The sequence below is a fragment of the Topomyia yanbarensis genome, chromosome 3, assembly GCF_030247195.1.
Source record: "Topomyia yanbarensis strain Yona2022 chromosome 3, ASM3024719v1, whole genome shotgun sequence".
Classification (NCBI taxonomy): domain Eukaryota; kingdom Metazoa; phylum Arthropoda; class Insecta; order Diptera; family Culicidae; genus Topomyia; species Topomyia yanbarensis.
This window is the reverse complement of record NC_080672.1, coordinates 287,377,364-287,506,679: the sequence shown is the minus strand read 5'-3', so window position 1 is coordinate 287,506,679 and position 129,316 is coordinate 287,377,364. Positions and strand designations below refer to the sequence as shown.

Genomic DNA, 129,316 nt, shown 5'->3' with positions numbered 1-129,316 from the left:
GTGTACGTCTTACCCCACCTGTCCGTCTTACCCACAGTGCCCCTATAGTTAAAATTAGTTTTAAGGATTTTTGTAATATGCTATGTAAAAAAGAAACTGGCGTAAAAAGCTTTCGCAAATGCCGTGTCAAATAAACGTATGGAAAAAAAGCATTCAATTGTTCTTATGTGAACAGTTTGAAGGCAGAAGTCGGCATCCCTTACATTTTCGAGCATAAGCGAACTGCGTAATCTATATCTGGTGCACTTTTGCTCAACAATCCCTCTCAGAGCTAGCATAGAAACGAAGTTTAGTTTGCTTCTGATACCGAGCATATCCGAACCTGAATGTGCTGTTTCGGGAGAACGAATGACGAGGGAAACGAAACAAACGTTTCATTCATCGCGGCGGGCATGAACTGAATTTCGTTTCTCGTTCAAGTTCATGCATGGATGTCAATCTTTTAAACGCTACCTGCAAACACCGATACTGATGGCAGACTCTGCAGCGCTGAAAAGGGTTTTCAGTTCAGCCGTGCGAAGGTTATGTTTCCATACGGATCGTGGTGCAACTAATATTTCATTTTTTACACAACAAGTCTTCAAAATACGTCAACATTCCCTTTTTCCTTAAAATTTCCATAACTCCGGTAGTTTATAACCGATTTTGACCTTCAATACGGCGTTGTAAAGATTATTAAATTGCCCTTTGAACAAAAAGTAGATAATTCCGAAACAAATCAGAAAGTGTATTTGTTCCGATGCCTTTTTGACCATCAAACATACAAACAGTAAAGATACAGCAATATGCAATAACGGCAATAAAACAGGACGGCGTCGAAGGGATAGGTAGAGCCAGCGCATTATAAGTGTACATAAAGTAAGTGTGTTCCAGACCCTGGTATATAGAAGATGACGAATTAAGTGGTGAATGATACGTATATTATACAAATCATCGCAAAAGCAAAAATTACGATACCGATTCAAGTGCATTTTCTAGTTACTTTGCTATAGTAGCTTTATTATATCAAAAAACAAATTCTATTGTTCATCAATGTTAAAGCTTTTCCAATTTTAGACAAGTTTCTCGCATACTATGTATCATTATTTTGCTTACAAAAAAGATATAATCAATTTTCCGAATTATGTACACATGACAAAACACTAACGTAAACAGTTTTGTGGGGTACATTTGTCCCCTACTTCAAGCGGGCACTGTTAAGCTGGTCAAATGAAACAAATAGGTTGCACCTGCTTTAATGAAGGTTTAATAATCAAATTAATTTATGATAAAGATTGCTTGCAGTCAAAAAAAAACGGTAACAGAATTACAGGGATTGCAGGTAGTTGTGGGGTACAAATGTACCCCAAAAACCCGTGCTAGGGTTAACTGTGTTGCTGCTATTGCATGAATACCTGCTGCTGTTAAATTAGCTGCTGAACGAGCTGGTAGGCGGCGGAAGACGAGCTGGTAATGGGTGTTCAATAAAAAATGAGAATGATTTCAATACCTTTCAGTAATTTTTCTCTCCGAGAGAATTGGTCTCTGGACTCCGTACACATTGGTGGCATGTTTCTTTTCGCTCGGGTGCTGCCAGAAGATGGCGTCGAAACAGCAAGCATTCCGCGAGCGTGTTGTACGATTTTATGAAACGCATGGTCATCGTAGAAAGATGGGTGACATAACCGGAGTGAAGTAGAATACACTTTAGACCGGTAAATTTTGCTCTGGAATAAGCAATTTCTATGCGATTTTGTCGTCTTTTGGACTTTTGGAATTATCAAGTTGACAATTTGCAATATTCTTTGAAAATATTGTTGAACTTTTATAAATGAAGGCACGAAAACGAACGTTTGACCGTCGTCCTACTACCAGAATCAGAGAAGTAGCAGATCAGCATTTTTCGCTACATGGCCTGTACAAAACAAACCGCTCGTAAGTCCACCGGAGGAAAGGATCCCCGCAAGCAGTTGCCAACGAAGGCCGTGTAAAAGTGCCCCAGTCACGGTTGGCGTTAAGAAGCCTCATCGCTACCGAACAGAAACTGTCGCCCTGCGAAAAATTCACAGCTATCAGAAATCAAGCGGGCCTAAATTGTGACCCAAAATAAACCACAAACCAAGTTCTTTTCAGGACCAGCCAATTATAAAGTAAGATATAAATGAAATTTTCCATTGCCTTACAACCTCCCTCCCCCTTTCCACCCGGCTTGAATTACTATCAATCTTGATGATGCTGTGCGGCGGGGGCACAGGCAGTTTCCATTATAGTGGAAAATTTAGGTTTGCGCGTTTTCCCCAAAAGTTTTTTAGCTGTGCTGTTTTCAAGGAAGTTGTAGTTGAATTCAAAATAAAATAGTTTATTATGACAATAGATGTCAGAGATGGACTTTCCAACGAAAACTAGTCTGCTGGAATCGAATTGTACGGACCAAACAACGCTTTCACAAAATCTGTTATTTTCAGTAATTGTATATTCTACACAACTAATCAGCGCAAAAGTCGAAGGTTTTCATTCAGTACAACAGCAGATTTTCACTTTTAGAAAAACAGGCAACATTCTGGCCGAAAATTTTGAACCGGAGCACCTATATCGAAACGTTAGAAAACGTTAGATTTTTGTAAATTGAATCATTACACTAACCTGTCTACAAATCACACAAACAACTTTATTTTGTGCCATTCTACATGAAAGCTACGATATTGTTCATAAGTGGCTCACTTACCATCCAACGCTCTTGGCAAGCCATTTTCTGATGCTTGTAATAACAAAACTTCAATTCGATTCTTTGTCGATAAATTGATGGCCCTGAAAAGGGCCTTTTGTTTGGGCAGTGTTCGGAATTTACTTGGAGCTGGTGTATATGGTAACAGTTTTGGTGCCATCTGAGACAGCGTGCTTGGAAAACTCTTCTGACAGCAGCAAACGGACGGCGGTTTGAATTTCGCGGGAGATGCTGCAAACGAACTGCTGCATGCTGATGCTCCAAACGAACTGATCGTGAGCAACAGCATGCTGAGTTTTTATACTTGACTACAGCACAATGTAAGCTCGTCCTTTTTTGTGTTGTCCTCAATATGTGTTCTTCGTAGCTCCACCCTTTCGTTGGTCGACCACATATTTTTGAAAAAGAACAAAATTGAAATTGTGTTTCCAATACGGAGATTATCGAACACTCAGGGTAAAGAGAGTAATGTAATACGGCACCTTGGTAAAATGTTTAAGAATTGAAACCTTTCTTGAATGCGCCTAGTAAAAATGTTTTCCACTTCACTCCAGTTTGTTTATGACCATATTTGCAATTTGCGTACTGAAATAAATCATAATTTAGGGTTTAACCCAAATTGCTCTCCAGGGAGAAAGTCCATGAAACAGAAAATGCAAACTTATTCTTTGAAATGATTTTGGTGGCCCTGAAAAGGGCCTTTTTTATAATGATACAAGTGAGTTATACCTTTTCAACTTCCAAATCCATACAAAGTGCGTCCCTGCCGCTTCAGAGTATAGACGACATTCATTGAGGTTTTGCGCTTGGCGTGTTCAGTGTAGGTCACGGCATCTCGGATGACATTTTCCTGCACGCCATCAGCATTCGTAGATTAAATCGGAGATGCATTTTACACTACCACGACGAGCCAGACACCGAATGGCGGATTTGGTGATTCCTTGGATTTTATCACGAAGAACCTTGCGATGACGCTTGGTACGGGAACGCAAACATGATACCGCTCATTGTACCGTCCGGACGAGCATGTTGCTCGTGTGGTAAGCGAGCACCCACTGATACAAACAAGCTCGCGTGACCTGTATATATAACATTCCCATATGTAATGAAACGCTTACATGCTCCTTTTTGACGGCTCTGCGTGGGATATGCTGGCAAATTGCGCATTTTCCTCGCTGTTTCCGAAGGATTTTCTAAAAATCCTTGTTTTAATTCATTTATAGTAGTCGCATCAATTCCGAAATTTAATACGAAATACGTGCACAAATTTCCGATCAGATAGTGCAAAAATATTGCGATTTCGTCCAATAGAACGGAAGATATTCGCATTTCAAACCTGGGAAAATTTTTCAACTGAAATTTTTGAAACGTGGCCCCATATTGAAACGTTAGAAGTATTCTACTTCAAAAAAAGTTTACGATAGCCACTTTCGAGACGAAAACGTGCCCGCGAGTACAGTTTACCGGATCCCTGCGAAGATAATGAAGAAGGAAGCGTCGAAAAAATTGTTCGACAACAAGGACGAAACGAGTTTACGTGACGGCGGTCGAAAATATCACTGCTCCCATACCTTGATTCACCGAACCCTCAAGATGGAGGACATCATCTGCCGGAAAAAGACTCGGTCCCCCAAGTACACGGACGGGCAGATAACGATCGTGAAATCGCAGTACCAGTGTATGACTAAGAACTACTGCGGGACGTCGTTCGTGCTGGAAACCGAAAGTTACTTCCCGCTCTCGAAGACATTTCAGGATGACAGCTACTATTCCAGCGACAAGTCGGCCATACCCTTCGAAGTAAAATATAAATTTAAGCATAAAGTTATGCTGTACATCACCATATCGGACAGGGATTTCAAAGCCGTGGTTCAAACCTGACCGCCATCAATCAACAAGTGTACCTGGAGGAGTGTCTTGAGAAAATTCTTCTGCCGTTCTTAAAGGAGCATCATGCGGATGGGAAGTACGTCTTCTTGCCGGACAAGGCGTCTTCCCATTACGCCAAGAAGACACTGGAGTATCTTGAGCAAAAAAAGATACCATACGTGCCAAAAGGAAGGAACCCGGCCAATTTGCCCTAGTGCTGTCCCATTGAGGATTTTTTCGGCTCCCTCAGTGTACAAAAATAATTGGCACCAGGAACCGAAATTGTATCCGAAAGATGGACGTCAGTTTCGTCCAGTGCTCTTGTCAGAGGATCGCGACTAAGTTGCGTCGTACGGCTGACCAGGGCCCCTTCTCCAATATTCATTGACGTTTTTTGAAGAATAAACATTGTTTTTAATAAAAATACTGAATTCGTTGATTTTTTTGTTTTTTATCTACATCACTGAAAAATTCTCATTTCTCACCCGTTATTTAAAAATTGCTGCGCTGATGGTGGACCGTTGAAAAATGGAACGGAATGCCGCAGATAATTTTGCTGTATTCCCGGGTGCTTTGAGCTTATTCCTGGTGTTAGTGGACCGTCTGGCAAGCCGTTTCCCGGCTGATGCTGCTCCGGATTGAGGTTTGATTTCTCCGTACTTTTCGCTCAGATAGCCAATTTTATTAAAACCACGTCGCCACTGTTAAGGGCCTTGTTCGGAGGTAACCGAAAGAGTTCACACGACCCATACGTTAAAATATACTATATTACAAGACTGTCGACGCGAACAAACGGAGAGGTAAAAAGACGCGTATTACTGCTAGTATAACATATCACATTCCGACACAGTTAACCGGATGCTGTTCGGTGCGTCAACTGAGTGACGGGCGGGCTGCCACCAGTGAGCCCAGCAAATTCCTTTTGGGTTGTAGGGATGTCTGCGTCTCCAACACCTGGGAGTGAAGAATATTTCCGTATTGGATATGTTCTCGGTGTCGTTATTCTCCTTATCCCTTACCACTTCCCCAATTCTGCCAATCAAGAAATGATGAAAAAATAAATTACGGCAAGGCAACATGGGGAACGTGTCATTTGAGCCAGTCGCTACTGACTGACTGATATACCATTCGATGGCTATTAAATTTCATCCATATCCGAGTTCCCGTTCCGGAGTTGCTAGTTTTGGCGTGTGGTCACATAGCAAATTGCAAGTTTTGTAAACGTATGTACTGAACCATATAGGCTTTAGGGGAAGATGGGGTAAAACGCACCCCGGGGCAAAATGCACCACTTGCTTATATCGAAACAGCTGAAAATTTCTAAAAAAGGGTAACATCAGTCGGAAGTCCGACAAAATAAACATACACTGTCAAAGTTTGATAACCGTACATCAATAGCAGCTCGAGAAATAAACAGAAAACAATAACGTGCTCTTCTCGTATAATTATTGTGACTCGTGCAACAAGAATTTCCAGCTCTTATAAATGCTATTTTGCTATTATATCAGAGCATTCCAGTTCTATTTATACCGTTGTTCATTATTCTGTCGCACTACATATGAAAACTCTACTAAATAATTCATTTTTTTGCTAAATTTATATCTCTGCTTCATCGGGCGCAAAATGCCCTCTTCTTTAACTTTGCTGATTTTTTAATTGAAAACAGAAAAATCGTCCAGAAAACATACTGATTGCATAACCTAAGGCTATTTAATGGCACACTATTGTGAAATCCCGTTAGAAAACAAAACTACCTGCTTGTTCGCCGAGCATTCTGCCCCGTTGTTATGGTGCATTTTGCCTCCGCACAGGTGCGTTTTGCCCCGCATATTTTTCAAAAGGTAATTTTTAATGATTTTCAAAAATTGAATTATTTTCATATTATTGTACAAAGCGTTATGATTGTGACTACAGAGGTAAATGTTGGCTAAACGATATCATTAATTAAATTCTTCCAATTAATGTTCTATAGCTGAGTTATGATCATATTTCCTTAGGGGGTGCGTTTTACCCCATCCTCCCCTAAATGGGATATGATAATTTGATTCCCACGATTTGCGAAAAAAATCACGGTCCGCTGTGTCAGAGATTCACATAACACGGTAAGGGAAAATCCAATACATTATTCTACATTACGTTGAATCGTTTTTTTTTTAATAAAAATTGATTTACATTCTTGATAAATCAAAACCATGCGTAGCAATGCAGAATAAGGCTGATTGACACATTAAATGGCGATAGAATATTGCGCAAAGTGCAAGTGATCTTAAAACTGCGAGCTCTCAAAACACAAGTATTTCAAGTGATAGAGATGGTACTTTGATAGACAAACTAATCGAACTAACCAGTATATTAGAAGAAATTAAGGTTCAAGTTACCTTTTTTAAGCATGTGTTAGAATTGAACGCTTGGTAGTGTGCGTAGTAAAATTTGTGTTCAGCTTTGCCCCCGGATTATCCATTTAAACCTTTTTAAAACTCTAAAAAAAGAATATCAGTCGATTTATTAGATCATCACGATTCAATTCATGCAAAATACCTGCTGGAAAAACCATCGGCTTAGCTAAATGGTGCTTTTGAAAAAGTGGCTGTGGTTTTTTCATTGCGCAGTTGTGATGCATACCCCAGCTCGGTGTGGTAGTGTGATAAAAAATCACAGCCACTTTTTTCAAAAGCACCATCCAGCTAAGCCGATGGTTTTTCCAGCAGGTATTTTGCATGAATTGAATCGTGAAGATCTAATAAATCGACTGATATTCTTCTTTTTAGAGTTTTGAAAAGGTTTGAATGGATAATCTGGTGGCAAAGCTGAACACAATTTTTCTTACGCATACCACCAAGCCTTGAGGTAACTTGAGCCTTAAAAGAATAGTAAGTGCGCAGTATGGTTAGAATCCAGTTCTTAAGGGGGCCCTCCTATATAATTTTGCAAAAAGTACCTAAAAGTTGATAATTTTTTGAAGAAGTAAAATTGCTTAGACGTGTGCGCTATTCCGTAAAATGTTTATTGGGATTTCATCTATAAAATCAAAATTTTAGAGTATAACGTGTCACAAAAAACAGATTATCAAGCATTATGCACTTTTTGCGCAATTATATAAGATGACCGCTTAATGCCACAAGCAATACCGGTAAAGAAAGATGGATCTTAGATCTGAGCGAGTGGATTTGGGAGGTATTTTTGTTGATGATGAAACTCGAACATCTCTTCTAGCTCTTATTTATTTCAGAATTTAAGTATACGTCTCATTACAATGTTTTCATTAATAAGATGTTTCTTACTGTTCTAATCGATGTTGGGAGGAGAAAAAGCTTAATATTATCGTTTAAATTATTTCAAGAACTCATCGTAAGAATTTGTTTAACATCATGTGTAGATTATGATTGTAAAAAAGAACCGAATAGACAGTTGCCTAACATGCAATGACATTTTCTATTATCAATGCTGTTGATTTGACCGGTAAATGTTTGAGCTATTTTTCTGCTGGGTAGACTTGTGTTTAAACCCGCTTGCTGTTGACGATGATTAAAATTTTACATTTAGTTTCTCAAACCTATTATAATATTATCTTACAAACATCTATTTCTAGTTTTGCTTTAAATTAAAAACCTAGTACAGATGCTTGAACAAAATATAGCGCAAAGAAATTGATACAGTATTGGACTTGCAACAGACATACGCGACATGAAATAAACAACGAATGGTTAAATGCCTAACTCTATACTAAACTGATGTCTGAGGATAACACTTTTATTGAACTACTTGGGATAGAACGGTTTCCTGTTTACTGCAAATGCATTCTAATCTGAATCACGATCGCTGTCCCGATCGGAACCGCTATCGGATCCACTATCCTTATCGCTGCCTTTTGCAGACCGGTCCTCTGATTCATTGTCGCTTTCTTTATCTGATCCATGATCTGACCCTTTATCGGAGCCGTGATCCGAGCCACGATCGGAACCATGATCAGATCCCTTGTCTGATCCATGATCAGACCCTTTATCTGAACCATGATCAGACCCTTTATCTGAACCATGATCAGATCCTTTATCTGAACCATGATCAGATCCTTTGTCTGAACCGCCATCTGAATCTTTGTCCGATTCATGATCAGACCCTTTGTCCGAACCACGATCCGATCCTTTGTCCGAACCGCGATTCGAACCTTTGTCCGAACCACGATTAGATCCTCTATTCGAACCTTTGTCAGATCCTCTATTCGAACCTTTATCAGATCCACGATCAGATCCTCGATTGGATCCTTTGACAGAACCGCGATCAGATCCTTTTGCCGATGCTCGATCAGAGTCCTTATCCGACCCATGATCGGAATCTTTATCGGATTCGTTGTCTGATCCCTTATCAGAACCGTGTTCAGAATTTGGTCGAGATCCTTTATCAGAACCCTGTTCAGAATTTCGTCGGGATCCTTTATCAGAACCTTGTTCGAAGTTACTATCCTTTTCTTTGTTTTTCTCGGATTCTTTTTCTTCATCCTTCCTATCGTCGTTTTCTTTGTCCGAATCCTCGCCTTCTTTAGTAGATCCGTTACTCTTGCCCTGTTCGTCATCTTTTTCCATTGCGACTTCATTATCCTTGATTGTCTTCTTCTCAAGCTCCTCCTCCTTGTCGTCTTCCTTGTCAGAATCACGAGGACTTTCTTTTCCAGAATCGACATCGCGTGGACTATCCTTTCCAATTTCTTTAGGCGTATTTCTTCCAGATTCTCCCTTATCCGAAGCCTTGTCGCTGTCTTTATCTTCCTTCTCTTCTTCGTCGTCATCGTCGGCTATACGATTACGACTGATAACTTTATCGCGCTCTTTCTCCTTCGTTTCCGGTTTTAGTTTGTGAAGCTTTGTAGTTGTTAAAAAGCCAATCGGTTTCTTTTTCTTCTCTGTTGCATCCTTTGCTGCCTTGGACAGTTGGGCAATTTCCAGCAACTGTGACTTCAATTTTTTATTTAAAACATCAACCTTGAACTCATAGTTCTTTTCCATATCTTTGTATTTTCGCATCAAGTCCTGTTCTAAGTATAAATGCTTTCCTTTCCAGGCGCTGATCTGTTTTGAAAATAGTACGAAATATTTAAGTTACTTCACTGAAATAGAAATCGCACAATTGATATTCTTACCTCTTTTTCCTTCTCAAGAATGACGCCGTCCTTTTGTTTCATTTTTCTCTGCAAAGTGGCTATCGTTTCTTTAAGTTGCGTCATTGCAATAACATGATCTGAGCTGTGGGGATCGACATATCCGCTATTAGCACTTTTCACCACCTTTTCCGGAATTTCTGGAACCATCGATTTGTGATGATGTTCGGTGCGAGCTTTTCTTGCTAGACGAATGACGACTACTATCATTTCTGGCATTATCTGGGCGATCTAGCCCGCCAGTACTGATCCCACCTGCAGCCGATCCTATTGAAGGAGCATTGTCGGGCATGTCCGGTGGTCCCGAACTCATGTTAATATCTCCCAATGGTGGCAGCGTAGACATTCCACGATTGCTCGCGTTACTGTTGTTGCTTTTGTCCGATTGACCACGATCTCCACCGCGGCTACTGGATGTGCCCGCTCGGTCCTAAGGGCACGGTATTGCCGCTCCCTCCTCCACCCTGAGCCCCAGGCATTTGCGCCGGCTGACCCGATGGAGGGCCACTCTCGGCGCCGCGCTTCTTGGCTCGTCTGCGATCACTTTCCGCTTGCCGTGCCTTGGTTAGCGCACGCCGGTAGGACAGCGTACACAGCCAACATAGCAGCTTGCCGTCGACCTAGGGCGGTGGTAGAAAAAGAAAATAGATAAATGAGATGATATATATATATATATATATATATATATATATATATATATATATATATATATATATATATATATATATATATATATATATATATATATATATATATATATATATATATATATATATATATATATATATATATATATATATATATATATATATATATATATATATATATATATATATATATATATATATATATATATATATATATATATATATATATATATATATATATATATATATATATATATATATATATATATATATATATATATATATATATATATATATATATATATATATATATATATATATATATATATATATATATATATATATATATATATATATATATATATATATATATATATATATATATATATATATATATATATATATATATATATATATATATATATATATATATATATATATATATATATATATATATATATATATATATATATATATATATATATATATATATATATATATTGCGGAGATTGAAGTCCTTGCAATAACTATAGAACTATACAAAAATGGTTGCGATTTTATCTGCACATTGCCAAAGCTGATGTTGCACACTATCGTTTGAAAGAAAGAGGTCGAGCTTCACTCATGTTCGTTAGACGACGTGTTTGACGACAGATTGGAAGAGAATATTTTAATTGCCCTTAGACTAAACACACACTTCAATTATTCTAATTCATTTCGTCTACAATGTTTTTCTTCCTCATGATAGTTACATTAAATTTAACATACTGCATTTTTATGGCTTATCTATATATCTATCTATCTGCCTATATAAAAGTCAATGTTTGTATGTTGTTAATTTATAGACTCCAAAACGGCTTAACCGATTGCCGTAAAATTTTATACATAGGGTAGATGAGCCCTTATTCATCCCATTAGTCGGGAGTCACACTCTTTCGCTGATAACTCGGTTTTTAGTGATTGGATTGCTCTGAAATCGGTATCAATTTTTTTTTTTCTTCGATTTTAAAAGCAGTACAATAAAAACTCTCGCCTAGAAAATGTAAAATACTTGCGTTTGAGCGATGCAAAAAGTCGAGTACGTCGTATCGTCAAAATCGACTTTGCCTCTTTAAGTTAACCAAATAGATCTTCATCATTTTTAACAGTAATTTATTACTTCCCATTCCATTACTTCCGGAATCATTTCGTCAAATTACAAAAGAAATGTTATCCCAAAGTAACTATTTAATTGTTCCAAAAATTCAAAAAGTTCCTTTTACAAATTGTTTCCGTTGTCGGACACTTCACATCGGCCGGCAACATGTTCCAATTTACTACACCTCTGACGACAAATGAGTTTCCATAAATTAATGTCCTGTTGTTCGGAAGCAGGACCTGCGTTGACGTTGTGACTGTATAGTGTAGATAAGGATTTCATTGCTAGAATCTCCCTTATAAAAACACAAGAAGTATATACATAAAGTGTAGACAGCAAGCCTCATACTAGATGTTTTTGCAGATGACTCACTGAGTCGTAGCGACTGAATCCGCATACATATCGCACACATGAGTTATGTGTAGTTGGTAGACGAATATTTGCAGAAGCACTAGGACAGACGCAAAGAACATCACCAAATAGAAAGTGCGGCAAAATCAGTGCTTTAAAAAGTTTTAATGCTGTGGACGTTGGCGCTGAAGAAGTTGTGAAGTACAACACGGTTGGGCTATTAAAGTGTCCCACCAGCGAAGATCCGTTTGGAAGATATAGGTTGCTAGTGCGATCAGTCCATTCAATTGTTTGTCTATTCATGAAGTACTAGGTCAAAATAAGCTGCATAATGTTATAGGTTGCGTGAGCTTTGCTTTTGCTGATTAGATCATTTTTCCGACACAATTTAGCTACTTTATTAAGGTCTTTGTTCATCATCTAGGTTAGCTTCCTGGTGCATTGTCTCATTCTAGTAACGCAAAGTTGAACATCACCTGCATATAACTGTATGAATCATTGTTTGAGCATGGCAATGAAACAACAGAAAAGCAGTGGCCCATGCAACGATCCTTGTGGTACTCCTGACAGCACAGGAGCACTTCTTTAATTGGTAGTATTTGTCTTTATTGAAGCAGGGAAAAGCCCCTGGGAGTGCAGCCGCTTTCTCCCACAGGCACAAAACCTACTTGTCTTTTCATCTGGTATTACAATGATTTTAAATCCTACTAGCTAACCCAATGTACTTTAAGTTCTGTGAAGGGTTGGCAAATGGTTTCTATATATATTTTTGGCATGATAATTTAAACAGATAAAGTAAAGCAGATTTTTTATTTATGCTGTTCTTATATAAATTATTTTTAAAGATATCGCGCTAGGCTACCGCTTAAGTGAAGTTTCAGTTTTTTTGTGAATGAATTCCTATTTGTTGAGTTTTTTATATCAGTAGGCAAGTTATTGTACATAATGATTCTATCGTGTGTTAACCTTTTTTCTTCCGCATTCTGTTCTAATTATATGAAATTGAAAGTGATTTGAGCGTCTAGTGTGATGCGAATGACTTTGTCTGGTAAGTTGTTGGTTTGAAAGCGTGTCTTCTATTGCAGTTATTTTAAAAATGTAGGTCAGTTTCTTGTAATCATGTAAGGCTTGCAAGGGTAAGATATTTTTTAATACTTCCTCGTATGGTCGTATCTTAGGAAAATCATACGGTAACTTGTAAACAGCACGTAATGATTTATTCTGTACAAATTTTAGTTTTTGAAGTGCAGTTTTTGGTGCAGCTCCCCATACGCTCACTAGGTATTGCAACCTGGAGTGCAAATATGCAAATAAATTTTTTTTCAGGATTTTTGATGGAATAAAGTGAGAAAGTTTGCGGATTAGTCCGCAGAGTGGTGATAATTTTTTGACCAAATGATCTATATTGGAGCGCCAAGACAACGTTTCATCTAAAATCAGACCTAAGTACTTGTATTCCATAACTTGTTCTATGTTAGTCTGCCCTAGAGATAATCTCAAGGTTATGTTTACACGGCTTCTCCTGGATTTAAAGACGATTGTTTTAATTTTTGCTACATTCAATGATAACATGTTTTGATTGAAGTAATCGTTCAGCATTACTACATCCGATTGCATAGGAACTTCAATATATGATACATCTTTACCAACGTAGAAGCAAGCAGCATAACCAGCAAACAATCTCAATTTTCCTTTAAGAGGAAGTCTGCCCATATCGTTTATATACAGTAGAAATAGTAAGTGACCCAAAGTGCTGCCCTGTGGCACTCCTATAGAAATTGGTTTTAATGAACTGCGAACATTGTGTATTTCGATAAATTGGGATCTACCACTTAAATAGCTGTTAATTAGATTACCTGGAATTCCCCGAATGCCTAATAACTCTAGTTTTGCTTTCAGAATGGTATAGTCTATCGTGTCGAAAGCTTTCCGTAAATCGATGAACAATGTCCCTACAATATTTTTCGCATCGAATGCGCTAAGAATATCATCAATTGACTCCATGCAAGCAGTTTCTGTGCTGGAACCTTTTCTGAAACCAAACTGATTGCTAAATAAAATATTATTAGCTTTTACAAATGACATAATTCGTTCGGTTAAAATTTTTTCAAAAATTTTGCTAAAGATAGAGATTGTGGCGATTGGTCTGTAATTGCCAATATCCTCAGGGTTACCACCTTTAAAAATTGGTATTACCCGCGAAGTTTTTAAACAATTTGGGAACTCCCCTTCCGATACGTTTTCGTTAAAAACTCTGGACAAAATATTTGAGAGAATATTTCTATTTTTTTAACATCCGAAACACTTATTTTATCTGGACCTGGACATTTGTTGGGCAACAGCTTGTTGATAATGTTTCTAATTTCCACATCTTCTACAGGTTCAAGGAAAATGGATCTTTTAATTCTACTAATTGTTATACATTTGTTAAAGTTTCTGTTGCTATTAAGGCGACTAGCCAGTTCCAAACCGACTGTAGTAAAATAGTGATTGAATTGTATTGTCATTTTCGAAGGATCTTCTGTACTGCTGCCATCCACTGTGATTGAAAATTTCTGTTTGTGGTGTCCCTGCTTTCCTAGCAGTTTATTGATATTGTTCCACTTTTTTTGTATTTCCATCACTAAATAAGGTTCTATAGAAATTTGATTTAGCTATTTGTTTTGCGTTGTGTAATTTTTTGTTAACATGTCTTAGGAGTTCACTTGTACGGATATCGGTGGGGTGTATTTTTCGTTTTTTGAGTAATTTGTTTTTTTATTTGCATGAGTTTCCAAACATCGAAGTTAAACCATGGGCAAGCCTTATCTTCAATTTTTACTTCAATTTCAATATATTTGGTATGTTTTAATCTTAGTTCGTTATATTTATCGATGATCTGAAGCAAGGTATCATTAGGATTAAGTTCATTCGGGATGTTGCTCAAAAACTGCGCAAAATCAGACTGAAATGAATGATTATTTAGAATATGTTTTACCAATTTAATTTGTTTTACTTTCGTTTTCAGCTCGACTTGGGTTAAAACGGAAATATGATCGCTAATGTCATTACAGATTGTGCTGTTGGTAATAGTAGTAAAGTTGTCCACATTGCAAACCACATGATCGAGGATGTTTTCACTAGCAGGTCTTGTGGGGAATTAATTAGTTAAGTGAAATGAACAGGAAGTGACAAGATTTTTATATTCGAGAACAATTGAATTAGTTTTATTCGCTGGGATATTTATATCGCCCAATATTACAGTTGGTGAATGGATATAACTTTCCATGACTGATTCCAAAAAACTTTGAATTCATTCACATCGGAGGAAGGAGGACGATATACAGCACATAAATATAAGTTTTCCGATTTCGTTAGCCTAACGCGTATGTTAAGGTTGCACAGAGAATGCGCAAAATTCGCAAACGAAAAAAGCAGTTTTTTTCCACACCGTATGTCAGATCTTCATAAAAATCAATCAGCAGTACTGTAACAACATTGCACATACGCTGATTGATTTTTATGAAGATCTGACATACGGTGTGGAAAAAACTGCTTTTTTCGTTTGCGAATTTTGCGCATTCTCTGTGCAACCTTAATATATTGAAAGCATAATTCTGCGTTATCAGTTTGTACAAGCGCAAAATCATATGCAGCTTTTATAAAAACCATTAGCCCGCCACCTTTTCTGTCAACCCTACTCGAGTTTATCTTAGTATATCCAGGAATATAATAATACATTTCAATTTCATTAGCAATCCACGTTTCAGTAATAACAATAATATCAATTCTTATTTTCAATTCAATAATAAACAGAACAAAATCATCAAATTTGGATAAATCATTTAGACCGCGAACATTTTGTTGAATTATATTGAGCCTTTTTCCATTAGCTCTTGCAAGTTGGGTAACATTTAAATTAAACTGTTCTATATCAGTGATTATTATTGTTACACACGACTGTCTGCGTCCTTCCCTGCAGATAGGATTCAATCAGGTCAACTGCCAAAAACGCCATAGGAGAGGATCAGGGTTGCGGTGGGATTAAGGGGTAACATACCTCTTGATTTTTCAAAAAATCGAAGAAAATTTTATTACTTTATCTGAAAGTACATCTCCTTGAGAATATATTCCCAAGTTTTTATAGAGTTCCGAGAAATAGACCGAAAGTTACAGCACTTGAAATTTGAAACTCGATTATCTTGAAATGTTCTTTTTCCAAAAATGTTTTTTTCCGGGATCACGATTTCCGAAAAACCACTCAACCGATTTTCTTCAATTTTTTTCAATTGTTCGTAATTAATTTTTCTCGTACCTTAACGATTTCTTTTTTATGCATAAATTTTTGTTTCATAGAAGAGAATTTTTTAATACAATTTTTAGAGCTTAAAACAGCGATTTTTAGGAAAAACGTTCCCGAACGCAGGGAAAAAAATTATTATTTATTCAACTAATCGTTAAGGTACCAGAAAAACTCATATACTAATACAATTTTTCGAGTTTTGGTATTTTAGTTGATCTATTGGTATTCAATCGTGATCACCGCAAACCTCTTAAATAAAGAAGTGTGTCGGGGAAAAGCCATAACTCAGCCAATTATCAATATATTTTTATAAACTCTTGCTTGTTTATTTCACTGAAAAATGTACTACCAAAATACTATAAGTTTGATGTAATGTAATAGTTGCTTTATGCCTTTACGTAAATTTAAACTTTCATGACATTTTTCTCACAAAAGGTATGTAACCCCTTAAGGAATTTATGGCTTCTTGACGAATAATTGCGCTGCAGAATGTGATAAAAAACTGAATTGAACAGTACTACTGTTACCTGTTCGGAAATAAACATGTTTCTCGATAAGGTTAAGTGATGATTTACGAAATAAAAACACCCACCCAAAATCTGAATATCTTTTATAGACGACAGTCCATAGATCTCCTCCCCTCATGAATTGATCACCGTGTCTAAGATCAAATGAGTCCTCGCTCTTCTGAATCAGTGTGTCATTCCGTTCGGAAGTGGAAACATCCGTTTCAGCTCCAGCCAATGACTAATAATCATAAAGTTCGAGAATCAAAGAACTAGCACTCGCTCGGCTCTACCACTCTCATCCAACAATCAAGAGTACGTGATTGCTCATTTTTGGGCACATAACCACTTTATATGACGGTCTGGTTTGCGTGGATGATGGTTCTTCAAAATAACTAGGCAAATATTGAGTATCTGAATTGATGTGGTTTCAATAATTCAGATAATCTACTTGAATTTAATACTTTGTGCAAAATGAATAATAATTAGTTTAAATTATATCCAATGAACCAACAATCATAGGATACTGCATCAGTCTGGATCTGGTTAAATATTGAAAGCAAAACAATTCAATCTGCCAGTCGTCAGGGTATTCCCTAGCTTCTATCTGCTACCGGAAGCACGCGTCATTCTAGGGACCACCAGAACCTTGGAGCTCGTTATACAAATCCCTAAGCATAAAGATTTCTAGATTGAAGCTCACCGCCAAGCCCACGGAAATATTGTTTTCATTAAAATTAGGACTAGAAGCAAAGGCATGGTATTACATTCCAATGCGAAACTTGGCTTCTTTTCGAAAAACTTTTGAAAGTTTAGCATTTAGTTTGCGTTTCTGCGTTGCGAAGCACGGTGCTGACGATTATCATGTTACCTACTCAACTCATCTTGCTTGTGAGATAAATGATCGGGAATGAGCTTTATCTCTTTTGACTTCAGTAAACCAATAGCATGAGAATCATCATTGCAGGCCACGACCATCTTCACCGATACTTAGGATAGGGTAGGAAATGTTGATGTAATACCTACTTAGAGAAGGCCCCCGACTCAGCGACGCTTCCATAGGTATTACGAAGTTGGATTGAAGGACAGGTATAGGTAGGTATAGGATTCGCCACAAGCAGGTAATGTGACCACGAAATGAATGTTTTTATACGGTGGGATGATGGTTAGTCTCCAAGAGCTAATCTGTTTACATTTCTGGGCTATTAAGTGGAAACATCATCCTTCCAGCTTGCGAACTTTTCGGGACCATAGTTTTACAGGTTTAGATAACGCGCTTACCGCACTGGAACAAACATGCTTTGGTTTGGCTATTTTTAGATAAATACTCCAAGCATAATTGTTCCATTAAAGAATTTTAAAGTTAAAAGGAGTATTTTACGATAACAAAAAGTGCATTTCATGTTGACTCATCAGAAACAAGTCCTACCAATGCATATACAATGACAAACGGGTTGCAAATAGCATCATTTTGCCTTATACAAAAAAGCATGTTTGAATCATTCACCTTCTTCAACGTAATTAGCATAATTATTAACCAAAATGGTGCTACTGTTGAAAATTGACCATACAAGAATGTGTGTAAATCGCCTTTTATTAAAAATCAAATCATGTTTCTTTTGCGAATTTAATTCATACATAATCGCAAAAATATTCTTTCAAGCCCCCTTTTTTGGCCAATGCAAATTGCCGTGTCATTCGTTAGAGTCCTTGAATTACATCTCGCTGACAACTGTATTTCGCGTCTTCTTGAAGTTCCGTTTGACAATTGCCCAGTATTTTTCATTGGGGCTCTGACGCCTTGGGAGGCTTCATGTCCATGGGCACCTTGAAGTTGTTCGCGGCTCGTTTTCCGTGGTTGCAAGATGCCAAATTCGACCGAAACAGAACGGAACAATTGTGTTGCTTGAGGGATGGCAACAGACGTTTTCCGGGTATTGCGAATCTTTTCTTAAATCCACATTACGACTTTTCAGCCATGCGCCACCGGGCCGTGCGTTGAGTTATGCGCCCATCTAGTTTGCATCAGTGCGAGTGATAAAACGTTTTGACGTTTGTTTCTGTTTCGATCGCACTCGTGTGTATCCCATATAGCAAGAACTCGACGAAACGCTAGATTATCTCGAGATAGACAATACTCCCGCACATGAATTTGCGATGTGCGATGCACATGGTTGCGATGTAAATGCAGCTCTTCAGGCCACAGGAATAGATGCCACACGAGATATTTCTTTGCAAGCTTCGACTGCTTAATGTGTTCGGATTTCTCTGCCACCTTTCTTCTTCCAATCAATGTATAATGTTTCTGTCCAGCTCTAAAGTCCGCCTTGACGTAGATTTCGTCATCCTGTACCACGCAATCAAACGTCGTCAGTATCTTTAAGTAAAGCTTCCGCGATCATTCTCTGGCCGACTCGTTTTCGGTATCGCCACGATTTCAAGTATTTTCTTGTAAGTTGACAGTGTGGTTTGTTTTTTAGCTCGATGCACGATTGTAGGTGACATTTGCTGTTTGCTTGCGACATCTCGGACAGAGAGGTTGGAGTTCCGCTTGAAACAGTTGGCAACTCTTTTCGTCGTTTTTGCGGTCTCCGGTTTTTGATTTCTCCCTGATCCAGTCCTCCTGAGTGTCGACAAACGTTTTCGGACCCCTTTTTTGTGGCCACATCCGACAGTTTCGCCAAATTCGCGGGATTTTCGCGATGTGCGAGCAAAATTTTGCTTTTCTCTTCAGAAATCAATGGGGGGATCGTGGGTAAATATAGTAGAGCAAAATCACTGACCTAAACTTAACAAACGTCAGATTATGGTAAGTTTTGGTGTGCAATACCAATTTCATCATAGATTCTTTCAATAGTTTGACGGTGATTAACTAGTATGCTGATAAGTTTGTGTGGGCAGAAAATGAATCCGAACATAGACATTGTTTATAATTTTCGTACTAGGCAATTGAGGGCGATTAAATGGCGCATTCCGTAGGCGATTTAAGGGCGCTTAGGGTGGAAAAAATGGGAAATTGCCCAAATGTAACATTTGAGATAGCCCCGGCAAATTGAAGGGCAAGGAACGCATTCGAGTTGAAAAATGGCCCTCCTTAGCCAATAACATGCCCTTTTTGACTGGGACACATACATCTTTAAAATGAAATGTGTGCAGGTTTCTTTAATACACGATGACAAAAAATACGTCAAGTTGAAGTTGACCAATTTTTGATCGTAGTATCCCTTTATGTGGCTACAACCATTTTATACGTGTCTCATTAGATCTACTATAGTTTGCAAGTGACATTTGGGATTGCAAACAGCTAGCGAATCGCAAAACCACCAGATCATGCTGTGTGGTGATGGTATCATGGGCCGTATGCCCACAGTCACGTCATCTTGACTAGAAGTAAATTTTCTTCTAGTCACAACGTGACTGTTAGCCCTTTCATGACAAACTGTTTTCTAGCCCATATAAGGTTCCAATTTTTCTTTGAAAATGGTGGGTCAAATAACCCGAAAAACCTTTTCTCATAAAGATAGGTGCTTCTCTTGCAGTGTTAGAAGCTGCTCAATTTTTATCTTCTAATGCTCAATGCAATTCTCATAGAATATCCACAATAGTCTAATCGCATGGAAAACGTACGTATTGAAGACAGTCTAAACTGATAGATTTTATCAGTTTTCAATAATCTTGCAAAATAACGAAAATATCTCCAAGTTTCAGTTTTTGTAGTCAACGTAAACTGTCTCTGGCACCACTGCTCTGTAGTCGTCCAATCAGATTAATTGCAATAAATTCAATTCTTGAGCTAATACTTATAACTGTTAGTGCTCAGAAGAAAAGTAATAAACATATGTATCAGCCTTACTTGTTTTTGTAAGCCAATCTTGCTTAAACCAAAAATTATAGCTGTTTGAAAACGTTGCTGTTTATAAACATCATGGGCATGAAGGGTTTAAAATAGAACCCCTTGTTTTCGCGGCTAACCATAAGACAAACAAACGTGTTAGGAGGTAGGTAATTTAATAAGCCAGCTGTCAGTTTGTTCGATGAACATAATTTAAACTTAAAAATTTAAAAATCGAAAAAAATCCTGGGTTTTAATATTCTGGTTGCAGTTGAAAACTGGAAAATCCAACCTGCGACAATCGTATTTCATCTGATTCTAAATAATGGAATCACGTCAGAAGTGGTGCGCTGTATTCGTACAATGATGCGCTATACAGCGTACTACTTCCGATATCATGGATTAGCACTAAACAAGAAAAAAACGATTGTCGCTGGTTGGATTGTCCAGGTTTCAACTGTAACGACGATAGTGATATGATTGTTCTCGTTGGGACACCCGCTATCGATGTTAATAAACCGAGATTTTTTTCCAAATTAAAGATCTCTATTCTGCAGTGAATCAGATAGACGGCATCGGTGGTTGAGTGCTTCCCAGTTGGTCTGGGTTCAATCACTGCCGAGGTCGTTAAGATTTTTCTGAGGTGAAAAAATCTGTGGTCACGTCTTCCTTCGGAAGGGAAGAAAAGCCGTTAGTCCCGGGTTCATGAGTTGATGGATCGATATCTAGTTACTAACAAATATCCTCCTCCCGTGATACTTGTGGAGTGCGCAGTAGTATATACAACCTCTAGCAAAAGCAAGTATCGGACTAACATTCCTTCCACGATCTACGTTCGGGTCTGGCCGGCGCCGGTATTGATCAATAAACACTTCAGGATTACCAGGAGTTGCACATTGAAAGATGTTTCGCTACTCCCATCCATAATTATCTACAGAGTAGCCAGGGGTGGTCGAACAAGCTCAAGCTCCATTCTTTAGTGAACCATTCCAAAACAATAAAGTATGTCAACCGACTCTCATATTTACCATTATTATAAATTAATATTTAGATGGGATGTTCCGTGGTATAATTTATAACTATACCGTTCAAAATTATGCCAAATGGCCGTTTTCATGAAGAGAAACAATTATTAAAAAAATAACCTTTCAACAGGATTGCTTCTCAAAATTATACCCAATGTTTATTATGCCAAATGACCTTAACCCATTCATGCCCATGATGTTTATGGACAACAACGTTTTTAAACATCTATAACTTTTTTATATTGTAACGACATATAATTAGCAAGGGACTGGAAGGTGAAGTATTTTTCAAATATTAAGAGCCATAGTACTCAAGGGAGAGCAAGGATTTGAAGTAAGAAAGTTTAGAAAAGCGTGGAGTAGGGTCAATGAACAAGCTTAGAGTTTCCCGGTTACTTAGCTTTTTGTCTTCTGCAGCGCAGTAGTCAGGATCTTTTGGCATTAAATGCGAATCACCTGAGTCTGCGGCATGTCCGGACAAGCGTAAAGTCAATTTAATGACCTCGGCTCCGACAGCATAGGTCATTAAATTGACTTTACGCTTGTCCGGACATGCCGCAGACTCAGGTGATTCGCATTTAATGCCAAAAGATCCTGACTACTGCGCTGCAGAAGACAAAAAGCTAAGTAACCGGGAAACTCTAAGCTTGTTCATTGACCCTACTCCACGCTTTTCTAAACTTTCTTACTTCAAATCCTTGCTCTCCCTTGAGTACTATGGCTCTTAATATTTGAAAAATACTTCAGCTCCAGTCCCTTGCTAATTATATGTCGTTACAATATAAAAAAGGAAAAAGGTTGACTCACTATAAGTCGTTAATAAAAAAGGAAAAAAACATCTATAACTTTTGATTGAGGCAAGATTTGCTCACGAAATCAAGTAAGGCCAATAAATGTGACTATTGTCTTTCATTTGAGTATTAACAGTTACAAGGATCAGCTCTAGAACTGAAGTTATTGTAAATAGTCTGATTGGATTCCGATGGAGCAGTGCTGCCAAGGGTAGTTTACGTTTACGGTAGAAAATGAATTTTTCATATATCATATTTTCCACACAAGTGAACTTTTGTAAATATTCTTGAAAAAATGTATTGAGCATTGGAAGGTAAAAATTGAGCAGCTTCTAACACTGCAAGGGTAGCACCTATTTTTATGAAAAAGGCTTATCGTGTTTCTTGACCCCACCATTTTCAAGGAAAAATAGTTTTGAACCCCTATCTGCACTAGAAAAAAGTTGGGCATGAAAGGGTTAAGGTTCAACTTAGAAAACCTCAATAAGAGGCTACCTCAAACAAAGGAGAAGCAGTATTTTGCAATTAGCACTCTTAAGGCGACCTTCTCATCAGTGGCTCATAAAAAGGTATTTTTTTAGTTTTCAGAATTACAAAATGAATAAAAATGGCGCAGCAACTCGCCGCGGATAACTCAAATTCCGTGCAAGATTCAGCCCGTAATTTTTACTTGGCCCAAAAAAGTGAAATACTTCCTTATTCGGAAGGCTTTCCTGCACAGGATAGACAATCGATTTATCAACTAAGCTATTCCCTCCCTCTGTTTTTCTTGTTTACAGAACTTTTAGCGGAATTTCGAAAAACATAGTTCTCATAAAATAGACCTTGAACTTTTTGGAAGGTAAAACCAAATCAAAGGAAACTTATAGGCATGATATGTCAATCATCTATACTTTGCAAGAATATTCTCTAATAATCATTCTAACGAAGCAAAAAAAAAAATATTTTATGAGGATTGACGGACTTATGAGGATTTTCCTCCTATACCACTAAGTCGCTCAAACAGTTGTGATTTTGGAAATTGCACACCGTGGGCAAAATTTTCATGGAAATCAGTCGTATTCTATCAATTATGATGTTCAAGAAAACCGGGTAAAAGGTAGCGAAAAAAAAACTGCTGCTTTCTTTTTCAAAGATTTAAGGCTTTCTCGATTGAACCTTAAAGATGACCCGCTCCATTCATCGAATTACTTTTTCAAATTTTACTGAAATTTAACGGCTCTAGTATTAAAATTAATTTGTTCATGATGACTAAGAACAATATTTGCAGCTCAAAAATGACCTTAAACTATATATTACCATTATAGGATTTATGTATAGGGCCAAAAACAAGAAAATTAGCTTTTTATGATCGCAGCATACCAACGAGTTAGCTAAAGATTTTGTTGTTGATAAATTCGTTCAAAAGTCAAAATGTTACTCATGTTGGCGGCCATTATTCGACATTTATATCTCATTATAGTTTAACAATCCAAACGTTATCTTGGTTCAATAATTAGTGAAATACTGATTCCATGGTGATCTTTTTAGATCAGTACCTTTACATACTCGCCACGCAAGAATCATCATCGATTGCACATCGCTGTTTTCAGGGTTCGTCCGACGTTTCAGTTTTTCTACTGAATAGCATTTTAGACGTTTTTTTCGACGACATTCGCGTTACACGTCAAATCCGATAAAGTCTGCCATGTTTTATCAGCTGATCTATCTCGCTGTTTATACATTTGTGATCCATGCGTCTGCACTATTCTTCATTTCATGGATTTTCATTCAGAGTTCTTCGCTCAAACGCGCTAAGATCTACTTTTTCCAACATTTATGCCTCCTAGTTACACTTGGTAACAGGAAGTTTGTGCACACGCCAACTTGACAAACTGTGATAAGTTCTATTTGCAGCAAGCAATAGGTTTACTACACGGCGAATATCATCATCTCAAGTCACGAGACTCTATTTTATTCTATTCAGAGTAGTATTGGTAGCAACTACAACTACTGAGTTTTGTTGAGAAGCCATGTTATGAAATTAGCTAGCATGGTTCGTTCCGTTTCATTGAATCGTACGCTGGATGAAATACTCAAAAATATGTATGTTGTATTTCCGATTTTTTTTAAAAGTTGTCGCGCGATAAACATATGGTCTGTAACACAAAAGAGTTGTTTCCTGCTTTTTACAAACGTTATAGGTCTTGTAAGCTTCGTGCAAAAAGTGGCTTCCATCAAATTTTCTTCTTAGGAAGTAATATAGCAAGCAAAGTGCATTGAGTTAGTACCCGAAACGTTTTCCGATTTCACTATGCGCTCATCAACAATCAAAACTTCTATGCTTGCTGGCAGGAATCAGTAAATTTTGGCTCGATTGGCAGGTTCTTCTTGTTTTTCGGATATTTGTGGGCCAATATTAATTGTAGGTGAATTTGCACTTCGTCTGTATTGGGAGTTGTTCTGCACTTTTTGCCACATCTTGGATCTTTGTTCTGTTAGGGTCTTCTTTGTTCGATCATTCATTCAATAATAACGGCGCCTGTCACACGATCTTTCGCTGTTCTGACGTGAAGTCAGTGGGAAAGGTCGCTACAACCTCTAGCACTCTGAGTATGTATCCTGGAGGAAGGAAGGGTTCTTATGGGGAAGGAAGCTTAAATTTATCCCAGATACATTGACGAAGCCACCGAACTTACAGGATGCATATCCAGAGCGCTAGAGATTCTGTTAGTCGAAAGTAGCTTCCTGCCCTGCTGTACGATGTGTTTTCTCTGCAAGCAATTGATTTCTAGTTGATTTTTCTCGTCTTTCGTTCTTTGGCCATAATGCTCATCGAACAAGCTATTTCACTAATTTTCTCATGGCTGTTCTGCTTGGCATTTCATCAATCTGCAGATACGGTGCGGTTATCTACGATTCAATTGTTGTACTTCTAAGGATAATACTTTGAACCGAAAGTATGTTAAGTGACAGTTTTCTCAACCCTGGAACTAGAAGTCTCGCGTGAAATCGCCAGATCGAGGCTGCAGTCGTTGATCGGTTCTTGGTTGTTATTTGGGATACTTAAATTGTGATTTCGAATAAACTTTCATGTAGAATGTGTACTATAGATAACTAATGCTCTAACTGCAGCGCGATTCATTCATGTTGTGCATGTATCATTTCCCGAATAAATAGGATGAATATCTTCATTATATTTACTACCTCATGTTATTATGTTTAAATTATTGAAAAGATCTACTTTTCCAATTACTGTGGGCAAATTCGTGACTAGCGCTCCAAACAAAATTATAAATCTGTCTGACATTAAAACTCCTAAAATCAGAAACGACATTGCGTTAATGATGGAGCATGCTTTTTGGGCATTTGGGGGAAAGGAAAGAAAAGACCGATAGATGCTCTAATGTAAAAACGTAGAACTAATAAACGAGCTAGGACTTTTGACATTTCGTAAATTCGAATCATTTGAATCTCACAGCATGATTGGAAAGCAAGCGTTTCTAATTATCACAGCGATACTAGTGAAAGTAGTCATGTGCATATTTTTTTACAATACCAAGTCACTTCATATACTGATTGTAATTCCTTCAATTTTTCGTTCCGTGCGCATGAAGTAAACTACTTCTCTCAAAACCCGACGTATTTTTGCCTAGAAGTTGGTAACCTAGGCTTTATTAACCATTCATAGCGCTAATGAAAAGGTGCCCCTTTCAACATAAGCAATACCTTTCAACTGTTTTAGAAATCTATAAAAGCGTTCCGTTGCTTCATTAATAATCGAAAATGTTTTGCTTGCTATTTTATAGCATTATTATAATAGTAGAAAGACCAACAAATGTTACACGATACGAGTGTATATGTACACAAGATGAACAAACCTTTAGCTGTTGTTGGGTTATAAATATTCTTTCGTGCAGTACAATGAGTTCTACTTTTGATCATTCCATTGGTTGGTTTCCACTCCAAAATTATATTTGCTTATAACTATTCTTACTGTTTTTCTCGTTTATTATTTTCATTGCTTCAGAAGTTTCATAATACTACCTGTATTTTTTCATTTTCATTATCAGCTAATTCGAAACACTTAATCGGTTTGAGTCTTTTTCTGCTAATGTGCGTTATAGTTAGGTACATCCATGAAAAAATTACTCATAGCTGCCCAGTTTGTTATATATACCTAGTAGCTCTGAACACGCTTATAACAGTTGAAAACAGTAACTATCATTTTGCGAATATTGTATATATTCTTGCTAAACACGAGTTATTAACTGTTTCTATTTATAACAGCAATTTTATACATTATTTTACTATAATTAAATTTATCTATTTCAACCGAATATTTCTACTTGTAAAAACCATAAAAAAGTTCATCGATTATGAGTGAGAACGTACTCTTTTCAATGCCAATAGAGAAATATTTTAGAGTGGTTCGATGAGAAGTAAATTTATCCGAAGAGTCGAAAATAGACATTTGCAATACTTAAGCTCTTACTAGCCGATAGTGTTTGTTATGTTTCGCCACTTACTGTTGTAGTAAATAAATAAACTGTCGATTACCTAGCTCATACTTATTCAACACTCTTACGGCTGATTGGTAGCAATAAGTTTCTTTCGATAGCTGGTTGCCCAGATTTTGAATACTTCAACAGCTAATTTAAATCAACTCAGATGCCAAATAAACAACTACATAATAGAACTAATATCATGGTCATTTTTCTTGTTTGGAACGATTCCTTTTCGAAAGTCTGCGATAGTTTCCCATCTAGAAGAAAGTAAAATAGCACAAATATATTGACCTCTGGCTCGATTTTGCCCTGCATTTTAAACTTTTTAATTCTGACATAACAAATCGTGATTCTTAAAAATATAACAGTTTCTTCAGGATACAGACTTTGTATACAAGAATGATTTTGGACTGATTCGCTCTAGAATACCTATCTGACTGTCAATATTCATATCTTTTATTTCTCTCAGTTTTCAATTTGCCGGAAATGACCAAAAAATACCAATATACAAAAAAGATTTGAGTGGATTTGAAAAATAAACGCTCAGAGTAGCCTAATGAATGCTGTGTATTTTTCTTGCAGGTAAGTATTATTTTTGGTTGCATACCTTTAGGGGCTAGATTTTACATTTAGATATTTCTCATATGAGCTTTCTTAGTCATAGTTTTCCGTTGCACCTGATTTCTATTAAAATATCTATCCGCTTGTTTCAACAGCATGTTACAACCACAAATCTCCGATCAACATGGGGAATGCCATTTGAGCCAGTCGCTACTGATTCTTGATGCTACAACCTAGATACATACTACAACGTATGAGTTTTTGCAATATATTCATGTTATCTAAACACAAATGTTTTCTGCCATGTTCATTCTACTCTCTTGAATGTGCTCAATTGGCTATCAAATGACAAAACCAGCAAAGAAAATATTCAAAATTCTTACAGATCACCGAATCACGAGCTGTAGCAACACTTCCTCAAATAAACAAAAACATATGAATCGATTTGAAGTGCGACCAGAACAAAATTATGTTAGCTTTTTTGGTTTTGCATGTTATAATATTGCTGCATAATTTCGACCTTCTGGTCTCACAAAAATCGGGACGGAACAAAAGTACGTAATTTAGCTCTTATCGCCTATATTCTGCCAAAACTTTAACCAAGTACTGAAGAAAAATTAGCTTTGAAATTAAGTGCCCATAAAAGGATAAGAGTGCCATATGGATTTTGTGTCGAAATAGGTTGTATTCTGTATCACCACTGAATCACAATGCAATATTACCAGGTTTGTTTAGAAAATATCGAAAAAAATACCAAAACAGACATAGCCTCATAACCCTGACTGGCTAACAAAATCGGGCCAAAAAGTTGGCAAAAACGGGGGCTGATAGAATCGAGCCTTCACTGTATCTGCATGAGTTATAATTTTGTTATCGCATTCTGATTGGAAAACCTAACTAAATTTCGTTCTCACCATTCATTGAATTACCATAATTTCATTTCAATTTCAGCTCATTTCGATCCATACTGGTGCGTAAATTTTTTGTTGAAAGTATAAAGGTTTGGAAATTATTTTGATGTTTGCCATTGTAAGAAAGAGGTAGAATAGTTCAGGGATGTAAGCTTTTTACGATTACTTCATGCATATGTTTCATTTAACTTGAGTCTAATGACATTTTTAGACTGTCTGACATTCCGAGAATTTTTTGTGATTTAATATTAATTATATATGGGTATTGAAATATTTCATCATCTAATCATGAATTGCAGACATTTTATGCAAACAAACAAAAATATTCAGTTCCTTAGAAAACAGGGGTGCTCAACTTACTTTACATGGCGATATTGCCCCTCATTTCCCTGTATAACATTTGATGTAGATTTTGCATTTTGTTCCAACGATCAACGCAATCGGTGAAAATTGCCAACAGAAATTGAAATATTTGTTTGCACCTTCATGTTATTCTATATATTTTTTTGAATGAGCAATGGGAGCTATAGAAAACGTTTAATATGTATGTACTCAAAGCTAATGCCTAATCAACGTAGTTTTAGCAGAAGATTATGACAACTATTACACAAATTCAATCCATAGATTAATAACTTAGCAATAGCGACCTGTTATGCGATATGAAATGTAACGTGTTCCGACACTTCTTTTCCTGTGAGTCAGTGACTAAACTCTTTCTTGTTTGTAAGCTTCGTACATTTTTTCACATTCTTAACTTTGTAAACCGGTGTTCTGAAGGCATGTTCATTTTTGTTTGAAGCTCGGTTACTCATAAAACTTTGTGTTTCTATTATTCTTTCAATTGTGTCATTGTTCTTGTTAATAGCATAGGATGTATTTTGATTTCTTTATTATTTCTAGTTGTCCTTTCTTATATTTCCATAACGAGGTGAATAAACCGGTGACGATAAAATAGTGTATATTTCATTTTCTCGATTGCCGATAACCCAAAAGCTTATTATCTTGAACAACGAGCTAGTACGCTCGATTTTTAACATATTGTAAGTTTTCAATATTCACCTAGTATTTGATCTTGAGCGTTAATAACAATTGAATATACTGCCGTTCTATGCCCAATTTTTCCAGGTTGCAAAACTGGCAACTGAGGAAAACGCGATTGAATTATATTAGCAATCTGGAGAGAAGCGGCGCATCAAATAAAGCTTTATTGTCTGACATTACGTTCATAGCAAACGTTTTCAATATAATCATTCCAGTTTATTCATTATAAAAATACAATTAACGATAGACTTTATGAAAAATGTTAAGTACGACTATTATTGCGAGAAATGGGATAGAAACCGCGAAATTCTACGCATATCAGGCCCACCACGATCTTAACGATGTTAATTACTCATTTTGGGACAATTATGCGTAGAACGGCAGTATATTGCATGTTTGATTTATTTTTGGTGCTTCGAATCCTTGGTCATACTTGAGTTCATTGGACATTTTAGTTCTAATTTGCCTACGGACGTTATGTTTTACGGACTACCCTCTGATATTTGTAATGTGTTTATAAGGGTTGCCTATTACTATATTTTATATGATACATGAAATAATCACCATTTTTGTTCCGTTCAATATCAGCATATTAGGATAAGATATCAAATAGGATATGGTGGTGCCACAATTCGTAGTTTGTACTGAATCTACTCCACAAATAATTAATTCTAGGGATAGGCTTCATTCGCGTTCTTTAGTATTAAAATGAAGGCGATGGGAGAAGAATTAATAATGCTCTTGTTATCCACTAGAGTATAGAAATGCGTTATGCTTGTTGACTTCAGCAATATTTGTCAATGAATTAGCGTTTCGCCTTCATCCCATCAGAAACCGACACTAACTTAGTGACACGACTAAGCTAGCTCCAATCCGGCGTTAGCTTTGTCCTGTCACTAAGTTAGTGTAGGATTCTAATGAAACGAAGTCCATAACTAATTTATTATTAGGTTTCGTGCTCTTCACGCGCAAAGACAGTTTTACCATTTTTTCCTTTCCTCTCTTTTTCACCACTAATGAGAAATATAGTATTGTTCAGCGATATGCCGTTGGTACGTGTAGTTTTATAATGCATTTCTTGTATTAAGAAGATATTGAATTGTACTAAACCCTAATTGGAAGGAAAAAGTCTAAGCTTACGGTTAATGGTAAGTTTAAATAGTAGTTAAATGGTGGTGGTCGATATACTATTGCCGTATACAATTCTTCTACTTAGTGCTCTAAATTTAAGCCGATTGTTGAGTCCGTTAGCGATCTTAGCTACACCTTCCCAAAGAATATTCACGAGAACGTTACTACTTTTTCTAAATTGTTAAGTCGGTTAAATGTTTTGCATAATCTAGTAGTAGGTTTCGAGCCAAGAAACTGCTAACGCATGTTTGCATCTAGAAGCAATCTTTGTATCAGTTGAATCATTTTTCCTTTATCCAGCCTTTATTGTTTAAGCCTACGAGATATTGTAGCTACGCTTGGCTTTACGAAATGTGTCGACGAAACCTAGCTGATATTCATTGTCCTCATGACATTTGTGGATACAGTAGGAATAGATAAAATTCAGCTACAGCCGACAGTGTAACAAACACCGTTTGTTGAGACAATTATGTTCAGTGCAAAATTCCTCCGTTAAGAGGTGATCGCCGGTGCTGGCCGCTCACGATTCCTGTTAGTGATTGTCGGGGTCGATTTGCGTGTCTTCTGTTCAGATTTTCTTATTCCGATTGGTTAGCTCTCAGGATACTCTCATATCGTTAATCTATTTAGAAGATAGCGGCCATTCTGGTACAGGTGAAACCGGAGTGAAAAATAGGTTTGTCTGCTTGTATGAGGTTTTAAGCAGAGTGTTGCTAGCAGGATAACAAAGACATCGTACATAATCATTTTGATAGTTATAATACGTATGTAGTTTTTTCCAGATGCTCTCATTCACTGTTGCCATTTCAAATTAAATCATATAATGGGAGGGAGGCATTGTTAGCTATTACATTATTATCTTCATCTCAGCAATTTCAAAGTTTTTGTTACATATCCAAACTATATTCAAATCGTTTACACAATTTAAATAAAACCTTTCGGTTGGTCCAAAGTTAAGGTAAATTAGATAGAAGTCTGATATTTAAATCGTTTTCGATCGTCTTGGTATCACTAGAAGCACATATATATCCATATTAAATTTGCAAAAGGGCGAATAAGATTTGTAAACAAACTTTTATTTTGATGGCTGCTCTTAATTTACTATAATTTCAAAGCAGAAAACAATTGAAATTACTTCTACGAAGGGTAAAAATTTACATTAACGCGTATTTTTCATGAAATTCCACTCTGCAGCAGACTAATGAGCAAAACAAGTTTGTTTACAAAAAATACTTTCGCCCTTTTGACGTATTAATATTGATATGTTGAAACAATTGCGCGCGCTTCAATTGCCAAGACATATGAAGGTCCATTTTTCAATGCGAATAATATAATCGAATTCCATAACAAGTGGTGTACTATGCCAACTGTTGCATACAATACAACTTTCATACCGTTCTGAATTGGTTGTCAGGGAACATATCTTAGAAAAAATATTATAAAAATCCTGTTGCCTAAAACAAGAGATGTTAGGAGGTAAGATAAACTTAAGTCACATTTTCCCGGCACACGTAATTAATATTTCACCCTTCTTACACCAATGATACAACATACATCTTGTATGGTGGGTTCCCTGGTGAATCCGCCATGATCCAAACACTGTATCTTTGATTTTAACCGAATGTACTTTTAATGACTAAGCGTTGATTTCTTCATCCTCGCTTAACTTTTGAACTAAGTTTAACGGTGCGCAGGTGAATAAATCGGTTACGATAAAATAGTACACATTTCATTTTCTCGATTACCGATAAACTAGAAGCTATGTTGATCGATCGACTTCTACCGTATTGTATGTTTTCAATATTCTCTTTTTAGCAGTGTTTTCATCAATTGTAAAACTCTTTGAACATGTCATATCCTATCTTTAACATTATGCTATTCTTGCCGTAATTATTTTAAAACTATTCTTAACTATAAATCTGCCAATACACTCGTTCTTTTGTGTTCTCTTTCATTGGTTTCGGACAACATTTCGATGTATACCGAGACTGAGCAAGCTCGTTCCTCTTTCTTTCTTTCTAGTGTCGCAATTCGTTCATTGGAACATATGTCAATCAGCATTAGGGGCATCATTAGTTGACCTCAGTTATCCCTCAAAGGACTGAGGGCGGGATAGTGGCAGTAGGAGAAGTTGGTCATCACTTGAAGTTGGTGTGATTCTCTAACCTTATAGTCAGGCCTACTAAAGGCACATCGTTGTTTGCACTGATCGCAATTTACCGCCGGTCCATACTTTAACTCGGAGTTTGTACACCTAGTCGGGGGAATGGTACAAATATGTTTGCGTCATAATCAAACGTACTTTTGACTTGGTAACAGCAATTGTTTTCTATTGCTGCAACTTTTGATAGGCTTTTGATGAATACAGGAATGGGACAATTGGATAAACGAGGTGTTAGGAAACATGAATCATAATTGAAAATCACAGAATGTAACGGTAACTGTGGATACCTCTTGTACCACTCTATTTGGCGAACCATTAATAAATGTTAGTGACATCCGTTACATTGTCTAATTTCCACATGCTTCATTATGGGAAAAAGGAAACATGAAGGATTTTGAAACAACAGACTTGGTGAAAATTGAAAACACAAACCTTTGGCATCTGGATCCGATGAAAGCCGCGATGATGTTGCAAAGTCCACAAGCGGATGGTTTTCCGTATTGTTTAACATTTTGCTCACATTTTTTACAAACCGCTGCTGTACTTCCTTTACTCGTTTGCTGAAATTCGGTGCGGCAATATGTGCATTTTACAATCGGGAACGATCCGCGGCAATCCTGGAAGTATTTATGATAAAAGTGCATCAGTATTTGGTAAATGGACAGTAATTTGAATTTTTGCAAATTGAATTCTTTAACCCAAATAAATTGTTTGCGAGTTGAAAACCAATATATTGATTGATCTTGTTCTCCAACAATCTATGAAATTTTTGGTCTGGTCCTGCGTGGTGAACAGAACCAGAACAAATTTTTTAACTTTCTTGATCCATTCCACACAATATGTCCAGTACTGCTAGATCTAAATTCCTGGTCTATGTTATACCAGATCTGAAAAAATAGATCAAGCAGTTTTCTGTAGCAGTTTGTGATTTTCAGCGTAGAGCAGAAATATCATAAAATATAGGGGATTTTGGGGACACATTATCCGAAAACCCTAACTTCCCTTATTTTATTTTTCAAGGGACGAGCTATTTGAATTCTAGGAGTTTCCTTTAAAAAAGGTATAAACCATAATTTTGCGAGTGCTACTTCAAAAGTAATGTATTTAATGCATTTTTCCCTCATTTCTTGACAAACATATGATTACGGTGTAATCATATGTTTGTTACCATTTTCTTCAAAGGAAAATTCCGGACAAACCCTTACTTGCCGAACACAGTTTACAGCACTAAATAAAAGAGAAAATGTTACTCTTTTGTCTACCAACAACTGTGATTGGCGATTTTCATCCAAAGTGAATTTTGACAGTTGGTTTATAAGCCCTAATCATATCTTTGTCGAGATTTCTTCCCATACTGACAATGGCACAACTTTAATCGAAGTGAGCGGGGATCAAAAACTGTCCAAATGATGTGAAATTTGGCATCTCGTCGCTGTTGTGCTATCTTATGACAAACGCCATTTTGGGGTAAACTGAGTTAGATATGCCACATCACGGTTCTAAAAAATCTCTACAAAGTTTCAGAATTTTGATATTCTGTTGGGTACTGAGATATAGAAAAAAACATAATGAGAAATTTTGAATTTTTTGCTTCAAATGACTGTGTCTGAGGTTTAACTCAAGGTATCTTGATATATAAGATGTTTTTATGTGTAAAACTCTCTAAAGAACACAATGGCATAATAACTCTCAAAACAAAATTACTCGAATTGTGAGAAAAATGTAGTTTTAGTTTTAAACTGGAAATATAGCATATTTGGAAAAACTGTAACCAAAAAAAAAACTATTTTTGCTAGATTCTCAGAATCATTTCCTTCAAAATGCATCTCACCGATTGTTTATAGGCCAAACTAAACCAAAGATATGATTAAAAGTTAATAATTGATGATTTTTTTCTATGGAAAATTTTCCATGCACGGTTATGACACGCCATACAAATTTTGTCATCTATACACACCTACGACACGTGTGAGTGCGACTTTTGTTTACATTTATAGTCAAAACTCGCAACATAGTCAACCGATCTTCATAATATTTGAGAGATTTATAAAGAATAGATTGTCGTCATTGAATTGTTTATACCATTTAAAATTTTCAAGATATTCAATCTCAAACTTTAAAAATCGTTTTTACTTTTTTACTTTGACATACAGCTAAGGAAAAATAATAAGACCACTAAGGCGTTGACATTACTTTTTGTGCTACTAACCTCCACGTTATAATAAAGATAATTTCATCTAGCGGCGGACACTAGTAATGATGTGTCAATGAGCCTTACCAACTTTGTGGCACGGAAAATGATGTGCTGCAAAAAGCTTTTACATTTTTGTAGGGATGCCATAAAACCACGCGACCTAAAAATAGGACCATATTCATTGCCTGATCAGAATTTCGTTCTTTCCCAAAATTTTGCAATACTATTGCAGATATATACTGCCGCTATAAGTATAACTGTCCCATGTGCTATGGGATTCAATGTACAAACGGGACAATTATGTGTAGCGCTGCAGTATATAACTTATGAGAAAAATCGGGAATTGCTTTAAAGGCTTATTTTATGTTGTAAGCTTATAGAGAAAAAGTGGTCGAACATAGCATTTTAGAAAAAAGGACAGAATATGATAAAAGACTTGGTGAAAAGGGAAAATTGCAGTGAGATATTGGTCTTGTCTTCTAGAAAGTTCAACAGTATGTTCGCCGTGATGCGAAACTACGTGTAGCGACGTGACGTCCAGGAAAACTACCGTCTTTGATGATACAACGGGAAGAGAAACTTCAACCAAATTTCCAACTGTGGCTTGGGCCACTGTAATCGCAGATGAGTGCTCTCCAATCGTTTTCATCGAGCTCGGCGTCAAAGTAAATGCGATTGGCACTATCGCATAAAGCGTGAGTGAACCAAGAATGGCTGAAACGGACGTTCCGAACTTCATTTCGTCGTATGAGTTCAAGTAGAACGGTTCTATATAATTTTGGTACGTTTGATATCAAAATGCATTAAAAATTGATATCAAAATGCATCAAAAATAGTTTTTTGTCGAAACGGTTCATAAATTATTTTTAAAGTAACTGTTGTGTGCTAAATTCGTTTTAAATATTTAAACATGACAAAGAAAGAAATTCTCACTCATTAGGGTGGCTCAAAAAAAAATTATTTTGATGTAACTGTTCATTGTTGATTTGATGATCGTGCGCTAAATTTGTTTTTAATATTAAAACATATTAGAATACAATCTCTCATTAAGATGGCTCAAAAATAATTAGCTTGTCGCATTTAATACTTGTTGCCTTTCTCTTTAGAAAGGCAATGCAACTACTCAGAAAATCTACTTTTTAAGTGAGACCCGGAAAGCTGAGTCTCTTATACCATTCGACTCAGCTCGCCGAGTTCGGCAAATGTCTGTGTGTGCGCATGTATGTGTGTGAGTGTGTATGTATGTATGTGACCAAAAATATGCACATCGGTCATTCGGAGATGGCCGAACCGATTTTCTCAAACTTAATTTCAAATGAAAGGTACAACGTTACCATAGGCTGCTACTGAATTTCATTCGATTCCGACATCTGGTTCCGGAGTTACGAGTTGAAGAGTATGATCACGCATGAAATTCCGATATAAATTAGTATCAGTATGTTATCTAAAAGATGCAAAAACTCACAAAATGTGTTCTAAATTGCTTTTATTTATAGTTTCAGCTCACTGCTTCCCAATTGAACCCAGGTGGACAATTTCGGCGGAACTGGAAGCTTCGGGAAAAGTGGCAAAGTTCCCGAAGTGAATTCACATGTGCTTCTTAGAAATTTCTGACTCTATTTTTTCAAATTTCGTTTCAAATGAAAACTACAGCATCCACTGCTTTGACTGCTATTAAATTTCATTGGAATCGGAATTCTGGTTCCCATGTTAGGGGTTAAAGTATGCGGTCACATGTGAAATTCCCATACAAACCGGTACAGTCATTATATCTAAATGATGCAAAACTAATTGAAATGAGTTCTAAATTGCTTGAAATTATTGGTCCAGATCACTCCGTCTCCTTGATTACATTGATAACTGTTGAAGATCCCAGAAATTTAAGGAAATGGCCAAGTTTCAAAATTAGATTCACATGCGTTTCTCATATATTGCCGGCTCGATTCTCATAATCTTAGTACTTAAATGAAGGGTATAGCATTCACATTGACTGCTATCGAATTTCGTTTGAGCGAAGTATTGGTTCCATAGTTGAGTAAAAGAGTCCGATCACACGTGAATTTCCCGGGAGCGGGCCACTTGGCATAAAGTCATTTGGCATAAGGTCATTTGGCATAATGGGCATTTGGCATAACGGTTATTTGGCATAATGGTCGTTCGGCATAATTTTGAGAATTGATCACACTGAAGGTCATTTGGCATAACGGACATTTGTCATAACGGTCATTTGGCATAATGACCATTTGGCATAATTTTGAGAATTGATCACTCTGAAGGTCATTTGGCATAACGAACGAATGTGTAGTTTATCAGGTGAATGACCCATAAGGTTAAAGCTGCACTAAGCAATAATAGTGATAATGTGTTGTTATCTATTACCTAATATCGATTATATTTCGAGAGAATTTTTTACATTTTATAACTGATTTTGCCTTCTTTTAAATATGAGCAGTTCTTTTGAGTTTGATTTTTGAAATTTTTGTGCTTTTTCATTCTTGCAATTATGGAATATTTGCGTACGGTTTAGTAAAGTATAGTGTAGAACTGCGATCCACCCGACGTATGTTTTGTTTTGGCTATTATTATTATGATCGCCAATGAGTTCTGGTTTTCCATACAATGTTACAATAATTCAAGTTATCCTTATTATCTTTCTTTATATTATGAGCTGTTCTTTCGAATTATTTACTTTATCATTTGTGGATTTCATCATGTTTTTCAAACGACAATTTATTGAATGAACGTACATATATTCAACCGTCGGTTGTTACACGGCTCTAGCACTTAGGGCGAAGCCAGTGCAATGCGGCTTTGCCGCATAACCGAGACCAAAGATCCGAAGCGGCGCAAAGCCGCTGAGGATCAGCTGGACGAGGTGGCCGCCGACCCGCCGTCAGAAGCGGCGGCCCCTCGCAAGCAAACCTGTGATCCACTCGTTTGCCCGGATTAATCTAACATAGGGGCTATAAATTAGTTTAAGTCCGACGGAGCGACAGCGCACAGTGGCACCTGTTCATATAAAGTCACAAGATTATAAAAAATGGTTTATGTGGCTAAAAATCGGGTTTTTAACTAATGTTGAGTCGCTGAATCCATTTCTGTTATCAGTTTTTAAATTCCATAAATCTTTTTGTCGACTACTTTTATATAAACCCATTTGAAGGCGTTAGACTTCAAAGGGATAATATACACGTTAATAATAGTAGTCAATTACATCGAATAGCAAAAATAATCGACAAAACTAGTAAAAATCACTAATTTTTCAGTAATAATATATATAGTAATAGGCGACCAATTTGTAAGAAGATTTATGAGCTACAGCGCGTCTCCATATAGGTGTTTTCAAAAACATAGACATAACAACTTCGGCCTAAAAATGCGCAAGATGAGACCTTTACATCTTGAAACTACACTAAATTTTGAGTCAGATTGATGATAAGTGACCCATGGGAGACCATCTCAAAAATTGGAAGACGTATAAAGATAAATTACTGATACGACATAGAATTTCTAAATTACTTTTCCTTGATACAGAACAAACGTGAATCATTTTTGCACAAAAAGCTCACATTGATAGTTTAAAATATTTATTCTTCTATCCAAAATACTCAAAACTACTCCAATCGACCGTGTAGTTCTTAAGATATCGCCATTTGAAGTTCGAAGGTATAAACAATTCTAATGAATTGAATTGAACAGAAATCCTCGACATCACCTGTTTCAACGACATGTGAAAAATTCAGTTTTCATCCGATTATGGTAAAATTTTTGAGATACTTTTATTTAAGTTAGAAGAAAAATTAAATAAATTTAAATATAATTAATCACAAGACATTCATTTTTAGGGTTTTGTCACTTGTCGTGCCACTGTGCAGCGATGTCGGACAGCACGCGACTTGAAGCGGTGTAGCGTAGCCACATTAGTCGTAAATGTTGTTTTATTAATTGGAAGAATAATTTAATTAATTTTGGTTCAAGTTCAATTTTAGTACTATTGGTAAACCAACTCATTTAAAGTCATTTGAATATCTAGGTACATAGTTGCCGTTATGCTTAAACATGTGATCAACATGTCAGCTGCTTACAACTGCATAACTAACTTTCCCTCGAACGATGAAGGTTATTGTCAACATACAATCAAAATACACAATACATACAAGAAAGGATATACTCAAAAACATCCTGGTAATCAATAACTTTATCAGCTTCAGCAGCAGCACGGCTTAAAATTATACCGAATTACCTGCCTTCTCGAACAGTTTTAAATTCTGTTTCCTCTGTAGTTCAAACAATGGCAAATGACCTCCAGTGTAATTACTTCTCAAAATTATGCCAAATGTCCGTTATGCCAAATGATCTTCAGTGTGATCTATTCTCAAAATTATGCCAAATGTCCGTTATGACAAATGACCTGTAGTGTGATCAATTCTCAAGATTATGCTAAATGACCATTATGCCAAATGACCGTTATGCCGAATGTCCGTTATGCCAAATGACCTTCAGTGTAAGCAATTCTCAAAATTATGCCAAATGACCATTATGCCAAATAACCGTTATGCCAAATGTCCGTTATACCAAATGAGCTTATGCCAAATGACTTTATGCCAATTGACCCAGACCCGAATTTCCCATATACATAAAACATGTTACCTTTCTCATATAGAAAGGATATGCAATAACACTGAAAATTAATTGCCTAACAGAGGCCCGAAGGGCCGAAACTCATACCGTTTGATTCAATTCGTTGAGTTCGGCAAATGTGTGCGTGCTTATGAGTGTGCATGTGTGTATGTATGTTACCAACAATCGCATATCGGTTATTTGAAGATAATCGAACCGATTTTCTCAAACTTAGTTTCAAATGAAAGGCATAGATTGCTATTGAATTTATTTCTGATACGATATCCGGTTCCAGAGTTACTGGATTAGACGTGCGGTAATAAAGTAAAACCCTATATAATACTGGAACCACCATAGATTTGCAGGCCAGAAGACGCTTTGATCACATTGGCCACGTAGGACGATCTTGACCCCCGGAGATACCTCTTCCATCATAATATTAAAACGGTTAAAAACAATAAAATGTGATTATTGCAATCACGGCAATTAAATTAATTTCGATCCAAATTCTGGCAACTTTGGCCACATGGACAGCCAAATGAACTTTGTTTAGTTTTGGTTTCGAGTTATTAGTGAATGCGCGAAAGAATCTCGATTACGAAGTATGTTCGTTGTGCTGCTATAATACAGAGTTGAATCCTGATGCATCCTAAATATGCAGTTATTATTATCATTCATAAATAAATGCACAACTAGCTGCCAGCTCTTTAAACATGTCAGATCGAAAATGATCTGAGAATATCTTCAGATTCCGTAGTTTCTGTCCCAGCATATCTTGGACTTCTTCACCAGCACCAATGACCGACAAATTTGTACCTATTGAATACATCTTATCAGATTTTATACATTGAGATATTTAATTTAGTAACACCCTACTATGTGTAAGAAAATATGATACAATTTTAAACAATTTCTTTCTTGAGAACATCGATGGAAATACATTTCGATTTCCGGCTTATTTTGTTTGTTTCTGTTTACGTGCGATTTAAATGTAGTATCGTTTTGGGATGTGTGTGTGGAAACCACGTGATGAATTTGGTTATGCGTCATAATCACGTTACACGCTCCTAGGGTTCGCAGTACCGAGCCATTTTGGCGAGAACCGGTACTGCGGTACTGAAGCTCCCAGTAGGGGAACATGGGGAGGCTTGACCAAGCGCAAAATTCTATTTTCGACTATGGCGTCTTCTATTCGATTCTTAAATTTTTTTCAAAAATATTTTTATACTTGTTTCGATCCGTTAAGGTAATTTTAAAAGTTTGGAATGAAAAATCCTTTCCGTACAGAAAATATTACTTGATTAATAAATTTGAATTAAATGATGTAATTTTTTATCAAACTTTGTATGTACATATCTACTCGACTACTAATTACTATTAATGTTCTAATATACCATCTTAATCCTTGTGAAGCAGTGAATTGATTTTACATAAACTGGAACATTGGAATAGTTATTACTAGAATTTGCATGACATTGAACGCAATAACTAATGTTGGGGAGACTTGACCAAGATTTTATGGGGAGACTTGACCACGTGGCGATCAGCTGAAGAAAGATACAAAATTCCTAATATTTATTATGCTTTGGTATCTACTGTTAATGTTAAACACGCCATAAAAAAATTCCACCCCAAACATAAGTCTTTATATTTTAATATTTGTAAACAAAGTTAGCAATAGTAGGACTGATTTCGTGACGTGTGAACATGCAATGCAAGCAGTACAGTTAATCCTTGAAAAGAAATGCATTAAAAATATCAAAATTTATCAAATGCAACTCTTTAATATTTTTTCCTGCTACCTAAGGATCTCGACAATAGGGAAAAAAAATAATTACAGTATGTTTTATGTCATTATTCTTTTGTTATGATTTTTCAAAATTCTCTTGGTCAAGTCTCCCCACGCCTTGGTCAAGTCTCACCGCAATGAGGAGACTTGACCAGAAAAAACGATCATAGAAAAACTTTTGTAACTTTTCAAAAATTAAATTAAAAATTCTGCAAAAAATCATGAAGACGCGCAATAACTTTGCGCATTATATTTGAATGACTTTTGAGGGATTGAAGGCTTTTTTAATGATTTATGCAGTTTTAGCTGAAAACCTGGTCAAGTCTCCCCATGTTCCCCTACCGGTACTCGAATATAGCATATATAGAATAGCTGAATGATTCATATAGAACATAAAATTTATATAGGTGATTAAAAGCCACCTTGCAGACCGATATTTGGGTTCCGCTATCGAGTCTGCATATTTTTCAATTAAAAAGAGGTATGGTACCGAAAATACCGGTACTGGTTTTTTTCAGTACCGGTATTACGGTACCAATAATGGGTCGGTATTCCCGGGATTTTCGGTACCGGCATTACCGATACCCACAAACCTACGCTTCACTCTCGGTAACACGGGGCAATTTTTATGATTTCAAATTGACCTATTTGCCTTTCTCATATAGAAAGATTATGCAATCGCTCCGGAGTTCCGGAGAGTCGACTCAGTTCGACAAGATTGGAAAGTGTTTGTGTGTGTATGTGTCTAGGTGGCAAATAATATTGCTTCTGAGAGATGGCTGGACCGATTTGCACAAACTTACTCTTGAATGAAAGGTACAACCTTCCCATCGGCTGCTATCGATTTCAATTCGATCGCGATTGCGGTGACGGAGTTACGGGTTGAAAAGTGCGGCTACACAGCAATTTTTTATTTAAACTGGTACCACTATCAAAATAATACAAAATTTATTAAATTTGACGAAAACTAGAGATTATAGAGATTTTTGTTTCAAGTGTTTCACCGTCGACGCGTAGCTCATCAAGTTCGTGTTCAAGTGCAAAATGTTTTAAGAATGTAATAGACATTTCCACAATATATTGAACATAACCAGTTTGGAGAAATGAGAAAAGCACAATTGCACCACTAGGTGGATTAAAACAGGTTTTTAGTAGCTATGTTTGTACACTGTACTATTTTTTTATATTAAAACATATCGAAAAAAAATTCGTTAGGGAGGCTAAAAAAACAAATTTGTCGTTAAGGTTCTTAATTTTTGTTTGTTAATTTTGGTACGCAGCATTTATGTTTAATGTTCAAAAGATTTAATTTCCATCTCATTAGGGTGCTTTAGAATTATTGTTATGTCTTAGCAATTCAAATAAGATAATTTTGAATAACTTTGTAACGTTGAATTTATTTTTGACGTAAATTGATAAGCTAAAATATATATAAGTATCCTGACGCTGAAGAAAGCCATTGGCCGTGCGTGGGCCAAAATACCGGCAAATCACATTCACATGCTACGATCACACTACGAGTTAAAACGTGTTTGATGCCTTTTTTCTTGTTGCTAATTATTATAACGTGTTTTAACTCTGTAGTGTGAACATAGCATAAGAGTTAACATTTATGAATTGAATGCGTTTCTTTCTATTTTTGTGATATATAAAATGTAAATGGGTCAAGCCTTCTTAACCTAGGTGAGTTGAAACACCTTGTTTCAACTCTCCTCGATGATGAACTTCTAGTCTTATGGTGATATTATAATCACATAATCACACTCAAGATTCTTCTTTCCTATATTGACAACAGTGATCAACGTTCTCAATTTATTAGCTCTAGGTCAACCAAGGAGTATGCATTTGTTCTAATTGTTTGCTCCTATCAGCTTCTGAAGCTTAGAGCGATGTGACCATAATTTAAAATGAACCAAATACTACCGACATGGATACCAAATTACCTGTTTTCATAAACCACTTGTAGTGAAAAAAAGTAAATAGTCACTTGTTATATCAACCATTTTAATAAATGCAGAATGTTCTAGAGGAAGTGATTGGAAAGCATACATAACTAAATATATGAAAAATGGACATCAGCTTTCTTAAGTTTACAGTTATAGTGGTTAGGTGAAGTATCTTATTGTTATCACTGTTGGGTAAGTGCAGAAATTCCTGCATTTGTAACCAAAATCTAAATCTAAAGCAAGTGTCAGTTTATACATAGATATACACTGTGAAAAATAATGATAAGAAGGCATGTCATTTTAAGGAATTATCTTAGTGTGATCGAATAAAAATGACACAATTGTAACATTTGATGCTTTAGAAAACGTTTTGATAATATTTCAAGTAATTGGTTACTTGTTTCAACTCACACTCATTGCTGTTTCAACTTACCTCGGTATGAGGAGAGTTGAAACAAAGAGAACACTGTTACAAAAATCAATATATTGATGCTTTGTTATTGATTTGTACCAGTTATTCTGATGTAGTTTGGTAAAGCATAAACAGAAGTAAGAAATTTAAAAATAAGCAATCATCGAATGACAGCTTTTGTCTATTAATCTAACAAAAACAAAACAATTGTTTCAACCCTCCTCGGTCTCCCCTACTCAAGGGAGAGCAAGGAGTTGAAGGAAGAAAGTTGAGAAAAGCGTGGGGTAAATAGGGTCATATGAGCAAGCTTAGTTTCCCGGCAAACCTTTTGTCTTCTACCGCAGGAGTCAGAATATTTTGGCATCTGAAATGCGCATCACCTGAGTCTGCAACATGTTCCGGACGAGCGTAAAGAAATTTGTACTTGATGCTGTCGGAACCGACAAATTGATTTCAAATATAATACGTAAACTTTCATTGACTGCTAATGAATTTCATTCAGTACTGACTTTTGGTCCCGGAGTTACAGCTTGGTTATTGCCGGCACATATAAACTGGTACAATCATAAATCTATTGAAATTAACATCAAATTACTTCGATTCGCTGGCCTAGATCACTGATAGTGAATTAAAGATTCTTAGAACAAATAATATGCATTCGGGGGTTGCACTCTCCCATTCACCCCTACCGCACCCCGCCCCACAACTCTCACCCCTCCCCCCATCTCAGACCAACCTCACACCAGCATTCACCCACTCGTATACAAAAATATGTTAGGTTGTTCCCAACGCATCCACCCGTCCTACTAATTATCCCCCTACTTTCCCATATCACCTCGTATTTCAAAATATGTTAGCATAAAGCCAACATTGAACTCACGCTCATTAAGCTAATAAAATATTTTACTTTTGTTTGTTTCAAGTGTGTCAGCGTTGGTATGCTGCTTATCAGGTTCGTGGCAGTCTTGCATTCACCAAGTGTAATAAGAATGTAATAGATATTTCCACAATGTTATATCCCAAGTAGCAATTGCAACTTGTTGAAAGTTTTAAATGTTGCACAACTGCTACACAATATTTTTTATTGTTGGATATATTTGAAAAGAATTTCCAATGGTTTTTAAACTGATTGTGCAACTATGTAACTATAGAGCTGGCCAATAGTGTTAAGTATGCAAACATCAATAACAGTTGTGAAACTAATCGGAAATTTTGATTCGATTGTTTGATGTTGCTGTACAAATTATTTTTTTATAATGTTCGAATTTGATTGTAATTGTTATAGTTACATTTGAATTGAACTGTTTTAAAGGTTTCAACCTACACATGCACAAAATCCTAAATTTGAAATCATTTCCTAAAACTTGAGAATGCGCTTAAACCGTTCTTACGATAAAGAATAAAATCTTGCCGCAAGAGAAATCAGTCAGCAAAACGTCGGCGTATCTCTATAGCAACTAGATGACTATTCAACAAATGTTCATCAAAATATTTCACACAATGTGCTGCCACCTTTATATTTAGTAAAATTAATTTGAAATCTAATCTAAATGTGCATTCCCGAACCGCTTTGCTCACAAGTGGGTATAAGAACAGTTCATGTGAGTGTTACGGTGGGTTAAAATTTTATGGGGTACTCGCCATCATCCCATCGCTCGCTTAAAAATTGGATGAATCAAGTTAGTCTACACATACACAGCCAATACATGTAGGGATCCTGGAAAATTGCAGATGTTCGCCTACAATTTTTCTTGTCTATATTAATGATTGTGGTACATATGCTATGTCGTCGCTGTTGTGCTATCTTATGACAAGCGCCATTTTGCACATTTCGAGAAAAACGATTTTTAAAGTTTGAGATTGAATATCTTGGAACTTAAAAATGGTAGAAAGAATTCAGAGAAGACAATTGATGCTTATATCTATTCTGTATTAATCTCTCAAATATTACGAAAATTGGTTGACTATATAGCGAGTTTTTACTAAAATTGTAAACAAAAGTCGCACTCACACGTGTCATAGGTGTGTATGGATGACAAAATTTGTATGGCGTGGCATAATCGTGCATGGAAAATTCTCCATAGAAAAAAATCATCAATTTTTATCTTTCATTCATATTTTTGGCTTCGTTTGCTCTATAAACAGTCGGTTAGATGCATTTTGAAGGAAATGAGTCAGAAAATCTAGAAAAAATAGTTATTTTTGGTTACAGTGTTGCCAAATATGCTATATTTCCAGTTGAAAACTTAAACTCCATTTTTCTCACAATTCGTGTATTTGTCTTTCCAAAATGAATAAGCCATTGTGTTCTTCAGATATTTTTACACATAAAAACATCTTATACACCAATATAACTTGAGCCAATACCCAGGCACAGTCATTTGAAAAAGAAATATTAAAAATTTCTCTGCACGTTTCTCGCTATATCTCAGTAACCAAGCAGCATGTTAAAATTCTGAAAACGCCACTTTGTAGAGATTTTTTAGGCAAGTAATGTGGCATATCTAACTCAGTTTACCCCAAAATGGCGTTTGTCATTAGATAGCACAATAGCGACGATGTTACACATTCATTAAAGCGGCCAGGCCAACTGTGCAGAATTAATATGATTCAAACATGTACGGCAATTAAATTATTCATTTAGTGAAGAATTTCTTCAACGAACCATTTTTAACCTTAAATAAGGAAGAAACGTGGACAACCGTACCGACCGTTTCAATTTGATGGGGATTTAATAAATCGTTGGGAGTGACTTGGCTAAGAGGGTTAATGTCACTCCTTTGGTGCCTGGGATGGGACAGAGGTATTTAGCTAATGAGCCTAGGTTATAGCGTTTAAGGATGAACCAAGTTACAACTAGTGAAAAAAACTAAATAAATGAATATTAAAAAACTGGATAAAACTGGCTCAAATTTCGAAAAACTGGAAGAATCCAGTTGAAACTGGAAGGTATGGCTGCTAAAGTGACTCCTTATTTCTGCTCTTGTATGTATGCAGCTATGGCGTAGAATGCACACATGGGAGCAACACACATCGGAGTGAAGAGGTTTATTCTAAAAGAGAAGAGCGGTGGTTCGCATGAAAATTGCAAAAAGCGTTTTTAGTCTTCTCTTTATTTGCTCTGAGGTGCATTCCATCTCTGCTTCCTCATACGTACCGTAACTCTCAAACAGTTCGGGTGTGTTTTTATTTCTGTGTGGTGTGTGATTTCTTCGCTTCGTCTCGCTGTTGCTTTGTGTCTTCTTCTCAAGGCCACATTCCTAGGCCTTTATTCGCGCGATTAAACAATAGCCAGTTGTATAAGCTGGAACGGTTCGCTCTTTGGAAAACAGTTTAAAGATAAATGGGTTTGTCTTTCTTGATAGAAAGTATATGCAATCACTCTGAAAATCGGTTTCCTAACCGAGGCGCGGAGGTTCGACTCTCATATACTATTCCACTCAGCTCGTCGAGACCAGAAAATATCTGTATGTGTGTATTTCCTAAACTCACCCATTTTTCCCAAAGATAGCTGAACCGAATTGCTTAAACTCAGTTTCAAATAAACGGTATAACGTGTCCATAAGCTGTAATTGAATTGTTTGAATTTTGTCGTTCGGACTTCCGATTCCGGAGTTTGAATAGAGCGGAGGTTGAATAGAGCGGTCACACAGCAAATCCCCATATACATTGGCAACACCGTGATGTCCAAATAGTGTAACACATATCTAAAAGGGGCCAACATTACTTAGATTTGCGGATTTAGATCACTAATGATCATTCATATCAGCTTCGAAAACATTGGTCACCTATGACGGATCTGGATGCCCCCGTGGAACTCGTCAAGATCCTACGTTAACGTCACACCTCTTTCTCAGCGAGTTCTTGACCAATCTTTACAAACTTGATTCCAAATGAAAAAACAATACTCCCATGGTCTGCTATTGAATTTCATCCATATCTGATATTTGGTTCCGGAGTTACAAGTTGATTACTACGGCCACATAGGAATTTCCCATATAAACCGGTACAAACGTAATACTTCAGACTAAAAATCCATTGAAATCGATATCAAATTATTTCTGTTTGCATGTCTAAAACACATTTTGCGATATTTTTTAGAAATTTTAGTAACCGAATTGATTGAAACTTTTGTACATTATAGTGTATCATGTCAACAACATTCTGTAATTTTTCTATGCAAAAATATCGACAGTCGCTACTAAGCCGTGTGATATCCGGCGGGCTGAAATCTTTTTTCACTGTTTCAGCCAAGAATAGAACATCTGGGAACTTCTCCCATGTCGTAAGAGGTGTTAGTCGCCTAGGTGTTCCTAGGTCAAAGTATTGCTCCGTACCGAAGACTTAACCTGGACGAACTTTAAAGTTTTGCATCATAGCCTTTATCCATTCTGTATTTAGTGAATCACTGATATATAGTCACCATTTCTGATTCGCTATTCCCGATTGTGTACCAACGTTTTAGGTATCTTCCAGCGCTTGTATAATAGCCGTAAAGGATGAAGTCTAATTTTACACCAAGTAACAGCATATATTAATATACCGGCTCTTCCACACCAAGGTATAACTTTCAAAGCTTTGGTTTAAAAACCGTTTTTAAAAAAAGTAAACTTTCATTTAAGAAATTCATTGAATTGACGTAAGATGAAGCTGTCGAATTGCACAAACAGTTTTTTATGTTGCAAGCGATCTGTAGATGTGTCAAATTAAGATATTTTTTTTATAAAATCTGGAACCGTCTACCGACAAATCTGTATTGACGAATACCTCCAAAAGTGACTCCGTGAGGTCTCATGAAGGTCTGACACTAGCTCTGTACTATTTTTGCGTTCTTAACCAGTGGAAAAAATTCAACATTCCCGAACTTAACTCGGTTAGAAAATGTAGGGCCATCAAAAGCTAAAACTTCGTAAAATCGCACTCCTGGTCCTTTCTTCAAAATCATCCAGTGCAGTACTCTGCACTCGGTTGGTCTTTGCCAGTATTGCTCTTTTCCCAGATGCCAACTTGTCATTAACATTTCGCACTGAAATTCCTCACGTTCATTTGGGATATCTTTTACACTTTTTGTACGCTTTCTTTGCACTTCGAACTTTGGAAATAATTACTTAAGTGTTAGTAAGATGCAATACTTCCGATGACCGACTGTTCGGAGTTCAAAGTGCTCGTTTCGAATTTTCGGCAATTAATCGAGAGCGCTAAGATCATATTGTCTATAGATGAATAGACCTCTATTATATTCCACGCGGCTGCTTCCTTTTATGTAACGCCTCGCGGAAGAATGAGTAAAAAATCCACTTAATAGAAAACATATCTCGAAAACTATTTTGTACAAAGAATGTGTATGCAAAGTTTGAAACAAATTGCTTAAGTAGTTTTTGAATGGCAGTCAACACCACAAATTGTAATGTTTCAAATGTTTTCTTCCATTTAATTCCACCATGTTTTTATAATTAAATGCACTTGCACTTCACTATTTAACAGATACCGGTATTTCGATTACTACTTGTAATCTTCTTCAGTGTCTATACGAAATGACGGGATTGTAAAGTCGTTTTATCTAGGTAACTGGGTAGGCTGTGGTCGGTGGGTACCTAGATGCATGAAGCTGACCGTTTTTTGCATGTAGGTAAAATTTCGAAGAGCCATTAATATCCGTTACCTTGGTCTCGATTTAATAAGGGAGGAGACGAATGTTTGAAAATTTCCAGGCTTTCAGCTACGTCTAATTTCCAAGGATTAGAGACTTGACGCTGAATTTTAATATCTTTTATAGTTATGTTTTTCTGAAAAAGCGTGTTCAGCTACCTTGGATTTGAAGTGGAATGGTAAATCTTTATCAGATTCTCTAGAAGCTTTTGCTATTTCCGCAATATGCTCTTTGAATCGAATTTCTAATGTTCTTCTGGTTTGTCCAATATAAACTTTATCACAATGTGAACATGATATTTTATATATCCCCGATTTGCTCAGTGTTTCTATCGGATCCTTTGTGGATCCTAGTATTGATTTTAGCTGGTAATTTTTACCACTGAAAACTAGATCTACACCAAACTTTTTCAATTTTTTTCCTAAGTGGATAAGCCGTATTCTGGTTGGAATCTACTGCTATCCTTTTTAAATTTTCAGTTGTTGGAGTTAAGGTTGTGAGGTTTTGCTTATGAAGTATTCTAGATTTTTTATTAATTATTGATTGGATGGTTTGCTCTGGATACCCGTTGAGCTTACCTGTTTCGAAAATGAATTCAGTTTCTTTAGTTTTTGTTTCTTCCCCTAATGGTAGTGTAAGCATTCTATGCAGCATGTGGTGAAAATATCGCCATTTTATGCTGATATGAATGGTTTGAAGTATTTGGTATTATTCTCTCAGTATTTGTAGGTTTCCTAAATATTTCGAAAGTCAAGGACCCCCTCTCTTTTTACAAGCACATCCAACAAGGGCAAATTGTTATCTTTCTCTTCTTCATGTGTAAAATTGATATTTTTATGGATGTTGTTAATGGTTTCCAACATCCGGAAAAAAACCCAAATCTTGTTTTTCCAGAGACGTTCTACAAAAAGCTATGTCCCCGAGTTACTTATCGATATTTTTGCATAGAGAAATTACAGAATATTATTGAAATGATACATCATAATATACATGTTTTGACCTATTCGCTTCACCCAAATTTCTAAAAAAATCGCAAAACTGGTTTTATTCACGCTGAAACCCTCCCCTCTTCATAAGGATTATTTTACCATCCCCAGTGTTGTAGTGGCGTCATGGGAAGTCAAGGAAAACGCTTGATTCGTCCTGGTTTTGGTCCTGTAAGCCTAAAATATTTTTCTTTACTGAGTCTTCGCTTTATTTTCTCTGGTTCAGATCGCAGTTACGACCGATCGCAACCATAACTGCGACGTAAGCTCACTCTCAAGCCAAATACGACAAACAGAGTTTTATACACTCGAATCCCTCAATTATACCATCCAATATCTTTATTAATCACTCAACTTTCTTCTCTAACGTGGAAATTGAAAAGATAAAGAACGAGGCGTTTGTACATAGCCTATGAATGACCTGTTTAATCCGTTTTCAAGGAAATTTGGCAGCCGAACGAATCCAAATGGTTCCAGTTGTAGATCAATTTGAGAGCACAACTTTGCTTCTGCTTGAGATCGTGTGAAATCGGGTTTTTTCTGGACCAAAAAGTGGCAGTTTTGTCGATCTGAATGTATATTTTTCGTAAGTGCTAATATTCCACGACGCCCATCGCAATCATAACATATGTACACAATAACCATAGGCTATAAGTAGTTCTTCAACCCTTTCGAACCTGACATTCTCTCGTATGCAATACGAATTAGCACTTCGTCGATGTAGTCAAGTAAGATATGCTTTGAACGATGTTTAATATTTTGTATTTCTGTTTTGTTTTATGTCAACTGGAGTAAAAGTCCTTAATTATTAGTTAGCTAAATAAATAAAATTTTCTCAGGGCCTGATGATGATCCAATAGTGGGATCGAAACGTAGGCGAAGATCACACAGTAATCGACGCAATCGCATTATAGACAGAAAAGCCATATCACATCCGTGCATTTTAGGGAGTTTCGTCCAATAACCATATATTTTTGATGAATTTTGGTTCGCTGAGCTCAAATTTGATATCGAAAAAACCTAATTAATTCATCTTTCAGTGATAAATTTACTTTTTCGCACATTTTATGATTTATGTTTTGCCAATAGTGGGTGATGAATACAAATAAACTATCTGATTCCATTATCGTCAATTCGGTTCTTGCGAATTAGATTTCTACATACTTAGTGAACTGTAATCTTTATTTTCACTGAAATTTTTATATTAGATGATGGAATCTATCGACATTCTTACCGTGTCTTTCACATATCAACTCGGATATTGTTTGTTGATTTTAGTCGGCAATTTTATAAATTGTGTGTTCAAGGTAGCTTCAATTAAGTTGATTTCTCAGGGGTGTTTTCCTTTTATATAACACATATAATTATATTCCATTCTAACTCTTACACAGCCAGTATTGACAAGCATTCTGGAAAATACTGCAGATATTCTTTAGTGTTTTCTTGTTAACAATATTTGAAGCATATTATGTTTAATATGTCGCAAATATTAAAACGGTCAGGCCTACTGTGTAGAGTTCGGTTTAAAAATGTTTCAAAATTATGCGGCAATTAGATAATTCATATGATAAATCGTTGGGAGTGACTAGGCTAAGAAGGTTAATGCCACTCCTTTGGTCCTTTGGGATGCGACAGAGGTATTTACTCCTTGCCTTGGCTAATGAGCCTAGGTTATAGCGTCTTTACTCGCTCTTATGGACGACTGCACCCAGTAAGGCAATAAACTTCATATGTTCTATAAAACCTTACTGCGACCGCGCCTATAATCAGCAATTGGAAATCACTCTGATTATTAGTGATACAACATCCTGATGTGGCATACAATATAAAGGGTCTGCCACAGTTGATCAAATCACTGGTCAAAGTGGAATTTGTACCCAACAAGAGAAAAAAAACATATCTGCTATCAAAATGTATGGATTGACGTCAGTTAAGGTTATGGGGACTCGGTGTTGGGTAGAAAAAACAGCATCAAAATACTAGGTGCAAGATATAAAATTCAAACAGAAAAATACTTATCAAACAGATGTCTTAGGCTTGTTCAAGATGGCTTCATCTGCTATTCTTGGTATCCTTCCAGATGACAATGGCCATGATTAAATTTTAAAAGAAACAGCCTCTTCCGTTGTAACCCTTGTTGAAGGGTATAGGCGAGAGTTTCGTCAGGAGCAACTTCTGCCATTCTTCCAAATGATCACAAAACTTCAAGTATTAAAAATACTACGTTTCGAGCGCAGTAGCCGCGAATATATATGAAATAAAGTTAGCCTAACAATTCACTTGGTGTGCTACGTTTTTCGAAAAAAATGACGCGTTGTTTCCTTATATATAACACATAGTAGAAAAAATTATAATCTTGCCAAATATCACAAGATGTCTTTCGATAATTATTTCTCTAATTAGTAAGTATTGATGCTTTGTTAGCTTAGTGCCGACTATCAGAGATAGCGCTTGATCTGCATTTATTTTCGCAAATTATGTAGCATGAGAACCAAGTTAACTAGTAGAATTTTCATAGTAACTTTCATTAACTTACAATTCCAATGATCTAAAAATCGTGTAATTGTATCGTTCGCTCTATAATGTAAATATGTGAATTGAAGGTACATTGATTCAAATAGTAACAAATATGACACCAATCCATAAATACGTCCTCGTCACGATGCGATTGTACCCTCCACAAAAAAGATCTTTGTCACACACGTCCACGGCCAACTAGGGCCACCATTCGAATGGCTGGCGTCCAAAAGGGGCTAACCCACAGTTTTTTTTTCCGAAATTCACCCTTTTGCATTTTTTTAAATAGTTCTAAGTAATCCACGTGAACTGTCAATTGAGAAATTTGAAAATAATTTTTAAATTTTTTGCTATTAGCAGTTAAAGTTGACCATGGAGGTAACTCCAGTACTAGCTGGAGTCCAAAAGGCGGGCGTAGGGACTCGCGATCGCGTGTATCATCGCGAAGAGCTCGTGCATTTATACGTTAACGTGTTCGATCCCGTGTGCGTTTGTATGTCGCGTGTGCTAACATGTATGTAATTTCGCGTGCATAAATTCGATTTTATAACCGTGCGCCTTTCGCATATTCGCGTGTGTTTTTGGATAATCGCGCGCGGACCGTGAATCTAACTTTATTTTTGGTGTACGGCTAAGATTCTAAAAGAGAGTGAGATCTTCCATATCACTAGAGTTCCCAGTGATGTCGCCATGGAACGTGTTGTCTAGTAGATATGAGCTTTATTTTTTGATTGGTCCTACTGAATGTATGGACCTAGGTTATTAGGATAGAGTAATGGTTTCCGGACGTGACTGATTCATGAGCGCGCGAAAACGGACGTTTTTAGGTTCGCGTTTGAGACAGCGTTTGAAACTTCGTAAGTGCTAAAACGTTCTTCTTATTACCGGGGTGTTATTAAGTTTGCGCGATCGCGAACGTAGGTGTGTGTTGTTAATCGCCAAGGGTTTAGGCGATCGTATGTTAACGTGTTTGTCACGCGTGCTCGCGTTCATGTGACTTCGCGTGTACAAGACTGGATTTTGTAACCGTGTGGCCATTCCTATATACGCGTGCGTTCTCGGATGGTCACGCGGACCTTCATTCTGATAGTTAGTTTTCGGTGTACAATTCACATTCTGATAGGGAGTAAGTTACCCCATATCACTAGAGTCCTCGGTCATGTTGCCATGTAACGTGATGTCCAGTGGATATGAGAGCTTTCTTTTTTTTTTTATTTTTTTATATATAGCTAAGTTTATTTAGGCCCAAATACGGTAGCTTAACGAGGCCGATAATTCATTTTATAAGGTACATCGCACGTGTTAGTGGGGGAAGAGAAAACCGTATTTAGGGGCGGCTTGCTCCGCTCTTATGTTAGTGAAGGAAAAAGGTAGTAAGTGGGATACATATTGTAAAATTGACATTCTCGTTGGCTGGTTGATGATTGTAGGGGATGTGCACACTTTATTGTAGTGGTTTCCGTCCTGTAATAGCAAGGGGCGAGGGGAGGGTCGATATTTCGAATGATTATTGGCACTCCGATGCTGTCATGATGTTCTTGTGACATGTGTCATGATGTTCTGGATGGACGGTTATCAAGAAAGGTATGCATCGTAGACTCGTGAAGCAATGCCATATTGTAGATACAGGGAGAGGTGGACGAGGTTCTACTGTGGATGAGAGGGGAAATAAACTTGGACATCAATAGTTTTCAAAAAGGTGTAGATAAGAAAAATGTAGGGGTGGTCACGGCAGGACGTCCCGGACTGGCACAATTGGTGATCTACCTCGGGCCCGAAGGGAATCTATTAGGTGGGACCTGGCAACACGGTACTCTGCGCACAGCTAAACAACATGCTCGATGTCGTGATTGCCGTTCTCACAAACACAATGATTACTGTCAGCAAGCCCTAAACGACGGAGATGCGCGTCAAACGAGTAATGGTTGGACATGAGCCTTGACATCGTACGAATAAAGTCCCGGTTCACATCCAAGCCCTTAAACCAAGCATTCGTTGATACCTTCGGGATAATAGAATGTAGCCACCGTCCCAGATGCCCATTGCTCCATGAAGTTTGCCAACTTTCGAGCGTCTTCTGACGAGAGATACTGAAAAATTCATTGAAGCAAATTGGTCTTTCGTAAGTGTCGCCTTCTAATGCGCCCACCTTGGCTAAAGAGTCCGGCTTCTCATTGCCAGCAATAGAATAATGTGACGGGATCCAAACCAAGGTAATCTGGTAAGATTTTTCAGATAAAACACTCAGATTATTCCCGTATTTTCCCCAGGAAATACGGTGAGTGCTTTCCAGGCTTCACCGCACGGATGGCCTCAATGGAGCTGAGACTGTCCGAAACGATGAAGTAATGGTCTGCGGGCAGGGTGTCAATGATCCCGAGAGTATACTGAATGGCAGCTAATTCTGCAACGTAAATTGAACCAGGATCATTGAGTTAGAATGAGGCAGCAAGATTTTCGTTGAAGATACCGAAGCCTGTGGACCCGTCGAGAATTGATCCGTCAGTGTGGAACATTTTGCCGCAGTCGACAGACTAGCGAAGTAGAATAGAAAAACACATGTAACATGCAATCAAACTCGTCTAAATGCAGCAAATGTTGTATATTTACCATTAACGACAATTGCATGCTGTTAGACTTTCATCATGTTATGCTGGCCGGGAATGGATGACTCACGTGCGTCGATAAATTCATTATGCCCCAATTTATCCAATCCGACTTTCCCGGATGAATAGAATCAAATGCACAAATTGATCACCCGAAGTATTAGCCACTATTCTATCATATGCGCCAGTTCTACATCCATTCCTTGGCCCAACTGCTACAAATACTCAGACGAACACATACATAGATAGGCATACGACTAGCACATAACAATTGTACATTAGTATGAAAAACTACGATTATAACAAAGCGACAACTAATAGGTTTCTACCTGCTAGTTGGCAAACATCTTGGGACAATGGAGATATGGGACGATGGCTACACTCAATTATCCCTAAAGTATCAACGAAGGCATGGTTCAAAGGATTGGATGTAAGTCGGGACTTCATCCGTGTGATGTCTAGGCTCATGTCCAATCATTATACTTTAGATGCGCATCTCCGTCGTATTGGGCTCGCTGAGGGTAATCATTGTGCTTGTGGAGAAGGTTACCACGACATTGAGCATGTTGTTTGGTCCTGCACTGAATATCGTGAAGCCAGATCACAATTAGTAGATTCTTTACAAGTCCGAGGAAGACCAATCCATGTTCCTGTTAGAGACATCCTGGCGTATCGCGATCCTCTATACATGGAACTTATCTATCATTTTCTAAAAACAGCGTCTGTCAAAATTTAATTAAATTCATCTCCTCATACTCTCATCCAAGGCTAATCATTCACCAATTAAAGTGTCCTAGAATATTTAGTTTTTAAATTTAGACAAAAACAGAAAAAAAGTAAATAAATGCACCCGAAAATACTAGATCATTATGAAATACAACAATGTAAGGAAAAAAGCAAACAATAAAGTGATTTCAGTGTTAGTTTTAGACAAAGTACTAGTATAGTTAAAATTAGTCTTAAGGATTTTTGTAACGTGCTATGTAAAAAAAAAACTGGCGTAAAAAGCTTTTGCAAATGCCGTGTCAAATAAACGTATGAAAAAAAAAAAATAGGTTTCTACTTATGTATTTATTAAATTAATTCAATTATTAAATTAATTTAATTAGTATGTGCCCGATGGCGAATTCGACCGATAATTGGACACACTATGATCCCACTGTGAACCACCCCGTCCACGAATACCGCCATCAAATTGTGGAACAATATTTGCAAATACGGCACACAGCAAAAGTCAATGCACGTCGACCCGCCAGTCGGCCACGTCACCGCGCACAGACCAGTGGTTGAGCGTTTGCATGCGCAGGTGCAAAGTATGAAGAAGCATAGAACATGAAAAAGGCGCATAACCCCTTTCGGTCGCCTCGATGCACCACTATCAAGACGTAATGCAATAAGTATCTTAAAGCAGTTGTTCTTTAGCGCTGGTGCACGCAATATGCTTGATGATGTTTGCAATAACGTCAAACCCCTCAACCTTGGGGAGGGAATAATTGATATCACTTTTGACTTTATATCCAAACATGAGTCATATTTACTATATTTTATGGGGGCGGGTATAACGAATAAAATTAAATTTGCTGATTTTTTCGATCAGTTCATTTCATTTTACACATTCTTATATAATTCATGCTCTTGTAACATACAATTTGTGATATACAAATTGAAAATAAAGGCTTTTAAAGTAAGGTACCATTTTTGGCGCAGTTTCAGTTCTGGCAACTGAAAAAAATACACACAGGTTTTTTTACGCGGGAGATACAGGAACGATTGTCTCCCTATATTTATTTTGATTTATTGATTTCACATACGATTTTTTTCAATTTGTAGCAGCACATAAAATTATATGTCGCACATAAACTACCTATCATTGTAAATCAGTCCCATAAAGATAGAAATTTTCATCAATCTTCTGGGCATCAATCGGTTTTTGCTTTATAACATTCTCCAAAAGCATCCCTTCTTTTCGTGGTTTTCTAGACTATATTTCCTAAAAATGCCAGATATCTATTTATTCTTAGGAGGTGACAGGCGACTCTTGGAAAAATTATTTTGCAAAAGACGATTTCCCCATACGAAATCCCATGTAAACTATAAACCGTGGGCGCAAAAATATAGTTTCACCGATCGAGCTAAAAATTTGCAGAGTTGTTCTGGGAGCTAAATGGGACTCAAAAAGTTACTCGGAATTTTTTTAAATTTTTTTTCGTATAACCATGTCCCACTCTAATATGCATATCATGTGTGTGCATTTCATTTTTCTGATCACTTTATTGTTCGTCTCTTATAGAATCTCTTTCTGTCTCACATATTTTGAATGGACGGACTACATTTGGTCGGTGTTAAGTCAGATCGGACTAAGTCGCAAAACATCAAAAAATTAGATGATAGCACTTGATAAAGAATTTCTTTAGCTATATTCGACTTTTGGCATATTATTTATTGTTTATTATTATTAATCGTACAATAGCCTGTCAGTTTAATACTTCAAATCAGGTCAAGGAATAATATCATAAATAGTAGTTATACATGGGAAAATTAAGATTTGAAAAATGTAACAATAAGAAAGAATTATGGCAAAAAATAATTTCTAATTATAATGTAAAGGGTGCTGTGATTCAAACTTTAAACTCGTTTTTCTCGAATTCAAAAAAAAATTGTCACTTAGCCCGGTCTGATCTAACACCAGGTTTTCTCGTATCCGCACGTCCCATCCTAACTTATAATGACACTAAAACGCAAGTGAAAACAACCAAATTACATGTTTAGTCATTACTTAGGAATGGCACTTTTTTCGTGTAATGGCACCTTAATTTTGCTACATAATCAGACATGAAACATTTGAGCACTTGATCTAAATACGGCCCTGATTTTAGTGTCTGTCGCAAATTATCCGGCAACACTGTAATACTATCAGCAAAAAAGCACGAAAAACGTCATCGCGAAATGTTCCACTAATGAACGACGCGATACTGGAGTCTTTGTTAATAGTTCCAATTTACGATTCTAACGGTATATGAATTACGTTAGCATTTCACATTTTTAACCAAAAACTGTTCTTTTGTCGCTTTCCTCACTTTACTGATCACGAAATGTTTAGGCACTAGTCACAATCATGTCATTTTCTTTCACGGTCATTCGGATCGCAAATTTGCAAACCTCAAGGTTTCTAAAATACCGTAACACCACGTAGAAACACACTATCAAACACCAAAATCTATTCTAAGTAAATTAATTTGTCTTCAAACCATCAAAATCTAGCACTAATTTCAGTTTTTCCTTACGCTGACGCAGTAATGCATATTTGTGCAGCAATATTCGTTTCAACGCCATGATTTAACAAATAGTTGGTAGCAATTACCTTGCAAAGCTGCTGGCCCGGAGACAATTCCTCGAACGGATGACGTGAAAAACACTTCGAACATGCGAATAACATCACCGACGAGCTCATTTTCCGGAATTTTGGATAGCTAGCGCAACTTTTTCCTCTACTCAAAAACGCGTACTTTTCTCCGTCACTTCGAAGCTGTCCGGCGGCTGTTGACTGCTAGTTGACTGTTCTTTCTTTTTCTCTTTTCGTCCTTTGACGCATTGGTTTTGATCAGTGTTGCCACATTTTATTTTGTACCTGGCTGGAGTGAAAAAATCTTTTCCATCCTAATTTTTGAGAAAATCAACTGCGCCAAAAAAATAGTACATTCGTTTAACCAATTGCCTAAAGTACATTCCTTTCTTGTATTTCTTCGTTTACGCCAAGTAAGCTCTCTTGTAAAATCTGTACACACTTTCTCAACATTGCTTAACTGCCTGCCAAACAAAATTTCAAAGCATCGTTTTACAATTTTAGCTACGTAAATTTGTACTCTTTCACAAAATTCTGTAATAATTACAATTAAATTATTTCTCGATAAACAAATGATTACGGCCTAAAAACCAACTGTCAAAATCCACATTGAATGGAAATTCCGGACAAACCGTTACGCGCCAATCACAGATGTTTATAGTAACCGAAAGAGAAAAGTTTTCTCTGTCATAAGCTGTTGTGAACTGTGTTCAACTAGTAACGGTTTGTCCGGAATTTCCATTCAAAGTGGATTTTGACAGTTGGCTTTTAAGCCGTAATCATATGTTTGTCGAGATTTGTACCGTCCAGAATCTGTACCAATAAAAAAATGAAATATTCGTACTTTTCAAGATAAGTCTTCATTTGTGGTAACACTGTTTGATGCTTTTTCTTTGCCAGTGGTATAAATCAGCAGGGATGGAACTGCACTGCAAATAATCTGCACATTGAACTCAAGTGTTTAACACTTAAATTTGCCGCATCTGTCTTGACACTTAGATCTCATGTGTCAGACACTTAATAATGCACTTTTTTGAAAACACTTAAATTTCATATGCATGACGTATTCAAGTTAAGTGCCTGACAAATGGTTGTTGAAGGTAATTCATATTGAATTCAAATTTGCATCAACTTGAATATTATATCGTTTCCTATAAAATACATGTGAACACATATTAATTTTTAAATGAGAGAACATTGGTATCTCAATGATTTAAAGATTTTTTTGCTTTATTAAATATTTTTTATTTGAATAAAACAAAATAAATTCTGTGAAAAGAAAGAGTATATGTTATTAATATATCATTCTAACATATATTAAAATAAAAAAAAACATTTTTAAAATCTAAGCCGCTTCTTATAAAAATTATAAGTTCTTCAAAATCATGGAGCGTCAATTTCGTTACCTGCAAAAAAAAATACTGATATAAATCAAGCAAACATTTTCAAACATTTACTTACCATCCAAAAATTTTCCAAATATGGCTTGAAAATCTGGAATTAGATATTTCCGCATGCTTTGAGACCGATTGTGGAACAGTGAAAATCAATTGAAGTGTTTTTACACTTAAGCTTGCCGCATTTGTTAAAAACATGAATTCCATGGGCACAACAATTATGAGTTAATACGCCGACACTTCAAATTTAAATGTGATGATATTCGATCATGCCTTCCGGTGGTACACTTATATTTTAAGTGTAATATTTATAAAGATCAAAAGGAAAATTATTGAGTCTTCAGAGTGGTTTGAAAGTCAAATATTATGTGTCGAATCACTTCATAAAAAAGTGTACATTATTTACAGTTATGAGCAACACATTTATGAATCAATACGCTGACTTTTAAAATTTATTTGCGGTGACACTTAATGTTGCCGCATTTGTTAAAACCATGGATTCCATGAACAAAACATTTATGATTTAATATACGGACACTTAAAATTTAAATGTGATGACAGTCGATCATATCATCGAATGGCACACGTAAATTTTAAGTGTAATTTTATTAGAGGGCAAATGGAAAGTTATTAAATTCTCAGTGTGGCTTGAAACTTGAAATTTATGTGTAAAATCTCTTCGAAAAAATGTGTAGATTATTTGCAGTGTGGTATAATTATTAACAAAAAATATAGTCAGAGTTGCCATCTGAGTTCAGTAAAGAAAAAAAATTAATTTTGATGAGTTAAGGCCTATTTACACCCTCGATTAAAATAAACGTGAAATCAATGCGCACAAAATTGTTTTTCCCAATACCTCACTTATTAGTGCATAAAAATTGATGAAAATTGAACTAAACGATAGTACATTAATATACTTAGCGTATCTATGCACAATTATTCGATATAATTGAATCAATGCAATAATATTCATATTTCCCGTGGAGCGGCGAATATAAATGTCATCGCTGTTCACGGTGAATGTTCGCTTCACCCATGAACTCTACAAAACAAAATGAAATGCAACATATGAAAACATATTCTACATAATTTGAGATCCAAAACGAGAGACTGCGCTATATACCTAATACAAACGAAGAAAAAGGAACTCCGCCATCTTAGTTTATCTTTCTGCATAAATCTTTACATGTGGACGAAACCAGGGGCAGATCACTCTAGGAATGTATAACAAATTTGCATCAACTTAGAAAAAATGCATTTAATTTCCATTTTTGCATCAACTTTACGCTCCCTCGCAGAAAAGATTACTTAACAATCGTCGTACGCTGATCCACTTTGTTCGATGTTTTGTTGAATGTAGGGCTGTTTTTTGTAGGGTTTTAACGTCTTACACGCAACGCAAAATACATTGCACGCAACGTAAAATGCATTACGAATTTCTATTTTGATAGAAAGAAATGCATTTAATTTCGCTGATTTTTAAAATTGCATCGCAAGTGATCTGCCCCAAGGGACGAAACCAGAAATACCACAGTTCCCGATTCCTCTCGGAGACAACACCTGACATGGAAGCAAACGTTGTGGAAACTGCCACTAAACTCAAGATAGAGTGGTCAGGTATTTTTCATATACCATCAAGTACAATCCCTCGCTGCACGCGGTGCACCGTCAGAATGACAAGTCACCGACAAATTGAAGCGAAGCTTTGCGCTACAGTAAGCAGCGTCAATCTAAGCATCGTATGCAAGGGAATGTTTGTTGTTTTTTGTTGTCTGCTAAAATAGGTAATTAATATAACAAACCTGTTGATTTTCTGGATCAGAAATAATTGCACATGAGCCAAAATTAGATTTATTAAATGATATTCTCTCATAGCGGATGTACTAGGAGCAAATTTCAGAACGAATCAAGTAACGAACTTACTTTTTTACTTCGTTAATCATTAATGTTAATGCATATTCTGCACACTATCTGTACGAACAAGAAACCTTCTGTTATTTACTGAGTATCTATTATTTAAATATTGTTATTTTGAAGCGATCGAGCTTACAAATGAAATGCTATAATGTTTATTTTACGCGGTGAGTATTCCATCATTATTATGTATCTATGGTATTTTAGGGAAAGGCTTGAATATTCAGACACGCAATCATCGCCTATCAACGAGGAGTCAGCAAAAGCATGCTGCTATTGAGTTCATCGGTTCACGGTTGCTGAACCATAGTTTTTCAATCGTTTGTATAGGACCTAGTAATCCTGAGTTTATCTTTATTGACACTTCTTTTAGTAAATTTTCGATAAGATCAATTCTTTCAAAAATTATGCAAACAAACATCAATTTTATTCTAAGCATGCTCAACTCAACTCGGTCACGATTATTTTATATTTTATTAAGTGATCTAGCCATTGACGTAGGGGGGTTTCAGCAAAGTTTTCGAAAATGCAATTTCAACAAATTTTATGAATGGAGCGGTAAAAGCGTAGTGGTAAGTCGACACGGTGTTCACAGCAAGAACCGAAAGCCTAAGCCTCTATAATCAAAACGAACAAAAAACTTTGTTGAAAACATTCCATAACTTATTTTATTGAAGACATGAATACTCCGTGTATTCAGAATGTCGAAATACATTAGACTATATATGAGAGACAACCTTTAAAACAAAAAGAAATAGTTTTTAGCGTTTCGGATTCTCCTCATCAGTAACTAGTACCAACTTGGTGTCAATGAGATGATAAATCCAAACTAGCACTAAAGCCAAAAAGTCATACGTCTTGCATGAACTAAGCAACTGGCATGTTGCGATTGATGTCCTGGAAGACAAGCACAGAAGCTCTGGTTTGCTGCGCATTCTCATGCTGTGGGAGGTTCCAACAAAAGAAGCCAAGCTCACCTCCCTAGCTAAACGCAAAGGAACGCTGCCGGAGCAGCCAACGACACCAGCAGGAGAACGCGGCCGTTGTAGTCCCGGCCGGTCGGAAGAAACCGTCCGTCTTCCCAACAGCAGCAGTTCGCCGAGCAGCGCACAGTGCAGAAAGAGGATGTGAGGAAATAAAAGTCGGTAAATTGGTTAATTTATTTTGTTTGTTTACTTTTTTTGTTTATGTACGAAAATCCGAAATTCTTGTAGAGGCACCTAGGCCGTCCTGAAAAGAATGGTTCGCCGGGCAATCAGAACCCGAGTAGTGGACAAACCCCTATTTATAGAATGTCCTAGGTTTTTACTCACCTGATCAATATCACTGGACTGCATAATAATAATAATCGAATCTAGTTCGGTCAAATTAGGATTTTAGTTTATGAACGTTTTATTGACGTCAGTATTTCACTATTGAGATATATTGTGACTTCAATAAGACTAAATAATAATCAATTGGCCTACACATTATATTATTGTCTTCACAATTTCATTGCACAATTATTTTCAAACTTCCGAGCAACGTAATACAACGTTAGGTTGTTCAATCTCTTTTTTGCTTTGAATGAGCTTCAGCTCACGTTGTGCTGAAGTGACGGTTACTTTACCGGTCTTCACGTCTTCTGGTAGGAAGGAAAGTGTTTTGCTGATGACCGCTTGTAGACTAGCAATAGTTCGCTCTAGCGTCGCACACATGTCGAAATTCGTTAGGGTTGAATGTGCCAGGAAAAGTGACGCGAACAAATCACCTGTTCCGGTGAAACGAATTCCGTTGCCTTGTTTTGGAATGACCATTCGATACCGTTGGGTATTGCATGTTGCTGGAAAATAAATTGCAGTCTTATTGATTTGTTTCACTAGAAGTCGAAGCTACTAACCATTTTTATGACTAACGAATGCCAATAAAGAATCGGATCCACCCAATTCCGATGAAGAAATGGCCACGGTTCTAACGCCCTTTTCATGAAACCATTCCACAGCACTCCAGGCGTCTTGCTCAGATTTTATGGAATTTTCCGTTAACAATTCCACTTCGAACTGGTTTGGAGTCACGATGTCGGCCAACGGTACAATTTCATCTCTGTAGATTGGAAGTAGTTCTTTGGGAACGTACATGACACCATCGTCTCCCATTACTGGATCGCAAACTGGGGATAAAAATGCATACGGTGAGTAAAAACTTTTTTCACAGAATATCCAAAACACTTACCATATATTAATGACGAGTTTGTAGAACGTAATTTTCTAACGATGTTTGCAATTTCACGCAAAAATGCTGGATTCCCTACATAGCCAGTGAGCAGGTGGGTGTAAAGGGGATGCAGATTATTGGCAATTAGTCCGGAAAATACATCAGCAAGCTCATTTTCATTTAGGATTTGACCCTTGAAACCCTCTTTGTACCCGGTGTGGTTAGAGAACTGTACAGAATTGATGTTATCAACTTCGAAGCCGAGGACCTGTAGAAAACAGAGAACCCAAACCAAAATAAAAACATGAACGATGAATTAATATAGATCTATCCGTGGATACGGTAGTGTTTAAGAAGAATTGATTGAAATTTCGATACCGGAAACATTAGAACCCTGCTAGAACCAATGCTGGCCATGCTGGCATACGAACTGTAAAAGGTGAAAGTGGAAAGATGCAAATGGTGCTAATTATCCAATCCAAAAATCCAAATTAGTAACTTTCAAATGTTGCTGATCGAGATTCTATGCCTTTAATGATACCAGGCCATGCTAAAATCTAGCAGAAATATTTACAATAAACTACCTATTGGTGCTCCTGGGCACTTTTGAATTAAAGAACCCGACCGCAATCCCCATATGTCACATAAGTCCGTCAACAATTATCAGGTTGAAGTTTGCATGGGAATAATCGTCAAGATATGGAGATGCAGAATTCCAAGAAACAGGAATTATGTCTACAACTACAAGTCGATTGATTATGATACCTCTTTGCTAGGGTATATGATAGCATCTATCTAAAACAAACTAGTATCTTGTACTTAAAGTACATTCGTATGCTAGGCCCTTTACCACCAGCCAACGTTGCCAATGTTCCAGATTTATCTGGAATCTTCCAGATTTTTCCTAACTGAACAGACATTCGTCCAAGCCAGACATTACCCCAGATTTTTCAAATTATGCCAGATTTTTCCAGATATTCTGAGTTTTACGTTTCACCCCAGCAAGGTTTCATTATGCCAGATTTATCTGGTACAGCCCAAGTTTTTTTAAGCCTCCAGCCAACAGTGAAATCTCTTAATATAACAGATTTTTAAATTATAGAAGTTGTAACAAACAAATTTTGGAAATCCTGGTCATATTCCATTAATACACGTTCTAAAAAGCAAAATGGATGCAAAATTTCGACGACTTTAAGGTCGCTGTCAAGTGACAGATTTTGCCAGACATGTTTAGTTGAACTGTCAGATTTTCTTTAAAAAATAGTGGCAACCGTGCCACCAGCAGCCAGTTCTCATTTGAATAAAATGCTAAAACCTTTTTTGATCAACTCAGATCATTTAATTCGTTCATTTCGTCATAAAATTTCATATAAGAATCCTAAATTGGCACTTACCACCGGAACCGTGGTAATTCTCCACCTATTTAGATTATGTTGCTCCGTACAGACTTTTAGCCGCTTCAAAAATAAGTAAATGTGGACTGATTTGACTTTAACTTGAGGCAGAGACTCAGGGTGATATGGGATGTAAATGGCTCCGTGATGTAGAGGATTCTCAAAAAAATTGCAAAATACTGGGAACCCATATGAAGTGCTACTATCGATAAATATAACAAAGCATCCCAAGCAATCGAAAGTACGAATAAAGCATCTCGTTTTAAGTAATTTTACTATACGTTTAATGTACTAATAGCAGTTTAAGCAGCTTTCAAGTCCCATTAAAGCTTCCCTAGTAACAATTGAGGTTTTACGATAGTTTTATAGCCACTCATAAAACTTAGATTGCACTTGTAGCGTGCTATAAAACTTAACTTGCTACATGGGTTAAGCAGCATGACAGTTCGCTAGGAACTTTATATGAACTTTAAAGTGTGTTTTTAAAGTATTATACGAACTTCTGGTTGGCTGGGATTATATCGGATAAAACGTGTTTTAACGCTATCTTGATGACAGTTTTCTTGTTGATAATTATTATAAAGTGTTTTAACTCTGTTGTGTGAACATAGTATAACAAAACGTCAAGGTCCCAAGAGTAACACCGAATAACTAAATATGCACAGCAAATTTTAAATTATTAGAATGCATGGCAAAGCATAAATATTCATGCATTTCAAAGAAAACAAAAGTTCAAAAAATGCACATAATAAAAGCTTTTTGCATTTCTTTTTTCTCCGTGTCTATATGTGTTCAGCCTGGACCAGTTCTACGAATGTATGCGGTGATATTTGAGTATACAAGATTCGTTATTGATCAATACTTATAGGTGTGTCAATTGATTCCCAATTTATTTACTGTCGTTATACACATATTTGTCTCATGTTCTGTGGATTTTCTGATGCACATGGTATAATTATGCATAGACCGGCAGTTTAGCACCCACCTAGATTTGCATTTTATTATTGTGTTATAACGGTATGCATTCCCAGTATTAGGTCAATCTATTTTTTGGAATTTTAGTTTCCGCTTACCTGCAGTGGAAAAACAGCACTTTTATTTCCCACGTAACCGTGTACCACATGGCTCTGAATGGAAAGCACACGATTTATAACAGCTGACATCCTGAACGCCTATATCGAACTACAAATGAAAACAAACTGCTCCCAGCAAAGCCTCTTCTATTATTGAACTATGAAACTACTTTGTGGAAAGTTAGGTGCATATAGACGATTTGTGACACTAGCACCATAGCAAATCTCTGGACACGATAAGATAAGAAACACTGCCGCAAATATTGATAACAAAACAACTGATGTGATGACTTGCAATCAGCTTGAGCACATGCAAAACTCCTTAGATTCATGCTACAATTTCTGCCTTTGCTGCGCTTCGCAGTAGAAACGCCACCACTCGATGGAAAATAACATTTTATCTCATAGTATGTGAGAATAACTTAAAATCTCGAAACAATATAGCACATCAAGTACGTTTAGATTACTTGGTCAATCTTGAAGCTGCATTCTGGCCAATGAATCATAATAAAAACACTTCTACTCGTATCGTATTCGATTTGATGATTGTGGGATCGTTGGTATGCGTGACATCCCGCGTTTGCAAGCACGTGTTCAAATCAACTGTGGTATATAGCGGTGCGCATGCGTACTTTTCGGTGTGAATCCGCAGAGCTCTGCACCAACAAAACAATTGATTACATGGGGGTATAGAAGAGAAGGTGGTGAAAGAACCAATTTATCAAAGTCATTATTTTCGAACTAATTAGTTATTGAGATACTGAAACATGTAAATAAACATTCTTGATTTCAAAACACGCCCATAAATAAAACAAAATGAGCATCTTGTGGTGATTGCTACGGAAATTAAAGTCGTGGACCAAATGAATGTTTTCTACTTTTGTATCTATTGGAACTATTACGAGTAAAATGAACTAGAACAGGCTATCGAAACCAAAATCAGCATTTATGTCTGTTGTTGATGTTAAATTCGACATGCAAAATATAAGATCTGGGGTGAAATTTTAATTTAATTCTAGAAATAGTGTTGCATCATAATAATCTATTAGGGGAACCGTTGGTAAGACGGACAGGTGGGGTAAGACGGACACATGGTTATTTTGCGGATATAACATTAAAACTTCAATTGTATTATATGTGTACTCTACTATTATGAACAACCTAGAAATATGAAACACTTAGTAGAACTTGAATACTGCTAAACGTGTACAATTTAAGCAAATATTGAAAATGAGCAGAGGATAAAATATTCGCTCATTATCACGACAAGCAGTTTATTGCACAGCTTTTTCATCCTTAGTAGGCACGGACCCAACTTTTCACCTTTCAAGAAATTGCGAGAACTTGCTGACAATGCAGTATGGAAGCTTGATAATTTCGCAGCTTCGAACCTCGTGATAAATTAAGTTCAAGAAATACCATTAATATATAACATTATAGAATTTATTTCCCCACATTATTGCAGTATTTTCATTCTAAGGATCTGTATCTACTAATTTTGTGAATTTTTGCGAAACCATTAGTTATTCGGCAGTTTTACATTAGGCGCGAAAATATCACCTCATATTATACCGCGAAAAGATGAGATCCAATGCTGTCTTGTCGAGAAAAGTTGGAGAGCAAACAATGTTACATCGTATGTTTGCTTTTTTATTGCTGGTCGAAGTAGGTGAAATATCGATTTATTCTGTTCACGAATTGTAAACTCTGATAATGAGTAGTGCAGCTTCGTGCGTTTGTAATTTTCAAGTTTCCGATTTTAAGATTAATCGAGGAAAAAATCAATTTTTTCGCGAATTCTTTCCTTTATTTCGATAAAGTAACTCTTAAGTGACATCCTCGTGGAAAATAACAGGTGAGTTTATTTTTGCGTGAATAAGTACAAACGTTTAAAAAATATGTGCGCTGGTGGGACAAGATGGATATTTTTGATTGATTCTATTGATTCATCCTTATATGAATGTCTCGCGTGTAGAAACGAAATTCTAGCAGTTAAACGTGGAGAACCATCCAGTTAGCTAAAGTCTCACATGCAGTAGACTGCAGGATGTACGTTAATGGGACTGAGACTAAATACGGAATTCCTAGAACCTGGAAAAGGTAGACGACTTAGAGCAAGTCCCATACTCTGGCTGTGTGTAATCGAGGCACTGGTGTTACCAATTACGCTTTTAATATATAACTTTCCAGTTTTGTATAAGTGATTGTGACTGATCATTTGAACTAATTGTATAGCTCTCTTTATGACAACGACAAAAACGAAATTGGAAAATACATCATTTGCTTCAACTCGAAATCGAACCCCATAACATTTTTTTGCCTCCAGTTGAATATTTATATTAAGAAGAACCACAATCTATTCAAAACATCCGTTAGAAACAGTAAACTAGGGCATAACAAAATGCATGCATCTAAGCAACATGTAAAATATGTTTTCTAAATACATCTTGTATACAGCCAGGATATTACGATACTATCCAGGATTTGTCCATTCCAAAATGAAAATCGTCAAGAAAGGTCCGGTTGGCAATGACAGGCCATTGTCGGTTCGCGGTGACAGTTACTTTTCTTCACTTTGCACGTCCCGTCCCAGGTATTAACCAAAAGAGAGAACAACTCAAATTTAGTTGAAATCAAACAAAGATACTGTTGGTTTTACACAAAGGGATCAGTTAGATAATTTCATTTTGTTACAACAATGTTTCTATTTAAAATGTAAACACATGCATTTGTTGAATCAAACCAAATAGGGGTGACCGGTACTGGTTGGCCGAAGGGGCAGGTTGGCCGAGTGTCCTTTATGAAAAGGTTACAATGCGCAGCAGCGACATCTATAGTGAATTTGGTGGGGTATTGGGTTACCCATGTTCCAACCTAATTTCAGGTGTTTTGGTGGTGTCGTTTGTACAGGAGCACTTTTGTTTTTTTTCTGATACTGTTGAGTAAATTTCTGTTTCTATAAAGTAATGTGTGTAACGCGAATCAATTTACATCCAATTTCCAAAAACTTGGTATCGCTGGAAAGTGTATTCAAAACCTTGTTGGTATAACAGTTACCAGTGTAACCTCATATTTGTTTGTGTAAATCGTGATTGTTTTCGAAAATATGCATTGGGGTAGGTTGGCCGAGTTTTGTGCGGGGCTGGTTGGCCGAGTTGTTAATTTAGCGTAGAGCAATATGCACTTTGATTTTTGTGAAATACCAACCTTTCTCAGAGCGAAATTTGATATTATGCTAATATTGATGGCAAAAAGGAAAAATATACACGATAACTATTTAATAAGATTAATTTAAAATTATTATGAAATAGAAATAAGCGATTATAGTTATTAAAAGTTGGAAATTGTTTTACAAAAGATGATCCCAATATTTTATGAATTAAATGCCATCAAAAAATTTTGCATTTCATTTGTTACGACCTCGTCCCAATTAACGTCTGCCCCTTCAATCCTGAAATTTTGCCTCCTTGGGAGTTTCTGGCAGGATTTGTCATAGAACGGCCAAACCCCGAACAAAACGTCCATTAGCTTAGTATCTGCTGCAGATGTAAGCCTCCCAGAAGACGTCAGACCATTCCCCAGGGCAAGTGCACGATCTGATTCGAAGAAGCGGCAAGGTCGTAAACGCCCATCGACTCAAATTTGGCCGATTCCTCAATCAAACCAGCATTGGAGGAGAAGAAAAATGAAAGCAAACGTAAGCGTTCGCTGGCGGAGGAAAAAAAGCAACGAGAGCTGGTAAAAAGTTGACTAAAGCTGCCGAAACTAAGTCTACAAAGGTTAAAAAACTTAAAAGTGAGAGTGGATTTTATTTTCTTTACGTATATTCGAAAAATGATGTTGATTTAATTAATAAACGTTTTTCACTGATACATTTGACGTGTTTCACTTAATTTACCCCAGCCCTGGGGTTGGTTGGCCGATTTTTTTTCCGCATTTGTTTGCTAATAACTTTTTCCCTGATTTTTTATGACTGAAAAAAATTACATATGTGCTCAAGGGTTGTACCATCATGATAGCGCAAACTGTTTTTCAAAAAGTCTAACCAGAATGAGTACAGAAATCCCGAAAGCAAAACTCGGCCAACCAGCCCCGGTCTCCCCTACATGCTTTCGAGAAAGGCCCATTTCAGTTTGAAACAGTCATTCGTCAAGTTTGAAATTCAACTAAACGTTTTGTTGTTTCAAAAAGGCCTGATTCTTCAGCGTGGGCAAACAGCGTTTTTCTTAGTACAGTAAGCTAAAATTATTATCTTTGATAACGGGTTTCAGTATAATAAACATTCGAGATGGAACATTTGCGTTCCACCGGCTTGAAAGTTTAATTAAACATAACAACTCAAGTGATCCTTCAAACTGTACATACATTTTAAATAAACTCATCCCCTACCGATGAGGTGGTATCGTGGAAAATATGTATGCGGTTGAAGTTATGCGCACAGCGCAGTGTATAATGAAACAAAATATGAGACGGAGTGCTTCTTTTGTGTATGTTTGATCTCTTGTTGATCTGATCAGCAACAATGCTTTCATGCCTCTAGAAGGCATGGCTGAGGTAGGTGAAGCGTTCCGAGTAAACTGATATTTTATCCCCTGGAAACGGTAAGGTTTCAAACGATGGGAAGTTTCTGATAAGATTCGAATGAAAGAATTAAAGCACGATTTTGCGATGTGCAATTAGTACAGTTGTTGCTGTATGGATACAGTTGAATTTTAGGCGTTTGAAACTCGAATAGTACCGAATTAGGCGACGATGCACAGTCGTCCCATACTCAGAAATAATGGCCAAAAGGATTTACTGACTTTCGATGATATTGTCGTCTCTAGGCCTTCTGCAGTTTCATGAAACTTTTTTTGATTATAGAGGTTTTAACCTTATGGCCATTAAATTCTTTGTTCGGATTAGAAAAATAACTGCATGGCAGAGTTGGAAATAGAACCCAAGTGAGCTGCGTTCAAAAAAATCGATTTACCAACTACGCCATGTCTATCCCAATTCTTGGAACTTGATAAAGCATTCTAGCACGTCAACAGTTTTAATGGACTACTTCCATTTTTGGACATTTTTAAATCTACATTAAATAATAATTTATATTGTTCAATCTTATGTAAGAATTAGTTTGGAGTAACGTTGTTGAAGATACTATATATATTTACCTATATATTTATTCTGACGACATGTATCTATGCGTTGGTGGCGGTGTCTTAAAATCAGTATTAACGTTTTCTACTGACTATGAAGTGCTATAGGTTTATTCTAGAAAGCTTTAGAAACTATAAGATTACAGAAATGGAAGTACTAACTTAAGAAAAGGTTAAGGGTTAACATAATTAGTTTTATTAACCTTTGCTGAAGAAACCTCAACACGAAAATTACACTGAAAACCAGCAAACGCTTTTGACAGACATTTCTGGGTTTGGAACCACTGTGCGACGTTGTGTTGAGGACAAGGCACTAGTCTGGAACAGCTGAGTCTCAAATTTACATGCGCTTTTTGTAAACCGCGCAAAACAACATTTTTTTGGGTGTAATTTGCGTAGCAAAAAACGTGTTTATTCAAAAAGCCGTCGCGAAAACATCACCTGTTTTGCTTTCTAGAATAGGCCACACCCTTAAATAAATGTTTATTTAAATAATCGGCAAAGTTGTGGAAATTATTGATTATTTCTGAAAACTTCAAATTAAAAATCGAAAATGTTCCAAGTTGAACGTAGGACAGCAAGCTGTCTTGTTTAACCATTGATCATCTTTCATTAAAACTACTTATATCGAATAGTATCGCGTTACATTTACATTTTAAAATCCGCTACCTAAATAGGAACATACTCTATACGCTCAAATTTCAGTGAAATAAAACAAAAAATCCTTTGTTAACTATGGCAAATAATACAGTAATTATTGAACGTGCAACGAAAGCGCTCTCAATTTCACGAATCTTATGAACCTATCGTCTTTTCATTAAGCACTATGCCAATTAAACATCGCAGAAGCGAGCCTTGTTCCTTACATTCGGCCTATAAGAAACTTCCCATCTGTACGCAATACCGTTTCCAATTGAAAAACTATCAGTTTACTTGGAAGGCGCTGCTACAAGCAGGTAGCTTTTTAACTAGGATGTTACCAAATATTTAACATCTTGGACGGATCAATATTTAATCAAACTTCAGTCAATGTTTTCAATAATAAAATTTCATTTGGCTGAAATTTGGCGATTCACAGATCGTACAGCAATCCAATCAGATTAATTGCTATAATTTCAATTCTACAGATATTTATTACTTTTAGTAATAAAGCCAATTTTGATGCAACCGTGGTCCGACAGGAGCTGTGTTAGGTACAAGTTCACCTCCTACGTACTCTTTACATTTTCCTCTCTATACATCATCCTCACGTGTCTGGTGTTTCTCTATTGTAGCACTCGATATCCTCCGTCAGGGTGATAGATCATCCCGGCGATAACAAATACTGTCTCCGACGATATTTTGCTGCATGCGCTCGTAAGTCATACGGCCATCAACCGGAACGTCCTGTACAGCTTTTCGCGCTGCAGCAGGATTTCTTTGCCGGTGTGGTAGCGATCGCCTGGTGATCGCTAAGGGCATTCTTCTTCAGTCAATGTACGCCGTCATTTAAGAAGTCAAGAATGTGACGTCGATGATAGACTCTCTGCCGTCTCTTTGAAATATGCAGGGTTGTTACGGTTGCGCGAATTTCGCGGTGTTCGCGGATTTTGCGAATTTCGCAGATTTGGCGCGCTTTTTGCTTAGACGCATCGCGCGGATTTGGCGCGAATTAATTTTTCATTAGTGTTTTATTTTATTAGAATTTCTTCTAGCATGCTCATTTATCATTTTGTTTAAGATAAACGAATACTATTAATTTTCATTTCAATCACTGGGAACAATAATTCCTCAAAAAACGGTAGGTATGGCCTCTGGAAATTAAACTGATACTCCGTTATGCCACATTATAGCTATTTAGAGTGATTACGAATAATATGGACAAGGTTCCAGTTGTGATTTTTAAAATTAAAATTTATTTAAAAATGTTAGAAATATGAATGGCAGTTTATTGGTACATCGAACGTACTGAGTTTTTTACCGGTGAAGTGATCGTAGTGGTCGGTTATAGACACTTTTGACAGCAATCCGTTCACAATGCTTTCAACTTGCAATGCTGTGCAAAAATGTTTAACAAGATTGGTGTTTTCTCAAACAGCCAAGCGATGGAAAAAGGGGCAAATTAATTCTGCCTAAACGTAATGAAATCACGACATAGTCCGGTACGAGGATCGCAAAGGAATTGAAAATAACTAACACCACCGTCTGTGCAGTTCTGAAACATTTCTAAGAATGTCTGTTTTATGGAAGGCGCAATTAAGGCGTCGAACGTTTTTTAATCAATAAACTCTGCGCTCTACTGTGAAATATGCGCATTCGGAACCCTTTCAGAGCCGGATCGTAAAGCGAAAAAGTGCGACAAAAACGCGAGCCCGAAAGTTGTAGGATCAGGTGCTGACCAAATGAAACGAACGCATTCTTATAGACAATGAAACGTGTGTCAAATTGGGTTTCAAACAGCTTCCTGGACAGATTTCATGTTGCCAGTGGTCGCTGACATGTTCCCAAGAAATATAATTTGTTCTTGCGGATAACTTTGGCGGTAACTTGTCGATCTGGCAGGGAATCTGCAGTTGTAGTCGGAAGACATCGATTTTCGTGGGAACCAACCAGATTTTAAAATGGGCAGCAAGCAGTTTATTGCTCAACTTTTTCCTTCATAGTTAGGCATATCATTCATATGTATGTTGACGAAAGAGAAAATGTCAAACCCTGCAACCTACAATAAAGGCACGATTCTTTAGAAATATGATACTTTCAAATTCAAATGAACCTTGTTTTCACTCGAAAATTTTTCTAGAGATGAAACAACGGTAATAAAATGTTATTTCGCGAAAACAACTGAAACAAATCATTCGTCGATATTTCGAAATAATCCACACCCTTTTCTGTTGATGTCGCTCTTCATCCGACGCACACCTTCTTCAGTCATGGTCTTGGCCTGCTGATTTCACCAATTCTTCATCCGACCGATCCGACTGATTGTAATGTGATCTGGCCCAGTAACATCCCTTTGTTGAGGAACTTCCTTTACTTCCCAATTCATAGTTTTACCTATCACGAAAAGACTGATTCCCTTACCACAGGAACAGATTCCTTGCCAAATCATAGTTTTTTCGCTAACTTATCCACGAAAAATGTGAGCCATGGATTTAGTTTGAAATCGGCTATCGCATAGGTTTCATCGTCAATCAAAACACATTAATCGACTTTCATCAGCACCTGGTGGAACAGATTACGGACCTGGATTCTGGCCACTGTTTGTTGCTCGAGGTTTCAGATGGGTTATGCACTTGCTCGAAAATATGTGTGAGCTCCTCGAAGGTTGATTCACCGAAGAGTACAGCATTTAGCGTTTTTTCAGCCAATTTATATCAGAATGACCTTCAACCACTATTGACGATATACGGTTCCATTTTGAGGCTTGGTTTGCACTTTGCTACGTACAGCTAAGCAGAGTTACAGCTATTCACAACCCCTAAGCGAGTGTGTATTTCGTTCTATGTAACCCTTTCCGAATATTGATACCCATGGGGTACACCCTTTCGGAAATTTTTTTACTATCATTACCCTGTCAGAAAAAAAAATATTTTCAATTGGATGAAAAGCATAATTTCACAATCCTAATCCTGTTTATCAGTAAGAGTGCCCAGAAAAAGAATCTCAATTCAATTGAAGTTTTATACATAACATAAAAAAATCGAAAGGAGCCAGTAAAGACGCTATAACCTTGGCTCATTAGCCAGGGCAAGGTGTAAATCTCTCTCCCATCCGAAAGAACCAAAGGAGTGACATTAACCTTCTTTGCCAAGTCACTTCCAACGTTTTATCATAACCCCTTATAATCTGAAACGGTTGGTACGGTTGTCCTGGTTTCTTCCTCATTCAAGTTTCAAAACGATTCGTTGGTTGAACAACAACATTAAATGAATAATCCAATTGCCGTATAATATTGAAACATCTCCACACCCAACTCTGCACAGTAGGCCTGGCCGTTTTAATATTTGCTACATATTATAATATGCTTCAAATATTAATGTTGACAAGAAAAACGCTAAAGAATAACCGCTGTGTTTTCCAGGATGCTTTTGATCACGAGCACGGTCATTCATGATTGCAGAGGAAAATGTTGTCGTGCGGCATCTCTCCCCTACAATTGGGAGAGATGCCGCATTAAAATTGCGGGTGAGATGTCGCACTCGATAGAGGAGGTGCTTAGCTAAAATGTATTTTTTCACCTCGGAATGTCATTAAATGATCATTTGCGTCAGGTATAGGACATATTCACAAACTACCGGACCCAACACAGTGACATATAGGATTATAAGTCTATTTATCTATATATTTAAACGGGCGATTTGTATCTAGGTATTAGTTGCTTTGGTTTATTCTTTAAGGCACTAATTTTCGTAAACGCGTTGATTTGTATATAAATTCATTGTTGGGAGAAACAGCCAAACACTATTTTTAAGGAACCGCTACCAACACATAGATATATATCGCTCGTTCAAACATATAGATAAATAGTACCCTTAATTAAGTTATTCTAACTTAACCGTTACACAATGTTGCGAAAGAAAAACATTTTTAAAATGTTGAATAAAAAAATGTTTCTAGAAATGGTAGTACCCCCTTAAGAAGAGTGAAGGTGCTAGCCGATTTATATGTGTAATCAAATTTCATGAAACTCAGCTGAAGACACTTAATCACAAAAACATCATGGAGAGCTAAAAATACTTTTGTTCACCATTTTCCAGTTTGTCAAACATATTCAATTCTTCCGCTACTACGCCACTGTCTACTATACATCAATCCACATTCGGCCATGGTCCAGTCTAGAAAATATTATCATTTCTATAAATTTGGTACGACTTCCAAACTGTAAATTGCCAATAAATTATTTAACAATAAAACACAGGACGAGGCGGAGATGCTGTAAAAATAAACGTAAGCAGAAATATAGAATGAACGGGCACTAGTGCAGTGCAAAAGTTTGTGCACTTCATACGCCTAAGTTACTGTTGCACGAATGGTGAATATTTATTTACTCAGATGCATTCGTCGTTATTCATGTGCGTTTCAAAAGGCTCAACCCTCTCGATAGTTTTTAAAATTACATTTATTCGGTTAGGTGACGTAAGGTTGGTATAATGTTATTTCACATGTTGATTTTGGGAAAGGTTCTTGTAGATATGGCGGTACAACTGTATATTTGAATTAAGATATTTTTGCTTTTCTCCCCCACCCTTGCTATTTACATGACCTACATATTCGCCAGTCAGGTATCAAACCGACACTGACCAGTTAGGTTTTTACTTTATGGAGCATAAATCAACTGCCTTCCAGCTGGTAACAGTTTTACAGCTTCGAAAATAAAAGAATAATCAGATCATATAATAGAAACAATCAATTTTTATTACTTTCGCTATCCTGTTATCCCTCCAATGACAGTAGTAAAGATTTCGAAAATAGATTTTTCGTCATTGACTCAAGTTGGTTCATTCACTAATGTGCGGTACATTTAGACACCCTCCATCAGGGATTGTTGAGTTGCAGCACCTAAGCACCAGCGATGTTCCATTGATTTTGGGAAAGTTTTACGACCGATCAATACGCTGGACGCTGCAAAGTAATAAAATTAATTTCAATGTTTGTGCAGAGCATTGCTTCCCTTTGTTGGTAATGTATGCAGAAGGTACCCGCTAGACCGACAATGCATGTAGAGAAGGATCAACCAAAATGCAGCAGGATTTTACTGATTTACGATAAAATTATACGGGGGCGACATGATTCAGTAATTCGTCCAACTTTGGCTCCTGACAGCTCATTGAATTCGAACACCACGTGCTCCGTCATTTGGACTGTAGATCCGAAATGCATTGTTTGTAGATGGATTCCGGGCTCGGAATCAGATCGAAAGGCAGGTGATGGCTAAATAAAAGATTTTTCTCTTCCCTATCACAGCATCATACGTGTGGTGGAGTAGGGTGGTGAACCAATTCGTTCGAGCCCTCGTTTTTTTTCGTACAGGCTCGTGCCAGAATAGGGGTGAGATTCTAGTTTGTACAAAAGTCATACATCAAGCAGTATTTAAATGCTTGTTAGAGGAAAGGATTTTTTAAAATCCCGTTTCTATTATACCGAAGATGTGATTTATGAGTGATATAAATTGTGCATCTTGTCGACCTTCATTGAATGTTTCGTATACATTTGCAATAACTAAATACTGTTATACTTGCTGGAAAATAACTACTAATGAATACTCCAATGGTATTATTAAAACAATTTTAAATCATTACTGTTAGGTTATCAAATGACAAATTCTTCTTTTATTACATAAAATGATAGAGCTTATTTTTAAAATGTAGCAACATATAATGCTTGTTCACGACAAAATCTGGAGATCTAAAAATGCATAGATCTCTCGAAATAATACCAACAAATGAAATATGTCTGATCTATCAAAAACGACATAATTTGTTGATGTGTAAGTACCGCGTTCAAAAATAGCGTTGAAAAAATGCGTATTTGAAAAGTTGTTATGTACAGTCCAAATGAAAATCTGGGATACCCAATTTAGCTGCTTTGTTCTACAATTTTTGGTAAACTCATCACTAGAGCCCGATTTCGCATGATAGGATGTAGCTCCGGACAGTTTGGTGAACTTGGCTCTTTCGGCGCAATCCAGACATTACGCTTTGGTCCCAAAGCAGCATTTAGGAAGACAAAACTCTTTGCCCCAAACTGTTTTGTGTTTTTTAAATATTTAAGGTAGGGTGGCTCTTGAAATATTGGTTTTCTTTAAATATCTTTTAATATGTTAATATCTAGCGAATACTTTGTTCTAGAGATTTTTAGAGCTTTGGGAAACGCACATTTTTGCCGAAGCAATGAAGTTTTTGTCTCTTGAATCTATTCTGTGGAAAAATTCCTTAGATGCAAGGAATTTTCAAAACAAAAATGGTTGTCCTGAAAACTAATAGATTTTCTTATTGTCAATTTCATTTGAAAGATCGAAAATTTGTTAGTTTTCAGTGAAAAGAACAACAAGAGCGTTGTTTCTTTAAAAGATTGATAAATTTTGAATGGAACATATTTCAACAAAAATCGTTCATAACTTTTCAAATAGACGAGATAATAATTTTGTTGCTTTAGCAAAAATAGTGCCAAACAAGGTATTTACGACAAATCAATGTATGAAATGACTAATGAAAGATAGTGATTTTTAGGGGTCACGTTCTCATCGTTCAATCTCTTATGGTAAAATCAACTGAAGAATAGTCAATTTATGTGATAATTTTGAAAGTCACCGGCAAACCTGTTGGATATGTGACACTCTTTTAAAGAACAGTTTACCGTACATCTAAATGTTAACGAGAATTTGCAAGCTTCGAATATATATAGTCTTGATGTTTTGTTTTAAAAATTGCTTGTACCTGTGAAAAAATAAAAGATAGAAATTTAGTTGCTTCGGCAAAAATTATTAATGAGCTTAATGGGCATCAGATCAATTATATAAATAATAATTTTTGTTTCCCCTGACTACGCCACTGTTCGTGAAAATTAATTAATTAATGTGCTAACTTGTACTTTCCAGCGTTGTTCTGATGAAAAGTTCGCGGTTATTCAGTATTGTCGAAGGGACATGATTTCTTACAATCTGCTTAAAAACCACACTGGCATCTGTCACTGAAGGATTCAGATAGCGTTCCTCGATAGTGGTCTTGTTACTCTGTAGCTCCTATAGATTTTTGAACCGCAAATAATCTGCTTGTACAAAAGACGCCTACTGTGATATTATCCAAGACACCCTATGTGTATTTCAAGTGGACTTTTTAGGGATTTTCACTGTTGCATCAGGGACATTAGAACCTGCGCCAAGCCCAAACGCCTAATATTCACCGTTGCGTGACAGAGGGAATTCAGTTGGATTCCTGTTTGATTTTATAGTGTGATAAGTTAAACGTCACTTCCGCAAACACACCCTCTCGATGTGTAAGAAAAACAATGTCATGAAGTTGAAAGGACAGTACTGGGCTAGTGGGCCCTAATTAGAACGAGGCAGCTGCATTTGCATATGGGGAAAGACACACACCAAACAGTCCAAATAAAAGCTAACGATTTATTCCCACATTAGCTATGCAGGAGAGAAAGAGTCTAGTGAACTGTTGACTGTTTCCGGTTACCTGTTATAAAAAAGTTCAGTAAAATTAATTACCGGCCTCAATCAGTGTTCCATTATTTTGCAGTCGGACGTTCTGTGTACGCTTTAGGGCACGTGGAACTATGCAACACAAAGTGCAAAGAGGGAACCAGCGAGAGCGCAAAAAGCGTTAACGCCGACAGATGTGCAAAAGTTAACTGAAACGATTTTGGTTGCGTGTTTTTTTTTCATTTTTTCGAAAAAATACGGGAACCCTCTACTTGTGCGGATCTATTTTGTGTATACGGTTCATTCCGAATGATTGCTGAGCACTTATTAAGGGGATTTTTATTTGGTTTCACGATAAAAATGCATTTTGACTGTTTTGCGATAATTGATGGTTTTTCCATCTTATGCGAAATTACTCGTAAGCATAATATTTCGAAATTTCGATCCACAATTCACGGGACATACACCATAGTGAATACTAGTACTCGTTAAAGAAGCTCTATGTATTTCATCCCGCCTGATAAACTCCATTTAACGGGAATGGTGATAATATCTTCGAAAAACTTACATAAACAATAGCAGGTAAAGGAGGTGAAATTTCAATAACAATAACATAATAATAAATGATCGAACAAAAGTTTTTTTCGGAATGCTCTATTATAACAAAAGTGGAATAGTATTAGCCCCAGGAGACTAGCCCTGGTTATGCCACTGTTCGTGAGAATCAATTATTTAATATGTCATTTTTTTCCTTTAAGCATTGTTCCGATGAAAAGTTCGGAATAAAAAAATAATTAAATCAACATCGGCATCACATCTTCTACAAACCATGTAGGGTAAGAGAGTATATACGACCTACCGCACAGTGGCGGATTTCCCTAAAAACCAGGTCAAAAGTCGAAAATTGCATGGTAGTCACGGTGTGTTTGGTAGAACAACTTTATTCGAAAATAATGGGCATCGCTAAAACTTCAGCATGGGATAGAATGGGCTTTTCCCTTTCATTTGAAAGTAAAATTAAAATATTCTGTCGGGGGCTCCAGAGCAACTTTTTATTTTAAAGTTTTTTTGTTTGAAAATTTAGGTTTTTCAATGGAACTGGTTCACATTTTTGCCCTTAGGTAGTACTTTAGACATTCAAATATTACCAAAAGTGAAAATCTGATGGACAATTTCATTGTGTACAACTTTGTAGAAAACTGCATTACGATCTAAAATCGCCAGAAAAAGCTATTAAATTTTTATCAAAGTTTCTAGATTCGCACGGGGCCTTTAGCTTTATTCCAAAACCGTTTTTATTTGTAAAAATGGATTGCCTTATTTCAAAAGTGTGCTCAGAGGAACCTGAATACTAGCAAACTCCCACCTTTAAGCGTAAAAAACATAATTCCAGATTCCACCGTTTTTTGCGCACCAGTGATATTTTAAGAGCATGGAGATATAGAGAAGAGTAGATAAAATTTGAATAAAATTAAGACTCTTTTGAAAGATGCTGGGTAATGCAGCAAAATGAAAGTTTTTTTCTGTCACAGATATATTTGTTTCTTCTTTTTTTCTTCACTCATTCTGGAGTATGCTTGATGTAATCTTGAATCAACCTTTTTGCTCGTTAGCATCTTGTGGGATATATTTGGCCTAAATTTTAACTTTATATTTCATCAAACTCGATTTGGTGTTCAGTCATTTGATTTTATTTTAATTGAGAATCCTGATTGACAATTTCATGAAGGATAGGAAAATAATTCGATGAGATTTAAAGATTTCAACTTTTGGGAGTCGCTGTACATTGAACAGAAAACGCAATAGTATGCGAGAAATAAAGGTTTTATCTATTGTACGAAGATAGCGATCTCAATATAAAAGTAGATATAGAAAGTATCACCTTTACCCAAAAGACGTATTGCTGTTAATGTCTGCATATTCAGAACTGAACTGGCAACTCTGTCTTCTTGATATGTTGTCTTTGCTCTTATCCCATATTATGAGGGAGATCTTCAATAAACAGACTTGTATTACTTTGAGAATTTACTGAATGTATGGTCCAGCCTGATATTTTCTTGTGCGTTTTCTGTTGTGATCCGTGTACAATGAGTGACGACTGCGGAATTTCTTCTTAAAGGAAATTATGAAGTTTGGTTTTGTTCTTTTTTCTAAGATTATGTGAAGTGTGTTAGATTTGGAAATAAAATTTGAGGACAAGCAAAAATCTGCATCTATAAATTCTGATGAAATGAATCTGCCCCAAAAGATAGCAAACATGGATCCAAAACTCGAAGAGCTTTTTTTCTTTTTCAATCATCTTTAATTTAATATTGATAAAGACAAACAGGATTCTCAACCCAAAATTGCAATAAAATACGTCGTTTATTACAATGACTCGAACTGTCTACTTTAGTTCATTCAAATATAAAGCATTCAATTTAAGCCAATTGTATTTTACCAGGCAGGATAGGATCAGGAAGAAGGGTCATTCTCCTTTACTTTAGCTATCCTCTAGAGCGAGAAAAGAAATGAGAAAGGCATGATAAAATCCGTTACTACATTAATCAACATCTTGAACAGGTATAAGATTATCGAATAAATTTGGTCAACACATTTCCACACCTCCTTGTTCATAAAGTGTCATTTTCGCCCAAGACCCGGAGAAATCTGAAAATATATTTTTTCTGCTGAGAATGGGACTTTGTATACATTGAAATTTATCTGAATTTACTGTTCATTTAAACCCAACATTTTTTTGTAAGTCCTTATTAATCGACATCTTAATCCATCATTTTAATTTTACTTTCAAATGAAAGGGAAAAGTCCATTCTTTCATATCCCGAAGTTTTATAGATGCCGATTTTTTTTTGAATAAAGTTGTTCGACATAGACACCGTGTAGTATTTTGTGTTCTAGTACATATCTTGTCAGATGGTGCTGCCGCAAGTTACTTTTAGTAAAACGCTCCATATTTGATATGTTGTCGCACACAAACAGTTTATAAAAAAAGAAGAGTAGGTTTCGACCAAAGGTGGACGCGATTTTCTAATCTGTCACGTTTTTGCTTGGAGCTGCAATTTTCGGCTTTTTTCTTGCGCTGATGAAATTTGAAAAGTGCGATATATTCTAGCACATTCGAATCTGTTGTGTTTAACTGTTTGCACAGTAATACACTCAGCTTAGTGAAAACGTCACCATCGGTATCGGTCTGTTAGTTGTTTACAGTTAGACCAGCCACCCGGATAATCATCGATACCTTCTTCGTCAACTTCATCTCATCTCTTTTTTTATTGATGCGGCATCTAATCTAAGCGGAATTCTCGGAAAAAGTAGCAAAACGGTAGTTTCTGAAGCCTACACCTATTACGGACCAGCCAAGTAAATTTGGTGAGATCAGTCTATTTATAATAATTTTTTTATCCATTTAGTTGAGTATTATATAAATCACTCCAAACCCACATCCCCTTTCCCTTTCCTACTAACCAATTCTAACATCCGTAATACCTATGGAGATTGCGTGGGTTCCCCGCATCTTCTTAAGTAGGTATTCAACTAACATATCCTTCTCTTTGGCGATCGTAAGGACATGGCCAGGTGTGCAGTGAACTATACTATTGTACATATAATAAGATTTCACTGTATCAGCCACCCATGATGGGTGCGGTCGTTTTTACTATGCTATGTTATGCCAAATACAAATATGTAATTTGTATTTGGTTATGCTATGCTAAGTTGTCACACACAAACAGTTTAATCGCTAAGTTTTGCTCATACTTTTAAAGAGTTCTCGAAATATCAGTATTATTCAAATGTAGGTTGGTTTCGATAAAAGTGTCGGTTTCTAGTCTAGAATAATGAAAAGTTATACTGACGGTACTACACAGACTAGCGAAATGTCGAAAACTGCAGCCAAAAGAATTGTCAAAAAGTGTAGCTAAACAAGCTGTAAGTAGGGGTTTGCCCGCTACTCGGGTTCTTAGTTGCCCGGCGTACCCTTCTTTTCAGGGCGGCCTAGGTGCCTCTACAGAATTTCGGATTTTCGTAACAACAAAAAAGGGTAAACAAAACAAAATAAATTACTAAATTTACCGACTTTATTGTCCTCAAACTCTCCACTTCACTGCTGCTGCTGGTGGCTCACTGCTGCGGGCGGAAAGGCGGGCTTTCCTCCGCCGGCCGGGACAACAACGGTCGAGTTCTCCTGTGGTCGTTGGCTGCTCCGGCAGCGGTCCTTGGCGTTTAGCTAGGGAGGTGAGCTTGGCTCCTTTGTTGGAACCTCCCTAGCGACGTTGGTGACGAATCGCCGGATCGTCTACTCGCCGTAAACGATCCCGGAAGTTACCGCAGTAAACTTCTCAGGGGGAACCTTTGTCCGCCCTGCTTCGTTCTCCTTGGCTATTAGCTATAGAGGAGAGCTAGGCTCGTTCGACTTATCCTCTATAGCGAGAACGGTTGATGTTCGGTTCATTGTTAATTAGCCGGGGTAGCGAAAGAACTCCTTTGCAATTAGCTAACCCCTTTTGGCGAACCGACACCACACTATGCACTGTGTCCGAACCACAAACCGGAACTTTTCGACAGGGATTTTACTGTCACACGCGCGCACTAAACTCCACAGTTACGGTGGCGCAAAACTGTCCCGAAAGCAAAATACTCTGGACGTCTGTTCTTGTTCGTGGTCCGTCACTTTCTAATCGAGAAACCGAAACAGAATACCGAATTTAGAATTCACAGCCTCAGAACCAGCCTCACGTTCCTGAATGGACCGAACAGCGGACGGGACCATCCTATCCGAACTTTTCAATATCTACCAACGCGGGAAACGGATCGATGGCAGCCCCAAGGAATTACTCGTGTAACCCGCAACGCGTCGCTGATTGGAAAATTCGGAAGTATGCTGGAACTGATGAAGGAACGGGACTAAATGAATTCTTGGACACCGTAGCGAGTTACGGTGCGTGTGAGCAAATGTGCGAAGACGAACTTTTCAATTCTGCGATGCATTTGTTCACTGGCAATGCTTTGACCTGGTATCAGGCTATGCGTGCGCAAAACCGGTTGTTTAACTGGAACCATCTTGTTTGCGAGCTCAAGGTAAATTTTGTTCATCCTGAACTTGATGCTACGCTCAAAATGAAGGCTCTCCAGCGCCGGCAGATGCGTAACGAATCTTTCCAGGAATACTTCCTGGAAATGGAAAAAAATATTTCATGCTATGACGGTTCCAATGGCACCGAGCGAAAAACTCGACGTGCTCAAGCGGAACTTGAAAGCCTATTATAAACAAATGCTGATTCTCAGGCCAGTGAACACGCTTTCAGAATTGATGAGTCTTGGTAAATCGATCGACGCCTCCAAGACGCCGATTTATCAGAAAGTTTTCGGTTCTTCTCGGGAAGTTGCTGCTTATTCTGATAATCCATCACAAAACAAAAACAAAATAATCAAAATCAAAAGGAAGGTGGACAGAATAACGGCAACGCAAAATCCAAAACGTTTTGGAGCAAGAATGCCAAACCGGCAGGTCTTGATTCAAACAAGCCTCCTGACAACCAGAAAAAGAAACAGCAAGGGAATCAGGATGGCAAGAATCTCGAGGGAAACAATCAAAAACCGATCGAACCACCGCAGAAACCTCTGATGTGCCTAGAATATTTGGTGGAAAAGCATCGTCCTCCAGTGCTCGGCGTCTGCTACAATTGTGGAGACAAAGGACACGAATATGAGGAATGCCGGAAACCAAGGCGGGTTTTCTGCATAGTGTGCGGATTTAAAGGTTTTGATGTTTCTCGTTGCCCTTACTGCCTAAAAAACGGGATCAGAACCAACTGAAGTCGCAGTTGGCAGTAAAGCAGCGCTCCAAAGAACAACTAATAATTAATCCCCAGATTTACGACAGTTTTCGACCGGCTCGTGAATCTGGGGATTAATTATTAGTTTCGTTGTCTCTCGAAACCATCGTCCTTGACGATCCGTTCGATAACCGTCCATTTTGCAATTGTCGCAGTGTACGGCAAATCCTTCAAAGCCTTGCTCGACAGTGGTAGTAACGCCACAATTATAACTAAAAAGCTATACCGAAAGTTTTCGAAAAGTCCCTTGAAAAGGTTGGAACGACCATTCGAACTACGTTCTGCAAATGGTCAATCCTTACCAATCATTGGACAAGCGTATCTCCGTATACTTTTCAAAATTTGACAAAGGTCCTATGCACTCTTGTAGTAGAGCATCTGACCGTCAACTCCATTCTAGGTATGGACTTTTGGCGCGCCTTTGGGATTTCTCCTGAGATTCAAAACTCTGTGCTGTGCTCTGTTGAACTCAAGTCAGGAATCGGAACACGACGAAGAAGATGAAGTACCGCGTGAGTCGATACTCACTTCGGAACAGTTAGCGTGCGTAGAAGAAGTAAAGAAGTGTTTCCAGGCAGTGGAGCCCGGAAAGCAAACCCCTACTTACAAAGCATGAGCGTTTTGGGAGGGGAATATAGGCGGAAACCCATGCAAAGCTTATTGGATCTTCCGTGACGCGAGTTTACATGCATAGTTGCTAATTACACTGTTATTGAATCCGTAAGTCTGTATATAAAGTGTCTGTAGTATGTACTATACTTATATGTATTGATGTCCAAAGATATTATTTTGTTTGCTCATAGAAAATGGTTTCAACAAAAGTTTTTGCTGAATAATTGAAATACTTTTTAGTCCACGTATGTCCACTACGTTTTAAGGAATTTTTGTGTACCCCGTAGGATTACTCTCCATTTGGAACATTCTACAAATGATGCCCGAATTTGCCCATTTTTAGTAACCTTTGGTTAAGTAGATATGTAGCCCGATTATAAGGTTCCTAGTGGAAAATTGGACACGTCAGGTTATCTTTTGTTCTACTCTATTAACTTTCACTCGTAGTATCCGGTCACATGTTCCCCTTCTAGGTTTTTTCACTTTGCACGATCAAACGTCAGTGTTTCCCGGTAACGTTTAAGCACAATCACAATCGATTTTTGAAACTTCGAACCTTTGACCAATTTCATCATATCAGAAACATCAAAAGGTTGTGAACAGCACTAAACAAAACAAAGCAACTGTTAAGTCAAGTACTCTAAATTGTGAAATATTGTGTACTTTGCATGGCAAAACATCATAAAATGGTCTCAATAACCCTTAAATACACCAAAAATATGGTTTTTACTTGGGATCTACCGGACCATGGCGATGGTGTTTTAATGGGTTGATTCCATTACAAACTCTATCAAAATACCATAGTTTGATAGCTATTGACATTGAATATCTTCAGTCGAAATATTGTAGTCGTAGGTAATTGTCGAGCGTTTGCGGGTGAACGAGATAACAGAACACTTTGAAGCGTTCAAATCCATTCTTTTCACTGCGCACCAGTTAGTGAATATATCTAACTGCGATTGTAAGAATTCAGTGTCTTCAGCATTTTTGGTTAGATGGTATAACTTAAAGTCTTCGGCGAATGGATAGATTTATATACTTTACTGAAAGGTTCAAATTGTTGAGATAAAGCAGAAATATAAATGGCCCAAGATGACTGCGAAAAAATTAGTGGCGCAGTCTCCAATTTTTACAGACATTTCGCGACCGGTAAAGTATGTCTGAAACCAATCTAATAAAGATCCACTAAATTCGAGCCTATCCAACTTGGTACCAGTTATTCTATGGTTGATCTTATCAAAAGCTGCGAGAAATCGGTGTATATAGCGTCAACCTGTTGACGATCTTCTAGTGATCGAATAATGAAGGATGTGTAGGATGTAAGGTTCGTGGAAGTTGATCGACGAGGCATAAATCCCTGTTGAGTCTCGGATATGTAATTAGAGCAGTTATGAGTAATGAAATCTAGAACGACTATTTCAAACAGCTTTGATACAGTACACAATGAGGCAATCCCGTGATAATTAGAAAAAAATAACTATAACAATTATTGAGATATAACGCCCCTCAATTTTGCTTATACGCTACTCATCCGTATTCTGTTTAGCAGACAAGGCATATTGACAGAATATTTTGACAGTACGTTTCGAGACACAAACGGTATCAGTTTTTGGGTAGCCTTTTGGTTGTGTTTAGCAGCGTATATCAATGACTGTTTGTTGGTGTTGACTGTAGTAGGTTGCTTTTTCTACTCGGCTTCGGCGCACGGCTTTCCGTAATGTGCTCTCTGACTGCAGAACTGGTACGTAGGAATCTGACCAGAGTAGGGGACAGGCGTTATTTTCTTATAGTTAATGTTAACCCATTATTTCCCTACTTTTTTCCATGTGCAGCACAAATAGAGCTTTCCAGTGGAAAAAAGTTGTTATTCAAATAAAAATATTTTTATGCTCAAGGTAGCTGATATAATTAGAAACAACTGGCGAAAATTTGAGAATGATCGGTAATATGGTTCCTGAGATGCTGTGAGTGCCGCAAAGGCACTTTTCAAAAAAAAAAAAAACAAAAAAATGCAATTCCGAGATTATTGAGTTTAACCGTCGGTGCAGCGAGTCAATCGTTCCGCGTATCGAATAGGGTTCGCAGTACCGACCCTTTTTGGCGAGAACCGGTACTACGGTACTGAAGCCCTCAGTACCGGTAGTACCGGTAAAGTACCGGTACTAGAATATTTTTTTAAAAAAATCGAAAAAAGCTTCAAAGTGAAGTTGAATGCTCAAACTGATGACCTTATTTTCAGATAATTGATTTGTGCTGATCAAAAAACATGTTTATTGCTTTTAATTTACTTGCATGACTCATTTCAGAAGATATTTTTTGTATGCGGCACCTTCTTTTATTTCGAAATCTAGGCCACTTTGAAATCGATAACTGCTAAGCGGTGCAACTTTCGTCGACTTCAACAGATGGTAAATGTAAGAAACCCCATTAACAACAGTAAATCAAAGCGAGAACACCAGTAAATCCGAACAGGTTGCTCGCATTTCCACTCTTGCTTTTCTGTAAATTGGTTTCGACCTTTATGTCGTTTGCCTACTATTCTCTAATGCATACCAACGCTCCTTGCTTTCCTGTAAACTATGGAGTTTTGCAGAATTTTCCGATCACCAATAATTACAAATCGCCCAATTTTAACCAGTTCACCAACTCTAAAATTGTTAGCTACTAAATCGCTGTTCGTTCTTTTATGGATAAAGGTTTAAGAACAAACCAAATACAGACATGACTTAGACCATAGTCTTATAACGCGCCACCTAATGAATAATGGAAGCAAATCAGAATGTCGCGAATAAAAAAATCATAGCAAATTTTTACGTCTCTTACGCTATATGTGAGTATTTTGAAATTTAGTACAAGATTGTTAAAATTTAATTTCGACAAAATAGTGCAGGAATTTAAACATACCGTTCAGTACAACGCGAGCTAGTTAACTTTTAGAATTATTATGATGATGGCCCCAACTCATTTCCCCACAAAGGTCTTAGTTCAACGATTTATCCAGAAGGTAACTAATATAATTAAAAGTCATCTTGCCGACCGATATTTTGATACAGGTCTCCCTAGAGAGTTCACATATTTTTCATAAAAAATTGTATGGTACCGAAAATACCGGTACTGGCTTTTGTTCAGTACCGGTATTACGGTACCAAAAATGGGTCGGTATTCCCGGGATTTTCGGTACCGGTATTACCGGTACCACAACCCTAGTATCGAACACTATGTACCGCCTTCAAGTGGTCAACAACTACCGGTCTATAAATAGCTTAAACTCATGTTGCAGTGCTCCAATCTTAATGAAATTTTCAGAAATTTTTTTTCGTCGTGTGTATTTTCACAATATCCAATTTAAAACAATCGGTTTTGTTCACACTGACAAAAAATTGTAACCTCTTAAGAGGAAATTTAATCAAAACAAAACATAAACACCGGTTTAACCCCGCTAACTTGGCTAAACGTATTCAGCAAGTGTGTATGAACAATATTAACTCATTGGTAATGTTTTGCGTTATTACTTGCGTAGCAGTTATTTTCATTACCTACCATATAAAGTAGATTGAGTATTAATGTGTTAATATTGACTAAAAGAGACAGATAGATAATTATACAGATTATGCAATAAAATCAAATAGAAAAATAATTCAAGCATTGGAAAAGTTTGTAATGAAAATGTTTCACTCTTACTACCAGTATGCGAAAAGAGTATCTCAGTAGAATAACAATGACATGCGATTCCCTAATATTATTCCATTTTATCGGATGCACCTAAACGATTGCCGATCACTGTAGCCGCGTTTCAAAATAATCAAAAACGTCGAGTGAAACGCTGTTAGCCGTGTTTCCAAAAATTGAAAGCCATTAATTTGCAATATATTTATCGTCCCTTCGTCCCTCGTACACGAAGAGGGTAAGATTTTTTTTTCGAAATTCACTGATTGACAAAACCGATTTATCGGATTTCACGTTTGTCAGCAGCCGTTATAATCCGAAATTTTGGGTGGTTTTGACACGGCTTCAATGTTTGTTATGCAGCTTATTGGACACGCTACACAGGAAACGATTACGATGCGTACACATGAGTGTCAATCGGAATATTTGCACCCGTGGAAGCAATCAACTTAGCTACAATTTTTTGCTCCATTATTTCAATCTTCTATAGCTTTGAATCCGGTTCGATGAAAAAAATTAGATATTCATTCAAGATAAAAATTCATTTGAAACTATTACGCTATCATGATAAGCTTCGTTGAATTGTTGTCAGTCTCGGTCCCAGCGATCGTAGTGATAAAGAAATTTGAATTTATTCCATTGCTAACTTATCATAATGATCATCCTAATGATTTTTTCACTTCGACCAGGCACTGGCATTGTTGAAATTCGATTGGGGTAACATTTCAAAGGCCGCCAAAGCACCGCCGTCGGTACAGCACATATGCAGGATTTATCAACCACCAGATTTTGGCGACGGGTGTAGGTTGCCTTTCAAAGGTGGCCGCAGCAAGAAATATTGAATTACTTGCACAGCTCCGTAGTGGTGGGCCGATCTACCGTTAGCCGAGAGTGGGGTGAGGATGCTATCACAAAAACCGTGATTAATTCAAATGGGTACTGGTTTTCCTCCCCTAAATGAGTGCTGGAAACAGCGCGGGTGCTGTTCAGGCTACTGAAGAGAAATGGTCGGTCGTTGGTCGCGGGGGAATATAACAAATTATGAGCTCTGTTGCGCCGAGGTCGTTTGGAAGTAATTAATATTCAAACAGTTTATTTTTCTAATAAAACTGAACGTTCGAGGCATGATAATTCTTATTGTGTGCGAAGAAAAGTTTTATTAGAAGAGGTTGACAATTTTTAAATAAACAAAAACAGGTTCTAGGGATAAACAAAAATTTTACAGTAGATAATGAAATGCTCAGACTAATACTTTAAATACATACAAACAGACAAATGTTTTGGTTAATACTAATACTTCAATGTAAATACTTCATTAGCACAAGGAAAGCTAATTCATTATAATCGTAACAAAGGAATAGTTAATTTGCTGATTTCGGCTAGTTGATAGGTATTTAAGTGAATAAAGCTCCCGGTTAAAAATTAATTATCCAGCGCCCGTGATTTGGTAATGGCTTAAATATTTTTTATTGTTATAAATTGTCACATATAGACGGATTTACATGTCAATCAGTGAAGCACGTCGTTACTAGAGAACCTAACTGGCTGGAAAAGTGTAACTCGTGATTCATGTTGAAAATATAAAAAAAATGAAAGATGCATATGTGTGTGTATACAATCCATTTCCAACTGTCCGGCAGTGCTTTTATGGAAGAAACTTGTCTGCATCTATGTAATGATATATTTGTTTTCATCGATAGATGTACACATGTTTGGTCCTGGAAATGAAAGGCGATAGCTCTATTGTACATCCAACGACCCATTTCAAGAATGCCTGTTCCTACACGTACATTCTGAGGGCGCCGTCATATGCAATAAGCCCCGCGCAAATACATCCACGTATCAATTGGATATTTGCAATATATTCGCACTTGAAAACGTGCCAGAATGAAAAATATTTTTGATTCTGGCACGTATTTACAAAAGGGAAAATATTTATGAAGGTAGACAAGCATTGAAAAATGACATGAAATGATCTCACCAGCTCTGAATAAATCGAATAAATCCTTAATGAATTCATGAGATTTCTGTGAATAATTCTCCTCCATCCGTAAAATTGTTGCATCAGCTACTCAGATCCAGGTGGCGCTGCAGGCGCTAAGCGGAACAAACGGGCGTATTTTTTCGCGTCTTACTTCACATACTTCGATGGCAAAGTTGTGACGACACATTTTTATGCAAAATCACACTTTTCTCGCGATACTTCAACCCACTAACACGCAACTCAACAGGAAAAACTACCTACTAAACGATTGACTTCATTTTCCTGTTGAATATATTGTATATCACTGAAAAACTTTGAAAAACACTCTGAATGTTTCAGTTGCACTTCCACTTTGAAACTGCCATCTCGACTCGTAAAATATATTTTTATTAAACCCAAACCTCTTACAACAAATATCTGGCGTGATAAAATTGCACAATCAGACGCATCAAATACAGGCATTCCATGCAGATCTGAATTTACTGCAGGGTCCACTCATCGTCTACGACGGATTGTACGACGAAACAGCATGAAAGATGCATATATCACATAAAGTTATTTCATTTATGAACTAAACGCATAGAAATTTATAGAATCATTATTTTATTATGTCGAATTTAATAAAATTGCTCAACGTGCTATGGCAAATTTTTAAAACAGTTTATAATCACGATTTTAGTGCAGAAGGGTTTTCAATTTCGAAGAGAATAGACATTTACTCGTTTTTCTTGACTCTTTTTGATGTCATTCCCGTTGTGAAATCAAGTGAAATGTGCAGAAAACACGAGAATTCGAGAGAATAATCCACGGCATTCTTGGCATACTATATTAAACTGATAAAGGAAAAATTTGGTCAATGAAAGATGTGAAATTAGAAAAAAAAAGTCAAAATGTAATTATATTTTTAGGAAAGCAGAAATCGCAGTCCCGTTTTATATATTGCACGAAAAAATATCTAAAGTTACGAGAAGAAATACTTCAAATTTTCAGGTATGGAATTTCACATACGAGAATTTTATAGACGTGGAGCTTTCTATACCTATCACATCAATTAATCATATTAATGTTTTAAAACGCCGTTTTCGTGCTCAAAACTAATAGCGTCTAAACCGTTACCTTTTTATGTTTTAATGACATTCAATTAGCAAGGGACTGGAAAGTGAAGAATATTTTTCAATATTAAGAGCCATAGTAGTCAAGGGAGAGCAAGGAGTTGAAGGAAGAAAGTTTTAGAAAAGCGTGTAAAAGAGCGACTTAATCGCCGGTAAACTCTAAGCTTGCTCATATGACCCATTTGCACGCTTTCCTAAAACTTTCTTCTTTCAACTCCTTGCTCGCCCTTGAGTACTATGGCTCTTAATATTGAAAAATATTCTTCACTTTCCAATACCTTACTAATTGAATGTTGTTAAAAAACATAAAAAAAAATAAAATTGACTGCCTCTTAGCCGTTAATAAAAAAGAAAAAAAAACTTAACTTTTGGAGTATAGTTGCTTTTATAATAGCGCATCTACAGGAATATATTGTTCAGTGTTTAATTCACCTATAAGTGATATACGAAATTTAATTCCTAATTAAGATAAAAACTTTGTGTCTTCAGCAAAGTTGTAGAAAATATTACTATAAATGAAATTGATGAAGACAGTACATACCTTCAATAGTCTTCAATAGTTTTCGAGTTATGAAACCCGTTATATGGAAGACCCCTTAAAATTAGTTTTTTCATGATAACTGTTCTAGTTATTGTCCCACGTTCTTGGAATCTTTCCAGTGGCGCAGCCAGGGGGAGGTTTGGGGTTTAAACCTCCCCCCAAACTCACATTAATTGGATTGAAAAAAATAATTGATTTTGACGAATTTAATTAACTATTCTACAAAATATTTTTGGAAAAATATTCTCTGATTACTACATTGAAAACCGTGTTTAAAGCGTCATGAAGACTTTTGGAAAATTATGGCAAGGGGATCTTGTAACGTATCCCTTAGCCGAAATTCCATAGTTGTCAAATTACTTCAATGTAAAATAAAATAACTGTCTGAATTATTTGAGCTCATTTTTGGAAAGATTCTCCAAAATATGGGTTAGAGACAATTTTTCGAATGGGAAGCTAAGTTTGAATAGGTTGATTAACTTGCTCATCGAAAACTTGCACACATTTCAACATTTGCTGAAAACGTATTTTTTAGATTGCGTAGAGTTTAGACCAAAATTCAATATTATTAATAACAAGAGTAACATTTCGGAAACTATTTGGAAGTTGATTAAATGACGTTTACAGTTTTTCTCTAGCAGGTCAGGATCGGTTTTTAAGAGCATTTGATTTTTGTTGTATTATCAACTATATGCATAGTCTCTGAAAAGGATTGGAATTATTAAATATTTCAATATATTTCAAGTTTGTGGCTATTAATGGTGTATATTTAAGTGCTGCATTGAAAGGCGTACTAAAATTTTGAGGTACTAGGACTCGTTGTCAAGTTGTGAGCTTGAATAATGAAGAAAAGTAAAATCAATGCTCGATAAATTTTTAACGGTCATGATCACATTCATTCGAAACTGCCAAATTTCGATGTTAGTAACATTGAAGAATTTCAAAATGTAAAACTGTTCATCTGCTGATAAAATAATGTTGGCGGTTAATCCTACTAGAAGAAATTATAAAGAATTTACTCTTCAAGCAAATTTGAGCCGAGACTTAATGTCTCCAGCAAAGTTTTTTGAATCTTAAAAGAGGAAGAAACGAGGACAATCGAACCGACCGTTTCAGTTTGAAGGGGATATAATAAATCGTTGGGAGTGACTTGGCTAAGACGGTTAATGTCACTCCTTTGGTCCTTTGGGATGGGATTTACTCCTTGCCCTGGCTAATAAGCCTAGGTTAAAGCACCTTTACTCGCCCTCAAACTTACCGTGCCATGGCAGATACAAATATTAACAATGACTACATAATTCCGAAGAATTCAGAAGTAAGTGTTGACATTATTATCTAGAGATAGGCGATCCACGTACCCTAGTCCATGTCACAGTTCGTACTCTCCCTGCACAAATATTGGAATAAATTAATATCATGGATTAAATGCATATAACGAAACTTATGGATGTACTTCAAATAGTGAAAGCAAAGTAGCGAAATACTTAGAAGGAATAGAATCACCTACCACTATAGAAAAAATGACATAAAATTTGAAATTAGGAACGATATAGTCAGAACGATCTTACCGGTGATTGCATATACATCACACCGCGTTGTGGCCCTGTCGGCGTAGATTTCTAATTGATGTTTTGCTTCTTCTGATGATGAGGATCAAGATAACGCAATATATGCGTCGGTTTTGCTGCTGCAACTTGCTAGCGTTACTCCACTAGCAGGGATGTATATTGCAGCCATAGCTGGTCTTTCGATGGCAGTCAATATCGATGACGTGGGTGAAAATCGGAATAACATTTTATTTCACTTGTCCCTCTGCTACAACTAAATATACAAGTTCTTGGTAATGTTTAATTTCACTATTGTTTGGTAATGTTTAATATAATATTAATATTGCAGTGGAAACACTCCGAAGACATCAGTTAACTTTGTACCTTTCATTGCACGATAACCAATGATGCGAACCGTCTGTACCACGCACCACCACGTCGAATACGCTCAAATGCCTTCATAGTCTCCTGTACGATTCCGCTGAGATTACTTCCGAACATAACCAGCAGCAGTGGGCCGGGCAAACGTTTCGCTTGAACTTCACACCTGCACGTAGAAGCTTGCTTCTTAGCGAGCAGCACAATGACGCCAAAATCGTTCCGGGACCGCTGAACTATCCACTGTATAGCACTCCGTGTTCCGTCACCGAGAACTCATCGGAAGTAGTCCAACTAATGAAATTTCAGAAACCGCAGCAAAATGTTTCATAGAAAAAAACTGGCGGAAAAAACAGAACTGTCTCAAAAGAGACCTCGCCTACTATCAAGTTATTCTGAAATTACTGAAATTGATAAATCTCTTCTGCGTCAATTAAACAATAAATTCACATTGAATTCAATGAGTCTGAGTCTCTGAAGCTTACAAAAAAATAGTTAAGAGAACCTCCTTAAAAAAATCCTAAATATTAAAAGGATTAGGGGTTTGCCCAGAAATATAAAGAGTATTTCCTTTTCTTGGAGCTAGCATCAATTCGGCGCTAGCTTAGTCCTGTCACTAAGTTAGTGTCGGATTCTGATGAGATGAAGTCGAAACGCAAGTCCCAAAACTAATTTCATTATAGGTTTTGTGTTCTCAACTCGCAATGAACAATTTTCTCCGTAGTGTACAAAAAATAGTCTTTACCTAAATTTCTTTTCACTAAGGAAAATATAGAATGTTCATTTATATTTCGATATGCTGCATTCATGTAGCCTTCATATTTTCAACAAAATTATTTAAAATGACATTATCAACAACTTTGCTGAAGGCACCATGTCTCTTAATATTTTTGAAGAGTTAATTCTCCATAATTACCTCTATTAGAATTAATCACTAAAATTTTTATATCAAAGCATGTGCTGTTTTATGTTGAAAAACTTCTCCCTTCAAAGTCGAGGATTATTAAATTAGGTGATCTAGAACGTTTATAAAGTTTTCAAACATTTATCCCACTTTAAAGGATCACAATTTTGGACTTCATTGACATATTATATAAGAAAATAATCTATAGAGGTTTGAAAACTGTTCCATATTGATTCTTCTTGTTTGTAGACTGGAATGACATCTACTGGACTAATTACGTTTCTGAATTTTCAATAATTTATCAAACTCATATTAAATTTTAGCATTTTTGATTTTCATCAAAACCTTAAATAATCTTTAACTTTTTAATGTTTTTAACGACATTCCTTAGCAAGGGACTGGGAAATGAATTATATTGTTCAATATCAAGAGCCGTAGTACTCAAGGAAGAGCAAGCATTTGAAGGAAGAAAGTTTAGAAAAGCGTGGAGAGGGTCATATGAGCAAGCTTAAAGTTTACCGGCGACTTAACCCTTCGTCTTCTATCTCAGGAGTAAGGATCTTTTGGCATTAGAAATGCAAATCACACAAATTATTAAAAATAGGTGATTTTGGGGCCAAAATGACCCAGTATCCTGCTTTCCCGGATTTTTGTAGAAACAGAAATATCTCTATTCAAATACTAAGCTTATTTCCTTTAAAAAGAGGTATAAATTGTAATTTTCTGATTGCTACTTTAAAAGTTCAAGCATTTAATATATTTGTCCTCCATATATTGCCACAGAAGCAATTTCAAAAATTTCAAGCGAGGTGGGTGGGAGTATAAAATTGTCCAAACGATGTGAAAGTTGCCATCTGAGCTTACTTTGACATTTGTCACAATATAAGTAGGGGGCCTTCGAGAATGCAAAAAAATGTTTTGGCGATGCTCTATCGCTCATCGAAGCATTGGGATTCCGCTTAAACGCTTTCAATAAACGCTTGTGATCCTGATCACCAATAGAACATCCATTCTGACCGCATGTCTCCTTCCATTCGATGCTCAGAATTTGGAAGTAATGTTTAATCACACGACTCACCGTTAACTGTGCGATTCCGAGTTGTATTCCAATGCTCCGATGAGGGAGCAGAGGATGTTCCAGGTGCTTGCGCAAAATCAATTCGCGACATTGCTTTTCTGCTGACGCCATTTTTTACAACTTTCGAAAAGCTAACAGCATTAAAAATACAGTGTAAATAATGCACGCATTGGCTTGCTAAGCCAAACCATGTTTCAGTTCAAAAATTTTCATTAGCTTAAATCAGAGCTTCTTTTTTTTTTTGCGGAATTTCACGCAGGACTAGGGGTTTGCTCAGAAAAAGAAATTGTGTTTTTTTTTGTTTTGGAGCTAGCGTCAATCCGGCGCTAACTTAGTCCTGTCACTAAGATAGTGTCGGATTCTGATGAGAGGAACTCAAAACATCTCTCCCATAACTAATTTCGAAACTTTCCCCTTTCGTGAAATTTTTAATTTTACCGCTTTTCAATGGAACACTTTCATTACACAGATAAAATTACCAATATTTAAATTAGGCGTGTTTGAATCGGCTCGTGTATAAATGATTAAAATCCATCTAGTGATAGCGGAGTTATAAGCGTGCAAAGCTGACATAGTTTCGTTACATAGGAGATTTAAAGATTTTAGAATGAAACATAACCTCAGATTGTAAAGTAAGACATTCTCAATGCCAATAGTAAATCACAAGAAGATATCAAACTGAAAAAACAAACTGAAGAACATAAACAAAAATAGAACGAAGAAATTCGTTTTGTTTTCTGCAAGCAAAATATTGGTTATAAAATAACTGTAAAACAAAAATTAAGTTAAAAAAATAAATAGAACAATGTACTCAAATTGCTCAGTTTTACTCAGAAAATGCAAAGTACATTTACGACAACCTTTTCCTTTGATTCGCTGAAATGAATAGTAGGAGTTGGGACGATGGGGTCGGTTTTGGACCATGCATTTTCGATGCGGCCAATTTGTACACTTTTATTACGGCCTCATTATCTCCAACAAAGAGAAATTTATTACCTTGTGGAATCACTTAAAATGTCGGCAAACGATTTGTAAAAAAACTACTTGCGTTTTAAACAAAATAAATAATCTATAACACTGAAAACTTTTATATGTATACTCTATATATGTTATCATAATTAGTGAACACTGTTGTAAGCTGTCGTTTTCAACACCAACATGGCTGATAGGTGTTTCACCGTATCACCTGACAATAAAAGCTCCTTAGTCCGTTATGTTGGGAATAAAACAGAATTTCGTACATTATATTGGGAATGTTGGGGCACACAAAATTGAATAATTTGTTAAATATTTACTTTTACTTTCCTACAACCTATAAATGTTCTTTCATAACTAAAAATTGCACTTTTCATCAAAACTCTGCGACCACTAATCCAATCATCAAACAAACGGAAACGAAGCAAATTTTTCATTCTATTTAAATACATGACGTATCGGTACCTCCGAACAAACAAATTATGTACACGAGACCAGGCATGGTAGGATTCAAATGGGCTAACCTCCAATCAGCAACCAACGAAAAAGATGCGAAGGGACTACGTTACAGGAGATGAACAAGATAAACAAATAGGTACGCATTAGCTTATTTGATTTGGAAATAAATTCTATAATATTAGCTTCTAATAGCCGAAGGCGATTGCATCCCCTCGCTGTGCCTAGCATCTTGCAGTCCCTTTCATCTTTCCATAAGCATCATGGTGCAGGGTGCTGGAAAGGGATTGCAGAACAGCATGACAGCTATAAGGCACATAATTACCCACGTGTGTTTGAACTCGAATTAGCCAGCACTCGGTTAGGAGGCATGCAGAATCGACTTGGTTTCCGTAGGATAATATGAACAGGATGCCTTGAGGCCTAGTTTTATTCTGACTGAGCTCCCGAAACAGTTAATTTCCTCGTGACGAATAGCTGATTTCCTTTTCTCTTCTTCTTCATTTGTCCTTCCGTTCATGTAGATCACCTATTCTAGTGGTAAAATTTGGAAACTCAAACCAGATTCGGCGTGAAATTGTTTTTTCTTTCAACTATTTTTCGACGTTTTCCTGTGGGTGAAAGCGCGGTTGTGCATAAATTAGCTTAATATGCGTGTATCCTTTTTCCTGTTCTCAAAGATTTGTGAGATTAATTGGAAATTATTTTGAAACATTGATTCCTTGGTGGTAATTTTACCGTCCTAAACAAAATAAATGGAATTACTTAAACTTATTTACAAGGATAATGAGACGTACCAAATTGGAAAAGGCATTGTGCGAAATTCTAGACACGTAAGTTTAGCGCATATATTGTTCAACTTGAGGAATATCGTGTCTATAGAAACCGAAAGTCAAAGTTTCGCTGCAGGATTGCATTGCGATTTTGCTGGAATCTAACACAAGGTTACCAGTATTATCTGCATATATTATTTAGGGATTCTTTAAATTTTTTATGAGGATTTGGAAACAGACCGTAAATCTATAATATTAAATACTTTTTTATGACCACTTTTTGCTTTTTTTTAAATTTTTCCCAATATTACATACTCTATTCAAAAAATATTATTTCGCAAAAATCGGCGGCCTTCAAAAAAATTGACGACAACTTGACATGCCAAAAATAAGAACAACTAAATAATAAATTCTCAATTTTCAAGAAAAAAAATCCTTTCTCTAAACCAACATCATTCTTCCGGTTGCTCAGAAACCTAATCCAATTACCACACTTGGTTACGTAATCAGAACGCACTAGAGCAAATATATGTGCACATGTATAAATATTCATGGTCCCTATTTTCCAAACTAACCTCTTCCTACCAAAAAGGCCTATTACAGACCGTATCGAAGTTGAAATTTCACGCTCCTTTACAGCTCAATTTAATGCGCCTGTCGCCTCTAACCAAACTGACGGACTGGTAAACGTACGGCAGTAAGGGCAAAACAACATAAACCCTAGAAAATAGGATAAATATATTCAAATAAATGAAAAAGTCCTTACTGGTTCCCCTTCTCCAATCTGTCACGTGGCGTTCAGTGGCCAATAAACTAATTAATTCTCATCGTTGAGCATCGACCGGAATCCTAATAATGATGAATAAAAAGTGAAAACAATAACAACCGGTTGAAGACACGTGCCCCAAGGACTGATACTTGTTGAGTTGGTGGACTAACACGGTTCGTGCGTTGAAGTCGCGTGGCACCCATTAAAAAGAGAAAAAGAAAACAAATGTTCGAAGGAGGTGTCTGCTCACTGCTGTGGTGAATTGGGAGTGTGCGCACTTTCGCACTTGAGGAAAAAATCGTTTGTAACGGTCGAATGACACATGAAGATGATCTTCCGGTTTGGTACAGATTGAAAGGAGTTACGATTGTTGGGTGGGCGAAATTGCAGTCACGTGTCACGGTGTGAACTATCGCATATGGGTATCAGATGTCACGGAAGTTATCACGTGGTTATTGGCGACACGTGCAGTGCCCAACTCTACTTTCTGTTGGTAATTTTTTGAACTCGAAGAGCGTTTTTAAATATTATGAACTGTTATCAAGTCCGTTATAAATACACTTCTAATTGCACGTGTTATGCTCGAAATCTGTCCTTTTTTAGAAATCTCACGGGAAATGATACAAATTAAAAGCTAATTGAGAAATGATCGTTCAAGTTCCAATAGTGTAATCCTTATAGGGTAGAACATTTGCTGCCTACCGCTTGAGGGATTCCATTTCAAGTTTTTTGGTAATGTTAATGTATGGTCAATATTTTTTGGCTTTCTCATATAGAAAGGTTATTCAATCGCTCTTTTATAATTTTATTTTGGTCTGTTAATTAGTATGAAATTTGAATACATCTCGTGTGTTTTTTGAAAAGTGCCAATAAGCATACTGTTAAAATTGACTTTGAGCGGAAATGCCGGACAAACCATTATTCGCCGATTATATATGACAGCAGTTGCGGTGAGTTGCGGTTTGTTCGGAATTTCTCTCAAAGTGAATTTTGACAAAAAACGCACGAGACATGTTTAGATTTGTTGATAGAAAACTTTTTTACTCACGTAATCTTATTCAAAATGTTTTCTTTTTCATTAGGTTTTCGTTGATAAAACAAATGAATTTAAATATGTACATATGTACGAATTTACATCGTAATCACATAGTTTTGATTTTTTGAAAAATGTCACAACTTTTTTGTCAGTCATGTTTATTTATTTCGCCAAGATTGAATCTAGCATGGGTTTGCTATACAAAATGCGATCCTCGGACAATTTTTTTTGGGGCTTGCAATCAGTTATCAGTTTCTCGAGAAACGGAAAATAAACGATGAATTTCTCAGGATTTCCCGGAATCCCGGGAAATAAGAAAAAATCGTAAAAATTATGTTACAGCCAAATATTCATTTATCAGTGTAATAATAAAAATAATTTTCCATTGTTATAAAAATAAAAGTTATAGAAATAATAGTATAAATTAAAATTGCAAATTGGATGAAATGAATAAAAGAGATGACTAAACAGAATTAATAATATTATTAAAATGAAGAAAATAAATGTTGAGGGACCCGGGGATATTAAGACCGTGGAGTAATTCGAACCCCCTCGTAAAACTTTCTGAATGTCGTACATATTCGTAGAATCGCTATTCTAAAACATTAATTTTGACAGCTAAATCTAATTCTTTGTTTTTGCCTTTCCCTATAAGAAAGGTATTGCAATTGCTCTGAACACCGACTTTTTAACGGAGGCCCGGAGGGCCGAGTGACATATACCATTCGATTCAGTTCGTCGAGTTCGGCAAATGTCTGTGTGTGTATGTATGTATGTGTGTGTATGTGCGTCTGTGTGTGTACGCGAACACAATCTCATTCACTTTTCTCAGAGATGGCTGAACCGATTTTCACAAACATAGTCCCAAATGAAAGGTGCAACGTTCCCATAGGCTGCTATTGAATTTCTAATGGATCCGGAATTACAGGGTGACGAGTACGATCACGCAGAAAATGTCGATTTTAATAAATTCTGCAATGAATGTATAATGGTGAAAATTTTTCCAAAATGTGACCACAACTGCTTCGATCTGTAGTACTAGGTCACTAACAGCCATTCAAAGTCTCTTTGGTCACATTCGCCACTATCATCGGTTCCGGAAGCCCCGGCGGAAGTATCCAAATTCAGAATAACAGTCACATCGGTTTCTCGGAGATGCACAGTGGCAGATTTTCCTAAAAACCTGGCCAAAAGTCGAAAATTGCATGGTACTACTTTGGGTTCTATTACATACATTGTCCTTCATATGGTGCTGCCGCATGCTATTTAAAGTGAAACACTCCAAAATTTCCTTATTTGAGGTGTTGACACATCCAAACAGTTTAAACCATCGCGTTTTGCTCATATTTTTCATCGAGCGCACGAAATATTAGTATTATTCAAGTGTAGCTGGATTTTGATAAAAGTGCCAGTTTCAAATGTGTAATAATGGAAAGTTATGCTGACGGTATGTACTTTATTTATATGTATTGATGTCAAAATATATTACTTTACCTGTTTATAGAAAATGTCAATAACTTTCACGCGTTTGTAGCAGACGGTTTCAACAGACATTTTTGCTAAATTATTGAAATACTTTTTTTGTCCACGTATGTCCACTATGTTTCATAGCAATTCGTGTTCCTTGAACGATTCTTCATTTGGAACATAATAGAATTATTGCCCGAATTGGCCCATTTCTGAGTAATCTTTGATTAAGTGGAGACGGAGATGGATTATAAGATTTTCAGTTTAAAATTTGAACTCGTACTTTTAATTACTGCTGCACCTCCGGTTGTCATAGCGAATCGCACAATACTGCATTTTGGTCAGAAAGAATTGTGTATATAGTGGTGAAAATTTCATCGAGATTCATAAACATGTTCAAAAGTTATCAAAAGTGGAACTCAAAAGACGTAAATAATTTTGGTCGTTCATATTGAAATCCAACGAGGTCAACAGAAGTGATCGCCAAAGGTTCCAAATATCAAAAACCGATTATGAATACCATGAATAAATGTTCCCGGGGAAATATGACCTTTGTTCATGCAAAGCAAAATAAATCTAGAGGTGGAATATATGACTGGGTACTACAAGCGCCAAACTACTTTGCCAAAGAGCTCACTTTGGCGTACACTCCAGCTTGGCAAATTTGTTTGTGAGAAGGTTGACAATCATAGCATGTCAGCAAGCATTACAACAAATCGTGGTTGCTCAAAACTATACCAGGAAGCACAACATCCGGTTCGAAGGACCACAGCAATGTTGGGGATCTAGCTGACCTTCGACTAACCTTTAGTTTCCTTCGATATAGTGGACGATAATGCGTGAACCAGTTCCGTCCTGGTCATGCCCTTGGCGACCAATCTGCCTGGAGTTCCGGACCTTCACCACACGGCGATTAAAACATGCATAGACGGATTGCACTTAAACACATTTATTGACCTAACTTTAACATTTATTACGATCTAATTATAATTAATACACATTAAAAAACAGCAGAGGTTCAACCTCTGTGCAACCGATAGCGATCGTGGGTTGTGAGCGACTGACTCACTCGATCGCGGACGATCGAGATGATCTCCATCCCGATGATTCCCTCTTTCTCTCTCGTGCTAGACCGAGACGACCCGTGAGGTTATGTGGGTCATCAACTCCGACATCATTAGTCTCTTTCGCACCAGCGATCCATTGGCTGCGTACTTTAACCGTGCTGTGGGTATTAGGGTAGTCTTACAATCCAACATCCTCACCCACCCTGAAGATGCCAAGCTTCTGAAAGAAAAAAGAGAAAGAAATCCCCTTCGACGCACTGGATGACACTATCACGCTGGAGTGATGACTGCTTGAGGTGTATCTTCCATTCTTTCTTCGATCCTTGGCAAAAGACAAAGTTTTTCTACTGGTCGAGTGAGACGTCCAGTTGCCGTTTTGACAGTGACAACTCGTACCACACCGTCTTGTCCTGGATGTAGCTCGTCGATTCGTCCAAGTTTCCATCGCATTGGTGGCTGATTTGCATCAACAATTACCACCAATCTGTCAACATCAATCTTTAAGGATGGTCCCCAATTTTTGGTTCTACTCTGAAGCTGCGATAAGTATTCCATTTTCCAGCGCCTCCAGAAATCCTGTAACTGACGTTGGACAAGCTGCCATCGAGTAAGCCGATTCAACTGCACACACCCATAATCGGGTTCTGGAATAGCTTGTAATGATCCACCGATCAGGAAGTGAGCTGGAGTGAGTGGTTCCAAGTCTGTTGGGTCATCTGACATTGGTGTCAATGGCCTCGAATTCAGGCATGCCTCTACCTGTGCCAACAAGGTGATAAAATCTTCTGCAGATACCGGATTTCCACCAAGCACTCGCAACAAGTGATATTTCGCTGAACGCACTGCAGCTTCCCACAAACCACCGAAATGTGGGGCAGCCGGCGGATTGAAGTGCCATTGAATGCCATTAGTTACACATTCTTTCGTAACTGCTTGTTGGTGACTGGAGTCTTTTAACAGTGTGAAGAGTTCCCGCAATTGAATTTTAGCTCCGACAAAATTTGTACCGTTATCGGAGTACATATCCGATGACCGCCCTCGTCTGGCAAAAAATCTTCGTAAAGCTTGTAGGAAACGTTCTGTGGATAAGTCTGTGACATGCTCCATATGCACTGCCTTCGTACACATGCACACAAAGATGGCCACGTATGATTGAGGTAGCCGACAGACGCCGCCCTGCTCGAGTGTATACTGGCCCAAAATAATCCACTCCGCATCGGGAGAACGGTCTGGATATTGTTACCCTGGGAGCTGGAAGTTCCCCCATTTGCTGTTTCAATAATGTGGGCTTGGCTCGGAAACAACGATGACACTGATGGACAACCTTCCTAGCTAAATTGCGGCCACCCAGCGGCCAGAAACGTAACCTGATCGTGCTCAGTAGTAGCTGGGGTCCGGCATGCAATAATTGTTGGTGATAATGCCTTAGTATCATCTCCGTCAGCGTGTGTCTGGCCGACAAAACCATTGGGTGCTTCACATCGTTCGGTTGCTGTGAATGACCCAATCTTCCTCCTACACGTAATACACCATTTTCCGAAATAATTGGTTTGTACCACCTTAACGGCGAATTGCGAGGAACACCCTTACCGCTGGTTAGCCCTTTCAGCTCCTCCGAAAACATATCTTGTTGAACCTGTCTCACAATAACAAATTCTGCTTCCCTTAGTTCTGTGCTAGTTAGGAAACTCCGTGTCTCCTTTCCTTCCGTTTTTCGCAATATTCGAATCAACCGCAGCCAATAAGCAGTTGTTCTGAGCAGATTTGTATAAGATGAAAATTTAGAAATATATTTGTTCATGAAATTCGATTTTTCAGTTGACACACATGCAACTGCATTTCGACGTCGTTCTGGAACTTCATCCATGACATTGTCCAGTGACTGGGGCCATTGATCTGCTGATTCCTTTAACCAACTTGACCCTTCCCACCACATGCTGCTCCCATGAATTTGATCTGGTGGGACTCCGCGCGAAATTAGGTCCGCTGGGTTGCTGACCCCTGGTACGTGACGCCATATATAATTCTCTGTCAGAGTCTGAATTTTCGAGACTCGGTTCGCCACAAACGTCGTCCATGTGTTGGATGGAGCCTTGATCCATTGTAGCACACATGTTGAATCCGTCCAAAAATGAACCTCGTGCGTTAACCCAATGGAGTACGAAACCCATTCCCAAAGCTGTGCTGCAAGTAATGCACCGCAAAGCTCCAACCGTGGTAGTGACTGTGTCTTCAAAGGTGCCACCTTTGATTTGGACGTTAGAAGCCTAACCGTAATCTCTCCGTTGTCCGTTAAGGTTCTTAGGTACACACATGCCCCGTAAGCTCTTTCCGATGCGTCACAGAAGCAATGTATTTGAGTCGACACAGCTCTTGGTGCGATAACACATCGTTTTATGCGCAGATTGTTCAATGACGGCAGCTGCTGATGAAATTTCCGCCATTCCTCACCCACCGTTTCGGGTATCGGGGAATCCCAATGCAGTGCGTTACCCTGAGCGTCTCGCATACTCCATAGCCGCTGCATAAATATCTTCGCTATCGTGATGGTCGCTCCGATAAGTCCTAACGGGTCAAATAGCGATGCTATAATTGAAAGAACCTTTCGTTTTGTTAGCAATTGATCTGGGAGTAGCGCCGGAATGTCGAAGTTGAATCTCAACGTATCCATTTTTGGTAACCAAGTCAGACCCAAAGTCTTTACCATTTGGTCTTGATCCCAACTAATACCATCCATCATCGGGAGTGCTAAGTCAGCTTGAGGAATACCGTCCAGTACGGTTTGATTATTTGAGGCCCATTTCCTCAATCTGAATCCGCCGCTGGCCATTATAGCATCCAATTGCTTCCTCAATTCTATGGCTGCATTGACGTCATCGGTTCCAGTAATCACGTCGTCCATATAGACATCTTCTTCCATCGCCTTTGCTGCAAGCGGAAAACTGCTTCCTTCATCCAGAGCTAGCTGTTTTAAGGTCCTCGTTGCAAGGAACGGCGCCGGTTTCGTACCGTAAGTCACGGTGGTTAGCTCATATGTCTCTACTTCTGCCTCCATATCAAACCGCCATAGTATACTTTGAAAAGTCGTATCATTTTGGTCCATTTTAACCTGCCGGAACATTTTCTCCACGTCCGCAACGATCATTACTTGTCTTGTTCTGCAGCGCAACATGATTGACCGAAGATCTTGTTGAATAACTGGCCCTGCCAAAAGAGCATCATTTACGGAAATCCCTGTAGAGGTCTTACATGAAGCGTCAAACACCACTCTGACCTTAGTGGTTGTGCTGGCCTCCTTTACAACCGGATGATGTGGTAAAAAGTATCGTTTAACGCACGTATCGTCAGCTACCTTCCGCATATGACCTAATTCCAAATACTCGGCCATGAATGCTTGATATTGCTTGCGTAGATCTTGATCTCTGCCCAGTCTTCTTTCCAAACCCTGGAAACGTCGCAATGCGATATCCTTAGAATCCCCCAATTTCGATATGAATTCACCATTTTTCGGAAGGGTAACTGTGTATCGGCCATCCAATCCTCGTTGAACTGTGCGCCCAAACTGCTCCTCGCAGCGCGCTTCTTCCGGGGAGTAATTACAGCTGTCTCCCACTTCCTCGCAGGACCAAAACCGCTCCATCAACTCCTCCAAGTTGTCCGATACCACCATGTTGCAAGAAATTTGCGAAGATTGAGTAGGAGATGATACTTCTCCGGAAACAACCCAACCGAAAACCGATTCGGTAAGCAAAGGTAACCCATCACCTAATGGAATAGCCTTGCCTGTCCGGAAAAAGCCGAAGAAAGATTGAATTCCGAATATGAGGTCTACACTATTCGTTTGATAAAATGCTGGATCTGCTAGTATGATTCCTTCGGGGATATCCCATCCCCTTGTTGAAACCGTTGTAGTTGGTAGGTTGGCCGTAACCTTCGGTAACACCAGCAATGTCATGCTACAAACGAACGATGAGCTTCGCGATCGTATTGTGGTATGGATCTGATGTCGTACTCTCGTAGACGCCTGGCCGATTCCAACCACAGAAACATCAACCCCATCCTTAGAGATATTCATGAGCTTGCACAACCTTTCAGAAACAAAGTTACATTCTGATCCTGAATCCAGTAGGGCACGTGCCGGGTGACGTTTCCCATCATCATCTTCGACGAGAACTACAGCTGTTGCGAGGAGAACCTTAGAGGCACGTTGATGTGCCATGTTAGATGTTACTACATCTGTAGCAACTACACTTGCAACCTTTCCATCTTGTGTACTTGTAGAGGCTTTCCCTTCTCCCGAAGAAGCCTTGTTACCGTTCTCGCCGTCCGGTTTAAAAAAAACCATCGTATGGTGTCGACCTTTGCATCTTCTACAAGAAAACTTTGAAGAGCAATCCTTTGCCTGGTGGCCCTTCCTGAAGCAATTCCGGCAAAGAGAGTGTGAGCGTAGCAAGGACTCCTTGCTAGCAACTGACATTCGTTGGAACGATGGACAAACGTGCAACCAATGGCTATCCGAGCAAGCAATGCATTTCCCGGCTGATGATTGTGATGCACTATGACTGGTGCGGACCGCAAAAGGTTTTTTCCTCTGTGCCATTACGGAGTCTGATCGACCTTCCGATGGCTTTGCCGGGAGTGATTCTAAAATCCGAATTCTCCGCTGAAGAAATTCTGTTAGATCCTTTAACGTGTCTTGGTCCTTGTCAGAAGACAACTCCTCCCATCCTCGTCTTGTATATGGATCTAATCTAGAGCTGAGGACATCAACCAACAGAAGGTCCTTATAATCTACTGGCTGCACTACCTGATCCAGTGTTTGAATTATCCTGTCGAAACCTTCCAGTAATTTGTGTAGCTCGGTCGACGATTCTTTAGCCAGTACAGGCAGTTTAAACAGTGCTTGCACCTGCCGTTTTTTAGAAGCTTGCTATTGTTGTAGCGTTTGACCAACAAATCCCAGGCAATTTGGTAATTGCCTTTTGTTATCTTCAAGGGATCGATTAACGCCTTAGCTTCTCCTTCGAGGCACCCCTTGAGATAATGAAATTTCTCAACCTCTGGTAATTCAGTCTTCCAGTGAATCAATGAAGTGAACAGATCCCGGAAGCTGAGCCATTCATCGATGTTACCATCAAAAGTCTGTAGCTGTATTTGCGGGAGCCGAACGTGATCCATGGATGCATGCTGATTCGTGTCGGTTTGCCTAACCGACTGCTCCAAGACGGGAGCATCTTGCAACTCCCTTGCCTTATCCATCAGAGCAGATTTTACATCGTAGTAGCGATCTTCGAAGTTCACGCGTTCCTTGGAAAAAGCCTCTTCACCTGCCTCGAAGTCATCATGGGATTCGATTTCGTATATGGTTTCCCCGATTTTCTCCCATAGTTCATCTAATCGTTCAAGACGAACTGATACCTGGCTGGCAGTCGTATTTTCATCACAGCATTGAACGAACTTGACGATGTTGTTCAACGATGTTTGCAGTCCCTTAAGCTTCGTATGTAGCGCCCTCAGTGATGGAGCCTTTTTCACCGACGTTGCTGAACCCGTTGGCGGCATGGTTGTAGATATTCGCGTACACAGAACAGGGATTAACAGGTGTAGTATTCCAAAAAACTGACCTAGCCTTGGCTAGACATACACTGTGTCAGCTTACCTGGAAAACTGACAACGGCGACTGCAGATTATTTTTAAATGAGTGTCTACACCCTTGTATGCACACGCAATTCCAGTGGTATTGGGTCCAGTATTCAACGGGATCTTGACGTCACTCAGTAGTATATACAATCGTGTGAGAAAATAATATGTAGTATCGATATTTTCCTACTTCGGCTAGACATATACTGTCGCCTTACCTGGACAACATTTACCGGCACTGTGACCAGGTAAGCAAACATCAGCAACGCATAAACCACATACAACAATCTCCAAAGTACAGATATCAGCCAGCGCATTACGAAGGGAAAATTGCAATGTAGTATCCCAAAACACTAGACTTCGGCAGAACATATACTCTTGCCTCACCTGGACAAAAGAGTGTAGTAGCAATCGAAAATATCAACCGTGAAAATAGTTTTTACGGCGAATAACCAGGGCTCCAATCCAAAGAAGAATCACTCCACAATGTGTCGAAAGAGATAATTTATTTTTAATGCGCAGCATCAAAGGTCCAGCGAGGGCCGGGCATATATCTAAAAGTAAATTTACCTGGGTAAATTGATTGAAGCACGGGCCCAGTTATCACGTCGCTTATCGTCGTTACAATATAGTCCAACTCCTTTAATATAAAACAGCGTAACCACGTCCAACGCTGACCTCGCATGCATTCAGTACTGGTCATCAGCAAACATGCAGTTGCCTTTCGTGTCGAATAACCAATCACCAGCACGGCTCACGTGGCTCACGAACGTAGCAGAAAGTTACAACGATTGGTGTTAGAATCACAAAAGAAAATGTCCAGCGGCTGGACGTATACTAATGTTCCACTCACCTAACTGGCTGTAGAAAGACACTCCAGTGATTCTACCAATTTTGCAACTCCAAAACGTGTCGATGGTTCCACATGTCCATTGTCCAGCACTAGCATCGGTGCTATGGTGAATTCACAATGGCGCGCAACTATCGTTTCCCTCAGGATGAATTGATGGCGGTGTTATAGAACAATGGGTCTCGTAGTTTAGAGATGGCTGCCTTCCAAGCGTGGTTCCCTCAAATCAAACCTTCGTCATGCAGTGTAACTCCAGTATCTGTCCTTTAAATCCTCCCGTGGTCTGGATCCGGTTCGAAGGACCAGCAATGTTGGGGATCTAGCTGACCTTCGACTAACCTTTAGTTTCCTTCGATATAGTGGACGATAATGCGTGAACCAGTTCCGTCCTGGTCATGCCCTTGGCGACCAATCTGCCTGGAGTTCCGGACCTTCACCACACGGCGATTAAAACATGCATAGACGGATTGCACTTAAACACATTTATTGACCTAACTTTAACATTTATTACGATCTAATTATAATTAATACACATTAAAAAACAGCAGAGGTTCAACCTCTGTGCAACCGATAGCGATCGTGGGTTGTGAGCGACTGACTCACTCGATCGCGGACGATCGAGATGATCTCCATCCCGATGATTCCCTCTTTCTCTCTCGTGCTAGACCGAGACGACCCGTGAGGTTATGTGGGTCATCAACTCCGACATCATTAGTCTCTTTCGCACCAGCGATCCATTGGCTGCGTACTTTAACCGTGCTGTGGGTATTAGGGTAGTCTTACAATCCAACAACTAGCATGTTCTGACCAAGTATAACGCATGAATTTAAATAGCCGTTTCATCGTAATAATGGACTTTGGACAAATCCTCGGTCAAATTTAATTTAAATAAAACTATGAATCTTAGTGAATTTCACTTATTTTTGTATTTTTCTCATATTCAGTTTTAGTTACTGTAATTTGCAAACTTGTCAATTTTCACTCCATGCATTTCGTCGCAGAATCGGCTTATTTTCTGTAATTTAGAAAAATACTATTTTTCGTTCTTTGAGAAATATGTGCATCGGACAGCAATTGAACAATAATCGTACAGAGAGTTTAAAAGTTTTGTAACTATGTTGCATAATATTTCAAAATACAAGTTTGAAATGACTAATAACATCAATTCTCATAATAGTAATGTATCTAGACACCCAAACATCTTAATGTGTGCAAATCAACACATTCTATCATTTAACTACACACTATTTAAAATTCGATACATTATAAACGTTATTGGCATACACTGGAACCATTAAATCTTCATTCGTGAAAATTTACTTATATTTAAATTAAAATGTCGGCCATTTTGCATCCGCCATTTTGAATTTTGAAAATCTGGCATCAAAATCATAATCTGCGCCTCAAAAAACCGTGGTATGCACCTTTACAGGTCAATCAAAACCATTTTGGACTTTTGGCCAGGTTTTTGGGGAAATCCGCCACTGTGAGATGGCTAGACCGAATCAACCAAACTTAGTCTCAAATGAAAGCTGTTGGGTCCCAGTCTAAGGGCAGATCACTTGCGATGCATTTTTAAAAATCAGCTAAATTAAATGCATTTCTTTCCATCAAAATAGAAATTCGTAATGTATTTTGCGTTGCGTGCAATGTATTTTGCGTTGCGTGTAAGACGTCAAAACCCTACAAAAAATCAGCCCTACATTCAACAAAACGTCGAACAAAGTGAATCAGCGTAGGACGTTTGTTAAACAAAATTTTCTGCGAGGGAGTGCAAAGTTGATGCAAAAATGGAAATTAAAGGAATTTTATCTAATTTGATGTAAATTTGTTATACATTTCTAGAGTGATCTGCCCCTAGGTCCCAGTAAATGGCTACAGTTAACTCTCTCTATGTCGATATTCTCTATGTCGATATTTTTCTCTATCTCGATTATTTCGTAGGTCCCTTCAGATCGCACGTATAAAAACTCCTCTATGTCGATATTTTCTCTATCTCGATATCTCCCTATCTCGATGTACCTAGCTTTATATTTGCCTGCATCTCTCTCTATGTCGATGTGTTTTTTTTTTCTCTCAGGACATCACAAAGCATATGCATAATGAAATAAAAAATTGTCCTATATCAATATTCAGCATGTAGGGGCAGTAAAGACATGATTTGGGGTAAAGTGGATATTCAATGTTTTCCTACCAGACTTTGTAAAACGCATTTATCTTAATCTGCATATATCGAGGTTTTCTAGAAATTATGCATTTTTAGGTTCAAAATTTTAACTTTAACGTGTTATAAAAATATTTAAAATGCAGCCATCTGTAGCATGGAAATCGTTCTTCGTCGTCAAAACAATCTCAATTAGGGGAACAAGGAGAGACTTGAGCGCAGAATTCTATTATTGGCTATGACGTGTTCAATTGGGTTCTTAAAAAATTTTCAAAAATATTTTTATCGTAGTTTTGGTCCGTCAAGGCAATTTTTAAAGTTTGGAATGATTTTTTTTTCCTTATAGAAAAAATTCCGTATTTAATAAATTTGCGTTAAATGATGTAATTTTGTATCAAACTTTGTATGGACATATCTACTCGCCTAATAATTACTTCTAAAGTACTCATACATTATTTTATACTTTATGAACTAGTGAAATGATTTTACATAAATCGGAACATTGAAATAGTTATTACTAAAATTTGCACGAGATTGAACGCAATAATATATATTGGGGAGACTTGACCAAGATTTTATGGGGAGACATGACCAAGTGGCAATAAGCCGAAGAAGTTTTTCTGATATTTACTATGCTGTCGTACCTACTGTCAGTGCTAATCACGTCACAAAAAAATCCCACATCAAACATCAGTCAATATCTTTTTGTACTAGTAAATAGAGGTGTGCCCCACGCCGCGCACAGTGGTCGGAAACGCCAGAAACGTGAACTTAATTCACTAGAGGCCAAACCATCGAATATATTCACAGGGTGTCTTTGGAGGAATTGTTCGTATGAATATTCCCCACAAGCTGATAATAATTTAAACTAGGCATGGCTTACTATGATCGAGCTAAAAAAAATTAACTTTTTATACTGACGAGGTAGAAAGTTGGTGTCTTCGACAAAGTTTTAGAAATGCTCATTGTGAGAAATTTTTTTGAAGAACTTGAGCTTGTAGGATTTAAGGTTATCGATTTATAAGGCGTTTTTTAAGGTAACCACCTTAAATCTAGTTTTTTTTAATATAACTTTTTTCATTGTGACTTCTCGTGCAAACTATGTTCAAGACAAATGTGTAGGTATCAAAACTACATAATATTGTCGAAGACTGTGTGTAAAAATACTCATTCGTTTCAAAGTTATTGAGGATTTTTACATTTTTTACGCCAATTTCAACTACGTATAAGAAAGAAGGTGCAAACCAAAATGCACGAACAGGCACTTCTTTAACTATCTAAACTATGCACAATAAAGCTAAGAAGGTTTGGTGCGTGGCACTCTAGAACCCTATGAATAGGGTAAGCTTACTTTATCATGTTTTTTTACTTTTTCCATACAAAAATCAGCAAATAATTTTTTAAAAGTTTTTTTACCCCAATTTTTGAAACTCTTGGTTTGGTATTCAATTATTATTTTATTATTTTCATTTATACCCGAATATTTCAGATTTTATAAACGTGGGAGCAAAAATGTAAAGTTTTTAATATCATTGGAGATCCCAAACTACTATATACTCAAATCGACATGTCATAATGAATTTAGTGCTTACAAAATGTTGTCATACCATTAATTACTAAATTTTACGGAAAAAATAAAAAAAATTTTTTTTGCTGATTTTTGTATGGAAAAAGATATGATAAAGTAAGCCTACCCTATCCATAGGGTTCTAGAGTGTCACTCACTATGAGTTTAGAGTAAAATGATTTTTACTCTAAACTCATAAAATACTGATTTGTTATACTTTTTGAGTACATTGTTCGGTTTTTGGGTACAAAAACTACAAAAAACCAAAATTTAACTTTACCTGATTTTTACGAAGCTTCGTAAAGTGTCTATTTTTTATAAAACAAATAAATCTCAGATTTGAGCAAGAGTAATAAATTACAAGCAAGTTTTTATTTTCCTTTAGATTGGGATATGCTAAATTTAGTTTTAGGAGTTTGTTTATTTTTAATATTTTTTTTTTGTGAAACTAGTTGGCAATTATTTCAAATTATTTTAAGCTAAAATTCGCAACTTTTTTTTTATTGTTCAATATTCCAACGTGTTAAAATGGATGAAACTTTTTGTATATTGATAAAACGCTTAACCAAAACAATTTTAGTAGTTTTAAAGGTTTTCAGAATCTTTTATTCTAGTTGGACGCAAATTATACGAATTTTGGTTACTCGAATTTCACAGTACATTGAAATACTTTGTATAATACTAATTAACATCTATTTAACAATGAGTATCTTTCCAGAATTAGTTTAAACAAACATTTGAATGAAAAAGCATTGACATCAATAACTTAATGTTGGTGAACATGCAGGTTTTCAAAGTCACCCCGGAACACGAAAACGGATTTCAATTTGAAATCATTTTTGAAAAAATAGCTGTAAACGGACAATTTTAGGTAAAACCGTCCAATCTTGTTCTCCATACATCAGTACATGGTTTAAAAATATTAAACTTGAAAAAAATTTGGTGCGTCTAAAAATATGTAATGATAACTTCGAAAAGTGATCAATGTCACCCCGGTTTACGGCAGTTGAAGTTCGTGTAAAAAATGTAAAAATCGTCAATAACTTTGAAACAAATGAGTATTTTTACATACAGTCTTCGAAAAAAATATGTAGCTTTGATATGTACACATTTGTCTTAAACATAGTTTGCACGAAAAGTCGCAATGAAAAATGTTATATTAAAAAAACTAGATTTAAGGGGGTTGCCATATGAAACGCCTTATAAATCGATAACCTTCAATCCTACAAGCTCAAGTTCTTCAACAAAATGAGCATTTATAAAACTTTGTCTAAGACACCAACTTTCTACCTCGTCAGTATAAAAAGTTATTTTTTTTAGTTTGATCATAGTAAGCCATGCCTAATTTAAATTATTATCAGATTGTGGGGAATATTCATACGAAAAATTCCTCCAAAGACACCCTGTGAATATATTCGATGGTTTGGTCTCTAGTGAATTAAGTTCACGTTTCTGGCGTTTCCGACCACTGTGCGCCACCGCCGCGCCGCGCCGCGCCCCGCCGACGATTGCATGTAAAAATAGTAAGCACATCGGCGTGACGCCGGCGTACCGCCGATTCCTAGCTGAAATCGGCGGCGCGGCGCACACCTCTACTAGTAAGCAAAGTTAGTAGTAATATGGCTGCTTTCGTGACGTGTTATTATGCAATGTAAGCAGTACAGTTAATCCTTAAAAGGAAATGCATTAAACACAGTCAAAATTCATGAAATGCAACCCTTTTCTATTTTTTACTGCTACCTAATGACCTCGACAATATGGAAAAAAAAAGGATTACAGTATTATTTGTCATTATTTTTTGTTCTGATTTTTCAAAATTCCCTTGGTCAAGTCTTCTCAGGCTTTGGTCAAGTCTCCCCGCAGTGGGGAGACTTTACAAAAAATAAATCTCAAACTTTTATAACTTTTGAAAAAGTAAATTAAAAATTCCGCAAAAAATTATGAACACGAATAATACCTTTTTACATTATATATCTATGACTTTGGAAGGATTGAAAATTTTTTTAGAGATTTATGCAGTTTTAGCTGAAAACCTGGTCAAGTCTCCCCATGTTCCCCAACATGTGGGGTAGAATTATAAACTGCAAATTAAATAAGGGATTCCTCCTCAAACAGCAAACTTGATGTTTTGCAGTGCGAGTGCACTTTACCTCGTCGTCTACTACCCTACTCCTCCCAATACGAGCATCTATCTTCATTTTCCGGTATGCATTATGATGTCCTGAAGGAAAAGTTGTCTCAAAGAAAATCATTGTGTTCTATATGTCGATCTCTCCCTATGTCGATGGTCCTTTCAATATTGACATAGAGAGAGTTAACTGTACAATACACTCATTTGACTGCTATTGAATTTCATTCAGATCTGACTTTTGATTCCGGAGTTACTACGGTTACATAGGAATTTAAACCGAACTATGGTACCGGGCATATTCCAGAATTAAAGTCACATCGGATTCGGTGATAACTAAATCCATTTTCACCAACTAGGCCTCTCTCACATCCTATTTTACAGGTATAAGGAGGGGAAAGGCCCTCTCACTGCATTCCAAAATATGTTATACGAAGACAACATTCAATTCATGCTGATTTATCCACTTAAATGTTGCTCATCAGGTTCGTGGCACTCGTGCCCTTGTAAATATGTGCAAAGTGTAATAAGAATGTAATAGACATTTTCACAAATATATTGAATATAACTTGCTATTGGATAAATGAGAAAGGCACAATTACACCATTAGGTGGATTAAAACTGTTTTTTTTCTTTCTATTCGTTTGATCACTTTTTCATTCTGTTTATTCCATTAATTCTGGTTGTTTTAAGGAAAAACGATAATGGTTGTGTTCGATATTATACTATGTAATGGTTATTCTATTGTTGAACGAACCATATTGGAAGTGGTTTTTAAACATTTGATTGAATGGCTGGCAAAGGGTACACATTTAAGCGGGTACCCATTATATGAATTTGATAATTTTGTATCTATTTTTTTTAATTGTGTTTGATTAGTTGATTTTTTATTATTTATTCAGTTTATTCGAGGTTCTATTCGTGCTGAACTCGAAACTGCGTTCATCTAACCTCGAGTTTGGTACCAACTTTGCGTGAGTTCTGCAAACTAATGAATGATCCGTAAGTGATATGTGTAAGAAATGTCTCATCTTACTGTTAAGTGGATTGATTTTTTTGAATTCATGCATGTCATATCTACTTTATGTGAAAAAATGCTACGTTTTACTTTTAGGAATAAATTTGATCCCTTTTTGAAAATTGTCCTGAATAAAATGACGAGTAGATTACTGCTACATTGTTGATTAAAATTACTGTGTATATTCATATGAACTGTCGAATTTATTTGGTTCATTTTATACTTCTTTATACTTCAGCTTTATGCTATACGCAAACTTATTTTACTTTGCCATTGATTTAAACGAACATCGTAGTTAGTAGTCCATGCTTCTTAGTTCGTTTGATAGATCATATCATATTCATATTCTGGCGTTCAATGCAATAACGTTAATACATATAAATAATATAAAAAAAACCAAGTGATACTCAATGCCATCAGGAAACTAAAAACCCAACTTCTGCTTTGAGGATGAAAGATTTTTTTCTCTTATTGAAAGAACCCCTGAGGTGTCAACCGACGGATTATTCGCATAATCAGACCGACTGATGCAGATCTACACAATGGACAAGCAGGCACAAAATGCCGAGGGTCGTATCCTAAATGCAGTCGAGTAGGGTGCCCTGCCAGTCCTGTCCGTCACATTCTCTGGCGGTTCGTGTGCTTGCCGTCAAGGTTGTGATTTTGCTTCGCGCGTGCGTTGCTAGTTCAAATGGGTACCTCCCGCTTCCCGTGTTTCGTTGTTTGTTTGCTCCTGTAATTGTGATGAATTGGAACCGGGTGAACGATGAGAATGGGTAGATTTGCACCGGGGCTTCGGTTTTGTTGTTGTGACGTGAAGTTGGGCTACGCGAGAGTGAGTGCGCACAAAACGGACGATTTGAAAAAAAAAAATAACATAATTTCTAGTGCTAGCGTCATTGCTATGATGGATACTGGCAACACCGGTACCACCCCTTACAACTCGAGCATCGGATCACTTTTATGTTCGCTCTTTTGCATCCTATGTAAACAGATAAAATCCAATGAATTTTTGATTCGCTGATTACGCTTGGTTGGACACTTGAGCAGCGGTGCTTCTGTAGATTTTAAAAGTTGGAAAGATTGTAGTTTCATTTGTGTACTCTGATACAAGTTCTTCGATTTTTTGTTATTGTAAACATTATAAACAAGGTGGGGTGAGCTGATGATCAGGCGGAACTGATTTCACCGTAACCGACTACGATTCGGACGAATGCATCGGAAAGGTCGTTCCGTAATTGCGAAGGACTGCTTTGGGTGAGAAACGGGTCGTTCGGAAGTCAATGATCACGCTAGGCTAATTACTTGAATCAGTTTTATGTGTTTTATTACTGAATAGATAATACTCTGAAAAGTGATACAAAATATAGTTTCTTCTGAGCAAAAAATATGATTTATTTTTATTACTAATACGTAATCTAACACGTATCAAAAGGCATCATGATAATTTTTCAAAAATCTATTAGGATCTATATAAATTTAAACTCCTATTAAATTTTTCCCATGATGTGATTTCCGAATTGAGTCTTATGAAACACTTTTTTCTGATTTATTCCGTTTAATTCCATCATTTTTATAAGAAAGAGGCAAAAAGGCACTTTCATACGACAGGATACGTATTTCGGCTACGACTTAAAGCCTTCATCAGTGTTTGTATCAGTATTGACAAAACACTGATAAAGGCTGCTATTCGTAGTCAAAATATGCATCCTGTGATATGAAAGTGCATTTTTGCATTTTTCTTAAATATAGTGGAATTAAACGGAAGAAAAAAGTGTTTAATATAACATTCCACTAAGTCGCTCAAAAACAGTGCTTTTTAGAGAGACTTATGAGTAAATGAATCAATTTGGAAATCACATTATATACAATCGAGATTTCGTCTTGTATGACTAGTTGTTTCAATCAGTCCATTATAATATCCGATGAAAATATGGCACTAGAGAAAATTTTCGAACAAATCCATTCAAAAATTCATTCGAAAATTATCAAAATATGCTGAACTAATCAGCATGAAAAGAACAAGTCCATGGTCATAAGTTCAGCAGTGTATTGCTTCTATATACATGATTGAGTTGTTTTTAATTTAAGATTTTATGCAATCTAAAATTAAAAACATTCTCAATTTAAATATCTGTAATATATTCATTATTCTAATGTTTAATTATAATTTCACTAATTCACCTACATGAAAATTATCACCAGAATTTCCGTTATGCACGTGCATCTACACCATAATACGTAAACCTTTTTAACAGAACATGAATCTTAACAGTAAAAACTACAACTGAACCGGATATGTGTCACAAGCCTTCTTGCAATTATCACCCGTAAACCCAATCGGTTCACTGTAACCAGATGTATCGGACCAGGGTGGTGTTTGACTATAGAAACTACTTCCGTAATGCAATCCGGGTTGCTGAGAATGCTGCATCGACATAGACTTAACATTGCTGCAGCTCGGTGGCTCTGCCGTCGGATAGGAGGAGGAACTATTTAATTCCGTCGGAAGAGATGTGTTAAGATGTCCGCTGGTATGATAGCCCATACTGTACATCGCCGGTGAATAATTTTGCTGTGGACCAACCGAGTAGCCCGCTGGAGGATATGTTTGGTTGAGATGGTGATTTTTGTAAGTAGCATCATTGTAGGCAGCATCGAAGGCACCTCGGAACATTTGATAGTTTTGCCTGGAAAAGTTGGGATGGTCGTAATCCTGGGTTTCGGCCATTGTGATTCCATACTGATGCATGCTGCTGTAGAATTCATTGCAACTGAATCCTGGATCCATGTAGTGTGGTGGAGGATTAATGAACATGGCATCGAATATTTGTTTGTTGATCTGCTCTCCACTTAGAGTTAGACTTTGGAGTTTTTCCAGATCTAGGTGAACATCTTCATCGAGTTCCAGTACATGAACTAGTGAAAATATGTAATTGTACGCGAACCTTAATGTCTCGATCTTGGTTAGTTTGGTATCCTCGGGAAAGGTCGGAAGAGTTAGTCGTAACCTTTCGAGAGCTTCATTCAAATTGTGCATGCGATTTCGCTCTCGATCATTTGCTTTTATTCGACGGACGCGCTTGATCTTCATCACTTGTGTAGGACTCCGATTTCGTGTGATTCGACTTTTTCCCATTGCGTACTTTCGTTTCGGTTTTTGTTCCCCATTTGCGGCGGCAGGTTTGGTTGGTGTCGAGGTCTGTACGCCCAAGCTGGGATTGAACTCCGCCGATAGTTGTTCCAAAGCTTTGTCTTTGAGTGATTTGCGTCCGCGCTTTTTAGGAACTTTCGGTTCACAAGACAGAACTTGTGTAACAATCGTTGGCTCAAAATTCAGCTTGCGTGAGGCGAAACTGAACGAGATATCACCGTTGGATTCCAAACTCTTCTCAAAACCACTGTCTTCCGAGATATATTCCTCGAAATCGTCAAAAGAAGTTTCATCAAATCCACAGTAGGATGACATCTTTTGATTCTGTTAACCTGAGCACAACATATACTGTGTCTTTCTCGAATCACAATTTGTTCTTCATAATCCAATAAATTGCAGATTCACGTGTACTTTGTCCAATTTGAATGACTCCACTGCGATGTAATCACTGCCGCTATCAAACACCAACTGATTCGTCTACGGCTCCTGAATAATATTATATACGAAGGATCTACAACCAGCAACCCCTAGAGGATTCCTTTTCGACAATTTACACTTTCCGACTATTTACCATCCCTTTTCCACTCGCTGAAGTGCCCTTTCCTCCTTTGCACTTTTTCATTCATTCTTTCTCATTCACTCCTGAGTGTGTGCAGCGAAAAAGGCTACCAGCAAAGAGGGATTGATTCTTCCTCCCTTATTCCATTTTCCATGGAAAAGCGTTTCGTCCTGCTACCGACGGCGCCCTGCCCAACTGGTGTAAAGAGTTCCGAACATTCGTAAGTACATTTGCGTTGTTTTCCTTCGGATGCGAAATCTAATTTTGACCAATTGGGTGGTGAGGAAAATTTCGTTTTGATGTGTTTTCTTTCCAAGGGTGCTTTGAATGCTAATCACCAAACACTGCGACCGGCTATACTTGCCCGGTCGGGCATTCAAGTCATTTATCAAGAGTATATGTTTGATGGTAGGTGTTTTAGACTAGGACTCGTGGGCAAACGACGTGATGAGAGGCTTGTCTGTAAGTTCTTCTTCAAAACTTTCTGCTAATCCGTTGGGAGATAGAGAAGCATGATGAGGCTCCTTGAGTGAATTTTCCGCCTGTGAGAGGGGGGATGGGGTGTTTTACGTTGGACGGGCTTGTAGTGGATCAATGGGGAAGGACGAAATTACGGTTTACAGCGTTTGTCGGAACAGTGTGGGGTTGGAAGTGTTTCTTTGATTATTGATAAATGCTTGTTGATAATTGTTTTCGATAGCAATTTGTACAGTTATGCTTAGGCAGTGAAGACCCGATTTTATCAGCCCCCGATCTTATCTACCCCTGATTTTATAAGCTTTTGACCCGATTTTATCAGCTTCATATGAAGTTGAATTTGAGTAAATCCTTTCTTGAGCATATTTTTCTTATTTTACAGATCCGAAATATGTAAAAAAAAATGTATTTTGCGCTGTCAGACCCCTTTAAGGGTAGTTTAAGCTAAATAATCAGGAAAGGTTATGAGGATCTAGGGACTAAAGAAAAATATTTTGTGAGCTTCGGTTTCTTAAAAAGAAAGAAAAATACATGTTCCGATTTTGTCAATGTCCCCGTTTTATCAGTCTAAAATTCACGAAGGGGCTGATAAAAACGGGTCTTCACTGTTTTCTGGTTTATAGTTTTTCTGTGTTTCTATTCAAAATTCAAATCATACATTCGACGTGGTGTTTTGCGATTGTCCTTAAGCTTCTAAATTCATTCTTTGCAATAATAAAAATAGTAATACATAATTATAATTGTTATTTTCGTCATAATATTTATGAATATATTTAAATTGTTTTTGCTTAGTTTATTTTTTACGAAATTAGAATGTTTTCACTGTGGGTTTACTTTGAAAAAAGTGACAAATCGAAGGGATGCAGTTTATGAAATTAAATCACAATTTTTTTATTATTTTTGGAAGCGATAGTTTAGATTGCGGTAAACTAAGATATCACAAACTTAAAAGTGCGGTGATTGGAATATTCTTATTTGGTTTTATTTCCGCGCCAAATAAATGAAGTTTTATCAAGTTGTTTTTGTAATCTTCATGCACCTTTAATACATATACATGTACAACGAATAAAAAGTGGAGTGCTTATACTAGAGGTATGACCGGATTGAAGTAGAATACGCCCGTAAATTCGATTGCACCAATTGTTACTCTCAGGGCCGTCTAAAGACCACTCGGGGCTCCTGGGCACTATTGAACTAAGTGGCCCCTATCATTCAACAGGTGTAAATAGATGTATAGTAGAATGGTTCTCCATGCCACTCTAAGACTTCAACAAATAACTAGTTTATAGACAATGGGAGATACAATAATACGCGAAGATATTGTCCCGTTTAGATTTGTTCAGAGCTTCTTGATTGTGAGCAGCACAACATTCCTGATGCGATGAAACCGATCACAGTCGACATCCGACTTCGAAGAAAGCCACAATTCTCTTCCAATGAACATTTCCTAGCGCCGAATCATGCTACATTTGAAATAAATCGATATAGGGTAATTTCGGGAGAGATGCCGCACTCTCTATATTTCGTATATAGGGTCACTTTTATACGTAATACGATATTGTGAGTTTGTCTTTCGAAGAATTACAACACTGGAGATGTAAAATAATCCTTGTTATTAACTCACGAAAATTTTATTTATGATTATGTGCGTCCAGTTGCATTACAGAGTGACGAAAAATTTTCAGTACCGCGTCAAAATCTCCTTTTTTAAAATTGATAGATTTTTTTTGAAAATCATGTATCGGTTGAATATCTGAGATCTTTTAGAAGGCATTCTGATCATGAGCACGGTCATTCATAATTTTAGAGCAAAATGCCGTCGTGCGGCATCTCTCCCCTATAATTGGGATAGATGCCGCAGAAAAATTGCGGGTGAGTTGTCGCACTCAATGGTGGAGGAGCTAAAATGCATTTTTTCACCTCGGAATGTGATTAAATGATCATTTGCGTCAGGTATAAGTTCTTAATAAGGTATGTCCACAAACAAACGGATCTAACACAGTGACATGTTGGATTATGTGTCTATTTATCTATTATTTAAATGGGCGATATGTATCTTAGTATTAGTTACTTCGGTTTATTCTTTAAAGTATCAGGTACTAATTTTTGGTGATCGGTAGTGATGTCAACATTGGGATAAAAAATGAAAATTTCAACGAATTGATTCTTTTTCAAAATGAATCTTTCGTGAACAAACCTTAGTTATATAAATTCATTGATGGGTGAAACAGCCAAAAACTGCTTTTAAGGGGTTATATATCTTTTTATTTTTCAAAAAAGTGAAAAAAATGCTTTTTTTGGACTTTGGCACATTTTTTTGCTTTTTAGACTTTCTCAAATGGGAATTTTTTTTTGACTTATATAAGTTTTCCATGTTTAAACAGGGGCGTAGCAAGGGGTATGTGGTGAGGGGTTAGGACCCCACTTTACCACCCTTTCCTAACCCCCTCCCCCACGAAATCCCCTCCCATAAAATACACCCCCCTCAAATGAGAAATGCACAATTACACCACATGGTGGATTAAAACAGGTTTTTAAACTCTGGGTAGCCGCCTACCAAGAGTAACCTTTACCGGCTGGAGCCGCCTATGACTGTTACCACCATGATATCAAGATGGCGCAAAACGCCGAGTTCTTGAATTAATGTCGTTTAGATTTGCCAGAAAATTCTTGACTGTTTTTGAACAATTTGATTCCAAATGAATGTTATAATATATTTTATCTGACGTTCGATTCCGGAGTTACAAGTTGGTTAGTGCGGTCCCATGGTGATCTCTCTTATGAACCGGTACCATTATAATACCTAAACTTTTAAAAACCTATCCAAATAGACATAAAATTATTTGGATTTGTCTAGATCACTGGATGGTAAATCGAAGTCCCTCTGTATACATTCCCAATAAGAACGTCATAACAGAAAGCTATCAAATTCATATCCATTTATTACTCACTGTGTTATCTTTATGATATTTCTTTCAGCCAAGACTAGACGAGGTTAAGAACTCTATACGTGAGCTGGAAACCGGTAAACTTCTCAAAGACGGCAGTGAGCAGCTGCACCAAATAATCCACCGTATTATTCTAAGAATATGGGCGGACGAAGAATTGTCTGCTAGTTGGCTGGATGGACTCAGTTGCCCCGTCTACAAGAAATGACACAGACTGAAGTGCGCTAATTACATGGGTATATCTCTCTCCTGAACTCGGCGAACAAAATACTGTCGCGTATCCTGTTCAGCAGACTGAGACTGCTTGAGGAGTCCTTCGTCGGCGAATACCAGGCTGATTTTCGTGAGGGCCAATCAACCACGGATCAGACGTTCAGCCTGTGGATGATCCTAGACAAATTCCGGAAGTACAACTTGCAAACCCACCATCTGTTCATTGATTTTAAGGCGGCGTACGACTCAGTGAAAAGAAATGAGCTGTGGCAGATTATGTCAGAACATGGTTTTCCGGAGAAACTGATTAGACTGATACATGTGACGTTGGATGGTTCAAAATCAAGTATTCGGATTACAGATGAGATGTCAACCTCATTTGTGACCTTAGATGGACTGAAGCAAGGCGATGCACGTTCAAATTGCTGTTCGGTATTGCTCTTGAAGAAGCTATCAGGAGAGCTGGCGTGCAAAGGAACGGAACTATCATCACAAGTTCGCATATGTGCCTTGTAATTGTAATTGGAATCATTCGTAGAGTAGTGGAAGAGGCCTTCGTGCCTTTCAAGAGGGATACAGCGAGGATAGGCTTAGTCATCAACTCAGTCAAGACAAAGTACATGGCCGCAGGTAAAGAGAGAGGCAGGTGTAGTGGTGTTGACAAGACACTGATCCTCCCTATCGCTCTTTATGGCCAAGAAGCGTGGACGTTGAGGGATGCAGATGGGAGAGCATTCGGAGTCTTCGAGCGTAAAATGCTGCGGAAAATATTCGACGGGATATGCTAGGGTTACCAAATGGACTGAGAGAAAATTAAGGACATCCCTGCCCAATGTTATGCCAGTTATGTCACTTGAGCCAGAGTTCTGAAAAAAACTGTCGGAATTCTGGCTAATTGTCCAGCAGTTGAACTGGGACGTTGAATCTCAATCGAGACAAATTAGAATGGTGTAGTGCTAGGGGCAGATCATTTGTGATGCATTTTAAAAAATCAGCGAAATTAAATGCATTTATTTCCATCAAAATAAAAATTCATAATGTATTTTGCGTTGCGTGCAATGTTTTTGCGTCGCGTGCAATATTGTTTGCGTTGCGTGTAAGACTTCAAAATGCATTTTTTTCAATTTGATGCAAATTTGTTATACATTCTTAGAGTGGTCTGCCCCTAGGTGTAGTGCCAATACCGAACGAAGATACCACTTTGGCCAAACCTCATATTGAGCTATCCAACAAATTGTGGTTATTTCTGAGTAAAACAAATTTTGGTTGCCATGAGTCGCAAAGAATATGCATTAACAAAAAAAATCGCTGGAAGGAATTGAAATTGATTCTCTTTGAATAAAGTTGATCTGAATAATTTAATACAGGGTGATTCGTCATGACGTTTTTTTAATCTAGCAAAAAAATTGAAAAATGGAGTAAATTGCGAATTGTTTATTTGTCAATCGAAAGAACTTTTTTTGCCATTTATTGTTTGAAAACAATTTCTTTTAAATGTTGACCATGTTGGCGTTTCAAGTAGTCCATTCGACTGGTCCAATTTTTGATGACAAATTCGACTATTTCAAGTGGTATCTGGCTAATTACTCGAGTAATATTGGTTTCCAATGATTGGGGATGTCACCGCCGCTATGTTTTCTTCATTGCGTGCTGGATGTGGTCGATTTGTTCGCTAATCATCCAATAACGAGAGCTACAACGCTTACTTTTTGATTGTATGGCGAATAGTTGAGTCATTTGGCCGATTATGTCGACCTTATGGTCGGAGTGCACTAAACACTAAACGCTGATTTTCGAAATATAGTTGAATAATTTGAAGATGGTGAGCCAGTGTAAGTCGTTCCATTACGAAATGGCAAACAATACTAAACTATAATAGCATGACAGTTTGCATTTAGTACCCGTTAACAACTAGAAAATGCCCTGTTAAAAAACTTCATGTTGAACCACCCTGTATATGCCAAGATTTGAGACTAAAATTAAGGACATTTGAAGTAAAATAAGGACGCTTTCCAAAAACCTCGAAAATAAGGACATGTCCTTTAAAATAAGGACGGTTGGTAACCCTAGATATGCAAAAATGGACTGTGGTGCAGACCAGGCTTGTTATTTACTCACACAATGTGCCACAAAGAGCGAAATACATCAATTAAAAATAGACCAGCACAAAAACACTGCGATGTGCAGAACGACCTCACAAAGAGAAACTTGAAAACGAAAAAGAGAAAGATCTGTGCACCAAGAGCTGCACAATTTCGTTCAAAGAGTCACCTTTTTGGTGCCTCCCCTCACTGGCAAGCAGGTAGGCACGCGAATCAAACTATAATTCAGATAGTTTGATTAGAAGAACCTTTTTAAAATGTTTTTGGTCGCCTTCTCTGCTCCCGTGCGCGTGGGACCAAGATTCACACTAAAGAGCCTCTTTATTTATACTCTTTGAGGTGTGCAGCCATGGAGTAGAATGCACGTATGGGAGCAACACACATCGGAGTGAAGAGGTTTATTGTGAAAGAGAAGAGCAGTGGTTCGCATGAAAAGTGCAAAGAGTTTTTACATTTCTTATAAAAGAAATGTATAGAATTCGCTCAAACTTTCAAGATTTTTTCCGAGGCCCGGAGAGCCGAGTCTTATATACCAATCGACTCAGCTCGACGATTTGGGACAATGTCTGTGTGTGTGTGTCTGTATGTGTGTATGTAACGGACAAATTCTCATTCGTGTTTCTCAGCAATGGCTGAACCGATCTTATCCAAACCAATTTTAAATGAAAGAACTAAAAAACAATATGAACGCTATAAATTTGTTTTTGATTCTGATGTTTAGTTTCCAAGATATGAATGTTTGAATGCGTAAAAATGGCGTTTTTTACAGTTTTTTTAAATTATCTGCCGAAATTGACAATATAGATTAACAATTTATATGTTTTTAGACAGCTTTAACGAATACCTTTCGAACAAGCTATAGATTATTGAAATCGGACTATTATGAAAAGAGATATTTAACATTAAATGCGGACGAAAGATTTTTATCATTTTCCATTGCCAGATATATGACCAAAAACATGTAATCTATTTTTAACGCCAAAATGGCTTATTTTAGGTCAATAGTATCTTCGGAGAATTTAATGGAGGCGATATGCCCTTTCTTTTGGTATTGTGCTTTTGCTGATTAATCCTATGAGTGAGATATTTTCACAAATTTTCTTGGAAGTGATTATATCGAAATGATGCCTTCAGCAAATTTGTAGCTCATACTTTTGCGAATAACTTTACTGAAGACTTCAAATATCTATTTTGAATATTTTAAAAGTTATGGCTTGTTGTTTGTGGATTACTCTTTGTCGCCTATTTATTTTATAATCCATTGAAATAAGCCAAACATTATTTCGATAAATCAAATTTTGTATTTCATTTTTCTTTCTACATCCGCTAGAAATAATCACCGAACACTTCCAAGTTGTCTGGAAGGAACTTGATAACTTATCAGTGCAAAAATGTTCCCCCCCCCCCCAACACACCCAAATTTATTTTCAAATTGATCTCGCTTTTGTAGAGATGTACAGTCATAAGGGTCTTTATTTAATAGGAAGCGAAGTTAAAATTGATTTAATGTATATGAAACATAGAACTGCTCACCAAAAAAATGCATAACTTTCAACATTTGCTAAAAATGTTTTTGCCTTTCTCATTCACTCTAAAATTCGTCAATCTAATCCCGACCCGGAGTTCCGAGTGTCATATGCCAATCGACTGAGTTCGTCGAGATTGGAAAATGTCTGTGTGTGTATGTGTGTATGTGGAAAAAAATGTGACCTCTGTTAATCAGAGATGGCTGAACCGATTTGCACAAAGTTAGTCTCAAATGAAAGGTACAACCTTCCCATCGGCTGCTATTGAATTTTTATTGATTGGACTTCCGGTTCCGGAGTTACGAGTTGAAGAGTGCAATCACACAGCAAATTCCCATATAAACTGAAATGAAAAATTTTCAAAATCAAATTTGTATTTTTGATGCCAAATGACTTTAAAATGCATGAAACATTGAGATGTTTGACAAAAATTGACTTCTTTAGACTTTGGTACATTTTTGCCTTTCTCATATAGAAAGGTTATGCAATCACTCTAAAAATCGTCAATCATACCGGCCCGGAGGGAGTATGCAGTGAGGGGTTGCTACTTTAAAATTAAAACTAGTTTAAAATTTCTTAACAAGTTGAAAAATTTTGGCAGGACCCGGACCTCCCGGATCTTTCTCCATGATCCGCCGCTGGTTTCAAGCGATGTTTCAATATCACATAGTATCTCAAGATCGTGGCTGTCGATCCATTGTATGTATGTGCAAATCGTACTGAACATGTAATATTCATTTCCACCATTGTATTGAACATAACCAGCCATGGAATCGTAGTCTGGACAAATGAGACAAGCACAATTGCACCACTAGATGGATTAAAACAGGTTTTTATTTTGGGAATGCGTCGAGTTGAGACGAAAACGTAATA

General features: G+C 37.2%; 4 protein-coding genes across 4 annotated transcripts; all 4 read right to left on the bottom strand.

Annotated features, from left to right (window-relative positions):
* Positions 1 to 7,776: 7,776 nt before the first annotated feature.
* LOC131689506 (clumping factor B) lies at positions 7,777 to 58,877 on the bottom strand. Its single transcript, XM_058974644.1, is given in 7 exon segments — positions 7,777 to 9,636; positions 9,708 to 9,905; positions 9,907 to 10,140; positions 10,142 to 10,345; positions 32,595 to 32,682; positions 33,025 to 33,209; positions 58,674 to 58,877. Coding segments are annotated over 7 exon segments (2,262 nt in total). The 5' UTR covers positions 58,764 to 58,877; the 3' UTR covers positions 7,777 to 8,373.
* A 4,457-nt stretch (positions 58,878 to 63,334) lies between these two features.
* Positions 63,335 to 67,154, bottom strand: LOC131689512 (pyridoxal kinase). Its single transcript, XM_058974651.1, has 4 exons — positions 66,627 to 67,154; positions 64,178 to 64,427; positions 63,846 to 64,115; positions 63,335 to 63,788 (listed from the first exon to the last, which is right to left on the bottom strand). Exons 1-4 carry the CDS (start codon positions 66,714 to 66,716, stop codon positions 63,475 to 63,477), a joined length of 924 nt encoding a protein of 307 aa, XP_058830634.1. The 5' UTR covers positions 66,717 to 67,154; the 3' UTR covers positions 63,335 to 63,474.
* Positions 67,155 to 95,581: 28,427 nt separating this feature from the next.
* On the bottom strand, positions 95,582 to 108,442 carry LOC131687968 (uncharacterized). The gene is made up of 3 exons (XM_058972074.1): positions 105,341 to 108,442; positions 104,729 to 105,273; positions 95,582 to 95,741 (listed from the first exon to the last, which is right to left on the bottom strand). The coding sequence occupies exons 1-3, from the start codon at positions 108,440 to 108,442 to the stop codon at positions 95,582 to 95,584; spliced, it is 3,807 nt and encodes a 1,268-aa protein (XP_058828057.1).
* Positions 108,443 to 119,717: 11,275 nt separating this feature from the next.
* Positions 119,718 to 121,057, bottom strand: LOC131689508 (basic helix-loop-helix neural transcription factor TAP). Its single transcript, XM_058974646.1, has one exon. The coding sequence runs from the start codon at positions 120,931 to 120,933 to the stop codon at positions 119,746 to 119,748; it is 1,188 nt and encodes a 395-aa protein (XP_058830629.1). The 5' UTR covers positions 120,934 to 121,057; the 3' UTR covers positions 119,718 to 119,745.
* Between the last annotated feature and the right edge of the window lie 8,259 nt (positions 121,058 to 129,316).

Bases quoted from the DNA above. Each gene is read 5' to 3' on its own strand.
- LOC131689512 (XM_058974651.1), bottom strand. From the start codon at position 66,716: ATGTCAGCTGTTATAAATCGTGTGCTTTCCATTCAGAGCCATGTGGTA. The intron at 64,116-64,177 runs GTAAGTGTTTTG...TTTTATCCCCAG, and splicing joins AAACTCGTCATTAATATATG to TTTGCGATCCAGTAATGGGA. The intron at 63,789-63,845 runs GTTAGTAGCTTC...TTTATTTTCCAG, and splicing joins ATTCGTTAGTCATAAAAATG to CAACATGCAATACCCAACGG.
- LOC131687968 (XM_058972074.1), bottom strand. From the start codon at position 108,442: ATGGTTTTTTTTAAACCGGACGGCGAGAACGGTAACAAGGCTTCTTCG. The intron at 105,274-105,340 runs GTAACAATATCC...ACACTCGAGCAG, and splicing joins GGGAACTTCCAGCTCCCAGG to GGCGGCGTCTGTCGGCTACC. The intron at 95,742-104,728 runs GTGTGTGCAGTT...TTCTACGTGCAG, and splicing joins ATTCCAGAACCCGATTATGG to GTGTGAAGTTCAAGCGAAAC.
- LOC131689508 (XM_058974646.1), bottom strand. From the start codon at position 120,933: ATGTCATCCTACTGTGGATTTGATGAAACTTCTTTTGACGATTTCGAG.